This window comes from Tachypleus tridentatus, chromosome 13 (genome assembly GCF_004210375.1).
Source record: "Tachypleus tridentatus isolate NWPU-2018 chromosome 13, ASM421037v1, whole genome shotgun sequence".
NCBI lineage: Eukaryota > Metazoa > Arthropoda > Merostomata > Xiphosura > Limulidae > Tachypleus > Tachypleus tridentatus.
Genome location: NC_134837.1, coordinates 121,398,549 through 121,536,574, shown reverse-complemented (window position 1 = coordinate 121,536,574; position 138,026 = coordinate 121,398,549). Strand labels below are relative to the sequence as shown.

Below are 138,026 nucleotides of genomic sequence, written 5' to 3'. Positions count from 1 at the left end.
AAGTCATTAAACTGTTATTTGTAAACTTTACTCTTACCCGAAACTATCTGATAGATTATTTTAAAAGTAGTGTGGTAAAAGACCGGTAAGCAGTTATTTAAACATATACGTACCTGATAATAAATGTTTCTTTAGCGTACTTATGTAGAATGCGTCGGTGGTATGTTTACGAACTAACAACCCTAAAATTCGTTGGACCCTCACAGTGTGCAAAAGCCCAGCACGGCAAGGTGGTTAAGGCGCTTAATTCGTAATCCGAAGGTCACGGGTTCGAATCCCCGTCGCACCAAACATGGTCGCCCTTTCAGCCATAGGGGCATTATAATGTTACAGTCAATCCCATTATTCTTTCATAAAAGAGTAGTCCAAGAGCTGGCGGTGGGTAGTGATGACTAGCTGCCTTCCCTCTAGTCTTACACTGCTAGATTAGGGATGGCTAGCGCAGATAGTCCTTGTATAGCTTTGTGCGAAATTCAAAACAAAACAAACCACAGTGTGCACAGCAGTGTGGAGGAAGAGGTATTGTGTACGTGACCCTCCTGGGTATTGAAAAATTAAACATACCCAAATACCCACAAAAACGAAGCGAAGCACAGCAGATAGTCTAATGTGACTTTGTTGTAAAGCAACCTTGTGTAGAGCTCAGACATGCATATTTTGTTACGCTGATAAACAATAGAATTATATGTTTACTTATTTTTATTTTGCACTAGAGCATGTTGTGTGTTTGTAAACATTTGTTAACGAATTCTTCCCACAGGTTTGGGCCTAACGAGACCAGACAAAAGAGGCAAATGACAATATGTCCGGAAAATCTCCTGGGCATTAAGTAGGTGCGGAAGTAAATTTTTCATGGTCGCTGAACCTGAACTTTTTTTTTTGTGTGGCTTTCTTAGTGATTAAAGCGCCATACTTGAAACTGTTTATAATCCAAATCACGAGCTAGCGGAACTAAACATGATACACTTAGCCGGCTACCACAGCCGAGTTGCTTAACGGCCATAGGTTTCGGGTATGGATCTCTTTGGTATGGTTATAGGAAGAATCGAGGACAATAAAGGAGCTTAAATAAACATTTGGAGACGGCATGAATGAGCAATAAAAGAAACCTTTTTACAAATGTGCAACGTTTTGACAAGCTTATGACATCATCATGTACCACTCTTGAAGACATAAGCTTAACAAAACGTTGTGTATTTGTAATAGTTTCCTTCACTATCCATTAAAGCCGTCTCCAAATTTTATTTTCTGAAAAAATGAGTTCTTAATCAGCACATTAGGGCCTCGTGAATCTATAATGAGTGTTTGAACCTCGCAAAGGGTATTTTACCGGGTATTATTAAAGCTTTGGTTCATTTAAGAGCAAATTGTTTAAATCACAATAATCGTTAAGTGTTGTGCTTTTTGCATGGGCGATTATGTTATTTCATCTTCACAGGTTCCATGCACTGTTGATTACATGTCACCCTCTCTTTGTGTGGCCAAATTGTCCAAGATTCTGTCCACCTTTACTTCTTTTTCACAAATGTCCCAATTATCACCAACTATTCCATTCACTTTATCCTGATGACGTGACCAAAAAAATGCTGCTTGTCTTTTCTCATAATTTTGTTATCAATGTTCTTCTTGTTTCTGTTGGTTGTAGAACTGTTTGTTTTCCGGTTTATATACCCAACATATTATTCAGATTGTTACAAATGTGTGTTTTTTTTTGTGTGTGTTTTTCGTATAGCAAAGCCACAAAGGGCTATCTGCTCAGCCCACCGAGATGAATCGAACCCCTGATTTTAGCGTTGTAAATCCGGAGACATACCGCTGTACTAGCGGGGGGGCTGTTACAAATGAGTAAGACAAGCCAGAATGCTCCATTAAGTTTATCTCAACCGCACACAGGTGACATGGGAGAAAACTCTACTTAGTCTGCTGGACTTTTCCCGCCATTTAAGGAAATGTTTCTCAACGTATGGTACACTTACCACTGGTGGTACCCGGCAGGAGTAGAAAATAAACGGGAATACGCCCATTAAAATTTTTTGCCTCTAACATTGGGCCACATCTTCGTCCTAAGCTCACCAACATCGAGCCTAATATCCCTGTCTGGTCAACAAATAGCTACATCCCTTCAATTGAACAATCATCAACTTATTTCCAGTACATATGTAAATGTGAATGCAGTGGTAGTTATATTGTAATTACATTTGATGGACAATACTAACAAAGTTTATAAGCTTCTATGAATGTGTTCTGTTTATACATTATTATGTGATTATCCCCCCTGATAGCAGTAAGACATCCCCGAGTACCCTCCACCGACAAGTCTCAAAGTTTCATAGATGTTTAACAGTTTGGAAACACTGATCTAATTGTACGTTGTTTAAGAATTTAAAATTCTCTATATTGTTGCTTCTACCGATATGAGTGTTCATTTTTCTGCTGCTACTCCCCCCTGTTCTCGTCACTGCAACCACGTCATATTAAGGCTACCATTTAAGATTTATAATATTTTCGTTTGGTTATTAAGCACAAAGCTAGGTATTCCGCTATCTTTGCTCTGCTACCATGGGTATCGAAATCCGATTTTTAGTGTCATGAATCGTAAGAAGAATCACGATTAGTTTTCCATGAAGTTTACGTTTGTCTACCTACTGCACAAACTGTTTATTATACAACTTATATAGTAAAATGATTAGAATATATTACTGATCTTGTAAGAACTGAGTGTTCATTCACACAAAATTAATGCTCCAAATAAGCTAACATGGCTTAACAGTTCTAATTCAAACGTTTTATAAATCGATACTTCATTTGGCTTCTGTTTTCGCTAATTTCTGGACGCTTAGAACAAATACTTAAGATTTTCAACCTGCTTTTCATTGAGAAAATTTACCTTCTTTCAACTCCTTACTTTTGTTTTTCCAGAGATCATGGGTATTTGTAATTTTCAGTTCACCTATATAAATGTGTGTATATATATAAATATAAAGTCACCTGTTTGGATTTTTTTTTTTCTTCGCAAGTCACTAATTATTCTAAACCTGTTAACGGTACTCTTCCAGACAAGCTGTTTATGTTGTATTAACGTTAGGGTAAAATAAAACTTCAAACACCATTCCTAGCTTAACTAGTTTTAAAATACTGAATCAAGATTGGTAAATTAACTCAAGGGTGTGGAACAGTCATCGTTCTTGGCTTCCAGTGTTATTCTTGGTTTAAAAAAAGCCATAAATTATGTAACATAACAAATAGTTCTCTTATATTTCAGGGCAAAAACCAAACAGTTCAACTTAAAAGTACAAAGTCCTATTAGATATAGGGAAGAAATATCATTGCAAACTGAATTAATGTATTTTTGCATTTAGTTTCTTGTTAACAACACCCATAGTAGGAAGAATACGTGGAAAATTAATATATTTTTATTGAAAATACACAATAATTTATTGTAATGTTACATAAAACACAATGATTTAAATAAATAAATTTGAAATCAAAACAGTGAAAATAAACAAGTCATTCATTAGTTTTCATAGTAGCACCTATCACATATGACATCATGTTGTCTGAAATACTTTGCATAATGTAAATGATATATGTTAAACTTACACCAATAATACAGCAAATTCAACATTTACAACAGTTTAACAAAACAAAGACTGGATTTTTTTCCCCTACAGAACAATATATACATTTTCATCTTACTGTTTGTAAAGCATCAGAACTCAATGGTGTAGAATTTTTTCAATCTGACACAGTAAAAACACATCAAAGTTCAAAAAATTACTCTTACGGAAAGCAAGAGAATGCATAAAATTTAACCTAGAACTGAACTGCTTTCAGGGCTCACTGTAGAGGAACCTTGGACCCTGACCATGATGGGTTTTCCTTTCACTCACATTTCCTAATTTTACACATGCAAACATTTACTTTGCCTTCTACACCTCTGCAACTGTAGGGTTTACTAATGCTACTACATTATACATTACTTACTTTAAGAACAATCACAAACATGGATTTTTCATGTTCAAAACAGAAATACAGTGATCTCTGAACTATGTTGCAGTAAGTACACTCTTCACTAATAATTATTATTTCTTTTCTATTCATAAAAACAAAACTAAAGTTCTCGTGACAAAACTATGGTTTCATCCTGTGCTGGATGGCAACAGAAATATCTGTCATGAACAAAACCTAATGCTGATAGACACAAATGATTTTTTAGTCATGTTTACTTCTTACATTTCATACAGAAAATTTATATCTCTCATAAGCTGTATAAAGTACAAGTTGTTATTTGGATATATCCATCACAACCATTCAAAGGATAATCTACCAACGTAATATTACTGTTCTTATATTTTATTTATATAAAAAATAGAACTGGACTGATTAAGAATTATTTCCATTAGCTGTTCAGTTGCCAAACAACCAAAAAGTTAACTAACAACTTTTACATTAGTTGATTACAGTTACCTGCAATCTTATAGTGTTAGCTCAAGACCTTAAAAGTACTATCGCATGTTGATTATTTATACATTGTACCTGATTGTCATCCAACCAACCAGAAAGTGCCAAGTCACCATAAAATCTTCAAAAGCCCAAGCAAGTATACTATTCCCAGTAGTGTGGATCCAGTCATGACTCTTACAACTGAAATACTGCAGGAAAAAAAAGGTTTTACCTCACATCTGAGTAGTCCTGTGTTTAAACTCTACAGTGTACATGAAACATATAAAAACCAAGTTTACCACAGAAAACCTGGCATCCAGCTACCGATCATTCCACAAACCTAAGAATAAGGCTCAAGTTTAGGTTTTGTTTGTTAGAGGGGAAGAATATGGTAGCTTGATTTGTTAAACTTTAGCTTAGTTGGTATGTGAGTGGGTTTAAATCCGACTCAAGAAATAAATAAATTAAATATTACAACATAACAGATGAGATAATCAGAAACTTAATTTTGTCAATCAGAGTAAATAGGTTAAGTAAAAAAATTAGTTATTCTGAAGATTTGGAACAAATATGTGGAGTTTATGTAATAAAAAAGAAGCAAATTTTATGAACTGATTTCATTTTTTTGCTTAAATTCCAGAAATAAAAAAACTGAAATTGTTTCAATGTGACAGTTTATCATCATAAATCATTACTCCAAACTTCGATAACTAATAACAGGATTTTCCAAATTGTGGGACATGCTTTCCCAACAGAGGGCAGTATTTTGCAGGAGAGTCCAAAAATATTAACTAAAGAAACAGGAGAGTTGGAAACAATGATAGTCTATCAAATCATCACTTTGCTCTGAAAGCTTATTTCTGCTCTCACATTTACTCAATTCTCACAAGCATTTTTTCATTTAAAAAATTATTAAGAATAAATAAAAGATAACGTTGATTCAGTTGAAAAAAATTATTTTAATAACATGAAGGGGGGGGACACAACAGAAACCTTGCTAAGTTAGAGGGTGCCACTTCTTTGCAGTTTGTAAAACACTGGTTTAGAAGGAAGTTATTTTAAATTCTTAGTTCTGGTTTGTTTGTTTACAGAACTGGAGCTTGTTATATAAACGTGTAACTGCAAGCTTCTAGTACAACTGTTCAATATAACAGTCTTCACTATTCATATAATACTTTCCTTAATTTTGTTGTGTGCTTATTTTGTGTAAACAATTCTTACTGTGCAGAGAGGTGGATGGCCTAGCTATCCAGCTTCTGGGACAGACCTGGTATGTCTTTAATACATTTTTCAGTAAAATATTGTCTCTGTCCCCTATCATTAAAGATATTTTTAGGTGGTGAATTTTTGTTTTTACAGTAACAAGCTAGTATACAAGTTTTCAATTCTAAGCCTACTCTTTGTTGTTCATTCTTCACACAGTAATTACCTCTTTATTTAATTTATTCTACCATTTTTAAAGCACCTTGTGAACACATTAAAATTGAGTTTGATGATTTTCTATGTTATATAATACTCTGTCTTCTGTTATACTTGTGACAACATTACTGATTTTGAACTGTTGAACAGAGAGAAGGTAAATGGCTCACTACCATCTCTGTCACCAACAAAAAGTATGATTGACCTCTATGGCTGGAAGTGTAGTCTCTTCTGGTGTCAGATTTCAATCTCACGACCTGCTCTTTGTAAGCTTAACGTTTTAAACCACTAGGTTTTTAATCAGAAGAGCAACAGCTACTAGTGTTTATACATATAAAAGCTGCAATATGCAAAATATTGTTCTAAATGACATTGTTACTATACTTGATCTGTTCTTGTGGACACATTGTGAAAAACACCTGCATATATATATATATATGTATAAAATTGACAAGTACTTTATAATACTCACAAAAAAACAGAGGTTTTAGAAATTATGACAAAAAGTTATGATCATAATAATAAGTTATTTCACCATACATAAAGTTTTTGTTTCCTTCCACATAAAATTTCCACTTTTTAATGTGTGTATATATTATTATAAGCCACACAAAATACTTTTCTTGACTCTAGAATTTGACATACTCAGGGAGGGTATAGAATACATTTTAATGAATAAATATCAGTCATTACACACTTATCTCAAGATGGCTGTTATGGGTATTAAAACTTTCATTAAAATAAAGTAGAGAATAATATTTTGACTTTCTAAGGTCATTTTCTTTGTTAACCTGAAGATGACCTAAGAAGGTCAAAATATTGTTCTCTATTTTAATAAAAGTTTTAAAACCTATATCAGCCATCTTGAGATACATTTTTGTTTCAAGTGGGGTTCTTGTCATATCAAATAGTTATTACTTGTTTAACCTTCACAAATACACTTCAACCATTAACAGAAACTAATGATGTCTTACAGAGATTCAATCACATTTAAAAACAAAGTTAATTCACCCTAGCTACTTGTGTGTAAGATAAGGACAACTGTTGTAACAAGTATACATTTTCCACTTATGAAAACATACACCTAAGGTTTGTATTATTTTAATATCAATTATTTTTAACACAAGAGACCACTGTTATTATTGTTGGTATATACAAGATTTTTTAATTCTTGTCCATTGTAACAATGCAGGTATACTTGGAGCTATTGGAAAAAAAAAATTATATACAACGTTTTAAAAATTGACAAGTTAGTATATTGAGTTCAAAACAAAACTATTTCATCAATCATGGACTTCTTTCCATTGTTCATCCCTGAAGAGTTGTCTGGAGGTTAGTGGTTTGGTTCTCCAGCCTATCACAAGTGAGGAGAGACTAAATGTTACAACTACATATTTATTTCTGAGAGAATAAAATTTAAAAAAACACCAAGACTTTAAATCATGTGACAAAATAATTACTACTTGTTTTAATTTGTAAAGAAAAATTTAATTGATATTGTAGTCTAAAGTTTCCTGTTCAAACATATAGATATGTAAAATAAACACAAAGCAAAATAAAAAAGTTTACCGTATGGATGAGAGTTCATTTTAATAGATCATTTTTTTTTCAATACCACATTATTTAATGTAAATTTTATTTAAGAACAGTTAAACCAATACATACGTATGTATGTGTACATATACTAGATTATGACATATTCCTTTGAAATAACAACATTTTTTCAACATAATACATTTTTTTGGAGTTAAAACATTTTAAGATGAATGCAATTATAAATCCACAAGTGAACAGTTCATGATTAGACAAGATAAAGGTTTTCAGTAATAAGTAGCACATAAATTAAAAAGCTGAGATTTATTAGTAAATGAAACACAATTTTTTTAAAGATATAAAAGCTGAAAAATAATATGTGATGATTATTCCCCTCCCCCTCTTTACTACATTTCTGCCACAAAAGTTTACAGAATTTAGAGCTATGAATAATGGATTCTAAAAAAATTATGTTGACTGAAAGAAGCAAGTCACAAAACAAGAAACTTAATAACTTAAGACTTTCTGATGAAAGATCTTTCTTTCAAGAAGTGAACCTAACGTAACTCACTTTGACAGCTGCACTCTCCCTTCGAAGCTCTCTAATAACAGATGCTAAGGCTTCTGGGTTTACTCCACTTTCACAGAGACGAACACAGATTGCCAGAGTTTCAGTATCTAAACCAGTATTTAGCAGTCTTGATATCTCTTGTATAACTACAGAAAAAAACAAGAGTTCACAAAATATCTTACAAAATAATGAAACGGAAAGTATATATCATCATGCATTCTTCAATAAAGCACAAAATAACTGATCTCTGATTCCTCTTCTTGAATAACCTTATTCTAGTGAACTTTACGGGCTGCATAACAACAGGATGTGTGAACCAAGTGGGTCACTTTTGATAAGTAAAACCTGTTTTGAGGAATCCACATATATTACTGATGTAACAATAAAAGTGTATTAGTCCATCTTAATTTCTTGTTGCTGAATTTTCCACTGATATAAAAACAGTTAATGATTCAAAGTACAAAACAAATATCTTGAGAAAGCAACGATAAAAAACAACATTTTAGCCAATGGATAAACAAACGGTTCAGCTACATACTTCACTAGCTGTTTCAGTTCATTTAACAGAGAAAGAATACAGGTATCCATATTCAGAGTTCAGGCAGAAGTTATAAAAGTAAAATTTAATTCTGTAATTTTAACAGTGACAAATGGTTTTTCAGAACACAGAAATAAGAGATAACATGAATTACATGGTCAATATTACTAGGAATATGTACAATTTTGAAACTGTTCATCTGTTTTCAGTGGTAAAATAGAGAAATTAGAAATATGATATTTAATACTATAAAATGGTGCATATTAACAGGCATTTCCAAATCCAGCATTATACAAAAAAAAAGTTTGTTTCTGTTTTCGTGGAACAGCTTTCATAGTGTACTTAAATTACTTCACACTAACTGAACATTTTGTCTTCACGCCGACATTTATTTACTTTGAAAATTTTCTTTTAAGTACCATACGTTCCTTTTTTACTTATGATTGAGCTTTATGGTCTTTCTGGAAACTTCCTCACCAAGTATGTTACTTAAATATTTTATATATTTCTTTAATTTTAAAACTCCTAACTGTACATTATATCCTAATGTAACGAAACAAAAATTCGAAATGTAGTGTGTAAATTTAACTTCTAAGCCTATACACGTCTCCTGCTATTTAAATCTATACATTAAAAATGTATCTTAAGTACAACACTGCCATTAATAATATTAAATATTACCATTACTATAAAAATTAACTTGTGTAATTAATCAAAACACATTTGTAAGAGTTGTACGTCTTCACTTCTCAGTATGACTATAAGTATAATTTATGAACCAAATTGAACAGGTCTACATACAAAGCGCAATTTGCACAACACACTAAATGACTACAAATTATGCCATTAATGGCGCTTTCCTCAAACTTTAAAAGCTGTGATAAAACTTATTTTCGGCAAAGACGTATGAAAAGTTTAAAATTTCATTTAAAAAATATTTACTCTCAAACGTTTCTTTGGCTTGCAAAATAGTGCTTGCTGTTGATCCACTACCACCAGAATCCGCCATTTTAACGTTGATAACTCACTGCTGCCACCTATACTCGAAAAATTTTATAGCGATGATTGGCCCATTAAAACTAAGGCGCGATGTTCAAACATCTTTATTTTGTCTGGTTTTTATTTACGGGTACCTTTTCTTTTGATATGTTCGTATGAAATGGGTAATGTAACTGTTTTTAATATAACATCATATTGGTTTTTCAATGTTACGTGTTTCATTTATTTAGTTATTAAGTAAGATATACTTTAAATCATTGTTTTTGGTTGTAATGTTTCAGCCCTTTTTGATAAGTGTTAGGCATGCGTCAAATTAGAAACAGATCATATTAACTTTCGATATTAATGTTTTTAGTATCTTATCTGACCTTCAGGTTTTTATTGCGAGCCTACAATTAGTGACATTTCGTCCAGAAAATTCTATTATGCAGGAATGCTCAACAAAAATTAATTTTATTTACTTAGCCTTTAAATTTTAAGTCTGATTAAGAAGGGGTAGCTAAAACCTAGAATACTAACTAATTTAATCTAGTAATAGTGGTACTTAATTATTAAAAATATTTAGTATATTATGCTATTCTGTCACCATTACGTCATTTTAATTGGTATCACTTCAATATCAGTACCAGTAGTATGAATTAAATATTAGTGTAGTATAACTTTGTAAGCATTATTTTTTGTATTTATTGCACAGTTTGTATAACAAAAATATAAAATTTAGTTTATAACATCTCTAAATTTGCTAATATTGGATATATAATAAATGCAAACGTTTAATGCAGTTTAAACAAACTTATAACAAACACATACGAATCACTTGAAAATCTCAACTTGTTCAATTAAGATTGCATTATAATTTATAAGTTTGTGGTTTTTGTTTGTGAGACAACTTTAAAAAAATGTAAGTTATGGTTTATTTATGCAATTAGGAAAAAGTTACAGATTTTTCTTGTTATAAGAAAATGATTGTTGTCATTAATAGATCTTGCTACATTGACAGTGTGACAATGTGAAGGCTCATAAGTGTAACAGTGTTATGGGAAAACATGGAACCTATTGGCCTATCTGTTGGTAACTAAATTAAAAGTAATAATAACATAAAAAACCTTAAAACTAGCCCTTATCATTTATATACTTATAGAGCTTTTTCTTAAACTCATTTAAATTTACTGTCTTTACAATATCTGCCCCAAAACCAACCACTCTGTTAGAAAAGTGAAACTTCCTTAGCTGAAGATGACTCCTACCCTGCCACAATTTATATTTGTTCTATAGTTCTACTATTCTCACCATTTGATATGAAAAAAGATAATACATTAACAATATCAATATGCTTCACAATCTTAAACACTTCAGTCAGATCCCCTCCAACTCTTCTTTTTTCAAGAGACAACAGTTTCAGGGATTTCAGCCTGTTCTCATATGACAACACCTCCATCCCAGGCACCATTCTAGTTACAATTCTTTAAACTCTTTTCAACAATTAAATGTCTTTATTTAGGTAAGGAACCCAAAACCAATTGCAATACTCCAAATGTAGCCTAACAAGTACCATGTACAATAAAATTTTGTCTTTTTTGACTTGTATTCAAAATTTCTTTAGATACAACCTAACTACCTATTTGCCCTAGCACTAGCCACAACACACTGTTTGGATGGCTTTAAAGATTGATCAACCATTACACAAAGATCTTTTTCTTTTATTACACTGTTAAGATAATCTTGTATTTATTATAATTAAAACACATCTGCCATTTATTTGTCAAACTCACTAAATTATCTAAATCCTTTTGTAAATCAGCAATATCCAAGACCCTAATATGGTCTGTAAAATATAAGTAATTTATTGGCCATTGCTTCATCTGTGTCATTGATGTAAATTAAAAAGAACAAAGGTCCTAAGACTGAGCCCTGAGGTACCACCACTTGTGACATTAATGTAGTTTGATTGATCTCCATTCATAACAATCCTCTGCTATCTTCCACCCAGCCACTCTTCTATTCATTTTACAAACTCATCCTCCACACATACAGAGGTAATATTTTTACAAGCTGTTTATGTGACACTTTGTTAAATGCTAATACACCAAATCTACACTCTTATGTTCATCTACATAAGCAGTGACCTTTTCAAAGAATTTCAAAAGATTTGCAGGGCAAGATGTTGCTATCCAATTAAGTTCTAAACTTTGTTAAATGATTTTGCAAAGTATTGTTTAACAGATTTTCCTGAACTTTTCTCACAACTGATGTAGGGCTAATGGGTTTATAATTATTGGTGCAGTTTTTATTGCTCCTCTTGAAAAAAGGAGTGAGATTAGCTGACATCCAATCCTCTGACATCTGCCCACTATTAAAGGATTGACAAAATATAGCAGTAAGAAGTTCACATATTCACTCTTTAACCTCATTAAAAACCCTTGGGGAAATATTATTTGGTTCAGGAGTCTTATTGTTCTTTCAACTTTTTAATTTTTAACTAACCGGGTCAGAATTAATGAAGTTGCCCTGTCACATCTTGTTTCCATCTAACAACTGTACAAAATGTGAAATACTACTTAAACCTTTCTCAGTAAAAATGAAAAAAAATAGAAATATTTAATAATCTAGTCAAACCATAATCATCAAATAGTATCCTTTCTTTACTATCCCTCAAGGGTCCTACCCTAATTCTAACATTTTGTTTACCATTAATGTATTTAAAGAAATCCTTACTGTTAATTTTTACATTTTCAGCCAACCTTTTCTCAGATATCCTTTTAAATTTGTATAGACTAATTACTACCAATTTGTATAGACTCTTATAAAATCTTTGCTGGATAGTTGCTTGGATATAAAAAGTTAAATTTAATAAGGTTTATCTTTGTCATGTGATATTTAGGGATTTTACAGAACTGATACTGTAGTAAGAGCTTTATATTAGTTTTATATTTTTTTATACTTTTGAAGGTTTGTAAGAAAAAGTGGAAGAAAAAGATAAGAGATGGGTACGAGAGACACAGAATACGAGTATCAACCTAATAATGTGGACTTGAGAAATGACCCAGTTCCTGTTTTTCATGTGAAAGGTTCGACCCCTAAAAGCCGATACAAATTTACATCTTGTCTGTGTGGATTGGAAAAACATTTATCAGAAAACAATGCAAATAGTTTACCATGTAATTTTAGCTGCTTTAAAGCAGCATTAAATTCAAGAATATCATTGTCAGTGTCAGAAATGGATGAAAAACAGTCTCCTCTTGAGACAAATTCTCTGCCTGAGATATCGGGTGCCACTCCATACAATCCATTTTATACAGAACCAGACACACTTCATTTACCAGCATTTTCTCCATCTGTGTTTGCTTCAACAAAGGAAACTAAAAGTAATGAGGTGGGTTCCTACTGGAAAGACGTTGTACGTTTTCTGAAGTGTATTAAATCAAAAGTTCATTTGACTGTTTCAAGTTTTCTTTGTATATAACAAGCTAATTTAGCTTTCTCAACAATTGTTTCTCATGCAAAAATTAATATTTATTGATTTGATTATCCTGTTTGAAGCCTGTTACAACATCCGTAGCTCTCAGTTTAGGCACACCTAGTGTAAATTATCGAGTTATGAATACTGTTAGTGAATGTATTTTGTAGTTTATATTAATAAATTTGTGTATCTGTCCATGTGTGTCTGCAATAAAAATGTGCACATGGTAGCAGTGTGTAATTTCTTCTGAAAGGAGTTGCCTCTTGACAAATGTGTTCAGACATTGAAGAACAGTACAGATGAAGAATATTGTGAAATTAAGCACTGACGACTTGCTTTTTTATTTTATTTCATATTTTATTCTTAGTTTGTGAAGCTTAGAAAATGGAGGTTAATGCTGATAGATAGTGTGTTTCCATCACAATGTGGGTCATAGTTCTGCCATCCCGTCTGAAGACCGGGATGCATCGTATATCCCACTTAATAGCTTGTGCCCTGGTTACTCTTATTTATTTTGGTTATGCAATTATGTTGTCTTTGTTAGTTGAGTCTTGTTTTGAAGTATATATATGCATTAATTGAATTATCTGTAATCCTTCTTACTCTGTTTGGTATTACAACTATAACTCAATGATGTAATAATTATCCATGTTTGTTATAGACTAAACCTTTTCGATGGTCCATTGATCAACTTGCTGTGCTTAAACCAGCAGATATAGATGAAACCTCTCAGCAAGATACTTACTCAGAGTAAGTAACTCTCATTTCTTTTTGGTTTTAGTAGTACAGAAATTTACAATCTATATAAGAATTTTGGTGATTAGTAGGGAGAAACAGTGTCTGTTGAATAAGATTAGGGGCCATCTCTTAAATTATTTTCCCAAGTAAAGCCTTCAGTTTGGTAATATCTCAAAAAATATGAAAATTTTAAAACAGATTCAAAGGTAATTTTCTCTCTCCTTAAGCTAAATTAACTTTTAAAGTCACTTGTGTATATATACCTGCACACACAAACACACACTTTTTTCTGAACTGATTCTTTTTATGAATCAATTGGAGAGAGATAATTATTTTATGTTTTTATTTATTCAAATGTTGTGTTTTATTTAATTTTTATAGAACATTTGGAATTAATTATTAAAATGGTTATTATTCATAAGACATTTTATTAGACTCATTTTTTCATTCTGCTTTTATTTTTCATAGAAAATACAGGTCAAGGAATTACTAAAATTGCTTCTAATTTAAATAACTTATTTGTACTGAAAAAAAATAAAAACATTTGAGTATAGTAAAAATGAAATATTAAAACTTTTTTTTTCCCCCTCAAGAGTGGGTTGTCGGTAAAGATCATTGGGAAATTTCCTAACAGACTGGTCCTAAACACTAAAATTGTGCCATCTTATTACTTCAACAATCCAAATAATTAATATTACTATTATGATTTTTCAGTATTAATTTTGAATAATTAGCATCATGATTCACAAAAATAGTTGACTAATTAAGATTGATGTGGTTAATTATTCCAACTGTCCAACTCTCATGTAAAAAGTAGTTGATGAGATTGGTGATTAATTGATAAGCAAGCATAAGTTATTGGTTATCTCTGCTGTTATTTCAACTTAATAATTTGAGTTCTTAAGTTATAAAATAAACAGTTATCATTACATTGTTGATATGGATGCCTTCCATTCAATGGTACGTGACTTTGTTGCTAAGTAACTGTTTGGAGATTATAAAATTACTGGTGTGGTTGTGATTTGTTTCTTGTTCTTTGAATCATTTCTTTTATATTTATAGACAGTAATTATTTCTTTGTCTATAGGTTGGATGAATTGGTTGAAGAAAGAGCACAGAGAGCCATTGAGAAATTCTTCTCCCAGAAACATATTGTTCCATCTCCATGGGCAGTTTCTACGAAACATGTGATTTTCTCTCCCAACTTGGCTTCAACAGCATGTGAGATATTTTTTATGTGATTCATTATTTATATACAATAGTGGAAATAAACTAGATGATGAAATTATTATTATAACACAACGTTACTGCAGATAGTGCAACAAAAAAGCATTACACTTTGTTTTCATGCTGTTATACAGTTTATTGAAGTATGATTGTGGAATGTTGTTTCAAGTGTCCATAATTTATCCAAGGTGCTTGGTTCTCTTTTGACCTTCTTAGTTTTACATAAATCTATACACTTAACCTGAAAATGACCTAGGAAGGTCAAAATGTTGTTCTCTCCTCATCAATAAAAGTGTCAACACTCATACCAGCCGTTTTGAGATAGGTAACTCTATACAGTCTCAATAATATTCATATTGAGAGTTTGTGCAGGTCAAGTTACATTGGTTGGTGTTCCACTGACCATTGTACGTTAAAATATTTTACCAAAGCTGCTCTATGCTTAAGATAATTGTTTTGATGAAAGGTGAATCCCTGCTTTGAGTTGTATTCCTGAGAGAATGGTATGATAGATCAGAATCTGCCTGTAAGAGACAGCTACCAGGGTGCCATCAGTCTTTTATAAGTCTTTGACACCAGTGATTAAGATGCAACCATTATTCTTCGAGCATGCTGTATGTCAGCTACAATAACTTTCTTTTCTCAGCCATTACTGAGTGTTATTGAACAGTTCAAACTTGGATTCGTTTGTAAAGAACAAACATTTTCAGCTTTTAGTGGTCTGATGCACATTTCAACCTTCTAGTTTGTTTATCTCAACAGTTGGTCTACAAACATTATCACTTGGTGTTAATGTATATTATCTTTTAGGTTCTTTCAAAGTAGCATTAACATCTGTACTTGACCAGCTTTTAATTGGTGCTAAAATTGGGGGTTTGATTTCTCTCAATGAACACAACAGATAATTGGATATGGCTTTGCTATAAAAAAAACACAATTTTAGATCATAAATAACATAGTTTCAGGTAATAAGTAAAACGGATAAAACTGGATATAAAAGAATAGTTGAGACGTATTGATGTTAACTTGGCATCATCAAGATTGATTGTTCTGATTATTCCAGGTTAACACCAATAAAACATTAACATATTCAAACTGTTCTTTTATATACCAATTTTGTGTGTGTTGTACCTTATTTATTAACAAAATTTGGTGAACAACTCCACAATTTCAACCATACCCTCAGATATGTAACATTACTTTTGAAGAGCTTTTGTTTTTGTACTTTAACTGTTTCTGTTGTTAACAGTTTTCAGAGTCTTGCATACATCTCCAACTGAAACATGACATATCCTTGACCAGCCAAGACTGATTTCAGTCACACTACTACTGCTGGGAATAGTATGGTTGCTTTGGCTTTTAAAGTCTTTATGCTGGTGCGACACTCTCTGATTGATTGGCTGATAACCTATCACAGTGTAAAAATAATCAACATGTGATAGTACTGTATAACAGTTCCCTTTCATTCCTGTAGTATTTCTCTTTTACACTCCTAGTTCCTCACTGTCTATAATTAGTTCCAGTAGTGTATGTACTAAAATATCAAAGCATAACATTGTCTTGAAATGTGAATACATGTAATTAAGGTGATGTAACACAACTTGACATTGAAGTATAATAGTATTAAATATAATAATTACTAGAGATAACTATTCTTGGATGTATATTTCCATAAATGTTTCTTAAACTCTAGCAGATTGATTGAACTGATACTGTATCTTTGGTAATATAACTCTTATTTGTATCTTAAACAGTAGAAATTGGAGTAATTTGAAACTAATCATTCAGCTCTTGACAAGTGTAAGTGATGTGTTGGTTAGATCATAGGTAGGAATATGGGGAAGACAACGAGAGCTTTTGCTTCTTTTCACTATTTTTCTTTGGAATATAGTATACACACAACATTCGTAATAAAGTCAGACTTGTTTCTTTTGCTGCCCCACATTTTAGTTTTAAATTCTTCCCATGAATTGTTTGATTTATTAACTTTAGCTGTAAAGTTTATAAGTAAAACAACTCTTAGTGCTAGATTTTCTTTCAGATACACAACAAAATTAAAAAACAAACATTTTTTAAATATTTTATCACTTATCCAAAACTTGAAATTGGTAAACAGTGAGAGGTTTTCGAGGGAAATGCCCTTTTGTCATGACAATAATAACTTTTGTACTAATGTAGCAATACTGTGGATGGTGGGGTGGTGGCAATACATGTGTTCATAGCAGTGAATAAGTTAATGGTAACGTAAAAACATTTTTATGTAGATTTTTTATTTTTCAGATTACACAGAACTAGAAGAATCTCTGAATTCATCGCAACAGTGTTCTGAACCGTCAACGATACCTAAAAAGGCTGAAGGTAAGGTTAATAGTTTATTGTTTGGCTTCTTTTATATTCCTAGTGGGGCATCTGTGGTTTGTCATCTCAAGTTGAAAAAGTTTTTATCAAACAAATTTAAAAAAAAAATGCGAGTTATTAAAACTTTGCTATTTCCTACCTAGTCCTGTTTTTAAAAGCAAGTAAAATTGGTTAAATTATTTTAGGCTATACATTTATAATAAAACAATCTACAATCAAATGAAGTAAAAGTTTTGAAAGGATGTTGAATAATTGTCACTTAGTTAACAGATGTACATTTTTTATATATTGGATTTTCTTACTTCTGAATTTGAAAAAGGCAACATAATATACATTTTCAAAATGTAAACCTACAACACCAGGGATTATAAGTGTTCTTAGAATAATCATTGGTATTTATTCAGATTAGTAAAACTGTTACATCATCTTAAACACCCAAGAATTTCTGTAGGTATCAAAATGAAGTTGTGCATAGTTCAACAACTTGTAAAACTGTAAGTACAATACGTTGTTTCTAATAACAAATATTGATTTTTGTTGCTGTTCTTTTAAGTGTTAAATGTTAGTGTAAGAAGTTTAATTATCTAAATGTTCCAAGTGATTCAGTCATGAAACACAAAAAATGTTCCCAAAACAGATGTTTACTGATAATGAACTTGTAATTTCTAAGATATTTTCTCTGTAAAAATCTCATTCATAGTTTGGTTTATTTTGTTTTGAATTTTGCACAAGGCTACATAAGGGCTATTTACGTGAGCTGTCCCTAATTTGGCAGTGTAAGACTAGAGGGAAGGTAGCTAGTTATTACCACCTACTGCCAATTCTTGGGCTACTCTTTTATCAATGAATAGTGGGATTGACTGTAACAGTATACTGCCCCTATGGCTGAAAGGATGAGCATGTTTGGTGTGATGGGGATTCAAACCCACGACCCTCAGATTATGAGTCAAGTGCCTTAACCATTTGGCCATTCCTAGGCCTTGTTCATAGTTAGAATCAAATCTGGTTATAGCTAAGTTTTATTGATTTCTCTGTTTTCTTGCTCCTTAGGGATTCACCAATAACTTTGAAGATTTGCGCTAAAACTTAAATTTTCTTAGCTGCAGTGGGCTCAGAACAAGTAATGTCAACAAACAAATACTTTTTGTATCCTGAATAAGTTTATATTAAAATGTCCAAATGGTTCTTTGTTGTTCTCTATACTTTGACAAACCCATTTAAAGTAAATGTTAGTTTATTTTTAGGTAGACCTTTCACGACAATAAAGTGGCTGATTTTTAATTGCACATATGTTTTTTCTGTGCTACAATTTGTTTGTTTGGTGTGTGAGAAATAAATAACAGTTTTTATTACAAAATGATATTTAGTCATTTGCTTTCTGTGGAGAAAGGGTTATTTTGTAAGGCATGTTTCAGAGTCTGTGTATGTTGATTATATGATAAGTTCTAGTTTGTATCATTTGTTTCCAGTGTGGACCCAGACTGTTCTGACGATCCCCCCTGCTGTGGATCTTCTAGGTTTGTTAGGTATGGAAAGAATAAACGTTTGCCAAACTTTATTTTTTTTCTATTAAATTGTAAAAATATTACATATTTAAAAGGCACTGTTTTTCTTTTTGTTTAAACCTATATGATATGTAAAAACATATTTCATTCGACACCATTCAAGCAGTTAACATAACTAAGTGCAATGGAGGTCGGAGAAATCTAATGGTTTGAAAATAAAATATATTGCAGAGAGAATGTTTTCTGTAAGAATTTGTTGGGTCATATTTCTTGCATCCAGCCAAAAAATTGCAATTTATTCATTGAATGGTGTCAGTGTCCGATAACACTTGCATCTCTTTGGCTGAAAATTAATATAAACCATGTTATTATTCACCATTTATGAATAGACCAGAAACTTTATCAGATATAGTGAAAAATTAACACAACATCATGGTTTTTTTGTGTTTTTTTTGTTTGGGAATTTCGCACAAAGCTACTCGAGGGCTATCTGTGCTAGCCGTCCCTAATTTAGCAGTGTAAGACTAGAGGGAAGGCAGCTAGTCATCACCACCCACCGCCAACTCTTGGGCTACTCTTTACCAACGAATAGTGGGATTGACCGTCACATTATACACCCCCATGGCTGGGAGGGCGAGCATGTTTAGCACGACGCGGGCGCGAACTCGCGCCCCTCGGATTACGAGTCGCACGCCTTACTCGCTAGGCCATGCCGGGCCAACATCATGGTAATAATTCTGGCAGAATGTGTATAAATATATGGTTTAGAGAGTTAATTTTCTCAAATTTCTTATAGAAGTATAAACTGATTTTTTCTCTGCTTAGAATTAAACACTAAGGCAAAACAGTTTGTGAAATTACTGTTAAAACAACACCCTTAATACATCTGTAATACATAAATTTAAAGGTTGCAACGTATCAACAGTAGTTTTGTAATTTAAAAGGATTGTTTCTTTTGTGCTCAGGCCGATTTTTCACTTTCAAAGAAGAACAGTTTCAGCAACTCACAGACTGTTCAGCAGAACATGATTCATGTGATGCTGTGGATTCCTTGAGTACATCATCACTGAGACGCAAGTTGTTCTTCCAAGGGGATAATGAATACCCCCCTAGTCCTGTGAGGTGAGTTCTAAATCCAAGGAATTGGTTAGTAAACCACAATTCTAGTGCTATGAAGTACATTATTTATCAAGGAGGATAAACATCCTCAGTTCTAGTGTTATGATGCAAGTTTTATACCAAAGATGGTGATAAATATCTCCTACTAATCCTGTGAGATATTTTCTGTATAAAAGGGAAATGTTAAATACTCCCAATTATAGTCCTGTAAGTTACATATACAGATGGATAATAAATACATCCAGTCCTAGTCCTTTAAGTTATATGTGGGTAATGAATACATTCAATTATAGTCCTGTAAGTTGTATATACAGATGGATGCTGAATACATCCAATAATGGCCCTGTAATTTATACATCAGGATGATGTACATTTCATGTTGGTTCTGTGGGGTGTTTATACAGCATGATGTACATATAGGTTCTGTGGGGCGTATATACATGTGATGTACATATTGGTTCCGTATCCAAAGTTGTCATTTATTGTGTTTCTAGTCTTCTTGTGTGAGTTCTCTATTAATTAAATATCCAACATCCCACTTCATAAAACCTTTTAATAGTTTGTTTGTTTTATTAATTTCATGGAAAGCTACACGTGGGTTATCTGCTTTAGCCATTCCTAATTTATAAGGGAAAGAGAGGAGTGAAGGCAGCTAGTCATCACCCTCTGCCAACTCTGGGGCTACTCTTTTACCAATAAATAGTGGGATTAACCATAATATTATAATGCCCCTACAGCTAAAAGGATGAGCATGTTTGGTGTGATGGGGATTTGAACATGCAACCCTCAGATTGTGAGTTGAGTGCTCTAACCATTGAACATCATTTGAAAATGTACTGATAACCAAGAAGTTGACAATGCAAATAATAGTAGCAGTAGTACATCCGTAGAGTGCAAGTCATACACCAAGTAACTTCATTGAAATCGAATGTTTCTGTGTATTATTTTCTGGTAGTTTTCGATCTATACTTTCCAGAGCATTGATCAAGCTTGTTGCCTGAAATGTTGATTTGATTAAACAAATCCTTTGAAAAATAGCTTGACAGTAAGTTGCAAGAATCTGATGCAACATTAGTTTTTTTTCAGTCTCTGCAGTAATTATAGTAATAGTTATTACCACAATGAAATGTATTTGTTTGAACTCACTCACTTCAATCTTATTTACAAGTGTTTACAATGCTTTATCAGAGTAAAAACTGTACCTTTTTTCTGTATGTATTCTAGGGGCCTGTTACTTTGTATAAATCTTTTGAAGCAATGTAACATAAGAAAGTGATAAAGTGTGAACTTCTTCTGTGAGTTCAGTTTGGAAATCTTATGGATCTTTCTGTCTTGTTTTATTTCGAGACTTGTTTTACATTTCATCATGAGTTAAATAATAGGAATTAGCTGCTTAGCCTACTTTTATCTTTCACCAATAAGCAGGAAGAATGAGAAGACTGGGTTTCCAACTTCTCCAGGAAACTGCTGTACTCCAGAAAAACAAGATTTCAGTAATGCCCATACTCCAGGGGTAAGTATTTCATTAGAAATATGTCAATTAGTCTTGTACATGACAACCAGTGAAATGTAACATTACACATTAAACTAGTAAGAGAAAAGAAATGTAAAAAATTTAGAATACTTGGTCAATGAAGTTTGTATTAAAAAGATCATAAAAGTACTGTTTTATAACTTTTCTTACACGTGAAACACTTAATAGCATCTGTGCTGTGCCCACAGGTATTGAATATCCACCTTTTAGCACTATAAGCCTACAGGCTGATTCCTGAGCTGTTGGGGGTTATATTAAAAATAGGATTGATAGCCCACTATTAAAACAGTTTTAATGTTGTGTTGTCCTGTTTACATTGTAACGTAGCAGTACACATTTCAAAAATGACTTTCAGAAGTTCAGATTTACATATTTTATATGTAAGTGTGGAAATAACTGTATGTGCCATGATGTAAAGTGCTTGAGATTGAAAACTTTGTTTCTATTTCTGTAAATATCCACAAAATGTTACAGAAGAATCATTAACATGACCAGTAATAAATAAAAAACAAAACATCCAATTTGTACACTAAAAACTTGGTATATTAAGTAATATACTTAATTCTTTACTGTTTTTTATTATTTCATTTAACACTTGTCATTTAATCTTGTTCATAGCAACTGGTTTGTTGGTATTTCTATTAGTCACCTGTTTAGAAAGTTGAAAACGTTAAAAACTTGATAAATAATACTTAACATTAAAATTATTAATAAGGTCCATATTACCTTTACTTATTTTTGAATCACATTTTCCAAACTGTTTATGCATCAAATTACTTGTTGATTCCTGACCATCTTGGCTACAGGATATTTAAACCCAAGCAGATGCTGTTGGTGTCAGATAACATTTATGTTTCTTTAGCTGAAAACTAATCCAAAATATGTTATTATCCACTTTTATAAATAAGACCATAAATCATATAAGGTATGGTAATGATTATTAGGTTATCATGAAAATTCCATCAGAACACCCAAAAACTTATGGGTTGAAAGAGTTACTAACACAAAACAAATATAGCCATCAGTGTTGGAATTAACCCAACTAGATGTTACTATGATAATCTTAGTTTTGTACACAATAAATAGGTGATTTCATGCAATTGTTTTTGATCTGTTATTGATAGTGGGTTATACACGATCCAAAAGGCTTAAAATTACTCAATATTATACAGCAGTGATGCTTAAAATATGATCTACAAAAAATTAGTGGTTCATGGACTAGTCCACAATTGTTTTTTGTCATGGCAAGTAAAAGCAGGTGGTTTTGGACTGGTAGGTCTCTTGCCCTGTTGAAGTGGACCACATACAAAAATATTTGAGAACCACTGATAATATACTATTTAATAGTATTAAAACAAGGTTGTGATTTCAGACACTCCTTTTTGATGGTGTTGGTTGTAGTCTTTCTTTTGAATTACAGTTGTGTGGACCAAACGTTCTTTAAATATAATACAGTGTAATTCTACATTTTTACAGCATTTAGTAATCTGTTATTTTTTTTGGTGTACAACAGACCCAGTTTTCTTCAAGTCCCATCACACCCAAAAACTGCAGTATACCTTTCAATGTAGCTGGTTTCACTTTGTCTCCACCTTCAGTTTCTCCGATTGGAAAGTCTGTCTTTAAAACTCCTAGCACAGGTTGGATATATTCATTAAGTATTTTCCCATTAGTTTTATAACACAGGATAATGCTAAAGAAACTTCATGTTTAAAAGTGATTAATTTTTAAAACCTCTCTCTTAGCTGAACAAAGTTTAATCAACATTGAAAATCTTAAGTTTTATTCATGAAAGCTTAGATGAAGTCAGCAGAGGTGACTTGAGGACATTGTGACAGAGTTGAAATTGAAGCTGGCTGGTCACATCATCAGTCTTCCAGAAGGTCAACATGCTAAAACACCCCTGGGACTGGGCACCATTGTGTAGATAGTAACAGATATGAACATCCAAAAAAAGTATTTGTGTAACTCCATTAAAGAAGATTTACAACAATTGACCATGAAATAGAGGGAGGCCAATGACGTTGCATCTGACAGGGAAAAGTGATGTCTCTCATTGGTCTATGTTCCAGTGTGCAGAATATTATGACAAAAAACGAATATTTTTCTAAATGTTTCATTTAAGGATAGGCTTGATATGTTGATACAAAATGAGAGAATGCATATTAAACATTTATTGTGACAGTTTTGGAACATGCCATGGTCAAACTTTTCTGAATAAAATTTGTCATTCTTGTTATATCTCTCCTGAAATTAAGACAAGTAGTTCTTATGGTATAATCACTTTAAATATGGAGTTTTCTTTTTAGTCACGAAGTACGTGTAATTAAGTAGATATTAAATTTTATCATTGCAATAAATGTTCTTTCATAATTGAAGATATTGAAACTCTTGGAGAGTAAATAATCTGGTAAGTTTTGACAGGGTTTTCAAATATTTTTTGGATTCTGAGGACTTTTACAGAATACTACATGAAATATTTCAAAAAGTGATTTAAAAAAAGAAAAATATTTTGCAAATAAATGGTTTATATTTTTGCCAGGTGGCACTGTATAGCAACCATGACACATCAGACTTATGCTGCATGTTTTTTCTTGTGTAATTTCTCTTATTGTAAACTGTGGAGACAAATAATTTTTTCTCTTAATTTGAGCAGACTTGCTCTGCCAAAGTTTGTGAACCACTGATATCATGTATTCTCTTCACATTGAAGCACACATGGACCTTTTTTTAATCATGTAATTATGAATCAGGTCCACATTGACTCCATCAACTTTTTAATTACATTATTTTAAAACAATATGCATCAAACTACCTGTATATCTTTGTTTACTTAGTGTCTCTACAACATGATCATACAAAATTATGAATCAAACCACCATAATTTTCAACAGCATAAAACGATCTGTATTCTCTAGACAGTTTAAAATGCTCTTTTTTTTTTATTACAGCCTACATTTAGTCATCAGAGTTTGTAAAGAAATGCATAGAAATGCACTTAATCATTCTTATTACCACTAGGATCTTCCATGTATTTTACAAAGATTCTGATATTTTTCCCAAATTTCTCTTTGCTAGTTCTTTACATGTTGCCCCTTGGTGTGGATTCCTGTACTTGGTGAGGGGACCTCCCAGGGAAGGTTCTGTTCTGTCTAGTTACCTTCTCTGGGATCTAAACATCCACCCACGTGTTTGCCATGTGTGGCGACCCGTGAAGGGGAGGAGAGGATCCTGGTGATTGAGAGGTCCAACCCTAACACACCACTTTGGCCTTGAATTCCTGTAGATGGACGGCCTTTGGGTGGCCCCCCTTGGGTCAATCGGCTGGTCCACTTGGGCTAGAGTCAACCAAGTACCAGTGTTGGAAGTTCTCAACAGGTGTTGTGGACATTGTACCTGATGCTGGTGTTTGGGTATAGTGCTCACGAAACCCTGGCATTGCCGCATTGTCCTTGCATGACATTGTAGTTAGTCCCCCTCTTAGGGCTCCATGGTGGGTGGTGTCAGTGGGTACCGAAATTTTTCGTTTTTCCTATGAATCCTCCTTCAAAAAATTTAAATAAAATAGTGAAAAAACAGTCAATAGGTAAGCGACCACGTCTTGAAGACTCTGAGCAGCAATCTTCAACATCTGTAACACACGTACCCCATTTTCTTATATCACATTCTCTTTCAGAAAAATCTTTAGGGCAAATGTCCCCCTTTTTTATTCAGAAGGGACTAGAGGGTCTTGCTGGCTCTCCAAAGTCAGTAAAGAAGCTTCGATCTGGAGACGTATTAGTTGAAACATCCACAACCCAACACAGTGAACTCCTCTTGAATTCAACGGCAATTGGGGATATACCTATTGAGGTTACCCCTCATGCTACCTTGAATTCATCACGAGGAGTTATTGTTGAGAGGGATTTGAAGAACGTTCCCGAGTCCGAGATTCTCGCTGGTCTCTCCACTCAAGGAGTTTCTGCAGTGAGGCGCATCTCCACTCGCAAAGGTGGAGTTACACTGCCAACAAATACCCTCGTTTTTACATTTGCATCATCATGTGCACCTGTCACTATGAAAGCAGGTTATCTAATTTGCAGGGTACGGCCATACATTCCAAACCCTCTCCAATGTTTCCAATGTCAGAGGTTCGGCTCCTGACATGTGCTCGTTGTGGTGGCAAGGACCACGATGCCTATGCATGTGACATGGACCCACATTGCATCAACTGCAATGGTTCTCACCCTTCCTAATTTCGTTCTTCCCCAAAATGGTTGGAGGAAAAAGAGGTGCAGCGTTTGAAAACGACTCATAACGTTAGTTATCCTAAGGCTCAGAAATTGCTGCCCGCCACTACATCTTGGACATATGCTGCTGCACTTCGTTCCACAACTACAGTGGAAGTGCAGACAGATCTCTCTGTGCCTCCAAGAGAATCGTTTTCTAAACAAATGAAAAGCCTTTTGACCTCCATGGTTAAAAGGTTGATGAATCAACTTTCACACCCATCTCTGTTCCTCCCATACATTCCAACAAACCTCAAGATCCACATCCTTCAGTTTCAAATACAGGCATTTCTTCTGATACATCTTTTTCTCCCACCCCAAGAGGCAAAACAATCATTCGTTTGCATTCTCAGTCACTGGATTCCCCTTCCACTAACAAAGATCTGCCCAATTGATCCAGGGCAGGATTCATGGAGGTTGATAGACCTCCTCTGACTAAGGACAGTAAGGAAAAAAGACGTCGTAAACAGAAGGGTTCTCCAGCCACTTCGCCTACCCGTCATTAAAAATGGCCACCTTGATACAATGGAACTGTCGAGGTTTACGTTCCAATCTGGATGATATCAAAACACTGATTGCTTCCTACCATCCTGTATATCTTTCCTTACAAGAAACATTTCTAAAACCTGCTGATACAGTCACCATTCGGCAGTTTTCTCTGTACAGAAATGACAGGCTGTGTGATGGACGAGTACATGGAGGGGTGGCACTATTGGTTGATCAGCATGTGACCACCCTGTCTCCGACACTCAACACACCCTTGGAGGCCGTAGTCATCCATGTTTCCTTGGGTCATATCATCACTGTTTGTTCTCTCTGTCCCCCTTGAGAGACATATGATCAATCAGACCTTGATGCTCTCATTGAACAGTTGCCGTCTCCCTTTCTACTCCTGGGGGACTTTAATGGACATCATCCTCTCTGGGGAAGTGCTGTTATTGATGGGAGGGGTCGCTTTGTAGAGCATATGCTCTTTGATCACAACCTTTCTCTTTTCAATACTGGTTCTTCCACTTACTTTCATACACCTAGTCAGTCCTTTACCACTATTAATCTCTCGGTTTGCTCTCCTTCATTATTTTCCCATTTTTCATGGAGGGTTGACAATAATCCACTAGGCAGTGATCATTTTCCTGTACTTTTGAGAGAGACTGGCCTTGGTCGATGCCACCCGTGTGTCCCGGTGGAAGCTGGATCAGGCAGACTGGTCCACTTTCACTGCTCTCACAGAACTTGATCTTGCCATTGTGAATCAGCCATCAATAGACGACTGTGTGGCAGCAATAACTAGCTGTAGTATACAAGCAGCTGCTCAGTGTATTCCTAAAACCTCAACACATTTTCCACGATATCCTCTTCGTGGTGGAATCCTGCTTGCCACTTAGCACAAAAGGCTCAAAAATGGGCCGGGGATACTTTTCGTAGATATCCCACACATTCGAACTGGATCGCTTTCCAACAGGTCCATGCACATGCTAGGTGGATAAGACATCAAAGCCAGAAGGAATCTTGGATTAAGTTCACAACTAGCATATCTTCTACCACCAGTTCCAAGGTCATATGGGACAGGATTCGAAAGGTCAGTGGGCACTACAATTTGTCCCCCTCTCGATCTTACTTTCTGATGGTCAGGAGGCGGCTGATGTCCTGAGCATCGCTGATATTCTAGGTGAAAGCTTTTGCTGGGTATCTAGCACTTCTGCTTCTTCCTCCACCTTCTTGGCCATCAAGCCTCGGGCAGAGAGTTCACCTCTTTCCTTTCAAACTGCCTGTCTCTTTGACTATAATTGTCCCTTTACACTGGTGGAACTGAAAATGGCCCTTCATCGGTCTGGCAGTACATCTTTTGGAGCTGATGATGTACACTATGACATGCTGCACCATCTATCTCCTGCTTCTCTTGATGTCCTTCTAATTGTCTTTAACCAGATCTGGCAGGAGAATGTTTTTCCTGATGCCTGGCACCAGGCTATTATTTTACCTTTCTCTAAGTCAGGGAAAGATACCAAGATTTCTTCAAACTACCGTCCAATTACTTTGACGAGCTGTCTCTGTAAGACCTTAGAAAGGATGGTTAATGCTCATCTTCTTTGGTTCCTCGAATCAAACAACCTCCTCTTGCCCACCCAGTGTGAGTTCCGTCGACAGCACTCCACCACAGACCACCTAATTCGACTTGAAACATCAGTCAGAGAAGCCTTTCTCAAATGCCAACATCTTGTATCAATATTCTTTGACATTGAGAAGGCTTATGACACAACATGGAGTCATGGCGTTTTGCGAGACCTCCATACATATGGGTTACGTGGCCATTTACCCATGTTCTTTAAAAATTTTTTAACGAACAGGAGATTCCAAGTTCGTGTGGGTTCGACACTTTCCCGTTCTTTTGTTCAGGAACTTGGAGTCCCTCAGGTCTGTGTTTTGAGTGTCACACTTTTTAGTATAAAGATAAATGCCATCACTGAACAACTCCCTCTCACTGTTGTAAATGGGCTGTATGTCAACGACTTACACATCTCGTGTCAGTTGTCGAGCATGAGATATATTGAGTGGCAACTACAAACTGCCCTCAATTGTGTACTGAAGTGGACTATGCCGAACGGCTTTAATTTTTCTTTCTCTGAAACCGTTTGCATGCACTTTTGCCGCCAACGGGGTATTCACCCTGATCCTGAACTTCATATCGGTGAAGTTTCGCTGCCAGTGGTCCCTGAGACCAAGTTCTTGGGGCTTATCTTTGACCGTAAGCTGACCTTTATTCCACACTTAAAGCAGCTACAGGTCAAATGCACAAGAGCACTGAACATCCTCCGTGTCCTCTCTACTACCAGTTGGGGAGCAGATCGATGTTCTATGTTAAAGGTATATCGTGCTCTTATTCTATCAAAACTTGACTATGGATCAATGGTCTATGGCTCTGCCAGACCTTCGGCCTTAAAGATGCTAGACCCCATTCATCACCAAGGACTTCGACTCTGCACTGGGACTTTCCGTACCTCTCCAGTTCAAAGCTTATTCGTTGAATCTCATGAACCTTCTCTACACCTTCGCCATTTGCAACTATCTTTACAATATACTTCGAAACTTCGTTCCTTTTCAAAGCATCCCACCTGGGGATGTGTTTTCCTTCCTCAGTGGGCCATACTTTTTTCAGAACAGACGATCTGCCATTGCTCCTTTTGGCCTTTGCTTCCAGGCATAATTGGATGAATTGGGTCTGTCCTTGGATAACATTGCAGATTCCACAGCCCATCCCATCATGGTTTATTACAGTCCCCAAATGTGACCTTTCTTTTAGTCTCCTGAAAAAGGCAGATACTCCAGATTGGAAGTACCGTCTTTTATTTAATGAACATCTTTCAAACAATCATTCCGTTCCCATTTATACAGATGGTTCCAAATCAGGTAATTCAGTGGGCTCTGCTATGGTTTGCTGCGGTTCGGTGGTTGCGCTGATATTCAAAACCGACTGGGCCATTTCTCATTCACTGCTACTTCTATCCAGTTTTTCTGGATACCAGGCCATGTTGGTATTTGCGGGAACAAGCTTGCAGACACGTCAGCTAAATCTATCTGCTCTGGCACTATCACCACTGTGCCTATTCCGTACATGGACTATATTGGTCCTGTATTCAAGGCTTGGCTCCGTGCCAGCTGGCAGTCCACTTGGAGTGAGCAATATGACAACAAGCTTTTTCAAATAAAACCCTATATTGGGCTTTGGCCATTTAGCTTCCGTAAGGTTCAGAAGGAGGAAGTTGTTCTAACTAGACCACGCATTGGTCACAGTTTTTTAACTCATCGTTTTCTTTTATCTGGAACTGTTGCACCAGTGTGTAGTTTGTGTAACACAAAATCACTGTAAGCCACATTTTACTTTCTTGCCATCGTTATAACTCTCAACGATGGCACTATTTTAAACATGTTCTGTCCCAGGGTTTGTCTGTAACATTGGACAGTGTTATTGGTGATGGTGACACCAATGGCCATTAATCTTTTAAATCTCACATAAGTGTTGGATATTTATTTATTACACCTTTTTAATTGTGGTTCCCTTTTCAAAGTTTCAATCTCTCTTGTTCAATTTGACATTGGAAAATGGCCAGAACATTAAATAACTCGACATCAGGACTGGAAAGGCCAACTTCAGGTGACTAACGCTGCTGTTTGAACTACTCATTAGTCGTCCTGGCGAGTTGTTATTCCAATTTTGCTGCATGTCTTTTAAACTTTTATTACTTTACCCTTTGGTACTGGTCATAATGACACAAAATCTGGAACCAGGACTGGGAAGACCAACTTCAGGTGACTGATGGTGGTTCTGGTACTGGGCTGTTAGACTTCCTGGCAGATTATGATCATTATCATTCTGCTACAGGAAGTCCTTTACAACTTTGTAGACTGGACGTTTTTAATTGCTGTTTTGTCTTTACCTTAGTTTAATTTTACAAATTTTACTACATTTACTTTACTTTTACCTTTTTTACTAGACATTTGGCTACTCATTATTACGATTTTGCTATATGTCTTTTAAAACTTCTATTATTTTACATTTTGATAATGGCTGCTATGACACATAACCTGGAACCAGGACTGGAAAGGCCAACTTCAGGTGACTGATGGTGGTTCTTGAACTTACCTGTTGGTCTTCCTGGCGGGTTATGATCATTACCATTTTGCTGGAGTAAGTACTTTACAACTTCTCTTACTCTGCTTTCTCTCTTACCATTGTAAACTAGGTGTCAACATTGGTTTTATGCTTTTTCTGTTTTTCAATGATGTTTTGTTTTACCTTCATTTCCTTTTCTGTATTTTACTGCATTTAATTTGTTTTTACCTTTTTATTGGACATTTGGCGCAGATAGCCTAGCTACTTTGTGGCATAAAACACTAAATCAATCAATCAATCAATCTTTACATGTTGTAACATACAAAATCATAAAATTCAATATTATACAACATGTGGACCCCAAATGTGGCAAAAACAAGTCAATCATTTGAAGATTAGTAAATCTTGACTATGATACATTATTTGGTGTAAGGTAAACCTCCTGGTCATAGCACATGAAGTGCAAGTTTAGGGCATTATATGTAACATGATAAAATTGCACAGAGGTAATGGAAGCTCCAATTATGTATATGTTGAAAAAGGCTTGTGAAAACTTCATAAAATTAAAAATTGGTAACTGTTAAGTTTCAGTATAAGCTTAAGAACAAAAAACAACATTAAAATAGTGTTGTGTCCAAAGACTACTGTTGTATTGTTGTTATGTACCTCAACAACAAGAATCCTTCTCCACCCAGTCACAGTGAAACTGGTGGTGGCATTATCAGGTTAATGTTGAACCCAGAATACTGTTGTCCTTTGAGTAAGTTCATTAAGTTATTTACAATTTATTAAGTGTGTCTACTTGTTGAATTAAGGCTGCAGTTGAAGAAGGGTTAGTTGATTTAACACATTAGCTGGTGTTTTCAAAATATGTAGATGTGATTAAGACTGGGCTTTAAAATTAATATTCTTAAAAACATTTGTGAAATAATTAATATTTTTGTTTATTTCAACCAATTTGAATTTGTTGGGTTCAGTCTGTGAAATACATGTTTTCAGGTTCAGGAACAGAGGGTGTATCTGTCATTCCTAAATCCTCGTCTTCAAGTAAAGTTAGTAGTCTCGGATCAACGTGTGTTGGTACGTCCTCTCAAATATTCTAGGTCATTGATAAAGTTTTTGAATTGTTAAACACCTCGGTAATTAATAAGACTTCCAAAAGTTATTATGTTACTCAACTAAACCAATGTTATATTGATGTTTATCCTATTGGTATATGAAACATTTTGAGCTGATTTCTGAAAATTCTCAATTATCCACCAAAAAATGAAAGTAGTAATTTGATCTTTTCTGCTTGTTTTGTGAAGCTGTCTCATCAACTGATATAAATGCTAATGTGGGATTATCTGCTCAACAGGTTGTAAAGGTTAATATTTATGCAAGATATTTATATAATTTCTAACCTACTTCTTGTTAAAAACATAAAGTTTTCTGTGAAGGTTTGAACAATAGATGATGTAGATTTATACAATATTTAATATTCTATAATTCCTCTAATAGAAGAACAGAATAAAGAATCCAGAATTAATACCAAGAGTAAAGACACTGATGCCAGAAATGATTTCAGTAGTTCATCTGGTAGTTATGGGACACCTATGAGCATCACGAGTCAGATGATGAGCAGTGGTGTGGTGTTATCTTCTATGTTAATATCAGAAACCTCTGCTTTAAAACCTCTGTGCAGACTTCCTGGTGGAGAAAAAACACGTTCCATGGAGAGACTGACTGAAGAGAATGCTAATGCTAGCACAACTGGTCCCGATGAGGTCTTGGAATCCTGTCCTGCACACAGTATCCATATGGCTAGTCTGATGCAGAACACAAATTCTGAGCTCTTACAGGACACTGGCTATCAAACAGGCAGTCTTCAGCATACTGCGAGTTTAAGTGGTCAGGAGATTACCAAGAGCAAACTTAGGATCACTCCTGCTGCTGATCTGATGGACAGTTGTGTGATCTCCCACTCTCCCATGAAAAACAAGTGCATGGCTTCTGTTGGAATTGTTTGCAGTGATTCTGTTAGTAAAGCAGGCAACAGACCTCACTGTGATATGACATTCACTCGAGATAATATTCTTTCTGAAAATGTTCCCAGTCGAGAAGAGAAGAAGAAAAGTTGTGGAGCTAGTCTGATGTCTCCTTTACACCACCATCCTAGCCTTCAAGGCATTTCTAAACATTCCCTCTGGAAACCAAGCGTGTTTTCAACACCTACTAAACAGCACCTCATGGAAGAAGATGTTTGATGCTGGTGAAACTTAGCATTAAATATTTTATGTGTTTCACGAGTGTTGTAGTTTTGAACTGTGACCTAAGTTGAGTTTTTAGTCACCTTTCTGTTTTTTTTTTTTTTTTACAATAGTAGGCTTTTGTTTTAATTGTACATTGTAAGTTGAACAATGAAACTACAAAAAACATTCTCTATGTTTGCTCAACATCTTTTACTAGTACATACAATTCCACTTTTTTAATCTTTGATTTTAAGTCAACATTGAGTATCATCATTGTTTAGGAATATCTAGGTGTTGATATTTTTCTTTTAAAACGTATATTTCTGGAATACTTAATATTTTGTTTTATGAGAACAAGAAAATCAAAGTAATATTTTATAGTTTTTTTAGGTTTATTAATACAGAATGTTTTTATTTTTATCAGGAGTAATGTGTTTTATACAGGTGCTGACATATGAAGCAACAGTATTATTTTACAACAGTATTACTCAAACAGTTTAGAGAAAGGGGTATTCTTGAAAATAAGGTGTATATATATGATAAATCAGTGCTAATATAATCACAGCCAATGTACCATGTGATCAAATGAAAATATTTTTTATCAAATATGCACAACTTCCTTTCAATGTTTTTTTATCTTCTAAAAGACTATTTATCCATATCAAAGGAAGTTAGATTGCATTAAGTACGTTTGTTTAAATAAAGTGTAATTTTAACGAAATCCCAAATTAAAGAGTTATTTTCAGAATTTTCCATAAATGTTCATGCAATCAATCAAGCAGGTGGATACTAATTGTATTACATTTCAGAAGTGAAAAGAGCTGTTCCAGAAACTTCTTAAACTTTCATCAATATGAGTGTGTTTTGTTTTTTTAGAATTAATATGAAATAATTCATCTAGTTTCAGGTTTTATTTTCTATTAAATAGACAGTAAGTTTTAAAATTACATTTTATCTTCATATTTATAAAACAGCTAAAAATACTTGCTCAAGAAGAAAATTCCTTTTTTTTAAATTTGTTACAGTCAATAAAATGTTAAATTTTAATAAAGTGGAAACTGATCTAATACAGCATTTATATGAAATAATAGATCTTAAACTCATTTTAGCTGGATTTTTTGTGTTGTGCATTAATTCTACTATGTTTTAGCATGAGTAGCAGGCGTTTCTTTTTTTAATTGAATGTTTGTTTTGTCCTGTGTATTATTTTCTAGAATTACAGCAAAATTGTTCTCAATGTTCAATTTGATGAATTACTGGTAACAGATTTGACATGAATGATGAAAGCAAATAATGTATCTGAAACAGAGAGAAAGACCTAAAATAATTGTCATTGTTAGAAATGATAAAATAATGTATCTAAAACAAAGAGAAAGACCTAACGTAATTGTCATTGTTAGAAATGATAAAATAATGTATCTAAAACAAAGAGAAAGACCTAACGTAATTGTCATTGTTAGAAATGATAAAATAATGTATATAATACAGAGAGAAAGACCTAACATAATTGTCATTGCTAGAAATGATAAAATAATGTATCTAATACAGAGAGAAAGACATAAAATTGTCAGTTATTTGTCCAGTACATCGGAAGATAATATTCATCTTCATACAACTTGTGTAATTCATGATAACATGGACTGAAAGAATGTTTTTTAATAGGTTGGGAAAGTATAAAATCTGAAGAGACTGATAATGTTTGGGACTAAGGGAGGCTTACCTTTTTTTGAAGCAGTGAGATACACGTAAATATTAAATCATGAAACCAGGGAAGCTTGTTAGACTTGCAGCGAAGGAATAATAATTAATACATTTATATATACATAATTGTGGATGCTGCTGTTATCTATTTATAAATGCTTGGTATCACAGCATTGACAGTTAAAATCGACTTACTTGAAATTTTATCAGAATCAAGTTTCTCAAACTGTATTTAAACGAAAATTTGTTTATGCGTCATAAGATGTGTAATGATGAAACATGGAATTACCTGGTTAATCATACTCTTACCTGTCTGTGTTTTAAATATATAAGTATGGCACGAAACTATTTTGTTTGGATAAATACAATAATTTGTGTTAACACTGGAAATAGGTTTAAATTGATTTCATCAAAAAATAATAATTTCTGATATCCATTTTAATTGCAGTATTATTTCGTTCATATCATATGACAATGAGAGATTGTGACTTTTTGTCAATTGTGTTTGAATCATAGAAGTAAAGAGATTTTTAAAAGTGCAACATTGTTTCAGGGTATATAATTTCTTTTTCTTTCGTGTTATGTCATTACATTTCAGGTTAAATGTTTGAATAACGTCCCGTTAGTTGTTTATGAGAAACATACATTTTATTCACGTTGACAATATTAAATGTAACTTGTTACAGCGTGGATAAAATAAGCATATATTTCTTTAAATTCGTAATTTTCTTTAGATAACAGATGGCAGAACTTTGACGGTCGAAATGTTTAAGCTTACAACTAATTAAAGAATTTTTTCCTGAAGTTCTTTTTAACGTTTCTACAGTAAGCATAAATTTATTTCATGTTTAAGAAGTTGTTAATTGAAATAGCTAAATACATTAAATGGTAATGTAAAAAAAAAAAAAAAAAAAGACTGGGAAAAAATGACCTCAAGCACTTATTCGTGCGTTCATGTGACCTGGTGGTGTATATCAGTAATCAGGAAAATCTTAAAGATTTGAAACTTGGCTACCAGAACTAAAAGGATGCTTTTCATCATATACATTACAGAAAATAACTTTTGGTGTGATGTTTACAGGTGATAGTTTATCTTGTTAAAAAGATTGTTTGTTTTTAACCAACTTATTAACGTTATTCACTATAGATTAACTACTGTTGTATGTTTATTCAGTAGCTCAAAATTAAACATGGTAGAAAAAAGTCTTAATAGCTTTCTATAAATGTAACTACAACAAAAAAGACGTACAGTTAGCCATTTAAAATTTAATGTACTTATTAGTGCATAGTTAAAAATTCATTACAGGGAAAGTGATGCAAATTAAAAGATTTTTAATAAATGATTTTCAAAAAGAGTAATTTCAGCATCAGTTGCAAACTTTAATGTTGTCACCTCGTAGCTCAGCGGCAGGCCTTAAAACGGTAAAAACTGTGTTTCGACATCGGCGGTTAGAAAACTACGGATAACGCATTGTGTAACTTTGCATAACAATAAAGAAAGAAGTTTAGTACAACCCACAATATTTTATTGTTCTTTGTTCTCGTACTGTGGTGGTTAAGGTGTTTGGATAGTAATCTACTGGATACAAATTGTGACATCGAAACGACTCGCTGCTTCAATTGCGGTTTTGTTATGAAAAAAACAAATCTACGTTTCTTTGGTAAAGAATTAGTGATCGCTGGTGTTAACTAGTTGCATTATCTATGTCTATCGCTTTTAAATTGGAGACAAGTTTCGATACTTGTAGTTGGCAGAGCACAGATAGTCCATTGTGTAGCTTTGTACTTAACTCCAAACATTTAACAATGTTTTTGTGTTTTAAACTGGTATATTCTACTGTCAGAGTTTTCATAACCATCGGAGTTTCTTGGTGGTAGGGTTTGATTCCTCGTAGTCGACATAGCAGGTGCTTCAGTATGGCATTACTCTACAACCACTGGCGTGTTGCATATTTAATTGGTAATGCAGAAATACACGAAACACTTTTTGGTATTAAAAAAGTAAGATTTTTTTAAAACAAGTTTGTGTGTATGTTTTCTTGAATTGTCCACCGAGGGAAATAAAACCCCTGATTTTAAATCCGAAGATGTACAGCTGTTCCCACCAAGTGACTTTTAATGATAAGAAAGTGACCACAAACCATTGTCTATCAATGCGTTTTTGGTGGTTTTTTCAGTCTCTTAAATATGTTTATATTATTAAATTTAGTACATTTTCATAACTTTAAGATTTTATTGTTTTTCAGTATAACGTTTATCATTCCATTTTGTTGACTTTTATTTCTGTAAGTAATTTATTTTAATTCAAATACATTTTTTTACGTAAACTGAAAATTAATACGTTGTTTTGTATTGTCCGTAAAGAATGATCCAAAAAATGCACGAGAATATGCGGAAGTCACCCATTCATGGTTATGTTTAAAGCATTTAGTAATGTAAATAGTTATTAATAAGTTTATTATATGATTGTTAGTGAAAAATTCAACGATAGGGTGTGAAATGTGATCGACACATTTCAGTCATTAATTCAGTAAAATACATATCGAAAATCTCATTTAGATGTACGTCTTTGTATTCTTAATCCACTAACCAACTCAGAGATTATAAAGTCATGCATGCTACACCTCTTATTCAAACATAATAATATGATATATATATGTTCACATATATATACTTGATTGGAAGGTGTTAGTGTAATAATATCCCCCCCCCCTCTGTTACCACATACAAGTCATTGCACTGCGTGTTATGCTTGGTTTCAAAAACAAGTTATGTGCACCCCTGGGGCAGCCTCGTTGGTGCATGAGCTAAAACCTTAGTTGTATGATTATATTAATGTTCTTTAGACGCGGAGGAATGCGGTAGGTAAAGGCCACGAGGAGATTAGATGCAAACGAACACAGTTCAATATCGAATCATCCACTGGACAAAATTAAGCCTGCAACGTTTGGGTTTTTCCTTATTCATTTCCGTCACACCAAACATGCTCGCCCTTTTAGCCGTGGGGGCGTTATAAGTTACGATCAATCCCACTATTTGTTGGTAAAAGAACAGCCAAAGAGTTGGCGGTGGATGGTTATGACTAGCTGCCTTCCCTCTCGTCTTGCACTGCAAAATTAGGGACAGCTAGCTCTCGTGTGGCTATGCGCGAAATTCAAAACAAACAAATCAAACAAAAAATAAAAATTATTTTTGAAATTTTTAATGTATGTATATATCGAAGACTGTTTTCAGAAATCATAAATATGACTCTCTCCATTTGTAAAATTCAACGAAGAGTTCACAAATTAAATATTTCATGTTTTACAATATAAAGAAATTAAAAACTGACGTAATAATGTCATTTTAAGTTACTTTTTAATACGTGCCGGTTTCACCAATACATAAAATATATAATAAAAATTGTTTTTATCTTATGTTTTTGACGTTGTTTATTTGTTTTCCTATAGTTTTGGAACTAGCAGAAACAAACCTTATATTTGAGACTGAACCTGTGTTCCTGGTGCCCTTCGTGAACCCGAGGACGCCATACCCCCCACTCACGAAATAGATGGCGCAAACGTAGTATACATGGTTAGGTGCCATGGGTGAGTGTCATTAGGTAACAGGCTTTGTTTTAAGGTGCTAACCTTCTTGGGGAAGTTATTGAAGTGAATGGAGGATATTGATCGGTATAGTGGGGCTATTGTGAATCATGATGGGTATTTGGACTTCGAAGCGAAGTAGGTTGTTCTAAACTACTTTAAAAGTATAATTTTTAGCATTGTTAAACACAAAACTACACGTTGGGTTATCTATGCTCTGCCTAGCAGAAGTGTCGAAACCCAAATATTCACGGTATAAGCCTAAAGACTTGCCATTGCGTTGCTAGGTATCTGAAAAAAGTATAACAAATTAATGTTTGATTAATTTTGCGATTATTTATTATGATTTTAATGCTCTGTGTAGTTAAGCAAAAAGCTACGTCATAGGATATCCGTGCTGTGTCTACCACTTATCTCTGTGCCACTGGGAGCGCTGTTAATTGCATTTTTTTTTTATATCTTTGATTAATATGGTTTTAAAGATCATTTTGTTTAAAATATCAATCAGTAAAACTGATTATGTATTTATTTCCCTTTGTGTTATTAACATTCGTTTTGTATTTTTTCTGTTCACGACAGATTCTTTATTTTTTATTTAAAAAACAAAACCCGTTGTTTGTTTAATAATTTAGGTTGCGTGATGTAAGGGCTTGTTTATTCGTTTGTCTTGAATTAAGCACAGGTAGCCCATTGTATACTTTAAACATCTCTAATGTTAAATAGTGGGATGAGACTTTTATTCTTATAACACAATAATGAGGAATATGTTTGGCGACAATGGGACGCGAACTTTGAATCCTTGGATTCACAATTCAGCAGGTTAGCCTTTACGCCATACATTGCCCAAGTGAAAATCAGAATATATGCAGCTGTCACACAGGTTGTTTTACATTTAAAACCAATTAAACTTTACTCAGTAAATTTTGATCATCCCAAACTTCCATTATGTGTTTTTTACATTGTCTAGAGCCATGTAGCCAGCACGTAACTATTGGACCACTATGATTTAGATTAAACTAAATCATCAGTTCAATAAGACATTACTGCAGACCAAAACTGAAATGTCCTGATTTGTGCCAGTTTTAACATGTGTGATTATATATCATCTATAACAATGAAAACAAACAATTGTACCACGTCGGAACATAAAAAGTGACTATCCCATGCATTTTGGGCTAAGATGTATACAACAAGGTCCAAGGTTAGAGCGTCGACGTGGTACTGAACATTCACTCTCCATTTTCACCTATAGGAGCGTTATAACTGTGACAGTCAACCCTTAAATTATATTCATAGTAGCAGTGTAATCGTTTACCCTCCCTCTGCCTAGTAATTCTAAATTAGAGGTGTCTTTGCCTGCACCCTAGGGGTCTCTGACCTGACCGTTTACGTTACGTGCCGTATAAGGTGTTGTTTAAGTTAGAGTAACAAACATCTTCCTCACCTTAGAAGGTGAAAGCAAGGTGAATATTTTCACACTTTTAACATTAGCAAATTCCAACTACGTTCGTAAAAAATACAAGAAGAAACCCTCAATAATCACGGCACTTGTAATTATTTTGGGCAAGATTAGAATAAATTAATCTATGAGACTTTTTTTTTTCTTTTTTCCTTTTAATAGCTACATTTGTGTGTGCCAACAATACCGAGCATGAGGCGCGCGTGTACCAGATTCGGTTTTGTTACTCGTCAGGATTTCTACCAGCATACCCTCAAACTGAAAGTATTTTAGGCAGGATGAGAGTAGATTACTCTATAAGAGTTTAAAACTGTAATTAGATCTCATATTGGTCAAGGGATGATGGAGCTATGAGCTAAGTCTTGATGATGAGAAACCCACTTGAAATAAAAATGTATCTCAGAACTGCTGGTATAGGTATTAACATATTTACTTAATTTATTTTGGCAGCGTTAATACCAAAGATGTTAACCTGAAGGTGACCTAAAAAGGTCGAAACGTTGTTTTCTGCTTTATGAGTAAAAGTGTTAATACCCATACCACCTGTTCTGACGTGAAAGTCTGTATTTAAACACAAAAGTCAGAGCCATTATGCCGCGGGTAAAAAGTAGAAATGCAGAAGCATATGTACATTTTATCATAACGCCTTAAGTGGCTGCCTGATCTATCATTTTTAGGAAAGGTATGGTATGCCAAGCGTCTGTAGGTTATATGTCACGTAATCCTAAGATAGAACCAATAAAATATAACATAAAAACAGGCATTAAAACAAGAAACAAACTAGTTAACATATACTTTATCATAATCAGCTGAGTATATATATATATATACATTGTACTTTTAAGATTTATAATTTGTCATCAAACGACTTTGGGCTCTTAATTTTTGTTTCAGAGTAATGCTGTCAACACATGTTGAACAGCGTTACGCACAGAACTATGTATTTATTTTTTAGATGGCCACTAGGTCGTTCTGTTGTTATAATCCACCTAATAATAAACCCACTTTGAATTCAAAATTCCACATGGAATGTTTGGTAATCGTGAGCTTAAGTTACTGCACGAATGTCCGGTAACTGTAGGCTTAACTTAATGTACTGCTTAATAGAGTGTAAACAAGGTAGTCAGGGCGAAAATAAGCGTGAATAGGATATACATACCTCTTAATTTGTGGTAGAAAAAATGCCGGATCCCTGTTGATGGGTGGGGCTTGGGAGGGTGAGATTTTGAATTTTGGAAGAGAATATAACAGCCCAAACATTAATAAATCTTCTCTCAGATATGCACCCCTTCCAGTAGTACAGCGGTAAGTCTGAAGGCTTATAACGCTAGAAACCGGGTTTAGAAACCTGGAGAGGGCACAATACAGATAACCCATTATGTTGCTTTGTGATTAAGAACAAATAAACATATTTTGGACGTGACTGGGGGTTGGGGGAGAAATATGGAGTCATATTTGCTGGAAGGGGGCTTTATTTTGTTCGTGTAGTTTGGCGCAAAGGTATTCGTGGGCTATCTTCGCTAGCTACCCTTATTTAGATGTGAGAGACTCGCTCTCCTAATTTATATTTCTATATTTATTGTTACTCTTTCATTTATATGAGACTGGCGAATGAAGGTTGAGACTGATAGACGGTGTATCCCCACCGCAATGTAAGTCCTATTCCACAGTCACCTCCAAAACCTAGGGTACATTTTATAATTCCACATTATATTTTTACCCTGGGATATTTTTAATTAGTGGAGCGTTTTTGTTTAATTTGCTTTAGTTTCGGCTTCTGTTTTTAAGTTATAACAAACTAATACAATTAGCTATGATTTTGGATTTACTGTTTTTAACGCAGTCCTTCCTTGTGGTTTTGCTTGTTTAATTTCATCAAAATATATTCATTTTCACTAAAACATAGTTAACACCATTCACCATCTGGGCTACTTTTTATCAATGAATAGTGGGATTGAACATTACATAATATTGCTCTTGTTACTTCACTGCATCCTAGTGGGTTAGAAGTAAATGTATGGACTTTTGAAGCTAAAAATCCTGAATTTAATCTGTGTGGCAGTCAGATAGCTTATTGTGTGGCTTTAGTCTAAAACAAAACTTCATTAATTTTGCTGTCTAGAATTTTGCATTTTTTCTCTTTCTCTTTTAAAAAAAATGTAGAAGTAGTTTTTCGGCTGTAAACTGAATTATTAATATTTATTATTTGGTTTTATTTTCTAAGTGTAAGATTAGATATTTCAGAGTTCGAAAAATTATTAAATTGTTCTCCTTCTTAACAGCGAACTTCCACATCAATGTTGGTCAATTATTTATAAACCATACATCTATCAAAAAAGGGAAAAAAACCACTATCACAGTGATGGCGAACCTATGGCACGCGTGCCTAAGGTGGCGCGTGAAAAGATTTTGCTGGCATGCGGCCTATAGTGCCGCCTCTTGATTCTTTAAACACTAACACTAATCTATAATAAATAGATACATACATATATAATGATTGCCATTATTGTCAAATGCAGCAGCAAATAATTTTTTCCAACCCGGGAGCAGTGAGAAATGTTCACAGGAGACGTCTCACGCCCTCTTGGTGCCAGCTTTACTGTTGCGGGAACATGTGACATCGGATGACACGTTTTGAATTCCTCACATTCACAATGTACAAATCAATATTTTAGTGTGTGTTTTGAATTTCGCGCAAAGCTACACGAGGGCTATCTGTGCTAGTCGTCCCTAATTTAGCAGTGTAAGACTAGAGGAAAGGCAGCTAGTCATCACCACCCACCGCTAACTCCCGGGCTACTCTTTTACCAACGAATAGTGGGATTGACTGTCACACTATAACATACCAACGGCTGAAAGGGCGAGCATGTTTGGTGTGACGGAGATTCGAACCCTCGACATTCGGATTCAGAGTCGAGTGCCTTAACCACCTGGCCATGCCGATCCCAGTATTTTAGTAAAAATAAAAGTAAACTGTTTGTATTGGCTTCGCTCTGCTTATATGTTTCTTCTGTTGTTTGTGAGTGAATACTGGTAATAACGGTAAATATGCATTTATTTTTTCGCAGTAAATATATGAATTATATTGTTTAAATAAAATTATACTGTTTAAAAGACACACTATATATCTTATCAGTTAGTTAATTATAGATTTATTTTTATATCAATGACACAAATTTTCACCTACTGTTATTTTACAGTAAGTTACATTATCATATTAAAGTTAATTGGTGAGATTTTTTAAATTGTATTTACCCTTTCAAGTTGTCAGAATATCAGCTCAACCAGCAAAGAAACAAAACGTTCAAATGGAAGGAGCAGCAACAGAGATTCAAGAATCGTGGACTGAAAGATTTATCATGATTAAAACCAGTGATAACGTATTATGTGTCTTATGTTCTGAAACACTGATGTGCAGCACTTCATCTGTAAAGTAGAATTATGAAACTGTTCAAAAATGAAATTGTGATAAGTGTGTGTGTGTGTTTGTGTTATAGCAAAGCCATATCGGACTATCTGCTGAGCCCACCGAGGGGAATCGAACCCCTAATTTTAGCATTGTAAATCCGTACACTTACCGCTATACTAGCAGGTGGCGCTTGTGGTAAGAGTGAGCAAGAACAAAAACATTTCTCGTGCAAGTCAGCAACAACAACATGTAGTCAAATGATTTGATGAAATTTGTTTCAGGTAGTTCCAATTCAGTTGCTGCTAGTTTTGAGATTTCAAAGATTATTAGTCAACATGGAGAACCATTTAGTAATGGGGAGTATATTAAAGAATCATGGCTAGATTGTGTTCTTTTCCTTTTTGACGGTTTCTCAGAAAAAGAAAAAAATATTCAGCGCATTCAGAAATTGCCAATAAGTAGATACGCAGTAAAAGATGAGGCTATTAACTATAGAAACAAACATATCAGAACAGCTAACAAAATATATTGGTTGATGTAAATTCCTTTCCATTTGTCTTGATGAGAGCACTGATGTTACGTCATCAACTAGGCTAGCCATTATTGCATGATTTTGTAGGGATGATGAAATCTGCGAAGAACTGGTTAACTTTACCAGAACATACCACAGGGACTGAAATATGTAAGACATTAGTAAAAGGATTATCCAATCGATAGGTTGACCTTTCAAAGGTAGTTTCCATGACAATTGATGATGGACCCCGCATGACTGATAAAGAAGCAGGTTTTGTAAATATGTTGGATATCCACTGGCAGGCTTTCATTGTATTATACATGAGGAGATTTTGTGTACAAAAGCTGGACTTAAGAAGATTGAAAAGTGATGGAAACTGTCACCAAGGTAGTTCATTTTATTTCTGCGCATGCTTTGAAAGAAAAACAATTTTATAATTTACTGAAAGACGAATTCGGTGTACACGTGACTACTTATGTACAACAATGTTCATTGAATAAGTAGAGTTTATGTCCTTAAACGATCAGTTGAGTGTTTGGATGAAATTCGTCCGTTTTGGACAAATAAAAAATTTTCTTGTCAAGAATTATCTGATGTTGTGTGGATTTGTAGACTGGTGTTATTTACAGATTTCTCCTCACATTTAAAACACTTGAACACCAAACTGCAGGGAACTGACAAAGCACTTGATGTTATGTTTGATAACAATAAAGCTTTTGAAATCAAACTGAATTTTTTTAAACGTGATGTTTACAATGGCACTTTTAAATACTTCCCAAGCCTAAAAGAAAATATGGCAAATCTTGAAATTAATGATAAAATATACATTCGGAGCTTGTAAATACAATTTAAGAATCATTAACTCAACTTTTGAACAATTTTCTTTAAGATTTAATAAGTTCAGATTATTTGAAGAAACTATAAAATGCATAAAGTATACAGACAGTGTAACGTTAGACAAACTGAATCTGGAAATGTTGCAGTAGATTGACTTGGATAATTTTGAGAAGCAACCAATTGATTTACAAAGCAGCTAAATTTGGAGGCAAAAATTTGTCGACTACAGAGCTGAACTAGAAATATTGAAAGAGATTGATTAGTGACTGGAATAACACAGTAAATGAGTTTCTGGAACAATGGAATTATATTCCTGAAACTTTTGACTTTCTGTAACATGTTACAATAACAGTATTAACAGTATTTTCATCAACATATTTATGCGAGTCCATATTTTCAGTGATGAACTTTGTAAAGTGTAATTATAGGAATAGACTTGTTGATGAAACCAGTGCTGCATGTATAGCTCTCAAAACAACCAATCACAAGCCTGATATAAAACGTTTGTGCAGCAGCAAAAGTCTCACTAAGAGTAAAATATGCTTATTTTCATTTACTTGTTTTTTATGTTACATAATATAAACCAAAGCTTATCATTCCACGAAGTGTTTTCTGTTAATGGTAAAACAATGAATAAATGTGAATAAGCGAGAGGACCCCTTTTTCCTTGAAAAACAGTCCATTATTATTGCTATTAATTAATTAACTTTATTTCTTGTGAATTACTATGGTTATTAATAACGTGTTACTCCTAAAGCTGTTTCATTTAAAATAATTCAGAATATACTAATAAATGATAATATGCTGCTAAAAATTACCATAGGCACGCGAGAGAATTTTTTAGAAGATTATCCCCAGTTTGGGCACACACAAAAAGGTTCGCCATTCCTGCACTATCATATATTTTGAAAATTAAAGTTTTTCAGGTGAACAGTGTCAATTATTCGAGTTTCTCGTGAATGTTTCCTTAGTCATTTTGTTGAAAGCGAAAGTTAGAATAAAATTCCCGTCTTTACATGAAAAAAATAAATAAATCGAATAACAAGCTGAACAGATGAGCAGATCCATCGTCTCTCACGCAGATAGAATAAATTACAGTTTCCATCTCGGTAGGTGACGGATTGAAGAATTTGTTCCACCTTTACCGTATTCTATCCCCTGCACGTTTGCCACGTGACTTTCAAGCATGTAAGCGCGTACATAGGTACATTGGCTCAGCCAATGAGGTTTCACAACCTGTAGAAGGAATAAGAAATTGGTAAGAGGTGTTCGACTGCATTCTAGCGTCCCAGTTCTAAGAGGTTATGAGTGTTGTTGTTGTCGTCAAATAGGATGATAGGCCAAACCGTTGCCGTTAGGCCTTCTTTTGATATGTTTAGTTGAAATCCTGAATTTTTTTTAAATTATTAGTTACTCTCTAATATCGACAGAACACTATTGACACTTTAGAAGTTGAAGGGGGAATTACAGAATCCCCCCTGCGAAGTTTAGATTCTTGTTGCTAGCGGTAAAAATTCATTAAGTAGACGATGAAAAACTTAATGACAGTGTCAGTCATTTTGTGTGTAGTTGTGGGCACGGCGGTGGCACATGTTGCTCTAACATTCCCACCTGCTCGAAAATACAACTTAGACTTTTTGGATAACGGTAGGACTAAGGCTCCTTGTGGTATGCCTAAAGGTAAGACTATAATATATTTTTCAATACACTTTAGCTTTAAGCTTATATACACTATATTCAAGTCTCTACACTTTTCTGTTTTTTTTAGGAAGTGAAAGAAATTCGTTTAAAATTGTGAAAAACGTTAGTCTAACTATTTATAAAACTCCATGTTGTTTCCACAAGTTCGTAACTTCACGACGTCACTGACCCCTACGATGTTGTCTGTAGTTAAATGATGCTTCTCAATTCTGGTGTAGAACTGATATATAATAGTAAACAACTTGTGGGTTTGTGTAACCGCCATAGCACTAAGAGGAAAAAATCTAGACCTGAAACTTTTCACGCATACTTAGGGGATTCTGAGGGTGTGCAACTGGATGGGATTTTTTTTTTTTATTTGACTAAAAAAAATGTTGGTCAATTTTTAGTACTTTAGCCCCATAATTCTTCCTGGAGATCTATAGCAATGTAAATATATACATTTTCTAATTCACACTTGCTGAATGAACCATATGCCAAATTAATAATTATTTGCTATTAAAAAGAGAGTTGAATTAAAATTGGGAAACTGCAACAGAAAGCAGTTGATGAATCTGCGTATTGTGGCAGTTAAAGAAGTAATTAACGTTATGGAAACTGGAACATTGAGACCTCTGTGAAGCATGAGATATCCTTAGAATTACAGTGTAAAGTGGGTATGCTAATTATTAATAAACTCATGTTTTCTTCACACACACACACACACCACATTTTCCCCCCATATATATTCGTATATTTTTGTATTAATATTGTATGCTAGTTAACAAAAACAACCGTTGAGAAATTGTGCACAATGTTTCTTTATTACATATGCTTGGACCTGTTTTTTTAATTATTCTACTCTATGGTGGTTCGGCTTATAACACTAAAATTCACGGCTCGATCCGTGATGCCGAGAGATAATTAAAAAGTCGATTGTGTTGCTCTATGCTTTACATGAAAGTTTCATATTTTTATTTCCTCGATAATCGCTATTAAAGCACATGAGAAAAGAAACTCTGGATTTCAGTTTATTTAACAATTTATAGTATAGCTACAATTTGACATCTGCGAATCGTTCTCACCCGATGAACATTCGAGAACGTTTAGTAGGTAACAATTTGCAACTAAAACTCTCGCTCGTGGAATGGTTTACACGATTATTAATAAATTTAGTCGAAATTTGTCTGCGAAAATATTAACAGTGCCATCATGTTGGGGAACCGGTGCTTTCTAATTGTTAAAATCTAAAGGCCTAGTTTTATAACATTACATCTATCTTAAGTAAACATATAATGAGAAGAAGATATTAAAAACATTTCTTGAGTCCAAATACGGAACAAAGTATTTATTACTTAGTGTTTTATATAGCGATATCGCCGAGAAAGACATTAAAAGAAGATAACAAGAGATACCTAGTTTAAAACTATCTGATTATGCCTAATTTGTATTTAAAGATTGTGTGATGAAAGAAACGGTAACCTGTTAAAACTTGTAACGTTAGTCTAATACTTTACTACCTCGTACATGTACGACTGTTTTTTTTGTTTTTTTTTACAAGAATAATGGCACGTTACTAAACCAACTCGGGTAGACTAGACCGAGCTCAGAATAGGTGAACAAGTTCCACAATCCACCATGTTTATATTACACCGAGTTAGGTATTTTGATCAGTTTGTAGCATGTTTCAAGAAACTGGTACTCGGTGAACAGTCAGTACAACTGTTAGAAATTAACGTTTCTAGAAACTCGTAGACAATTTATACACTACAAACATTGGAAGTTACACTTAAACAAATATATACTGCAGCATGTTGACTGTTATTTGATACCCAAGTTAAGTATAGTGGTACCTCGGTTCTCGAACTTAATCCGTTCCAGAAGGCTGTTCGAAAACCGAATCAATTTTTCCCATAAGAAATATTGTAAATTAAATTAATCCGTTACAGACCTCCAACAATTACCCGTTATGAAGCATTTTAAGTAAAAATATTGCTTATTTATACCTGTATAATAATACTTGCATGCATAAAGTCAACCACAAAAACTTTCAACACAATAAAAAACAATAAATGAAAATGTAACTGCACTTTATATGTTCTGAGGAGAGCTGATGGCGTAAGTGAAAGGTGGTGAGGAACGTGGAGAGTAGGAGGGTTATTATTGTTTGGAAGGGGAGTCACCTTCCATAAAAACGTCAGGTAACTCTCCTTCTGGGGTTTTCTCTTTTCTGTCTCTTTGCACCGCTACAACCTGCTTGAGACTCACTGTACCTATTTCTCACTAAAAACTCGTCCATTAAGGTTTGTTTCTGCCTGCATTTTAAAATGTTTCTGAAGTAAGACATGGCATTGTCATTGAAAAGGTTTATGCTGCGGTTTGCTACAGCTTTGTCAGGGTGAAATGTTTCCACAAAACTTTGTAATTCTCCCCATTTTCCACACATTTCCTTGATCAGTGAACTAGGAACATCCCCCCCTTCCCTCCTCCTCATCTAAAGACACTTCCTCAGTTGCCTTCTGCTGCTGCTCCTTTCGAAGGTCTTGGAGTTATTCCGTAGTGAGCTCAGTGTTGTGGTCTTCCACCAACTCCTCCACATCATCATCACTCACATTCAAGCCCATACACTTACCTAGTGAGACAATATCCTGGACAATAGGCTCAGCCTCAAAGCCTTCAAAGTCTCTATCTGCTACTGAGTCTGGCCACAATTTCTTCCAGGCTGAGTTCATAGTCCTCAAAGACACTTCCCTCCAGGCTTTGTCTATGATTCTCAAGCAAAGGAGGATATTAAAGTGATCTTTCCAGAACTCTCTGAGGGTTAACTCTGTCAGAGGTCACTTCAAAGCACCTTTGAAACAGTGCTTTGGTGTAGAGTTTCTTAAAGTTCGATATGACCTGCTGGTCCATGGGCTGAATGAGAGGAGTCATGTAAGGGGACAAGAGCTTCACCGCAATGAAACTGTACTCCTCCACCAACCCGTCCTTCAAGCCTGGTGTGTGAGCAGGTGCATTGTCCATCACAAAAGGGGCCTTGAGTGGTAACTGTTTTTCCGTGAGGTAATTCTTTACACTTGGGGCAAACACTTTATGGATCCACTCCATAAAAAAAAATGCCTGGTTACCCATGCTTTACTATTAGCCCTCCACGTGACATTGTTTACTTTTCAGGACATTATTTTTCTTAAAAACCGTCGGGTTCTCGAAATAGTACACAAACAAAGGCTTAAGTTTTAAGTCCTCACTTGCATTACTACATAACAATAGTGTTAGCCTGTCCTTCATTGGCTTGTGTTCTAGCAGTGACTTTTCCTCTTTGGTGATCTAGGCTCTCTTTGGCATTTTCTTCCAAAAGAGGCCTGTCTCATCACAGTTGAACATACTTGTTGGGGAATAAAACCCTCAGCTTCTACATAATCCTTAAATTCCCTAACAAATTTATCGGCAGCGTCTTTGTTAAAACTGGCACCCTCCCCATGTCTCATCACACTATGTATGCTACTTCTCTTCCTAATTTTTTCAAACCACCCCCAACTAGACTTAAAGGCATCACTTGTATCAGCACTCGTTCCAGGGGTGTTTTTCAAGAGGTCAGCATGCAACTGCTTTGCTTTCTCACAAATGATGGTCTTAGAAATGCTATCACCAGCTAACTGTTTTTCGTTTACCCAAATCAACGATAGTTTTTCTACCTCTTCCATTGTTTGTGATCTTTGTTTCGTAAGCACTATCACTCCTTTTACAACATCAGCTACTTTGATGACCTCTTTATTTTTCAGTGTGGTGCAGACTGTAGACTTCGCCAAACTAAACTGTGTAGTAAGGTCAGACACGTGAACACCACTCTCATAGTTCGCTGTGAGATCTTTTTTCACCTCTATTGTGGCTCAAACAACTTTTCTTTTTGGTTTGCTACTTTCATTATCCTTCTTTGATCCCATGGTGGCTTATTTAATCAGAATATTTAGTAAAACAACAATAAAAACGAGAACATTCACAGCAGATTTTAACGGGGGTGTGAACTGAGCGACAGGTGCGGGTAAAATGTTTTGGGCAAGTTTGGCGTGGGCCGAAAATGGTCGAAGGGTTGTTCGGGTCATCAGTCGGGTTTTTCGAGGGTTCGGATCACGACAGCTTGGTTCGGGAACCGAGTTTATGTTCGACAACCGAGACATTTTTTTTCTCAAACAGTATGTTCGAAAACCGAATTGTTCGAGAAGGGAGTCGTTCGAGAACCGAGGTATCACTGTATTTATGGCAGGTTATAAAGGTTATTTACTGTCGTGTCTACTTTTAAATTGCAACGGTTAGCAACAACACACCCCATGTAAACTAATTTACTACACTCTTAAAACACTCCAACAACGTAAAACTGTTCGAGTTTGTGTGTTTTTTTTTTTTTGGGGGGGATTTGTAGGTTCGTATATTTGATTCGAACTCGATTTGATAGTCTGGAATTTAGAATTTTATCATCGAGCCTATCTACACACTGTCTAAGACACTAACAGTCTCTAGAGTGGATTAAAGATATTGTTTTTTTAAGACTGTGGACTTGCCAGTAATTAGTTACGTCTAAAGGTGTTTTACGTCCTTAGTAGTTCTTGGAAGTTTCCAGCTTCGGAACAAAATTCTTTCTGTACTGAAAGTTTGTAAGGAGTACGCGTTATTTTATTTATATTTATTTTTGATAGAAAATATTAATAGATAACGATGTGAAAGGTAAAACTAGTAAATTTATTGAATGATACTTTGGTAAGAAATTTATTTGTGCTGACCTTTGAGAAGCGAGTTTGGCCGCCCAACACATTGACCACTTCCAGCTGTGGATGCATTATAAAGGTGACAGTCAGTTCTATTATTAGGTTCCTAGGAGTTTCTGACGTCATCGGTCGAGTATCCTGTACGTTGCCCTAAGTCGTTAAATTTTAAATTCCTTGCTCCTGAAAAATTTGGACGAACTTGTGATTTGTCTTCTTTGCGAATTTTGAAAAGCAGTCAATGTATTTATTTAGGAATTTTGGAAAGTTGTCTCATGCGGTCTGTGTAACATATTGCGTTGAAATTTAAATAAAAACCAATAAAATGACTACAGTTGTTTTATTTTACTAATGTTGAATGTTTTATTATAAATGTTTTACGGAGAATAACACGAATAGAGTAGCTGAGAAAATTTTAACATAATTTTCAAATTTTGCATTCCGTGTGATTCTAAAACTCGTTACTAGGAGCTATTCAAATAAGTGAACTGAATAATGAGATTTCAATGGGTCTTGTGCTCATGCGTTTGAAATTAATTATTTCAAGGAATCACGATGATTGGTGTTTTACTTATACACCGACAGTTTTAAAGTTTTAAGCGATTGTAGAATTGCCTTTTCTTTTTCGATTAGATTTGATGCACATCGTACAGATTTGTCTAAACCTAAGATTCTGTGCACTGATCAGAACCTGTTAGGATATGGGTATCTCCTGGTGAAGCTATAATACTGACAGCAAAATGTCTACAGCCTTGTTTCCTTATTTATTTTTTACGATCCGTATTTGTAGGTTTTTAAATCCCCATTTTTATTTATCTTATTTACTGGTTTTTATTCTGCCCAATTATTGGCAAAGGATTACTTTATGAAAACTAACTTTATAATGATAGATGTCGCTAGCTGATACGGTTCATGATGTACTTACAGTAGCTATAGACTATTTGATCACATTAGTTCGAGATGTAAAATGTTAAGCAGCAGCTGGAGATTGTTGTGGAGATTCGTTTGAGAATGTAGTATTTCTTTTTTGTCTGTAATGCATGGCAATGGGCCGATATGCCTAGACTTTAGACACAACCCTACTAAGCACATATAAAATGTTACCAGTACAAAATCAAACTTTTCAAATAGCATTTACGTCTAAAATGTCGCTTTAAATAAACATTTTGTCTTTTGAAATAGTTATTCTACGATTATGTGTAATAAAATTTGATATTATACGTACTGATTTTCTTTACTCTGTTACTTTGTACATAATATAGTGGTTGGCACCCTAAAGACACGAATTGTGTAATAGACAAACCACCGAGTATTCCACATGTTAAAGTAATTAATATTCCTCTATTATTGGTTGATAATTCCTGGTTTACACTGTACTTAAGCTTTTGAAAGGAACGCCAAATATTTTTGTAAGAAAGCTAACTTCGAGAGGTAACAATAACATCGGTTGCACTATAATTATAATGTATTTTAGCTTATGCAAAATAAAAAAAGAAACAAATCAATTTTTCAATACCCTTACAATCTTTGAAGTACCTTTTTAGTATTTTATTTGGGTGCAGTATACCAAGCCGTTTTTGTTGTAGGCTAGCAAGAGAATAATTCTAAGAATAAGAATTACAAACAAGTCGATTTTAGCGGATTCTATTTTCCTTGTAAGCCCAATGTGTACATATTTGTGTGTAGAGCCATATCAATAAACATTGAAGGTTTTAAAGTGTTGTGTTTGACAATAACTTGCGATCCCTATTATGAATCACTACCATGTTCATGACACCTGCCTTGCACCTTAGTTGATGGTTTGTTGTTACTAATGTTATATTTTTTACTGACTTTCTTAACTGATGATATGTATCAAAAATTAGCACTGAAAATTTAGATATTTTAAGTTCAACTAGAGATTTCAGAGAAGTTAGTTTATATTTTTTTATGTCAATACCTCGGGTAGGGTATTTTCTTTTATTTGGTTACGTTAATCTGTGTAGGATATATAATATTTGGACCTGCTGATCAGTAATTTGTAATGGGCTCTGTATGACCGAGTGATGTGTGTCTGGCTGCTGTTATACAAAATTAACGGTGATAATGAAAACATTCCGCATTCTCTTCTCTACAGGGCCTGGCATGGCCAAGCGCGTAAGGCGTGCGACTCGTAATCCGAGGGTCGCGGGTTCGCGCCCGCGTCGCACTAAACATGCTCGCTCTCCCAGCCGTGGGGGTGTATAATGTGACGGTCAATCCCACTATTCGTTGGTAAAGAGTAGCCCAAGAGATGGCGGTGGGTGGTGATGACTAGCTGCCTTCCCTCTAGTCTTACACTGCTAAATTAGGGACGGCTAGCACAGATAGCCCTCGAGTAGCTTTGTGCGAAATTCCAAAAAACAAACAAACTCTTCTCTACACGTGTTTAAGTTTTATAACAATGGCAGTCAGTTCATTTGTTCCATTCAGATATCTGGACATAGTGCTGTTGGCTGGCTTCCCTGTAGTTAGTAACTCAGATCTAGGGATGTTTATACCTAAACCCTAGGGTTTTCTTACCTAGTCGTGCACACTAAGAGTTTAGAATAGTCTTTCTTGTGTTAATTGAAAACACACTAGAGTTTTATCCAGAGAAGTCAGATTTTGAGGAAGTGCCTTAATGCCGCGTACCATGGTAATTTAAGGCCCTGACCCACCTTTAACAATGGAAGTGACCAAGACACACATTCCACGTGTACTTCTGTTAGTGCACAGTAAAAGTGTCGTGAAGGTTAATCTAGGTCATTGTATTGTCCGAAATGACTGGTGAATAAGAGTTCGCTGAAATAAATAATTTTCTCTGTGAGAACGTGTGTGACATTAGGTCACTAAGTCATGTGATACAATTTATATGGTGTTTCCATAGACATCTATCTTCCTATCTAAAATACGAAAATAAAAAGAAATATATATTCATTTTTGATAGCTTGTTGAAAAGGTATATCGGAAAGTTCAAGGTTCGCGATATCGCTGAATTTGTTGTGTACGTTCAGTTGTGGAGGCGTTATAAGAATAACAGTCAGTAGTTTAATACATTTTGTCGGTAAAAAGTAATTAGTTTTCTGAAATGAGGTGTTTCATTACGTATTCGGTCAAATTAAAACCTAACGAGTCGTGTAAATAAGGTAATATGGTGATAAGTACAAATTAAAAAAAGTGTTAACACTGACAGTTTCTGTGATTGGTTCGTTCAAAGTTACTTGTTAGCAATGGTTTGAAATGCTTCCTTTTATTCGTTGCAGCTGTTTTATATTCAGTGCTATATATTTTAATTGTAGAAATTAAGTGTTGTTAGGCCTAACAGTAGTACTTAATGAATGTTAAATTCTCGAATGAATGAAAGCCATTTCAGGAGTATTTCGGTCAAAAATGCTCTCGAACCTGACTATTTAAAACTGATTTTGAATTTGTAATCTAGAGGGAAGATATGTTAACAGCACTTTCCGCCAACTCTAAGATTACCCATAGTGTAAATTGTGTTAAGATGAAGTTAAAATGAAATGTTTATTATTTGTACTATTATTCATAATTCTCGGGTGAAAAACAAAACGTTTATAGAAATTATCGTCCACTATAGGAAGATAATTCAGACAAGTAAACATATAAAAGGTGGAAATACTAGTTTTCAAACTGGAGGCATAGTTAAAAACAGTTTCCCGTGCTAAGCTGTTAGGTCTTTCTTAAAATTAGTAGGAACAGGATTGGTGTTTATTGTTTCGTTCATTGGAGTACCCAAAATCCGCGAATTCTCTTGATGTAGGCGTAGAAATTTAACACTAAATTATAGAAAACGTAAACAGAATCTGTAGTGTTACTTGTAACATCCGATGAAATTCCATAGAAGTGAAAGATTCCATCAGTCTACTTTTTTGTGCATTTGAAGGTCATGTTGGAGGTTTGGTAGAACGCACTTCTTATCTTGGGCTTTATTGGCGCACCTATCTTCGCGCATAAATTGCTCCGTGACTTTCAAGTCAAGGACAGTTTTAAAATTTGTTGTTCAGGCGTCGTTTCTGTGAACAGGTCTTGAGCAATACTTTCAAACGCCCACATTTATCGAGGAGTATCCACCCCCTTCTTTTCTTATTTTAACATAGTTAACTACTCACAGACTAGGATATTTAAATCACAGAATGTGTCGTGTAAATTGATCGTTTTCACCGTACCAAAACATTGTGTTGGTTAGCTGAACGTCACGTAATGGGCTGTCTGATCTTTGTCCACCACGGTGATTCGAGCCTCGTATTTATACATTGAAAGTATGTAAGCTTGCCGAGATATATTAAATATCTTGGTTATGAGGTATTCACGAAGCAGTGTACGTGTCAATGTCTGATGTTGCTCAAAATAAAACAAACATAGGTCGAAGTGCATGTGAAGTTTTTACAAAATGTTACAAGTGTTGTGAGTAAATGTTGTCCTAAGACAAAGTTATATTTAAATTATCGATTATCTGCGCCAGCCGTTCCAAGTTTGAAGTTATGAAACGTAGCTTTTCAACACAACTCACCGCCTGCATTGGGGCTACACTTTTCAGAATAAAAGCTGGGGGACCGTCGCTCCCAAAGTCTGAAGCAACCCCCTTCCGCGCGAACGGGACCCGAAAACCCCATAATCTTAACTCGCGGTCCGATTGGGCTACGCTTGACCCACCATCGACTACCAAAAATACCAGAGAAAAACTTGCCATCTGTATCAGTCCGTTCAAAAGGCTTACAGACAATATTTATAGTCAGCTAATTAACATATCGGGTTGTAGGTCAAGAGTCGAGCTAAGCTGAGGACGTACGGTATAAAAGTAACAGTGAATCCCGTTATTGGGTTCAAAGAACCGACAAAGTCGTTGTGGCTGACTGTTTAATAAAGTCTAGTAGTATATCGTTTGTGTGTATTTATTACTCTTCAAAAACATTTGACTCACTGTTTTATAGCTAACTGTAGAATTAATTATTTGTTTCACTGTCAATTGCGCCTCGAATTAAGAAACTTCTGTCAGAGCGATCCGCCTATTAAAATTCCGTAGCCTAACGTGTATTAAAAACAAATCCTGATAAATTTGTAAGATGACATATTAGTGAGCACGTTAATCCATTTTCTCCTTACGTCAGATTATGTACAGTATATTTTGTATTTATAATTTGTCCTCGCCTCCTCTCATTCTAAACCAATAGACAATACGACAGACTCGTCCTTTGGGATGCTCTGATCGAATAGCTGCTTTTGACCGTTACTTTGTTTAACGCACACGCAGCAGCTCCACAGTGCGGAATGCACTTTTGTGGCAAGGGACTCGAATTATAGACTCTTGAATTCACAGTCCAGTAACGTAACGCTAAGAAGTAAGAAAATGTAACCAAATTAAACATATTATTTAAATTTTTACAACCATTGTTAAATAGCCAAAATTGTAATTCAAGAACATTGTTTACAGACGGTTTATTTGTTCTTGAATTTCACGCATAGCTACATGAGGACTATCTGCGCTATCCGTCCCTAATTTAGCAGTGTAAAACCAGAGGAAAGGCAGTTAGTCATCACCACCCACCGCCAATTCTTGAGCTATTTTTTTACCAACGAATAGTGGGATTGACCGCAACCCTATAACGCCCCCACAGCTGAAAGGGTGAACATGCTTGTGACGGGGAATAGAACCCGCGACCCTGAGATTACTAGTCGAGCGCCCTAATTACCTGGTCATGCTGGGCCAGTCCAGAGACGGATGTGCACTATTGAGTACGGTATGACGAATTAGTAAGGTTGTTGGTATTAATATTACAGTAACGTAGGTAAATTATTAGCACGTGACTTCCTCAATAAGATTATCGCCGCTGTTTACTCCAGTGGATATATTGTGGTGATTTTAAAAATAAAACTACAACGTCACAGTGCTTACGTGATATCTGTCTTTTATATGATTATGGCCTGACTTATGAAATGTTTTGAAAAATAATTTCTATCACTTTTGTGAAAACTTCTGTAATTCAGAACGGGACGTTGAAATTTACGGTGGAACGTTGGGAAGTAAGAAGTTGCGAACAGAAATCAAATTCGGATTGAAAGACCTCAAACAAGGACTAGAAGTCTTCAAACAGAAGTTTTCTCAACAGTGATAGAAATTATGTTTAAAAAAATTCCAGTTTAATGTGAAATTCACTAGCGAAGTCTGTTTATAATTAATTATACTTATTATAATACATTAGTGTTAGGCCTGTTACATTTCTAACACTATTTTTTTTTAGTTTCATAAGTTTTTTTTTTTTTTTTTTTTTTTTAAGAATTAGAAGAACTCACCCTACGCTAAGATATAACTGTTGGTTTCTGCGGAAGGAGCCCGGCATGGCCAGGTGGGTTAAGGCGTTTGACTCGTAATCTGAGGGTCGCGAGTTAGAATCCTCTTCACATCAAACATGCTTGCCCTCAGCTGTGGGGTCGTTATACTGTGATGGTCAATGCTCGTGGGTAAAAGAATAGTTTAAGAGTTGGCGGTGGGTGGTGATGACTACCTACCTTCCCTCTAGTCTTACACTGCTAAATTAGGGACGGCTAGTGCAGACATCCTTCGTGTAACTTTGTACGAAATTCAAAAAACAAATAATCCTGCGGAATGCTATTGGATGTGGCTCAAAGACAGGCCTGCGATCTTTTCTAGAACTATCTGACTGTTTTGCAACAGTGTATTCATGCTTGATATTCAATCGTGTTCAATGAGCTACCATCACAGAGTATTAAAGTATTTCTTTGTAGACAGTTATCAAAGTACCTTACTTTTCTGTTGCAACAATCATGAGATTTTCACTGAAGAAAAACAAATAATTGTTGTTTAAAGTTTGTTTTTGATTCTATAAATTTAATATTTTTGTAATTTTTATTGGATAAATCTCAAACGTAATTTTTTTGCGAAATTTCAATTGTATTATTTATTGCTCAGCTATAAAGTTACTGGTTAGGTATAAAAATATTACCCAGGTATGATTAGTGATGATCGGTGCTGTAGTTTTCAAGATCCGAGTTTTAGATGTGTATACATCACAAGCTTCATTATAACAAAATGTATAATAGTATTTCAACCACACTACGTTCTCCATATCCATTGCCGACGACATGTTTTGCTCACTCCAGAGCTCATCAGGCTGGGTGGGTACAACAAAGACAGCAGTGGTCGGGACACTATTTATGTAAGCAATATGTTTTACAGAAACACGTTAAAAAGACAGTAAGTAAACACATTAATTTCTGATTGTACAGACCAGTGATGATTTTTAATACCTAACACTTCTATTGACCTATCTCGTGCTGTCTGCACAGGTACAACTTGGATACTATAAATATTACGAACACAGAACGAAAGCTGTCTCATTTGGAGAGGCACGTGCTTCTCGGAGGCAGGAGAACACGTTTTGGAGTGAAACAGTATTTGTTTTGCGTATACCCAATCTTATGAAGTGATTGCGTAACATTTTACAGTCAACATGCATCGTGATTAATGCCTGTGTTATAAAGTGTTAGACTTGTTTTATTCTTGAAAAAAAAATCGGATAGGAGCAAATTGTTTTCAACTTTATACAATATTTATGTGATGTACTTCACCCATACGAATACATTCGTGACGCTAAGAAACACGAGAATTGAAATACTAGACACAACAGTTATCACGTGTTTCCGGAAGAGAGGTTTTTCTTCAGTTGTATGAAACTAAAATCCAGTGTAGTTGTAGAGAGAATATTAGCTATAAGTTTGCATTTACTATATATGAAAAACAAACTAGAAGCTGATAAATTAAGCCTAACAGCTTAAGGTAAAGGTTATATTCTGTGTATGTAAGACTGATTTATGACTTGTTGTATGTATGCATGTTAATAATTTAATATAATACGTTATTTAACCACATAAACCAAAAGAAGTGAAGATAGTGTTATTTATACACACCCATTAAACATCGTTAATCATATACTGTATATCCGTAATTATTACAAGAGAACATTTTTTTCTCACTGATTTGGAATGGTCCCTTTTTTTATCTGTCCCCAAAAAACAACAAACAAACAAGGAAAAAAACGAATTTTCGAAAAAAGTTACGTTTCTGCCAAATACAGTAGTTGTTCAAATGTTTATATGGTGTTAGAAACTTGACCATATCGCATAGAAATACAATACTGTGTATAAAGATATTACAATTCTAGACTGTTCTTTTAAATGAACTTTAGGTTTTATATCCCACCGCTTGGCTTAATTTAAAAGTTTGTTTATAAAAAAAGAAAAAATATATACAATTATTTTATCTTAAACTTTCATTTCGGTGGATTAGGATTCGCAGGCCACAACAGAAGGACTATTGTTTGTTCATATGAATTATTATTGAACTTTTGTTATTAAAATTTCACTGAATATTATATTTCGTTTTTATTTCACCAGGGGATATTGCTACTTCACTACCAGCAGGAGCGAAAATCGTCATAACATGGCATCTAGCTTATCCACACAAGGTAAGTCTAGAGAATGTATTTGAATGGTTTTACTAGATCGTATAACACGGATCCGATCTTTTGTGTAGAAAAAGAAAACTCGAGGTGAAATTGCTCAACAACCTCTAATGGACTGTATAACAAACTAAAAAAAAAAAGTCTAACAAACATTGAGATTTTGGGAACCATAATGTTTCCAGATTAATAATTTGTGTTTTCTATGTTTGTTTTTTGAATTTTGTGCAAAGCTACACGAGGGCTATCTGCTCTAGCCGTCCCTTACTTTGCATTGTAAGACTAGGGTAGTCATCATCACCCACCACCAACTCTTGGGCTACCAACGAATAGTGGGATTGACCGTCACATTATAATGTCCCCACGGCTGAAAGAGCGGGCATGTTTGGTTTACGGGGATTCGAACCTGCGACCCTCGGATTACGAATCGAGTGCCTTAACTACCTACCTATGCCGGGTATTTGTGTAAACCTGATTTAGGTGAGGCAAAATATTTCTGCAATGTTTATAAGGTTTGTTGGGTTATAAACGAGAATGATGTTGAGGTACACATGTCTTAGGGACGAGAGAAGCTTTGTTGAAACCTTGTATTTGTACTGTTGTGTGTCTGTGTTTAAATATCGACCTGTATTATTTTCATTGTGATTTTATGGATAGGACATAACCGTTCATTTCGGTACGTGTTGTGCGTGTATTCCATTTTCGTTAAAGTTCAACTTCGGTAAGTTATATTTATGTCTAAGAAGAAGGTAGAGGATTCTAAATCGGACAGTGAGGTAGGAAACTGGCTTTCTTCTGTTGGAACAATTAGACGACTCGTCAGAAGAATGTGAGGTAGCGAATCTAGTAGTGACCTTCATCCACTGGTAGTTCAAGCTTGACGGACAACGAATTAAATGTATCACGTGAAACTAAAGGCACCTGTCTGGTCGACTTGAGGAACTTGTCCAAAAATTAATGGCCCTGTATAGTCAGGTGCTCGACTCATAATCTGAGGATCGCGGATTCGAATCTCCGTTGCTCCAAACGTACTCTCCCCTTTCAGCCGTGGGAGCGTTATGAAGTGACGGTCAGCCTAACTATTCGTTGGTAAATAAGTAGTCCAAGTGTTGGTGGTGGATAATAATGCTCAACTACTTTTCCTCTTTCTTACGTTGCTAATTTATTAGGGACGACTAGTGAATGTAGCCCTCGTGTAGCTTTGAGATCAAATTCAAAACAAACTAAGATATATGATGCAGAGATAACGTATTTCTTGTCTTATTTAACAAATGTACTCGATTATTGGACGTATTGATTGGATGTTAAAATAAATGGCTTATTTCAAATATCGGGTGTTACCTACCGTTCACTTCACAGAATAAAGTATCAATTATATCGTGGATCGTGGTAACAGAGTATATAATTTGTGAATGTCATACATACCTGACATTCCAACCGCTTTTAACTAACATTAGAAACTTTAACATGAAGGAGAAACGTAGCCCTAATTTTAAAGGTTTATTATTGTTATAGTTTTAGTTCCATTTGTAAATATCGAAGCACTGTCATTTTAAATTTTGGTTCCCTCAAAATTTGATGTAGTTTTGTGTTATTTCCAAAATGATTTTAATCTATTATAAAAAAACAACAACAAAAAAAAAACTCAGCTTTGGTCTGTATCTCAGAACGGCAGGTATGGGTATTAGCAATTTTTTTTATAAGGAGAGAACAACGTTTCTTCAGAAGATGACCGAGGAAGGTCGAAACGTTGTTCTCTCCTTATCGATAAGTGTTAATACCCATATCAACCGTTCCGAGATACATAGGCTGTACTTAATAAAAGTATGACTAATGTTAGGCCTAAGGCAACTGGACTTTTAAGAGATTTCAGTGTCTAATAATTCTTTTGTATTTTTCTAGAAATCCTGTATTAAAGTTTGTTTATAGTAAATATACAGATTTAATCGCAGGTAAATTGGGTAAATCACACTTTAGAAAGAAGAAAGAGCAATTTTGGGGTTAACAACAAGTAATGTTGAGTGATGAACATGGAGGATTATCAAACACAAAACTACACGAATATGAAATGCAAAAATGGCTCAGTTGTTGATAGTTTATTCGCCTTATTACAGAAGTCTGAGCAGATGATTGAATAACGATGAAAGTTGTATGATAGAATTTTATGACGTGTTTTGTTTTTGTACGTTGCAATTACGGTGACGTGTAAAATCATGAACCATTTTAGTGGTGCATAATATGGTTCGGATTTGTTTTTTGTTATTTAATAGCGTTCCGTCAGTCTACAACAAAAGTGGCTTTGAGTATTGTAATAAAGATTGAGCGCTATTACTGAACACAAGGCATTTGCATCTTCCATACATAGTAGTACAGGCACACATTTTAGTAGAATGTTAACAGATAAAAGTAGGATAAATTAAATTCTGTTGTGATCGAATAGTTATATATATTGTACGTTAATTCTTGCCTGTGTTATTATGTAGAGATCATACAAACGCCATCCCTATTATATTGTTTACATTGTTTTTCAAGGATTAATTAATTAATTAGCCACCCTTTTGTTTACACCAATTTTCTTAAATGTTTTATTTTTCTTTATTAATTTTTAATGAATCTTTTCAATGGATATAGGAAGGTTGTACCACTTATAACCAAGTTCTAAATATAACAAGGCTCCAACTTTAATACTTATTGTTTATCTATTATTGGCTAATAAGTTTATGTAAGAAAGCTAACTTCAAAGGGTAATGATAACATCGTTTACACTAGAATTAATTTTTAAAACTCCCGCTAGTAAATAATAATACTTATAAATGCGGATACTCTGTTTGAAACTGTTGCTTCATTAAAATTGGTTGGTGCCATTGTTTTAGTTCTTAACTTATCATGTAATAAAAATATAAACAATAGATTCAAACTTTGCGTTTTGTTATTTACAGACTTTCGTGGAACGTTTGACTTGGTCATTAGGGTAGATATTGATATAAAAGAAAACTCTGTGTAGTATTTCTAAAGTTCTGATGACCTGCTGAGGAGATATTTAAAATATCATTTCGATGAACAATCCGAGCCATACCTATATAGATAGTGCTACCACCTCTCTGGTATGGTAGGCATGACACATGTACTATAGCGATTGTTAACTTACTATTGCAACTGTGCTAATGGTGCTTGTCATTTATTGATATATAGAACACGTGGTTTCAAAATCTAGTCCATGCACCATTCCTCCAATCCAATGTTTACAAATTCCCCACATATCTACAAGGTATAAATATACCAGCCATATACCGTATTTTACGCCTTGTAAGACACTACATCGTGGAAGACACACCCTAATTTTGGAAAGAAAATTCTAAGAAAAAATTAGACTCAATAACCAATGCCTTGATGTAATCTTGACTATTTTTAATCAACTGAGTAAATACAGTTAAATATATTATATTCTTCACAGTGTATCGACAGTATTGGTTATATTGAATGTTTTATGCTATTGAAAATACTTGTAAAGTCTTATCACTTTTGCCTTGGAAGACGTATGGGGATTTTTCAAGGTATTTTTCAAGAAAAACACGTGCGTTTTACAAGGCGTGAAATACGGTATATATTTTACAAGCATACACGTAACATATAGTATTTTAATCACCATATATCAGTGATCATACATGAAGTATCACTATCTGTGACATCAGAAGAAACAGCCATCAAATCCAGAGGTTGCCATTGTTTCCCTATGGAGTATCATACATCAACTACATAGTTCATTATACTAAAGAATTTCAAATAAGTAACAAACAAACACTATCTCAAACAACTTTAAGGTTTGAGATAGTGTCGACATTATTTTCTTCACACCACAAATCATACGTTTGACTTTCCTAAATGTTAAAGCTTTTAGACATGGAGTCAGTATGGGAAATCATGTCTACACAATGTCTCAAACTTTAAATTTGTTTTGTTTCCTCTTTTGTGGTCGCATATTCACTTTAAGCCATCTTGTTTCTGTATTTTTTAAGTTTCCTTTTCCCACCTTTTTAAATTAACCATTTTTATTCATCTTTTTATTATTTAAGCAATTATACTCGTTAAAAACCACATAACTAGTTAACATGTTAACCTTACAATTACTGATAAAGGGGTACAACCCACTCCAATTTTAAATCGAAAATACCAAAACCGTTGCCAAAAGAGTTGAATTAAAATACAATCACTGTTGCTTTTAATTTCATTAATTATTGCTGAAGTGAGTGCTTTGAAAAGAAACAACATTGGACAGCATGAAGATGAGATTGTACTTTGAGGCTTAAACTATTTCTAACTTATTAACTACATTTGTTTCCCAGTAAAGGGGGTCATAGACAAATAAATATTTTCATTTAAGCCAAAAATATTTCGACGCGTTGCTTTGATAATAAGTGTAAAGGCTCTTCAGTAAGTGAACTATACTTGTTTGCCACTAAGCAGAGGACTATAAGCTAATAAATTTGAAGATGAAGTAAGCGACTTTTGTGTTCGTATAAATTTAGTTTTTTACATTATACAAATTGTCAGGTTTCATTGGTGTATCAGTGTTGGTTTGTATCAGTTATTGCTATATTTTTATGTATCTTTTCACATACTTTTTTCCGTAGTTCCCACTAGCTGATACTAAATCATGTGTTTTAGTTACAATCACGCTACTTTAACAAGTAAACATCAGCTTCATTGACTCACCAAACATATTCAATAAGCAGATTTCGCTTCTAATGGTGGTTCAGCGTTATCCACGAAGACCTTGTAACGAACACCTTCCGTGTTCGATCTTTGCGATGTGCGTCGTTCAAATAGCCCAGTGTTAAGCTTTGTACTGTAAACAAATATTAGAGCATGAAAAGAGAGACGCTTGTATCAATTCTAACTCGGAATTTCCATATATATTGATCTCGCGAGTAAATGTATTGGTACTTAGGCCAAATTTCGTGGTAAAATTAGCACGTGAATACACCGTTTTCCCTTGTCAGACATCATTCAATCTCACGCTTACCATCTATGCTTTAACCAGTATATTGGCAAGGTGAAGTAACTAATATTCGATTAACAGGTGTTTTATTAACTTTAAATCAGTCAGGCGGTATTGTGTTTTGTTCATCTTGTTTATTGCAAGAGAAGAATGCTTCTAACGAACGTTTACCACATGATAGCATTGAAATGTAAAAACGCGACACGAGACTCTACAATATATCCCTGACCTGTGGGTTCAAGGTTCGACTTGTGATGTGCCGACGAATATATTCCTCGTTGTGATAATAAAGCCTAGTATTCGTTTAAAAGTCATGGACAAATACTTCCCATGTTGAGACAGCACATGAGAACAGGTACTTAATTCCGGTTTCAAATGACACAAGCGGACGAGAATGTTAACATTTCCCTAGTCCATCGCAGGTTAACTAATCCTTAGCTAACAGCTGATATCCATCATACAGCTGAGCAAGCTGAAACGTTTGCGGTTAGGTGTGTGTGCTGAAGGACATTAACAGCACGATTCGAGCTAACCCCAATCTCGCAATCGTCCTTAAGTTATGTGTCTACCCGAAAAGGTTGAGGAGAGGAGGAAGATATAAAAGTAGCATCTGTACTGGCCACGATATCCATTCAAAAAATAATAATTAAAATTTGGTTTCTCTGGTTTTTAAAAAAGATGTAACGAAAAAATAAATATTTTCTAATACTCTATCCTTTTAACACATGAAAAAACAACAATCCACCAGTTGGGTTGGGTATCGTCATTTTACTGATACCTTTGTATTTCACTTCCCATACATTAATGTTTCCATGACATTTTAAGAACCCACGAGTGAAAAGAAAGTAGAATACGATTGATCATGTCAACCACAGTACATCTGCTTTATCCAGTGGCTTTGGGACCTTTTGACCAATACCAGGTTGTCTGGGATACAAAGTCGTTGTTCAGGCGAAATTAGATAAAATATAATATTTCTTTGATAGTTGTGACTTAATGTAGCATGATGACTACAAGGACTAGTAATGTACATTTAATTTTAAATGCCACTGTAAACAGTAATTAAAATATTGTTAAATAACAGTTTTGATGACTTGTTTACAATTAATGTAGCATATAATACTGGAACTACTGATATATAAAATCAGTTTTTTAAAAAAAAGATGTTAGGGTGTGAATCAAAGTAGATAAGTTGTAATTATCAACTTTCATTAAGCCTCTTACAAATCAGATTCTTAGGCGATACTTAATAATACGGCGTTATTTATTTTAGTATTGTTTATCTATCACCTTATTTGTAGTTAACTTTACTAGCAGTTACGACAACTGTTGAATCAATAAGGTAGCCTTATTGTGTTAGACAAAATTTAATTAGGGAAAGCACAATGTTTTATTGTATACAATGCGATACTGCAAGTCCTCACTTTAGCAATTCGTGCATTCAGTATTTCATAAAAAAAAAGTTAGTATAATAATTATACATAGGAATACATGTACAGTTCACTTACGATTTTGTGTTTAAGAATTTGCCCCAGATATTTTCACCAAGGCTGTTTCAGCTAGAATTAAATAATCAAGCTTTAAGGTAAGGTGGTGCTTGTTTAGCCCGAGGGACCGTTTTAGACTAAATTGCGACTGTTTTTAAGATTTCTCAAATATCCGGAAGTTACACAAGAAACTATGTAAACATGTACAATTTTTTTCTCTTAAGCTCACCTGATACACTGACGTTTGTCGTTCTGGTTTCTGTAATAAAGTGAATAATTCATTTCTATGTCAGGCACGAAGGACGAGTAGAATGTTTATCTGAAAAAGGGTCTTCAGCGCTAACGAGAAATGTAAATCGATATGATGAATTTCTGGTCGCCACGGAACTTGCAGGGGTTCTTTGATACGCCCCCCCCCATCACCAAAGAGAGATTCTAAAATCTCACATTAACTCATTTTTTCAGCTGTGCACGTCTCTGTACCTCTTATGCCCTACAACTTTTAATATTTACTATTGGATTTCTTTTTTTACCGGTCTATATAGATTGGGTATCCTTGGGTCAGAAGTATCGAACAATAGAATATTACCAGTTTTATTGTGTATTGTTAAACTGCAGTACAGTCCGATTCCCAGTATTCCTGGATTGTTTTAAAATAGGAAAAACCTAAGAACTTGAGGATTTTTATACTGTTAAAAAACAAACCATTTTTCCAAATTAAATATGAAATGGTGTTGCTGAACTGGTGTCATTTTTCCCCTGTTGGATTCTCTTTGTTTCGTACTTACTGAGTGGTATTTAGAATGTTAGTGCCATGTTCAAAGGTTCGTATGAAAGTCCGTATGCTTTTATATACATTTTTAGAATAAAATTTGTATTTCGTAAGAAATAGACAAATTTGAACTTTCTTTCTGAGGTGTTAACGTTTTAAAGTGTATATACAAAACCACTGTTGTGTCTGTCACAGACGTAAAAGTAAACTTTTAAATGAAACAGATCTATCTTAAAATTTCCAGTAAAATTATTTCGTGGTTTCTTGCTAAGTTTACGTACAGTGAATTCAAAATAAGTTTTGCTTCCAAGTTTAACTCGATACAATCGTTGAAACCTTAAAAAAACGAAACAACAACAAAAAAACAAACTTAGGCTTAACTCCAATCTAGCTAGAAATTAATTGAACTTTTTCTCGAATCAACAGCCACTTTTTTCCAACAGCTGGCCCGGCATGGCCAGGTGGTTAAGGCGCTCGACTCGTAATCTGAGGATCGCGGGTTCGAATCCCTGTCACAACAAACATTCTCGCCCATTCAGCTGTGGGAGCATTATAACGTCATAGTCAATCCCACTATTTGTTGGTAAAAGAGTAGCCCAAGAGTTGGCGGTGGGTGGTGATGACTAGCTGCCTTTCGGCTAGTTTTTACTGCTAAATTAAGGACGGCTAGCGCAGATAGCCCTCGAGTATTTTTGCGCGAACTTCAAAAACAATCTTCAACAGTTAATTTTTTTTTCTTGGCTGTTCCAGTAGTTACTGAAGTGTGTTTTGCCTTGTTTTTCTTTGTGAAATAATATTCATCCAGCACGTAGAAGTGCAAACATAATTCACATAAATTCTGTTCAGTTGTCTGTATAGTTTGATTGTTTTGGTGTGAATATTTGTTGTTGCTGTTTTTTGTTTGTTTCTTCAAAACATATTTAATCAATATTTCCATTTTCCTGTTGAGTTTAAGTCATCGTAGGTTTGGTGTGTCTTGTTCTTTATTTAATACTCCCGGTCTCTGACCCAGTTTTGTATCTGAACACTTAGTCACCCTTTATGGATCAACATCTTTCTGTGTACCTTGCAAAGGCGAACAACAAAAGATGTCAGAACTGGTTTATTACTGGTTCGTGTGATTCGAGGAACACGAACAGGGAAGATAAACATATTTGAGACAAAGTTATTTACTGTGTCAATTGTAGGGAACCGAACGTCGGACTTTAGTGTTGTTAGTTGGTAATTTACCACTGCCCCACCGGTGGACAATATTTTATATTACATATAAAATGTGTGTTTGTGCATCTAATCTTGTTTCCATGCTTGTTCGCTCATATGCTTGGTTCTTTGCGTCGAAATATGACCTCGAACTTCGTGATGAACAGGAAGTGACGTGCCCAAGTTAGTCCCGTGCTAACTGTGGTACTTAGTGTTTTCAACCAGTACGATATTTACGCGTCACGTCAGCAAAAAGCCTGGTTAGAAACTTGTGGTTCAATTACACCCATTTCTAAATTTGAACTAGTGACCAGATGAAAAGCAGTCAGTCAGTGGCACTCGCGGCAAAAAGCGCGTAATGACCTTTGAACCCAATAAAGAGACTTATTATCTCTTACAACGAGCCCACGGGTAAAAGCGCGTTGCACATTTAGCAGTTTGTCGTTAAGTTGAGATAAGATATTGACATTGAATGTTTTTTTTTTTTTTTTGGGAAGGGGAGTAAGTACCCCATTTATGGTCAGTGGCCTTAAGACACAATGTAAGTACAAATCATTTTTTGTGGGTGTGAAACGCTTAAAGGATACGTTTTCCTACGTATTTGTCAAAATTTTTGTAAATAGCAACAGATTCGTAAATTTTCATCATAATTACTTATGGGCATATTGTAATCTTATTCCCAGTTTTAATTAATTACATCTGGTAAGGTTGTTTAAAATTTACCAACTGTTTTTCCACGACGACTTGAAGGGCTCATTTATTCTTGTCTAGTTTATTTATTCTATTTTAGTTTAGCTATGAAACAAATGTTAACAGTTCGTTCTGATTTGGTTTATAATCATGCGAGTAAGGAATTCAATTGGTTTAACGTTGAGCCAGACTCGAGACATTCGCATAATAAAGTTTGACTTTTTCAATTTTCGACACCTAATTGATTTAAGGCCTAGCATAGCTTTGTGGTTAGGGTACTCAACTCTCAATCTACGAACCGCTGGTTCAAAACTCTGGTCACGAACACGCTGGCTGTTCCAGCCATAGGGGTGTTACAATGTTACTGTCCATTCCAGTATTCATTGGTAAAATAATAACCCAAGAGTTGACGGTGATGACTAGCTGTCTTCTGTCGAATATGTAACTACCAACTTAGGGATGGCTAGAGTAGATGTCGGTTGGTTCATTTTCGTGTGAACTACAACTGCTAAGTGATTTATAACAGATTTAGAGCCATGTACTTCCTGCAGGGTTCTCGAAAGTGTTCTAGTTCAAGAATAAATAAATAAAACCAAAATTAAGAGTCGCAAATCTTTATTTCTTGCTTTTCAAGTTTGTATGTCACGCTTTGTTGTACCATACAGAGTGCATAATTCTCGTGATTCATAGCATGCACACACGTTATTGACGTCACGATGTTAAGCGTCTCGTATGTAACGTCATTTTGGATCTACTGACTGATTGACAGACAAGACAATACTGTATCCTGATGCGAGTGGTTAAAATAGATGATTCCTCCAGGCAGCCTTCGGCTCCCTATGAGCAGACAAAGGGCAAGTAAGCCCTGGCTTTGACGAGTTTAGGCTTACTGTGGGGGCTGAATTGTATTTCAGCTATGCTGCTTTACAAAATCTGACAATACCAGATAAAATCGGTATTTTTACGTTTCGTCGCAGACGTCACTATCGGAAATTTCAACGTGTTTAATAACCTACCCGTGGGTTTGGATTCAACTATTTTCAACATGTATTTAACCCTCATACACACGGTGGGGGTCAAAAATGGGCCCACTTGTGTTTAAGTTGTTATAGAAATATCAAAGGTGTGACTTTCGGGCCTAAAAATGTACCTAATTTAATCTATACTAATAACATACTATACTAATACGTTTAACATGTATTTTATGCAAATGGGGTATTACACCCCTTGTCTAATGTCGAAATTCACGTTTTCCACATTGGGGGTCATTTTTGACCCCCGTTTAAAAAACTCAATTACATGTCTGGTAAACAATCAAATAATATATTGATATGAAATTTTGTGTTCTAGAACATTCTAGAACACTCTATAAATGTTCTCGAGCATTCTAGAATATTCTTATCTACGTTGCATAGAGAGCCCTCAATCGATGATGAATCAGGAAAACCTGAAATAATATCATACTATAACTCCACCAAAGGAGGAGTCGATACACTAGACTAAATAGTTAGATTCTTTTCCACAAAAAGAAAGACCAGAAGGTGGCCAATGGCACTATTTTATAACATTCTTGATGCTGCCGCATACAATGCTTACCTTCTCTATCGCCAGCGCCATCCAGAATTCGCATCAAAGTACCAAAAAAAGAGCAAGACGTGAATTTCTGAAGTTGCTTACTGATGAATTACTGCCTGAAGAAGATACAAATGAAGTGATCCCTCCCAAAAGACAAAAAGTTGCTGAAGAGAACGTTAGGAAATGGTGTCAAATATGCGCACGTGATTCAAGGAAAAAAACTTCTTCAAAGTGTATCAAATGTAGTAAAATGGTTTGCAATGTCCATAAAGTTACCCAGAGTGTATGCATAAATTGTATAGAATAAATATTGTGTCCAAATTTATACTTTGCTTATATGAAAATAAATTTTTTGTTAATATTTTTGGTGGGGGTCAAAAATGACCCCCAGTGTGGGCAACGTCATTTTTTTTGAGTGTGTGTACTAGGGTAATAACCTACCCGGGGAATTGGATTCAACTATTTTCTAAGTTTGCAAAATATATTACGTTCTGTTATCATTATCATGAATGTTATAAAAGTTTTAACCAGGATTATGTTTTCCGTTTCGTGACTTTCTATGACGAGATACAAGAAATTAAAAGATAAGAACACCCTCCCCCTCGGTGTGGATTCCTGTACGTGGTGAGGGGACCTCCCAGGGAAGGTTCTGTTCTTTCAATTTACTTCCTCTGGGATCTAAACATCCACCCACGTGTTTGCCGTGCGTGGCGACCCTTGAAGGGGAGGAGAGGATCCTGGTGATTGAGGGGTCCAACCCTTACACACCACTTTGGCCTTGAATTCCTGTAGACTGGCGGCCTTTAGGTGGCCCCCCTTGGGTCAGTCGGCTGGATTACTTGGGCTAGAGTCAACCAAGTACCAGTATTGGAAGTTCTCAACGGGTGTTGTGGACATTGTGCCTGATGCTGGTGTTTGGGTATAGTGCTCACGAAACCCTGGCGTTGCTGCATTGTCCTTGCATGACATTGTAGTGCGTCCCCTCGTAGGGCTTCATGGTGAGTGGGGTCAGTGGGTACCGATATTTTTCTTTTTTCCTATGGATCCTCCTTCAAAAAATTTAAATAAAATAGTGAAAAAACAGTCAATAGGTAAGCGACCACGTTTTGAATACTCTGAGAAGCAATTTTCAACATATGTAACACACGTACCCCATTTTCTTATATTACATTCTCTTTCAGAAAAATCTTTAGGGCAAATGTCACCCTTTTTTATTCAGAAGGGACTAGAGGGTCTTGCCGGCTCTCCAAAGTCGGTAAAGAAGCTTCGATCAGGAGACATATATTAGTTGAAACATCCACAACCCAACACAGTGAACTCCTCTTGAATTGAATGGGAGTTGGGGATATACCTATTGAGGTTACCCCTCATGCTACCTTGAATTCATCACGAGGAGTTATTGTTGAGAGGGATTTAAAGAACGTCCCCGAGTCCGAGATTCTCGCTGGTCTCTCCACTCAAGGAGTTTCTGCAGTGAGGCGCATCTCCACTCGCAAAGGTGGAGTTACACTGCCAACAAATACCCTCGTTTTTACATTTACATCATCATGTGCACCTATCACCATGAAGGCAGGTTATCTAATTTGCAGGATACGGCCATACATTCCAAACCCTCTCCGATGTTTCCAATGTCAGAGGTTCAGCCACTCAAAGACGTTCTGTCGTGGTTCCCTGACATGTGCTCGTTGTGGTGGCAAGGACCACGATGCCCATGAATGTGACATGGACCCACATTGCGTCAACTGCAATGGTTCTCACCCTTCCTACTTTCGTTCTTGCCCAAAATGGATGGAGGAAAAAGAGTTGCAGCGTTTGAAAACGACTTATAACATTAGTTATCCTAAGGCTCAGAAATTGCTCCCCGCCACTCCATCTCGGGCATATGCTGCTGCACTTCGTTCCACAACTATAGTGGGAGTGCAGACAGATCTCTCTGCCTCCAAGAGAATCGTTTTCAAAACAAATGAAAAGCCTTTTGACCTCCATGGTTAAAAAGGTTGATGAATCGACTTCCACACCCATCTCTGTTCCTCCCATACATTCCAACAAATCTCATGATCCACATCCTTCAGTTTCAAATACAGGCATTTCTTCTGATACATCTTTTTCTCCCACCCCAAGAGGCAAAACAATCATTCGTTTGCGTTCTCAGTCACTGGAGTCCCCTTCCACAAACAAAGATCTGCCCAATTGACCCAGGGCAGGATACATGGAGGTGGATAGACCTCTTCCGACTAAGGACAGTAAGGAAAAAAGACGTGGTCGTAAACAGAAGGGTTCTCCAGCCACTTCGCCTACCCGTCATTAAAAATGGCCACCTTGATACAATGGAACTGTCGAGATTTACGTTCTAATCTGGATGATATCAAAACACTGATTGCTTCCTACCATCCTGTATTCTTTCCTTACAAGTAACATTTCTAAAACCTGCTGATACAGTCACCATTCGGCAGTTTTCTCTGTACAGAATGACAGGCTGTGTGATGGACGAGTACATGGAGGGGTGACACTATTGGTTGATCAGCATGTACCCACCCCGTCTTTGTCACTCAACACACCCTTGGAGGCCGTAGCCATGAGTGTTTCCTTGGGTCATACAATCACTGTTTGTTCTCTTTACCTGTCCTCTGGAGAGACATATGATCAATCAGACTTTGATGCTCTCGTTGAACAGTTGCCGTCTCCCTTTCTACTCCTGGGGGACTTTAATGGACATCATCCCCTCTGGGGAAGTGCTGTTATTGATGGGAGGGGTCGCTTTGTAGAGTGTATGCTCTCTGATCACAACCTTTCTCTTTTCAACACTGGTTCTTCCACTTATTTTCATGCACCTAGTCAGTCCTTTACCGCTATTGATCTCTCAGTTTGCTCCCCTTCATTATTTTCCCATTTTGCATGGAGCATTGACAATAATCCACTAGGCAGTGATCATTTTCCTGTACTTTTGAGCGAGACTGGCAGTGGTCGATGCCACCCGTGTGCCCCGGTGGAAGCTGGATCAGGCAGACTGGTCCACTTTCACTGCTCTCACAGAACTTGATCCTGCCATTGTGAATCAGCCATCAATAGACGACTGTGTGACAGCGATAACTGGCTGTATTATACAAGCAGCTGCTCAGTGTATTCCTAAAACGTTGACACATTTTCCACGATATCCTCTTCCGTGGTGGAATCCTGCTTGCCACTTAGCACGGAAGGCTCAAAAACGGGCCTGGGATACTTTTCGTAGATATCTCACACTTTCGAACCGCGTCGCTTTACAACGGGCCCGTGCACATGCTAGGTGGGTAAGATGTCAAAGCCAGAAGGAATCTTGGATTAAGTTCACAACTAGCATATCTTGTACCACCAGTTCCAAGGTCATATGGGACAGGATTCGAAAGGTCAGTGGGCACTACAATTTGTCCCCCCTCTCGATCTTACTTTCTGATGGTCAGGAGGCAGCTGATGTCCTGAGCATCGCTGATACTCTAGGTGAAAGCTTTTGCTGGGTATCTAGCACTTCTGCTTCTTCCTCCACCTTCTTGGTCATCAAGACTCGGGCAGAGCGTTCACCTCTTTCCTTTCAAAGTGACTGTCTCTTTGACTATAATTGTCCCTTTACACTGGTGGAACTGAAAATGGCCCTTCATCAGTCTGGCAGTACATCTGTTGGAGCTGATGATGTACACTATGACATGCTGCACCACTTATCTCCTGATTCTCTTGATGTCCTTCTAATTGTCTTTAACCGGATCTGGCAGGAGAATGTTTGTTTTTCCTAATGCCTGGCACCAGGCTATTATTTTACCTTTCTCTAAGCCAGGGAAAGATCCCAAGATTCCTTCAAACTACCGTCCAATTACTTTGACGAGCTCTCTCTGTAAGACCTTAGAAAGGATGGTTAATGCTCGTCTTCTTTGGTTCCTCGAATCAAACAACCTCCTCTTGCTCACCCAGTGTGAGTTCCGACGACAGCACTCCACCACAGACCATCTAATTCGACTTGAAACATCAATCAGAGAAGCCTTTCTCAAACGCCAACATCTTGTATCAATATTCTTTGACATTGAGAAGGCTTATGACACAACATGGAGTCATGGCGTTTTGCATGAACCTTCTATGCACCTTTGCCGTTTGCAACTATCTTTACTATATTCTTCGAAACTTAGTTCCTTTCCAAATCATCCCCTCTTGGGGATGTGTTTTCCTTCCTTAGTGGGCTGTACTTGTTCAGAACAGACATCTGCCATTGCTTCTTTTGGCCTTCGCATCCAGGTGCAATTGGATGAATTGGGTCTGTTCTTGGATAACATTGCATAATCCACAGGTCAGCCCATCCCACCATGGTTTATTACAGCCCCCAAATGTGACCTTTCTTTCAGTCATCTGAAAAAGGCAGATAATCCAGATTGGAAGTATCGTCTTTTATTTAATGAACATCTTTCAAACAATCATTCCGTTCCTATATATATATATATATATACAGATGGTTCCAAATCAGGTAATTCAGTGGGCTCTGGTATGGTTTGCTGCGGTTCTGTGGTTGCACGCAGAATCCCCTCTACAGCTTCTGTGTTCACTGCTGAACTGTATGCCATATCTCATGCCCTGGATCATATTGAAGCTGAGCAGTACTCCAACTGCACTATTTATACTGACTCGCTTAGTTCTCTACTGACCCTGGAATCGCTACACGTTGGCTCACACCCTGTTTTCGCTGATATTCAAAACCGACTGGCCCATTTCTCATTCACTGCTACTTTTATTCAGTTTTTCTGGATACCAGGCCATGTTGGTATTCGCGGGAACGAGGTTGCAGACACGGCAGCTAAATCTATCTGCTCTGGCACTATCACCATTGCCTATTCCGTACATGGACTATATTGGTCCTGTATTCAAGACTCGGCTTCGTGCCAGCTGGCAGTCCACATGGAGTGAGCAACGCGACAACAAGCTTTTTCAAATAAAACCCTATATTCCGTAAGGTTCGGAAGGAAGAAGTTGTTCTAACTAGACTACGCATTGGTCACAGTTTTGTAACTCATCGTTTTCTTTTATCTGGAACTGTTGCACCAGTGTGTAGTTTGTGTAACACTGAAATCACTGTAAGCCACATTTTACTTTCTTGCCATCGTTACGACTCTCAACGACGGCACTATTTTAAACATGTTCTGTTTCAGGGTTTGTCTGTAATGTTATTCATGATGGTGACACTGTCCACCTTGATAAAGTTTTTAGTTTTTTAATGGCCATTAATCTTTTTGATCTCATTTAAGTGTTGGATATTTATTCATTACATCTTTTTAATTGTGATTCCCTTTTCAAAGTTTCAATCTCTCTAGTTCAATTTGACATTGTAAAATGGCCAGAACATTAAATAACTCAACACCAGGACTGCAAAGGCCAACTTCAGGTGACTAACGCTGCTGTTTGAACTACTCATTAGTCATCCTGGCGAGTTGTTATTCCAATTTTGCTGCATGTCTTTTAAACTTTTATTACTTCACCCTTTGGTACTGGTCATGAATGTACACATAGTCCTGGCGGGGAACCAGGACTTTACAACTTCTCTTAAGGCCAACTTCAGGTGACTGACATTGGTTTTTCAATGATGTTTTGTTTTACCTTCGTTTTCTTTTTTGTATTTTACTGCATTTAATTTGTTTTTACCTTTTTATCGGACATTTGGCGCAGATAGCCTAGCTGCTTTGTGCCATAAAACACTAAATCAATCAATCAATCAATCAAGAACACCACTTTGCACTGGTTTCAACAGCTCTTATTTTACGTTTTGCTTTTATGATAGCATTTCTTTTGTATTTAAGGCAATGCTATTAAGGTTATCTGCCGGGTTCATAATTTCTAACTGCTTGCCCAATAAGTCAGTGAACAGCACGTGACAACTTACGAACCACAAAAAAAGGGTTGACTGTCAGTCTTCTCTCTCTCTCACACACGCATGCACGCTCGCATACAGAGAGCGAGAGAGAGACCGGAATATGTGAACAGTAGTTTATGACATCATAGTGATTCGAATCCGGACCATCAGCTTCGTTACTTAGTACTATATTACATTACAAACCCGCGGTTCATCTTCGTAGCAAGCAAAAAGGTAAAACCCCAATTCTGTTTCAATTGTTCAATAAGTTCAATTAATAGGTGATATGCTAATTGTTTATAATACATTAGTATTAAGCCTATTTTAGATTTGAACCCTATAATTGTTATTCAGTGCCCTCGGGTTTTCCAACAAGGGTGCCATATCTGCCTTAACCGTTGACGGTGATTCGTTTTACCCAGGCCCGCCATAGCCAGGTGGTTAAGGCACTCGAAATGCACCTAGAATGGTACCCAGGTATTAGGTACGAAGGGAAGATTAAGCGCGAAATTTCAGGGTCACTGAACCCAAATATGACATCGGATTTTTTGTGTCCTGGAGCCTTGGGATCCTGGGCTCGTAATGGTTGAAACTATATACGTCCCATTTCGCAGAACCAAGCATGGAACACGTGCTCGAGTATCGCGGACGCGTTTCCAAGCGTCGTTTTTCCTTCGAGTACAGATCTTCCTTTCTGTGTCTTGAGAGGGTTTAAAACCCCACTGCGTAGCGCGAGTTTTTCATGCTATTAATATTATGATAATGTTTTATTTTACGTATTCACGTCATCAAACATCCTGTGACTTTGTGTATTCGAAAATAATTCAAAAACGCAAGTGCATACTTTGGTTAACCATAGGTGGCGGTATTATTAATGTGAACTGTCAGTACGTGTTACTTAATGCTCACCGAGTGTTCACAGCAGTGGTGAATGAAACAGTACCATTTATGTGCAGTATATACTTGAATGTAACTTTATTTTATTACCATAACTGAACTGACCAAACTACAAACATTACAGAATACATTAATTACAACAGCATACAGAGTACCTAAAACCACTTCATCAAAGTTCATGCATAATTACTCAAACTTACAAACAATGCTAGATAGACTTCTACAAAGTACAATAAAATATTTTTATAAAAATTGGCGAAAAAATGAATTGTTATGCCAACTAGACAGATATTGCATACATGATGAAGAGAGACCTAAACACCTCTCCCCGTTAAATGTGTACATCAGATTATTAAGATAAAATTATTTAAAATAATAGTAATAATAGAATAGAACTAAAATAAAACAGGCCACCTACGTTCTAGACACGCACTCTCTCGCTCTCTCTCTCTAACGGGAAAGTTTACATTTACAGAAGTGTTTGTTTTAGCTCACAACTCCTCAATGTACCATCTTACTCTATGTGTCGTGAGGAATCAAACCCTGCATATTAGCATCGCAAGTCTGTAAACGTATCGTTAACACATTAGGGTACTGGAAAGCAAACAAATTAAAAACAAGATCCGAGTAAATATTCTCTGAGGTATTGTGTGAAATATAAACATATTTTAACTTGTTGAAGTGTGACGTCACGCAAGCACAAGGCAACCGAGACTTGGTGATATATCTAATAATTTATGCACACATCTTTAATGGCGTCGATCTGCTTGGATAAATGTGTGCATGACTTAAGATGCTGAAAGAAAAACGCAGCAAAACTAGAACCAAATTATTATTCGATTAACCACCTGTTATACCAGTTTGGGGGAGTTTCACCCCTCATCATTAACTCTAGACAAGGGCAAATCTAAAAAAAAACAAGATTAGACTACATACAGAGATTGTACAGCGGGCGTTGTTTTTATTTTTAGTGTCTTAAACCGCGTATTTGCTGAATACTTCAGAATAATAAAATAGTAGCATCACTGTTACATATCCTTCAAATAATGTAAATATAGACTCGCCGTGTTGATTAAAATAACTAAAAATGCTATACATTTAACAGTTATAAAACAACAAACTAGCTAGTAGTCACATGAACTATGAGGTTTGTTGAACCCAACCTTTTGGTTTGGGGCAGGGTGGGGAGTAATCTTCTAGAAAAACTGTTCATTAAATTCATAATGACGAGAAACCTTCTTGAAGTCAAAATGTATTCTTCAGACGGCTGGTATGGGTATTAAAACTAATTACAATAAAGCGCAGAACAATGTTTTGACCTTATGAGGCCATCTTCAGGTTAACAAAGAGTTTGAAACTAAATGTTTAGTCCTCGCTACCTTGAATCACGTACTCGTGTGGTACTTCTAACATGAAATGTGTGTGCACTACCTCGAATCACGTACTAGTATGTACTAGTGTGGTGCTGCTGACATGAAATGTGTGTGCGCGCTGCCTTGAATCACGTACCAACACGTACGACTAAATTACAGACTTCTTTTCCAATTATTTAGTTATAAATATAAAACACTTTTGTAATTGTGTTTTAGTTGGAACTAACTTTGCGAAGGTTTACTGATACGAGCTGTGATATGATAAAATAATTTTATGGTTTTCTCCCACTTAATACAACTGACACAGAGACAGACACACAAGTTATTGCTATATTCATGTATATCATTTATTTCTATACAAATATATATTACTTGCAATGTGTAATTATTTAGTCAATACAATCGGAAAGAAGACTTGCAGTACTGTGCAAGAGTGTTAGAACAAAGTCAAAATTAGATTTCTGGCTACTTTCAATTACCAATGGAAGGTAAATCACAGATGAAACATCAAAATTGTTACTTATCTTCATATTTAGTACAACAGAAACTCAGTGGAAGTTCTAGAGTTTAGTAAACAGTTAATATGTTGCGTGTTCCTCTTCTGCTGTACAATATTTCAGATACTGTTGTAACAAATTTAATCAAAGTATCCTTTAGGATTTTACTCCAAATGTCTGTAATACATTCTCATAAGGTTTCTTTGGGAGTAACTTTTGGTTTGTCAAGTTTTTGATCTATCAAACCCCTGATCTGCTCAGTTGAATTGTTATTGGGATTCTGTGGGAACCATTGGACCAATTCAATGACTCCAGCAGCTTCTCTCTTAGCTAAGTAATTTCTGAATAGGTTAGATGAGTGTTTGGAGTCATTATCTTCCTGGTAGTAGAATCCTTTACTAATAATACACAAACTACTGGGTTTACCATGATGGATCAGTATATGATGGTACTTGCTCTGATCATTTATTCCATCTACCTTACAAATATCTCCTGTCACCTCAGCAGAAAAACTCCCCCAAACCATCACACTGCCTCCTTCAAACTTCATGGTAGATGCTGTACATTGAGGTATCTTTCATCTTTCTTCCACTAGATAGATAACCTATGCTTTGAACCAGATATTTCACACTTGGACTCATCCATTCATAACACCTTTCTCTAATTGTCAACAGTTCAGTTTTTGTACTTTTTAGCAAATTTCAGTCTCTTGACAATATTTGAAGATTGAAGTAAATGTTTCTTTAATTGTTATACAACCAAATATTATTATTGAATCTTCTTGATACTGTAGATTGAACACTTCTGTTATTTGGTTCATGGTTGTTTATCTTATACTTAAGATCAGTGACAGACTCCCTTCTGTCCTGAAGGCTACATAAACAAAGATACTTAACATCAGTATCATTTAGTTTAGGTATTCTGCCTCTTCCTTTCCTATTTTCAGATTAACCTGTCTCTATCTTACGACCTTCAATATACTTGACAGTGTTTGGGGACCATTTCAAGTTTGTAACAGTTTGTCAGAGAACTCAACCAACATCACGTACAGCTTTTATGTCAACTCTCTGCTCTACTAACAATTCTCGACACTTTTTATGCTGTGACATGACAACAAAACGTTATAGTGTTACCCACTGTTTTTATCAATGTTTATTTGTGTGGTGCTATTAAATTCATTTCTTCTAACATATGCCAGTACCATATGCAAGCTTTATGTATAATTAACACTAAATTTTATCAGTACATTCAATCAAACAGATATGGTAATTCTGGCTCATTCAATTGTCAACAGAGATCAGTGAAACATTACCTCAGTGCTGAAATTTACATTCTCTAATAGTATAGAAGAATTAAACCTTAAAATAGAAAGAATAACAAAATATTACCTTGTCCTAACATTCTCCCACAGCAATATGGTTTAGCTAGTTTAAGTTTTGTTTGGACTAGTGTATCTCTCTCGTACTGATCTTGGATTCTCAAACCCTGGAGTTCCGAACAAGAAAACATTTCTTAAGCCTGGGATGTTCGGAATATTTTCATACTTCATGTTGTTCCAATATAATAATACTTTTATTACAATAGTTTTTTTAAAAAAAATATAATATTACTTTATTGAGAGAGCATACATAAACACCTGATTTGTTTCCCATTATTTTTAATATAGTACCACAGTAAAGAAGTAATGGCAGTCATCAGTGGAGCTGTGTTGTTGTAGGGGGTGGTAAACCAATATCGTTATTGTCGGGTGAACCTCGTGTTCCTAAACATTGAATAAGGTTAAATATCAAGAGATTCCGTAAGATATGTTAAAAGTAATGCGGAATATTCTGGAGATTAACTGAGTTCGAGAAAGCAGGGCTTAATACAAATGTACAAAAGTCGCAGCGAAGTAATCTTTATTTAAGTCATAAACCAAAGAAATCGTAGTATCTGAAGTATGATGGTGTGTAATCTTGTCATTGTTTGTGATCTGTTCTATAATAAGTGAAACAGATGGTAAACATATTTTATACAGATTATTTACTTGTATAACATTGTTTTCTTGTATCTCATACGATCGAAAGTCGATATTCGCTGGTGCATGGCTTTTGTTTTTAAACTTGTGGTGAAAGACAGGATTTATTCCTAAGATAAATTGTGGAATAACACCAAATTAATGTTCCTCACTCTACAATTTTCTACTTCACCGAGCTTTAATGATTCTTTGTTCCCACGTGTTAAGTTAGTTTTACACTGCCTGAGCAGACTTCCACCTGCTTAGTGCTGTAAACCATGAAGGATGTGCAAATTGATGGAAGGTACACGTCAGAAATCTTTACAACCGCTCAAAATCTTCATAAATAATTCCAAGCATTAGTCATGGAACTTCAACAGTTTTTAACTTGCAAAAGTTCACTGACTTAATCTCCACACACACACATTATGTAATGTAATTTTTTTCCTTGAAAGTTAGGGTCTGCCGACTGTATAATTGATTTATATTTAATTCAGGTCATATGAACACACTTCTGTACAATGTTATGGATTGGGTGGTAGTCAGATTAATCCTATAAAGTTGACATATTACATCCACTGAGGTATTTTGTCTGTTCCAATAGTCGGTGTAGAGAAGTGACTAAATAAGGGAAGAAGGAGCTACATCACTGACTGTCTGTATTTAAATACACAAGAAGTAATAAATGAAACTAAGTACAATCCAGATGGCGTGTGTGTATCGTATGTGTTCATGAATTCTACTGATTAACCAATGGAATCATGCACTTACAAACAATTTAATGCATAAACAGAATCGAAAATTGTGTTAAAAGCTGTTGGGGTGGTAGTAGATTACACTAACATCATTTTGACACGTCAGGTTTACAGGTTTGTTTGATTTTTCCGGGAATGACTAATTTTATTTCACTGATTGGGCTTGATTGGTCCAGTGCCAAATGCACAACATATGTATAAACATGGTCAAGTTGTATTTTCCAAGATCGTATTAAAGGCGTGTATAAAATGAAATAGTTTTAAAGCGACTTAACTTTTTAACGCCAAAAGATATCTAGAAATAAACCCCTCAATTTTGAAAATTTAATATTAGTGAAGATGTAATATTAGTGCATACTTCTCAAATTTCGATTGCCATGAAAATTTCGGATATTTTTGTTGGTTGTAACCTAGATGCTAGAACAACTAAAGAAATACATGTTAGGTAACTGTTTCACTAACAGGAAGAATCCAGCCAGCAGAGAGCGATTTTTTAGAAATGTCTATCAGTAGACCTGTATGAAGGGTTGAAAGTCGTTCACTCTGCCCCGTAAAGCAGATAAAATAATTATCGAAAGAGTGTTAAATCTTAGGTAAATATATTGAAAATAAATCAGGCATAGAAATCAAAAGTATTGAGTACAAAGAGCACAGATTTTGTGTGTGTAGCATTTACATAAAGACAAGATTGTTTTTAGTGTTTCAGATGTTTCATTGGATTTAATATTTTCCAACCGTTTTATTAAAAAAACACACTTATTAATTAGGGAGGATTTAAACTGGAAGTTTTGGACAAGAACGAGCGACATCTACTGGATTTAACTCCCACAACACCAGAAAGTGATTTCGTTGGAGCAAACGATACCACGTGAGTTGAACAAATTTTTATCATATTAAAATGATTCAGTTGATTCTTATTAAAGTAGAATGTGCAATGCTGCTAATGAGATTTATATAAACATCAGTCTGTGGAAGAAGAAACTGCTAAACAAACCTGATACTAAATCTTTTTCTTCATTCTCGGAAATCATTCAGTCAGTGCTATATGCGAATATTAATTGTTTTTAAATTCACAGTTAAACAGATATTCGATCGATGAAATTATTATTTGTCTGTCTATCTTTCTTAAATTAATTCACCTTTGTTCTAAGAATCATTTTTAAACAACTGCAGGCATATTTCAAATCAAGTCTGTGCTCAAATACAGCGCCCCCAAGAGGAATCTTTAGAATAATAGAATGTCTATTTCGATCGTGGCCATCAGTTACTCTGTATACTTTTTTCTAACTTGATGTTACGATTTGGTTTGTGAGATTACTAGTGGATTAACGTTTTTATTCCCGCTTTAAGAAAAGATGCTTTTATTATTAATCACTTACATTATTAATACAAGCTATATATTTGTATGGAAGTGGAAACAACTGACTGCTGTCTTAGTTTACTGTAATACTGTTTCCGTCACAGAAGCTTCAATTCTCAATCTCATATTACTGATTTAAAAGTGTGTTAATCAAAAGGCAACTGATTGGCATCGAGCCAAAATGGGCTTGGCTTAGCCTAACTTCGGTGTTTGCATGTTTTTTATATAATACCTATAGTGCAACTTTTTTGGAATACAAACCATGCGACAAGATCTGAAGTAATCTGACCTTGTGAACGTGATTAAAACTCGTTTCTAACTGCTTTCAAACAACGTTGAACGTTTACCTGTTTGACTTTGGTGTTCATGTATTGTGCTTAAGAGACAAACATTACCGACATTAACTTAAGTAATAGTCAACTATGTCTCGCATTATCATTGGTGTTCGAGTTATCTGTCAACCAACTAATAAGCCTAAAATTATTCGCAAAGCGTAGATTCTGGAAGCGTTAGACATATGGTAAATCGAACACGGAAAACAAAGAAACGCACAAAACATCAGTTAGAAATGAGACTTTGTTTATGCACAGGCAGTATGTGTGTGTCTATATGCCAGACTAGCCAGTCTCCGTGTTCTTACATTGGCTTATACCGAGAACTGGTGTTAGAGGAGTCTCAGAAGTCTACAAGAACGAACTCTTCGCACAGAGTATCCTGATTTATCGTCAAAATGTTAAAAGTGCGGAACACCACAAACCAACTCTGTGTTACGTCACAGGCTTTTTCGAATGACATTTACAGGGCATTAACTGAAACACCTAACTTATCAAATTGTGTAAAGGTTGTTACTCCATCCTAAATTTTGTAGCGAAATGCTTTAGTTGTGGCTGGTAGGCAGGCAGGCATAAACTTTTAACTGTGTGGTGCATAACTCTCAAATTCCCGATTCGTTTTTAGACCGCTAGGGTGCAGAATATTGCATCATATTAACTATTATTACGTGGTTTTATTTTGTCACAACACCCGAGTGAAATAAATTGACCTAAATATTGGATGAAAATATTCATATATATAAATAATTAATGGGAATTAATTAATTCGAGTATTGGTTTATATTTGTATTTAGTACAACAATCAGTGTAAAGAACTAATTACAAAAAAAACAACAAATAATTGAATCATAGTATTTAATATAAATTATATCAAAGAAAACCCCCAGCCGTAATTAATGGGATTGATAGCAATGTTTATGGCATATTTAACTTTGGTATCCTTTATTATCATGGTCGCTCCATAACCAATAGCAAGAGGGCGTCTTTAATATCCACAATACTTCAAATTACTTTAGGCGGGATTAGAGTAAATTAGTGTACGAGAGCTTTTTTTTTTTTATTTGTTATATTTGTGCGTGTCAGCAATGCCAAACGTGGGGCACACCTATACACGATTCGATTTTATTACTCATCAGAATATATAGCAGCCTACCCTCAAATTTAAATCTTTTAGGCAGGATAAAAGTGTATTTAGACTTTAAATTGGCCCAAGAAAAACTTGAAAAACTCGGAACCGTTCTATGAACCGATATGCCGCGGCTAAAATGACGACTGAACAAGTTGATGCACATATAGTTTAGAAACATATGTAATTAAAAAGTTAATTAGGTGACCATAACATTGTGAATAATTCTAGAGCTAAATGCATGCAGTGTTGGATTTCTCGATCATGTGCGACATTGGGGGCCTACTCTAAGATTTTGTCTCTTAATCAGCTTAAGGTATGTAACTAAACCGGTATTTTGTAACAAAGAAAGAGGGTGCCACCTGTAGGTGACAAGTTCCTTCAAAACCTTGCTGTAGATGATTAATATTTCAGAATTTCGCCTGTAGTCGTCCTAATTTCGATTTAACAAAATAGGGGGAACGCACCTAGTGAGACAGAGGAATTATTGTCACTCTTAAAGCGCCTCACGTACCCCAAAGAGCAGAGGATATTTTATGGCAACGGGACAATACCTTGGAATTTCAGATTCACAGACCTGAACTCTAATCAGTAGATCGTGCTTTGCGTAAATTTGATGATAATATTACCTAATAAATGAAATGAGCGAATATAAACTTGTCCTTTGTTGCTATACGAGTAACTCTACTTTATGACCACGTGTTTATCGAACTTGTTAAGAAATGACACATTCTATGTGGTTTAATCTTAAACATTGCCACATTGAAAAATAAATTTACTACTAATTCTTCGTCTTCAAGTTTTTCCTTTAACAATCCCAAGTCTGTGTAATGTTTTACTTTCATGTGAGGTCACGCCGTTCATTTGTTTATCCATTAACATGGCGTTACTTTGTTAGCCATTACTTCAAAACGGTTGTTTAAGAAAAAACTGAAAAGAAAACGAAGCAGTTTGAGACACGATTGCTCGTGAGACCTGAAAATAACGTAACCACCTGACCTCGTTATTTATACTTGTTTATCCTGTCAGTAAACCACCTCGAATTTACTCCATTACGTCAAATCCGGCATAACTAAACTATTACTGATACAGAGACCCTTCCTGGCTTTGTTCAAGAACAAGTCACGAATGATAAAAATGTCAGGAGGCTGGAACTGCAGCTGGTAATGTTAGCTTAATTATGATTTGAAAATAATCATTCTGAGTATGCACGAGTTCCTTGAAAAAAACCAAAAAGGAGGGTAGGGAGTGCTCACCTTTTACTGTGTTGTTATATAAGACTAAAATATCAAATAAAAACATTCTCTGGACTCGTTGGTGTGAGAATTCATAAAAACTCGAGCGAAAATAGACATGCCATATCTGTTATATCCAGTGGCGACAAGGCCTTTCGACCATTATAAAGGCTCGTTGTATGTGTCATGAATGCTTGCAAACGGAAATTTGTATTTGTTTGGATAGAAGTTGGCGGCACATAGCCACGATTGATGAAAGATATCCGGATACGAGTCACTAATATTTTTTAACGGATGATTGCTATGATAGTATCACTAGAAAAATGGAGCAAGTTACACCTTTTTCATCTGTTGTCTTAAACAACGGCTTTAATATCCTGTACTCAGTTCACAGAATTGTACTCTAACTGATGATGAAGGAAAAGGGCCAAAATTGTTTTATTGAAATAAAACAAATCAACATTTAATTCTTTGTGTACTTACTTTTCTCATCATTCAGTGATTTTTTTTTATTTTTTTTTTACATATTCCAAACTTCACCGCTGGGATAGCGGTAAGTCAACGGATTTACAACGCGAAAATCGTGGATTTGATTCTCCTTGATGGACACGGCAGCTAGCCCGATGTCGCTGTGTTACAAGAAAACACGCACACAACAAATATCATTCGAATCTCCAGTTGTTCAGTGATTTTATTTCATCTCTTAGGATAATCGGTTTGTCTGGAATATACCATATGGAGTCGATCGTATATGGCCGCCGTTAAATTCGCAGTGTCGTATTAAAGGTCTTTAATAACTTGTTTGCTTTACATTGTTAGTTACCTTGAGGTCTTGTAAACATTTGCTACTTTTACAGGAAAGAAGATACATTATTATTTTCTGGTTATTGTATGTGCTTCATGTTGTAATTTTGTTGCTAAATCGCACGAGATAGTTTATATACGTACTAGACTGAATATACTTGATTTTTTTTTCTTTTAAAGTAACCCTACAAATAAACTCTCCTGCTTTTCTAACGTTATAAATAGTTAAGCTTCGACTTGGAAACATAAATGAGAGAATACCACAACTTTCGTAGTATGAAAGTAGCGTGAGTGTGACCATGTAATATGAAGTTATTCATGCAAGATAAAATAAAAATATGTAGCTATATTTACTTTGGCTTATGCAAAAGATTTTATTCGCTACGAGAATCATTTTACTCAGACGGTGCGTTGTTTTTAATTTACCTACTCATTAGAACAATCAAACAGGCGGAAACTTCGTTTGACACAGAGGTGTTTTGTGTAGGCTTAGTTGCGTAATCTTGTTGTCATGGTTTAAAACTGGAGGGGTATTAGTGGACATATACGAAACGGAAGTTCTAATTAGGCTTTAATATTCTTTTTGTATTTAGATGTACAATATGGCATCATTGCACTGGCAAGTTTATCCGGAAGTAGAAACCACAGTGCGTTTCACATTTAAAATTATTATTGTTAGAACACTACGAATCAACACATTCATCACAAATACATTTACTAAAATATTCGGTTTTCAAGTAAATATGAACGTTAGTACAAGTGAGCTCTCGAACCTCTAGTAATGTCTTTACCAACACATTAAAAGCTCATCAACGAATCAGAAAATACAATTTGGATTTTGTGGAAAAGGTAATTAACTCGCAAGTTGTTTGAACGACAGGGAGCGTGTCTACCACGTGTAATGATGAAAATAAGACGAAAGACATATTTTCAGAAAGGTTTGTCTTGAAATAGAATTACTCTATTTTCATCGGAAACTGAAAATAATGTTATGATTAAGTGCAATATAATTAAATAATAATAATATTATTATTAACCAAGGCCCTTGAAACAATCGAATAAAGAGTGTGCGTTTTTGTATAGCAAAACCACACTTAGCTATCTGCTGCGTGCCCACTGAGGGAAATCGAACCTCTGATTTTAGCATTATAAATTCGAAGCCATGCTGTTGTCCCATCGTGGAAGTGAATAAAGGTAAATGTGGAAATGTAACAGAAATGGACGGCATCAAGATAAAAGCACACGGTAATGTGTTGTGCGGCCAAAACAGTGTGTTATCAACATGAGTGATAGTTTATCTGTTTTCCACCTTCTGTAGCTCAAACTGTGTTGATCCAAATTATCACACATTTTCTGAGGATGTGATCTAATGAATCATTACTTAGCATACGAAATTTCAAGGCAATCCATGAAATAATAGACAAGGTATAAAAAAATCCTATTTTGATTGAAATTCTTTTTGTTTTTCGCACTGAAAGTACAGAAACTTTATTTGATAGAAAAAAACATACATAACTTTATTTTTGTTATAATAAATTTGGTACAATGATAGATCTTTTCATTCTACAGCTAAGATTCTCACTTAATGTATATGTAGACCATATGTGAAGTTATTATTTAACAAAAACCGCACAAATTAAGATAATTTTTGTGCACGCCTACTCAAAATTTCGCGTGATCTATCGGTACAACGTTTTTACTATAGCATTAACTAATAGTTAAAGTGGATTGTTTTCAGTTTTTTTGTCATTTAGATTAAAGGAGACTGACTTAGAGCAGCAAAACTATAAGGTGAGAGGACGTGGAAATACATAATTATTAGGCCAAATAAGCTAATTAGCAGTTTCTTGCTCAAATTTTCCAAATAATCATACAAATATTAATCAGTTATTGATGATTATTCATTGTCAACTTTTCAACATCAATTTACCAAATTTTGTGTAAATATCGTCATTAAAGAGCATTTAGCGTTTTATATTGCCTTAAACAATTAACATTAATCATGTTTGATACGACCGTTCCGAATATATGGGGGATGATGACAAGAAACTGTTAATCTAGATTTCATGGCGTTAGTATAAAGGAAGCGATTTACACTATTTTAGAGAGGAAAAAATTACCACCATATATTTTAAAGAATGTGGTTGGTTCTGTAAAGTATAGGTGTTCCAGATAATAGGGATTCAGTTCTAAAGCTAATGTGAGTTATTGTCAAGTGTGGTTTGTTGATGTGTGTTAATAAAAAGTAATCAAAAATACCTCTGGTATGAACAAAAATCAACGTGTAGCCAAAAGGGATTCAGCTTGCAAATTGAAGGAATGAAATCAGAATTTGTGGCCAAACTGGTAGGTACACTTATGGCATTGATGATAATTCTGTAGCAGATGTTTATTCAGTAGTTAGCTAGGCAGCGTATTTTATTTAGGTACCATTGTACCCCAAGTTGAACAAAAATTGTGGCGTAGCTAATTAACGAATGAATGAATATTTGCTTTAAAATAATGTGTGAGCGACATGTTATTATACGTTATTTACTGTCACTTGCAAGTTATTCAAATTACTATGGTAATATTGTTATATAAAATTGAGACTAGCAGCCAGATTGGTTACGATTTTTGAGACTTTTTACAGTGTTGTTGAGACACTAGGCTTTTAGTGAGCGCCTATCAGAAGCGGCAAATGAATTCAGGCCTAGCTAGAGCTGCCAAGATCGACAGGTTATAACAGAGACTCGCGACATTCCAGGTACGACAGTGTATTTAACTCGTCGCATAATTCCTTCTTTAAAATCTCTGAAGAAAAAATAATTATGTTGTCAGTTTTTTGGCAAACAGTCATCATGGATTCGAAGGAAATTACTTTGGCAGAAGCATTTGTCCCAAAATTTTTTTGCCGGGCAACCTTTTCAGCAATTTTAATAACTTTTTTTTGCAATTTAGGACCTAGCGAGTTTAGTCTAGAGTTTAGTACGAGGGCTGTTCAAAAAATACGCGGACTGACGTCATAAAACAAAATGTACTTTATTTAGAAGTTACAGGTCTGGAACCCCTTCAAGGTACTCTCCTCCCCAACGCACAAACTTATCCCAACGGTGTTTCCACTTGTTGAAACAGTCCTGGTACGCTTGTTTTGTAATGTCCTCCAGCTCCTTCGTCGATTTGCCTTAATCTCGGGAATCGTCTCAAATATTCTTCCTTTCAACGGTCTTTTGAGTTTGGGAAATAAGAAAAAATCGCAAGGAGCAAGGTCAGGTGAGTAAGTGGGGTGGGTAAGAACAGTGATCGAGGGTTTGGCCAAAAACTCACGAGTTCTGAGGCACAAATTTCGCAGCAACGCGGTGCATCTTCAATTTTTCGGTCAAAATCTCGTAACAAGATCCAACTGATATCCCAAACTCTTCAGCAAGCTCCCTAACAGTCAGACGTCGATTTGCCCGCACCAGGGTGTTGATTTTGTCAACGTGTGGGTCGTCAGTTGATGTGGAAGGACGTCCAGGACGCTCATCATCTTCAATGGACTGTCGATCATCCTTAAAACGTTCATGCCACTTGAAACATGCCGTGCGATTCATAGCAACATCACCGTAAGCCGTGTTAAGCAAAAGTTTCAGTCGCAGATTTTCCAAGTTTAACACAAAATTTCACAGCAAGTCGTTGCTCCTTCAGGTCATTCATTCTGAAATCCGCCAAACGAAAAAATCGCACTTCACTTAAAACCGCGTAGCTAATACACAAATGAAGATATCTGCAATCGGGAAATGGCGTCGTAATCAGCTGATCTGTGCGAACCTAGCGACACCAAGCGGATTCCACTGGAACCAACTGGAGCCGCGCAATTCAAACAGTCCGCGTATTTTTTGAACAGACCTCGTATAAGGAATTGCAGAGTCGATTAGATTTCGTGATTCACGGCCCATCACCGCAAAAAATATTTAAAATATTGATAGCAGTAAATATATTAAACCACACATTGCCATTTGGAACCGCCTTTACCCTAATTTATTGTTTGAAAATTAGGGATGGATAGCAGATACAGTCTGAAGTGTGTGTATATATATATATATATATGTATGTATGTGGAAAGTTCAATAAACAAAATCTTTGAATTTTGAGATTTTAAACACGTATCATTTGCTTGTAATCTAACAACTTTTTAGGCTTAAAAATTGTACGATGACTGAATATTTGTGTTAAGCTCTCAGAAGTAAATTGTATAAACACTTTAAAACATGCATAATTTATTTCTGATTACTTTTATCGTTGTTTATTGACCATTTCACAAAGGCAACCATTACTATGAACGCTGGAAAATAATCTCGAAAAGGCCAAAAATAAAATTTAGAATATAATGCTTTCATAGAAACTCGTACGCGAACAATTTCAATAGACGAACGGTGAGAAATAATTACACTGTACTATTCTATCTTTAAAAAACTCTTACAATTAGCAAGACTAGTTGTGACAATTCTGACCAGAAATAGGTTCTTTGACTGTGTACTCTATACCTATTGTGCCAGACTTAAACACTAAGCAACACAATTTTCAACCACTTAGAGGCATTTGTTTTGGGAGAGGGGAATTGTTATTGATTTATCAATAAAAATTGAGTCATAATTTAAACGTGTATGACAAGTTCAAATAAAGTATTAAATATTTGGAATATTTATTGTTTACCCTTAATCAAGTGATGTTGTTTTCCTTTCGCAACTTTGTCACACGAGATTATAGAAGCCAATGTAATATTTCGTGTTATTATGGAACATTTTTGTAAAGAAGAGATTGTTTTTCGAAGAGTAAGATGCAAAAATTACAGCTTTGTGACAGTGTATCGTATCTATAACATCAACATTATTCAAATTAAATAGGGAGTTTTGATAATATGAGTAAGAAAACAGTATTTTAAATTAAATATATCCACTTAGGTTACAAGTTCATAATTTTTGAGTTATTAAAATTTTATTTCTGTGTGAGCTTTTAGTCAGTATTTGAACTTATTGCCTATCAATAACACAGTAAAATTTAGTAATCTGTTGTAAGAACAGTAATTATGAGGCCCGGCATGTCCAGATGGTTAAGGTACTTGACTCGTAATCTGAGGGTCGCGGGTTCGAATCACCGTCACACCAAGCATGCTCGCCCTTTCAGCCGTGGGACTGTTATAATGTAATGGTCAATCTCGCTATTCGTTGGTAGCCCAAGAGTTGGCGGTGGGTAGAAGAAGACAAGCTGCTTTCCCTCTAGTCTTACCCTGCTAAATTAGGGCTACGGCCCTCGAGTAGCTTTCACATAATTCAAAACAAACCAAACAATAATTGATTTATGTTCACTTTTGTTCTTTGATACTTTTTGAAACATTAAATATTTTGTGTTAAACTTACTCTTTTGTATAGAAAAAATTGACCTAATTACCTTTCACCTTTGACCCTTGTCCTCTTTTGAGTTACCATTTTTAAAAGTTGTGTGACTGTCCCTATGAGCACACAAACTAATGTAATTAAGTGCCAGCAGTAATTCTGTATTGTACATAATTTAGGTATGATAACACTTGTAAAAACATGGATTGAAAAACCTTGATAGATTACACTCAGTTACCAAAGGAGTATTTTAGTGGCTTAATCCTTAGCTTTGATTATGTTAAAGGTTAATGTTTATTAGTGTGTAAATATCTTGAACTGATTTTGTTTTGAACAGAGCCCAGAGCTATACAGTCCATTTTCCACAGTCCCTGAGTTGTTCTGGGTGTTCTATAAGATTGCTTCGACAAGCCAAAGAATGGGCGAGCAACTATTTATTTTGGAGCTGTGCTGATGTAGATATAGTGCCAGGTAATTTTACTCGGTCAAAACTCTCTTTGTTACCCTGAAGATGACCTAAGGTCAAAACATTGTTCTATACTTTATTTGAATTAAAGTTTTAATATCCATATCAGCTGTATTGAGAATACAAAAACACCAATAATAATAATAATAATAATCACAACATTAGGGTGACTTCTTTTTGATGTGAATTTATAGTTTTGTATATAAACAGAAGATAATTGAAGATTTGATGTCTTAAAGTTGTCATGTATTTAATGATTCTCTACTAGGATATTGCTACCACTCTCATTCTATTTAATTATAATTATTAGTGACTTTGTTTTTCTATTTTCTTGCACACGTTTCACTGACAGTATATGACCCAAAAATACCTTGAAAGGGTGATTCTTTTTATTATTATTATTGACAAACATATATGTAAAAGTGAATTTGGTGATTATTATGAGGCAAGTCAAATAATAATTTTTATGTAGATCCATTTCCTCTTGTGTTAAAGGCTATGTGCTTTCCAAACATTGTTACTTGTTTAATGAATGTTTATTTTGAAACTGTTGAAAGAAGAATATTAACTTACTTAGTTTTTTTGTATTTCTTGTATAATTAATAATAGTTTTGGAAGAATAAATAGCAAAGAACTATTTTAGTTTTGAAATTCAGTTAGGTTCACGTGTTAATAATGAGTTAAGAATGATTTAGGTATGTTTCTGTTGACTTTTAATTTGTTTTATATCCACATATTAAAGGATGCTCTACACGTGATGCAGAATTAGTAGGAATATTTCCAGCATGTGTGTTATTTAAAAGTAATTGACATCTAATGATGTGTTCTTTTTTAGTGACAGAGTTTGATACAGTATGTTCTGGGAGTGGGAAACTGGTGAATGGCCTCTGTGCTTGCAACAGACTAAATTTGGGCAACTTGTGTCAATACAAAGGTGAGAAACTTTGCTACATTTTAATGAAAGTTGGTTCAATATGTTTTTGTAATTTTTTTCACATCACTGGCTCGTCAACCTTCTCAACACGAGTGCTACTTGAGATAGTAAATAAATTGAATGAAATATCATACCATGCTCTGTAACATGAAGTACCAGTGGCCATTGCACTATTAAATATCAGTCTTATTAGATATTGTGTTTGTTGATAGATTTCTATTAAAAAATCTAAGAATTCAGTATCTGGATTTGATAGATGAGTGCTGGTCCGATGAAGACTGTGGCTCTCATGGTAAATGTATTGATGTCAAAGCCACTACATATCCCAAGATGCAATGCTTCTGTCAGCCTGGTTGGTTTGGTGAAAAGTGTACTAAAAGTAAGCATATTTCTATCTTTTGAAGGTACAACAAATGTGTTTTTAGTAAGGCTGAATGTCTTAATGTCATTGTAAGACTAACTGATCAGTGTGGAGTTCAAAAGAATTGAACATAACTCTTAGAATTAGACTTATCCCTTTGTTTGAACATTTTATAATTTATTTTTGTGATCCAATCATTTTAAATTATTAAAATTTATTTTGAAGGACTTGCTGAAAAAAATTGATACATTTTTTTGTGAAAAATAAGTCAACTTGTGTTCTGTTTTTTAAGTTGATTACCTGTTCCTTCCCCTCTTTTTAATAATAATAAAAAAAATATTTTGTGTACCACTGTGGTTGATATTATTAAAGTGTTAGCTTTTACTGAATTTATGTCATTAACTTTAAATAAAGCACTTAGTAAAATACATGATATACATTTGAGAATCTATATTCTCTTTTACTGTCAGAGTCTTCTGTGACAGCACCTTTAGATCTTAGCTACTATAACAGTAAGGACTTGTCTGATAAATACATGCTATACTGGAGGATTCTTGAGGTAAATATGTGTGTTTAGATTTTTTTCAAGTGCTAAATATTTTTATTTGCAGTTACGTATTTGCTGTAGGTTTTGGTGATTTTGATATTGATAAATGTCCTGTTTTATATGTCAGCACAGTAATTAATAACTTTCATTTTTATTTACTATTAGTAATAATAAATGCTAATTAACATACAGTTTATACCCCATATGTTTTGTTTTTTGTTTTAAGAAGAGCACACTTTTTTCTTTCTAACAAATGCTTAGGTTTGAATCTTATCTATTGCCACCACATACAGTCCTTGTTGGAGGCCTTGCTGAAGGTGGCAGCAAATTATTGTTTGTAACATGGGATATAAAATTTAATAATTAAACTTAATTGATTGTATAGGCTATTAACCATGACAGTGGTACTTGCAGTATTGTATGATATAATTTTTGATTTATTTTGTAAACTATTTACATCTTTAGGAAACAGAAGAAATAGAAGCTGTTTTACAAGCAGAAAGCACAAGTTATGTGGCTGTTGGTTGGAGACCACAAGGAATAACATCCAACTGCAAAGCATTTCCAGTCATTGAGAGTAGAAGGAGCAATCTACGATTCCTTGAAACTGATGTAATTAAGATACAGAAGGTTGGAGAGAACAAGCTTAAAGAAGACAGCGATAAAGGTAAATTAAAGCCAACTGCCAAAGGGAAGCCAGAACCCAGTTCTGAAAGTACATTAGTTTCAGAAATACTTCACCCATTCACTGAAGAAACATCTGAATCTGACTTTGAAAATATGAGAAGTAACCACGAGGAAAACATTATTTATCTCACATCGAGCTCTGCACCTGCAACAGAAGACAGTAAGACTGCTGTTGTTGGGGTTCCATTGGGTGTTGGGCCAAGTGATGGTTTAGAGAGAAAACTCTTTGTCAACAATAATCGCTTTCCACGACAAGCTGTATTGCCCTTGCAACCAGCTTCAGGAAATAACTCAGAGCCTCGTGCTGAACCCAAAAGCAAACCAGGTACACAACAAGACAATCATGGGCATTCGGAGTCCGAACCAGGTACCCTCGTAGGACCTGAACCAACCAATTTTCAAGACCTAGGTCAAACATCTACAACCAATGCTGGTTCCAAAAGAAAACCTTTACATTTATATCCGTCACCCACAAGCTATACACCTAAATTTGAACTTCATTCAATGGACTGCTCGGACATAGTAATTGGTACAGTAAGAGGAAATCTGAGCCGTGTGTTTGATTACTATACTCGTGATCGATCTACTCCACGGGTAGATAGTTACTATGGAGGATCTGACACACTCACAGCAGCAGTGGGATTTGAAAAAGATGGGAAAACGACGGTACTGTTTAGGAAAAAAATTAAAGGTGAGGTACAAGTTAAATACTATATTGAGGTATTTCACAGATATTACTGTCTAGTGAATGTTGAAAAATATCAAAGGAGTGTTTTCTATAATATTAACAGAAATGTTTATTAATTAAGAAAGAATAAATTTTTACATGAATGTATTTTGTGGAGTGTTTTATTATGAATGAAATTAGATATCGTATTATTAGGTTCTTGAATGTGTGTTTTATTTTGTACCAGTTCCAGTATGTAATAATTTAAAAATGAAAATTTCAAAGTTTTAGATAGTTCTTTTGTTAGACTATTTACTCACTTCATGTTAAACTTATCCTAGTCAGCGTTGTTCTTTCATTTGAACTTTATCATCTTTTATTGCTTTTCAATAGTCATATCATGAGATGTTCAGAGTTTTTAGATATGCTGGATAACTCTTTGTGGGGAAAAAAAAAAAAAAAACAAGAGTACTATCACTATCAGAACTATACAAAATCACCTGCTACCATTTTTAGAATTCAAAATACCAGAAATTTGATAATATTAAGCTTCAAATAATTTCTTTTACATTCCGGTAAACAAAACTGCACTGTTTTTATAAATATCTTTCTTTAACATATGCTTACGTTTGGACATCCATAAAAATCATAAATACAAGTTATGGAAGTATAAAGATTGTAGAAATTAAAATTGGGACCTTTTGGAAAATTAACTGGTGATGTATAAGTGTTATATCTCATCCCTGTTGTAGTAGTCGTCAAAGTATGTTAAAAGGAGACTAAGCCCTAATGTATTATCCTTAAACACAAAACATATTTTCTGTTGACAAATTTTTGTGGTGGTACCTTATCATTTCCAGTCCTCCTGTGGTTTTGAACATGTCTATATAATTGTCCCTTCTCCATACTCATGTTAACTTCTTTTTAAGAATTCTTTATTGTATCAGTAAGAATTGGAAAAGTAACTGTCACAGTTGAATATAGCTCATAAGTATATTTTAACATATGTAGCTGAAGAGCTCACTGACCACACCATTGAAAATGCTGAAATGAACATCATCTGGGCACTTGGCCAAGAGCCTGGAAATTACATTCATCGGCCAGCCACCGGTCTGGAAACTGGTAATGCCAAGGTCAAGGATTTCTATAGATATGATGAAATCAAGTATCATGGCCATGGCCAACAGCGAGGGATAGCTACATTAAATTTCTATGGTATTTATGGAAGTACATAACATGATGTACTGTACAGGTTTAACTTAACTATTTATGCAGGAGTGTTTTAATGTGATGATTTCTTAATAGGAGCTTTTTTAACTTGAACATTTTTCATTTGAGACTTTGCAAGGCTCAGTTTTTTCCTCTTAATAAAGAATTTTCTCAAAGTGACTTTGTTTGATTTTGGTAATTTAAAATAAGAAAGGCATGAGTTGATGAAACTTATTTCCAAGAACTATTTGTGAATCTTATAAAAAATACATTTTATTAACAAGTAAAGTTTGATGTTAGGGTTAACTCTGACCTTTTCTTTAAAAATGCTTAGTTACATAGAGAACCTTTTTATTGCTAAATAATAAAAAGCTACAAAGACTGTCATTGATAAGAGATGATGGACACTTAGGTTTAAGTCATATACCAGGTGTTCTCCAGGGAGAAATAAAAATCATATACTGTAAAAGGGTTTATGTGGATATGTGTAACAATATGTGAAGAGAACTTTGTCAAACTTTTAAATGGAAATAAATCTAATTTTTGTGATTTTAAATTAAAATATTGAGTCATTGAATGAAAATGACTTTTTACCCATGTTTCTGGCTAATTTTGTCTGTCATTTGCAGTTTTCCTGTTTTCTAGTTTTACAGTTAACATTTTGAATAGCATGATAACAGCATGTTCTACTACTCTATTCAAATTAGTTTGAGTAAAGATTGAGTTTTTGTGATGTGCAGGTTTAGTGTATGCTAAAACTTAACTGAAATAAGAAATCAAACAATGTGATATGTATTTAAATATTTTGCTAAATTCTTACAAAGTAAGAATGGGAGAATAGTTTAATTTGGTTGGGTACCCATCATATTCCTTATACGACTCCTTGTGCAGTTGTGAAACTGGCTGGGTGTCGTGCTGGAAATAATCTCTTATTGACATTGAAGCAGAAAATGAAACCTTATTGAAGGTGGTGTCATGTAAAACATTTGTCAGCAACATGATGGGAAAGAAATTATGACTTAAAAACGTTTTCACATGTTATAAGATGTAAAATTATTATAATGGTTTTTTGTGTTAGAAAAAAAACCATCTAAATTTAAGTAAATCCTGCACAATAATTTACTGGAAGTGTGTAGCAGAATAATATGTCACATATATTTAGCTACTTATGTAGACAAATATATTTTGTTATTTGTGTCAGAAGAGAGAAAGGTAAAAAATGAGGTTCAAGAGCCAGCTGAGAAGAGAATCGAAGGTTGTGCGGGTGAATGGAAACATCCAAGTGACTGTGAAGATGACAGCTGTGAGTACATTGCTAGATGGTACTTTCACGAGACAAAAGATGAAATATATTTCTGGATCAGCAGTTCTCATCTTGACAAGTGGACAGGTATTGGATTCTCTAAAGATGAGGATATGGTGAGTGAATTTTAAAATATCTTCCCCCCCCTTTTGTTTGTTTATATTTTCTGTTATGCAGTGTTTCTCAAAACGTCTGTTCTTTTAAGAAGGGGCTAAGGAAAACATATCATAAGAAATCATGCATGTTTATAGAATGGATTCTTGATGTATCAAAGCGCTATTGTAATTCGTTGATCCACCATTTCTTAAAGGCAGCACATGGGCTGTCAATGGTACTGTGACAAACTTCAGAGGTACATTCTTTCAGTTTCTTCACACATTGTACTTTCACCTTGGACAAATTCTGACATTTAACCTTCTATTCCTAGCTTGTGGAACCTGTTCTTTTAATGTTATGTGTATTATAAAGAGATAATGGATTTTGTATGTAGCAAAACAACATTTTAAACCTAATGAATCACATTAAAGTGAATATTAAGTGGAGAAAGTTAATTAATGTTTTGAAATAAAGATTTTTTTATCACCTGTTATTCTCTTTAAGAAAATCGAGTATAAAGTGAAAAACTACATGCAGAGTTAGGCACTAAAATTAGTCATTGAAATTATACTTTCTAAGGAAAGAAACTGACTACTGGGTGTGTGGTTTTAATTTGTAAAGTCACAGCCACAAATATAACTTGAAATGTTGTAATTTAGATAATATTTTAATATTAAATATTTCATATTATTATTGTTTCATTGTTATAAACATTTGTTAACTGAAAATGCTGTATGTTTTATAATAGTGTATTACTTGGTACTAAATCAGTTATTTGGGGTTACAGGCCAACTCGGATGCTGTTATTGGCTGGATAAGTAGTGATGGCAAGGTCTCCATATTTGACTCGTATGTACTTTTCTTTTAACAAGAGTGAAATAATTGTTTTCTAAGTAACTTTTTAGCCAATAAAATGAAAAAGAAAATGATGATCAGACACCTTCAAGAATATGTACAATACCAAATGTGTGTCACTATAATGTAACATTATCATGGAAGTTGTACAGTACAGTGAATATATATATATATATAAATAAATAAAGTATAACTAATTATATTGTAAAGTTGTTATCACACAAGTTCTACTGCAAGAATAGATAACAGAAGAACATTTTCTGTAGACTTTTTACTTAGATGAGCAAGTAATTCATAAAAATGATTAAGTGCTTTATTGACAGATGAATATCACATAGATATATGTTGGTGAATTGTATATTGCAGCTGAAGAAATGTTTGTGTGTGTGATGTGTGGAGTTGGGGACACATTGGATATGTAAATTTAGACTTGAGGAATTCTTTAGATGAAAATGTAACAAAGATTATTTTTTTAGAGATCTTATGCACTATGCTACTAAATATTTATTGTGTAGTTTCTTCAGGTTCTCCAATGTGTAATAGTTAAAATGATTACTGGGAAGCTTAAGATGTGCTGTGAGGATGCTAACTGATTTTTGTTACTGACTGTATAGTGTAAGAAAGTTTAGTAAATATTATTATCCAAAGACACTGGTAGGAAGTAACCTTATGTACAAAGAGTCTTGAGGTATTTCCAGTGAAAATGTGGAGGCTTGAACCCCCATAAATAGGAGTGACAAGAGAACCAAGGTTTCTTTTTTGCTTTATGATTATAAAATGTTACCCAAACAGAGTAAACCTTAGAGTTTAGCATAAAGGAATCACCCTTGTAGAAAACTGTTTTAATGGGTCGAAGATGTTATATTTTTCTTATGTCTATGACTTAAACATTCTAAACACGAGTTTAACTTCCCAATATGTGCTGTGAAAATAACAACCACTTGTTTATTGTAATTAATGAAAAAAAAACAGATTGTCAGAAATATGTCCCAGCAAAATGTTATTTTTGTAAGAAATATGTAAAGCAAAGAATAAATATTTTTAGTTTCTACTTTGTTTACCATCTTGCGTATATTCTTATTAACTGTTATATTATGTTTTCATTTAGATGGCTAACAGGTTATAGTCATCCTGAATATGACATAAAACAGAACACCTACAATGCTACTGGTAAACTAGAGAATGGATTGATGACTTTACAGTTTATAAGAAAACGGAACACTGGAGATACTGACCAGGATATCTCATTCTCTGATAATGAGTGTCTTTATTTTATGTTTCCTGTTAAAGGAGGCCAGTATAACAATGCTTTTAAACAAATCTCTGCCCATGATGTCACGCCCTTTGTTTCACTTGTGTGTATTCAGAGTTGTCCAGTACCAGGTAAGGATTAAAAAAAAAAAAAAAAAAAAACTCTTCTCAAATGAAAAAAAGATTGATTTTTTTTTTATGTTTGCCATTACATGAAATTCCTTTTTAATATTTTTTTTCTATAAATGGGAATTATTATCTATCCACTACTGGGTCAGAAAATTAGTTCACACTTACAGTGCTTAAATGTGGGGTGTTATTCCTTGTGATGGACATAGAGAGGGTATGCTGTCATGTGGCATTCTACTAAAACAAACATTATTATCTAGATAATTTAGGTATTTTTAGTCAATTTACAACTAAATATTTTTATCATTAAGTACTGTTAATGTGCTTTTTTTATCTAGTTAGAGTGTTAGAAATCAGAACATTACTAATTTGAGTTGTTTGTTAATGACTTTAGTAACAAAGGTGAATATTAAAGGTAACAACCTACTTTAAGAGCCATAACTACATTATAACTTGATTTTTAAGTGTAATTATGGACACCTTAACGTGTATGGGAGGCCAAAAGAAAAACGTTTTAATTGATTTTAACTAATTCTTGTTAAGTGGAAAATTACTAGTTTGAATATATATATTTTGGTATTTGTAAGTGGAGAGAGGTGTAAAAGTCTGCTATTAAATTGTTTCAGTTCTAAATCGAAACAAGAAGCCAAAAATAGAACCTGAACCAAATAGTGAACCTGAACCCAGCGGTGAACATGAACCTAATACTAAGCCACAGGAAGAAAGTGTGGTTCAGTGTATGGGTGAGTGGAAGTCTCCAACAGACTGCAGGGGGTATGGATGTGACTACAGGGCAGTGTGGGAATACATCGACAAATCTGATGAAATATCCTTTACCATTAGTACAAAGAATCATAACAAATGGACTGGAATTGCCTTCTCAAAAGATAGAAAAATGGTGTCTTTTTATTTTCTTTAATAATTGATAATTTAATCATGTAACCATTGTAGTTCACTCGCCTTTGAAATAACAGTATTTCACTTTGTTACATATTATGACTTATCTGACAAGTCTCCTATTTATTATGTTACGTATTACAGTTTGAAATGACTTAAAACTAAGTTCCCGCTGTAATTTGAAATAGAAGTTAATTACACGTAGAGATGTATGAAATTCATGATGTTTGCCAACTGGATTGATATACACAGTTTTCTTTCTTAATACAAATACATTTTAATATACAAACAATGATGCAATTTATAATAATGATTTGTACATAAGTTTTACAAACTTGCTAACAATATTGAGTCTTATCTGATCCAAAACTTTCTTTATGCCTTGTAAAGGGTTCATGACGAGCAAATTAATTCTCGGTTGATATGGGTACAGTTTCCTTAATGGAATCTAGTTAGCTCTTTGCTGATCACATATGAGTTTTTCACCACTGAAGTTATATGATATCTTTTGTAAAAACTCTAATGTCTGATGTTGAGCCACTGAAGTTAAACAATTTGTGATTTTCAAAATCTAAAAAAGTTCCTGGTCAAATATTTGTAGTTTCCTGATTAATAAGCAATAATAACAGTTTTATCTTTCAAGGTTTATAGCATACCAACTCTAGCAAACCAATAACATAGAATAGTTCTATTTGCTTTGTGTTGATTAATTTTATAAACTTGAGAGGGGAGTTTGCAGAAATTTCAGTCAAGGCAGCAAAACTGACATTTACTCATATATACATTGTTGATTCTTACACTCAAAGATCTTCTGTACATTTAGTGAATAAGTGGGAATTATGTAAAAAGCATTTTAACATTACAAGCTACATGCATTTTGAAATATGTTTAACTGAAACATAAATCAGTATTAAAATAAATAAACAATAGTAAACCTGTCAGTCTTAATTCTGGTAAAACAGCAACATATTAAGAGCCCAGAAATTTATTCACATAGCACACTAACTTGTAAGCAGTATATGATCCTTTTAAAGATAATAAAATGGAAAATTGTGTTTTTGTTTATATTTGTTGGTTACAACTTTTTGTTAACTTGTTTAGAATGTTGTAAACAGCTGTTGTCTAGTTTTATGTTTAACTCAAAACAAGTTTTGTAAACAGAGTTGCAAGGTTTGTTTTTGTATATCCAGTAGTTTGTTTGAATGTTGCTAAAACGTTTGTGATAGTTTTGAATGTAAGGACTTGCAGAAGGAAAAATAATTTATTTGTTTATTTCTTTCATACGGTTAGGAAGCAACTGATGCTATTTTGGGCTGGGTGGAGGAGAATGGAAGATTTTTTATAATGGACACGTGAGTGTTTCTGTGCATTATTATTTAGGTGACTGAACTGATTACCAGTTACTCACATTAATGTATAGTGACCAGTATTGTTACTAACTTTAATAAAGTGCACTTTTACGTTCTATTAAAAAAAAATTCATATTTATAAAAAAAACGTTTTATCATTTGAGTATGAGAGAGGCTTTATTTTTACATTAAAAAACGTAACTAGAAAATATTGCTATCAGTTTTGTCAGTAGTATTTACTTTGTAGTATATCTTAAAACATAATTTCTTTACATATTAGCATGATTAGGTAGACCTGGAGACTTCTGAAACAAAATCTTGACCTACTTAGTTTGCTCAATTTTTCCATTTAAAAAGAGGGTACTGTTATAGTTGCTAAGGGAATTATTGTTATTTGTTGTAAGGCCTGTTCTTCCAGTGTAAGATTATTAACTATTGTCAATATTGAACAATGTGAGACTGAACATAGTTTATTTCTCCACAACTACAAATAGATACTAAGATTTATTGTATTCTTTCCTCACATTGTCAGTCTTTATGAGAATAGTTTTTAAAAATTATGTTGCAATGAAAAACAACATAATAGCCCAAAAAGAGAACTAGTGTTTGTGAGTTTCTTGAGTAAAGTACATTGTTTTTGTTTACTTGTTCCTTTTAGTAATAGTATCAGTTAATTACACTAGTTACTATATCAAATGTAATTACTTTTAGTTTGTTTTAAATTTTATTCATTATTATACAAAACTAATTGAACCTCACGAGATATTGTTGGGTTTATGGCTCATAATCTCTTCCAGTGAAGGTGATAAGCTGATGAAAAAATGCACTCTATTCTTTGTAGGTAGATATCTAGGAAAAATATAATTATGGCAAGGTTGATCATATGTTTTGCTTCAAGTAAAAAAAAAAAAAAACCAAAAAAAAAACTTTATTTTCAGAAAATGAAATTGGTTCAGTTAAAAAGAAAAATTTTGAATAGTTTTATAAGGTTGTTTATAATGTAATATTTTGAAAGAGACTGTTAGCTAACTTCTGTAGCTCCTGTTGATGCATAGAAGACATTGTAGTTCTATAAATAAATGGTTATAGTTTGCATTTCAGTGGAACGCTCTGGAGAGAAGCTCTAATTTGAAATGTCAAGTATCAAATTTACCCTTATTGTAGGTAGCAGCATCAATTGATGATGGCTGCCATTTGAAAGTTAAAGAAAGTAACAAATTTGATGTTGTAAAATCATTTGTTTCTGGTGTTGTTTGTTAGTGCATAACATATAACTAAAAAAAATAACATTAACACAGGAAATTTAAAAAGCACAAATATTCTTCCTTTTTTTCCACCAGCTGGTTAGCAGATTACAAACAGCCATCACTGGATTCCAGCCAGAGCATCAGCAATATGAGTGGTTGGCGAGAAGATGGAATAACTACGCTAAAGTTTGTTAGAAAACGACACACAGGAGACTTGGAGCGAGATCTTCATTTCACAGACACCGAGTGTCTGTACATGTTCTTCCCTGTTCATGGTGGTGTTTTCAATGCTGTAAACAAGAAGATTCGACAACATGAGTCGACTCCAAAGATCTCTGAAAATAAGATCTGTATCAAGAGCTGTACACAAAAACGTAATTATATTTGTTTAGTTAATTTCTTTTAAAAAAAGATTTATTTGAGTTTTTGGTCAAAATATAAGTGGTAAAAATTAATGTATTTCGATATCAGTTTATAAACATCTTAACCTGTGGTATAGTTACTACACCTGGGCATCACCCATGTATTATGTATCAAGAAACTTGGTGTACTCTGTACATGAGGATGGCCAAGATAGTTAGTTAATAGGCATATTGCAAATATGCTCATTAAACAAACCAACAATGACAAAGTTTTGATTTAAAAGATGATTGCCAGTCACTTTCATTCATTTATTTACCCAAGAAGCCCCAAAACAAAGCAAGAAACCATTGCCATGATATCAAATCAAAAAGTGATCAACCAACCAGATAGTTAATCTTTCTTTGTGATGTTTCAGTTTAGATAACTCTGCAACTACTGTATCAATAACATCAGTTTAAACCAAGACCACTTTGTGTTTGTGTGCAGTGCACAGTGTCACTGGTTAGTTGTTATAACTAACAACTATAATATTTTAGTAATAATTTAGAAAAATAATCATAATTCTTGTATAAATGATGTTATCATTACCTTTTGAAGTTAGTTTGTTTACAGAAAGCTGTTTTTTTTTTTAAAAAGCTGAAGTACAGGATGAAACTGGGATTAAGAGTCAATAACACTGCACAACAATTTTTTTGAAAAGTTTTGCTTCCTGAAAAGTGTTTGCTGATTGTGACAGGTACCTGGTGGGTATGCACAAATATAGTTTTGGTTTTGCTTTATCATGTAGGAACTCTGAAAAATAGACAGTTAACTGTTTACCGGTAATAACGTATTTAATTGCGTTTATGTTTCTAATACTCTATTAAGTTCAACATAATTAAAAGTGTTTTGCTCCTAATTTTCGTTTGTATTCAATGTCCAGTGCATCATGTTGCAGTGTCCAACAGTAGTCAGCAAGCATTGACGGATTCCAGTTGCCCTGATATAGTTTTTTCATTGTAGCAATGTCCTGGTGAAACTGAAGATTTCGATGAAATGGTACATGATGAGCAAATTTGGATGTGATTTTCATGATCAGCAGCCAAAAATCTATAAGGAACACCTAACAGTGTTCAAGAAGCAAAAAATTTGTTCTGCAGTGTAATAGGTTAACATGGGATGTCTGTCATATTTAAAATACTCAATGCTTTGTACACTATACAATCATAGTTTTTAGGGAGCCAACCCCTATATTATGTATGAAGAGAAGGAATAAAAGAAAGAATAAAATTAATACACATAATGTTAACTTGTACTGCACACATTCGAAGATCATCCTTTCAGTCAGGAGAATAAACATAACAAACAAGTAATAAACATTTTGTAAATGTAAGTAATGTAGGACTGGCAGTGCCAAAAAGAATACGCACCCACGCACATACAGTTATACATAGATCATTTCTACATGACTCAGTGTTAAAATGTAACATTAGACTGCAAAATGTATTCTTGACTTTATTATTACTGCAGTTGGAAGTTATATATTATTGACTGTTTATATGCAGTTTGTTTATCAACATATATTTTTCTCAGGGTAAGCATCAATGTAGTGTAACTAAGAGTCTTGGACTTGTATACAAGGAAAGCCGACGAGACTCAAACTGCGTCTTGATTACTACAGACTCTTGCTGTGAGGTTGGCCAAGTTGATGGACTTTGTAATCATTTGGTGCTCTTGCATTTTACAATCTCATGTTAATATTGAAAGTTATGTAGGGATGGTCTGTGAATAGCTGTATAATCCCTATAATGGTGTCCTACTTGGTAAAATAAATGAAATAAGCAAACATTATGTAGAATTCAGATTTAAAAAAACAAAAATGATTTATTTGCAAAAGGATTTGATGTTAACTGTAGCTGATACATTTCATGGTTATTTGTTGCTGTTTGTGACAGAAGAAGTAATTCTTGCTGCTACAGCATCCACATCTACTCCAGTTCCAAAGCTGACATCTAAGGTGCCCAAGATCAGAAGGCCTGTACTTCATTTTCCAACTTTTAGAACTCCCAGCACTCCATTTCAGCAAGCTACCACTTTATCCACCAGTACTACCCCATCACCACCACCACCACCAACAACAACAACCTTAATGACAAGTCAGTCGCATACTAGTCCACCAGTAATGTTGGTGACGACATTACCTACTCCACAGAAAATGGAATACATCATAGAAGTTAAACTTCCTCAACACGGGAATTTAAACCTAAAGGAAAAAGATTCGGAAGAATACCGTAACCTACAGAAGCAGATATTGAAAGATGTAAGTAGTATTCGTATAGTGGTGGAAATTGGTTATAAAATTGTGTTACTGAGTGTCTTCTGTGGCTTTCATCACTTCAAGATTGAGCATCCAGAAGGGTACCACTTCCTTTTGCTGAAAGCTATCTTGACTTTTGATTTGCCCTCTAAACATTGCTAAAATGTTTTTCACAAATAGTGCACCAGTCAATTAATACCTTTTTATTTCATGTACTATCCTTCATCAGTCATACTGCACCACTAATACAATATCTCAGTTGGCATTTCAGTGTATAGAACTGTTTACTTTACTTCAGTATTGAGGATAGTAGCATTACTAGTTCTCTTCAGAGTAAGTTAACAATATCTATCAAGGGCGTTTAAGCCTTAATTTGCAGGGATTTGGATACTTCTGCTTGGTAGTCAACTCATTCATCCTTTTCCCCTCATCGAGCTTCTGAGGAAGAGTTTATTCAGGGTGAAGATAATATGGAACCTTATTTTTCCTGCCCTGGCCTATTCTGATGAGTCAGATAATGCTGACAGTCAGAAGATTTCATGGACCTCACTATTCCTATTAATTAGGAATGTCAGGTCTTGAGTGTTTCACCATTAGCCCTTGATTCCTCTCTTAATGTGTTGGGCGAAGAACCTCATTATGTTTTCATTCAACATACAAGTTCATTCTAGACATTTGCTGATCATTGTTGTTAAGTGTGGGTATGGCCAACTTAGTTTATGGAGTAATTTTTCAGGTAACCACCAGTTCTCAAGTCTCTTTTTGGATTACTAATGTAACAATCCTCTCCTCCCCCTATGGTGTACTCTGTTCTATGCATTTCCATCCTCACCCTCATTTTTTCCATTGTTAATGGACTTGTACAATCATGATAAGCTGATGTTTTAGTTTGAAACTGAATTTTTAAAAGTGAGGATGCATTAGGTAATGGATTATGATTGGTAGAGGGAAGTTGCATGATAAGCACACATGTTGTGAAATGGTGCAAAATTAAAGGGGTATAATAGATTGATGATCTATTAGCAAAAAATGTTTTAGCAATGCTTAGAGGACAAACCAAGGTTAAGATAGCTTTGGGTGAGATGAGGTAGGTACAAATAGAAAATGTTAACGTTGCTACCTTGATAGTCTGACCTGTATTCTTCTAACTTCTGTTCTACATGTAGTGTAGTTTTGTATATATTGCTGGAAGGATGTTACATTAGGCTTAGTTTTCAGACAGTTACCAGCTTTTGGTATATAATCAATGGAGACACATTCTACTACTATATACAGTTGATATGTAGTTTGCTGTTATTTAACTCCCATCATTATCATTGTAATATTCACCAGGCAGAGAAAGTCTTTTTTGGTTCCTCTGTTTATAATGTACTTTTCATCCAGCATCTTGTGAGAACTTGACCAATGATTTATTTAATCAGTGTATAATGTCTGTATTGCATATATATCTTCATATTTGTTATTTCTTACAGATGAGTGTTGTTTTAACTTCACTTGATGGATTTGAAGGTGTAGAAGTTACAGAACTTTCCAGGTATGGATATTTTGTAAAAGATGGATATTTGTTTCAGAAAAGCAAATTTTCATCACTAAATGATTCATTAGTTAAAAAGTGTTTGATGATGTTTGAAAAACAAATCAATTATTCATTGTGTTAGAAATTTCACATTAACAATTAAAATTTGTACATTTCCAAAATAAGGTTTATTGTGTACAGTTACAATCAACAGTAGTTTAATTGTTCCAGAATGAAATATATATATATACTGGTTTTTGGTTCATAGACTAAAATATGAAATTTATTAAAAATGAATATATTTCAAATATTCAACACTATCAAAGCAAAATTCTCACAAATATTCCAAGATAGTATGTTTTTAAATTGTTGACAAAAGTTCTTAATTATAGAAGTTAAAACTTTTATTGTTCTTGGGCATCTGATATTTATATATTTTATCCACTTATTTAAAAATAAAATAGACACACCAGATGTTTCTCAGTTTTCTAACATTATTAATATTGTCTCAAACATCACCTTGCTGTCAACTGTTCTTTGACTTCTGAAATGTCCTCTTGGTAGCAAAGATAACTTTTATTTATTTTGCTACAGCCATCAGTTTCATATATATATGTGTGTGTGTGTGTGTGTGTGTGTGTGTATATAAAACAATGAAATTTAGATACAGGGCTGCCTCAAGGTGGGTTCAAAGAACCTACTGAAAAATTTTATGGGCACAAATATTGCAAAAATATAGAAAGAATACTAAGAAACAAAGTGAAAGGGGATATTTGTGGTGGTAGTTGTGCAGAATGGAACTTAACACCTCGATGAATACTGGAAAATTCAATTCAATTAAAGAAAGGTTTTACCATGTAAAACACTTGGTTAGACTTTCTAGTCTAATATTTTTAAAATATTTTTTCTTACTATGTACCATATTTGTACTTATTCTGAATTTTTAAAAATGATTTAATTTTGTAAAGTAAAAAAATAACTAAGAATACAAAAATTTGAAAGAGGGCAGTTTTTTTTTCCTTTTCCACCCTTCAATTTTTAACTTACTGCTTACTATTACAAATTGTTATAAACAGGTGAGAGGGATTTTTGTTAGTAATGTATGGGGCATGGTTTTGAGGATTGCTCTTCTGAGCTGACGATTGGAAGCTCCTAGCTTCAAACATATGAGATGCTGCTAAGTGTGCTACATAGTTTTAGCTGTTAGCATGTTATTACATTGTTCAATCAAAAGAAAAAAGAAGAATGCTTCTGGTTGGTTGCTCTTCCTTTAGCCACCAGTTTAAAAAGATATAGCTGTGTCTGAAACTTGGGTACTCTTAGCAGACTGTTTAGTCCAGGTATCGTGTAATATGCCATTTGGTTCGAAAACGTCAAATACCAAAGGTTTTCTTACTTGAAAAACTCAGTAAAAAGCATCATTCATATCTCCTTTTTTTTTTTTTTTCTCCCTCACAGTATAAAAGGTGATGAAAGTATCATTGCCCAAATGAATGTCATCATTGTGGATAAACATTTACAAAAAAAGGATCGGGAAGGTGACCGCAGCATTTACCACATGGAAGAATTATCAAAAACACTTAATGAAACAATAAAGGAAGGATATATTGGTACACTTCTGGTTGATCCAGCTTACCTCATCATCCAGCCTGCTGGAAGGGGTAAACTTGGCTATTCTTTTATGTCTAAAAGTACATTAAAATATTATGAAATTTAGTAACGTCCTTAAGGATTTCTTCTTACAATTCCTTTCATAATTCCTCAGGAAAATAGTCTTTCCAGATTTTTCAATATATATTTTATTATTACTTATTACAAATAGTTTACAAATAACAAAAAATCTAGAACAAGTAATGGATTTCTCCGAGTTGGTTGTCTACTATTAAATACATATAAAAAAAATTATATATTTAAAATAGAACAGAATAGTGGTTTTGACTGGACATGTGAAAACCAAAGCAAACTTCAGTCAGAAAGGCTCTTTTAAATGAGTTTTTTTATAGCTTGTCCTTCAGTTTTTCTTTTCAGTGATGAGATGTGAATGACTTTCCTTCATAACAATTGTATTTTTGTTTATTAAATTTATTTTGCAGTGAGTAAATAACACTTTTAATAGTAAAGATAAAAACTTTGACTGCTTTTCTTTTTTTAGTTCAGCAAACCAGTCCAAACGAAATTGACACTAAGCAAGGTTCGTATTCATTTTTTTCTGTATAATGAATATCAGTGATATTCCTTCTACTTTTTGTTGCTGTCATAGAATACAACTGGTTTGAAACATCCTTTATAACTAAATGTTTTTGTATTCTCCTTAAGATCCTTTAAATTCCTGTAATGTTTTGCTAAAATTGTGGTAACCACATTGTTTTCAGATCAAATGGTACAATACGTTAGTCTTAATAACTGACTTTATTAAGAGATTGTACTTTGCTACCATACCTTCCCTGAAGACCAACCAGTACAACCTATATTAAATAGAATTTATCCTGAACCTGTTTATTTTAAAATGCTACACCAAAGTAAAACTTGTTTTCCTCTCCTCCTAGGATCTAAAGATCCAGATTTTCCAGAACATGACACTGAGGTTTACATTATCATAGGAGGAATTGGAGCTCTTGTTTTACTAATTGTTATCCAAGCCAGCTGTATGATCTACAGGAATAGAAGAAACCAGCAGCAATCTCACACTAAGGTTAATATTCTACCCACTGTGCTGAATTCTTTAGTATTGGGAAATTTGTGTGATTTTTTTTGTATTCTTAACCTATGAAGGTTGTGTTGTAACTTGACTCTTCGGGAATTAAAATCATAGTAAAGCACACTGGCATATTAGGAAATTTAATGTTTATATGAAAAGAGTGCCTCCTTTATTCAATACAATCTTGTGAGACTGAAATCTGGTACACCCTCCCCAGTTTTGTTTTGTTTTGTTTTTCCAATCTTTTGGGTTTGTCAAGTGTTGGAAGATATAAATAAATAACTGTTAGCTATTTACATGCATTAATTCTGGGTAATTAAATAAGCAACCATTAGTCTCAGGGTAATCAAATGGTGGTAGATAATTGAACAACAGGACTTTTATATTAGTTTGTTTAAAAGTACCTTTCTCTGCCTTGGATTTGAAGTGGGCAGATACTCTGTCTCTTACTACTTGCTCATACAGCACTTTTCAAGAAGTCAAACTACTCTGTTCTTTCTCTCTTGGAAATGGCTAGGAGATAACTAACAATTAGATACCAATGTCATGTTTTATGATATATTTCTTATCATTAATAAATGAGAATAATGTTGTAAAGCAGGGAAGTTGAAAACTATACAATTATGATATGTCCACACAAACAGACTGAATATGATATTATAACTCATTCTTTTTTTAAAATTTAATTCAGGAACAATTGATTAATTCTCAGTGGAAGGACTATGCGACAGCCAGCAGTACGTATAGCTATGAGAACTTTGCAATGCGAGAAGAGGACAGGCACGTAAGTAAACACCCGGTGGGATCTGTTTCCAATGGTAGTGCTGTTTCCAGAAAGAGTGCACCATCTCATCCTAGTGCCAATGGAAAAAGTAATGGTCGTTCCAGACATTCTCGACCTCTCCCACCAGCTGGACACAGTCACACTTTGGAACGTATTTCTTCTCGCCACAGTGATGGTTTTTCTAACATGTCTGGATATTCCAGTGCATATGCCACTCACGACAGGTCTCTCAGATCTGCTTCTAGTACCTTGAGGGCTCAACAAGAGCTTCAACCAGACTTTTACTTCATGCCACATCAACGGCGGTACTCGGGAGAAGTTGTACGAGTGTATGTGGACTATAATAATCCTGAGTACAGTGGGAAATGAAAAATGTGCACATTGCAAACTTAAAGTAAATGTTATCTCATTTATCCTATAATCAATGGACAGTGTTATACGAACAAAGAAAAGCAAGGTTGTAATTCAGCAAACAATGTTTTATGGATTTAATCACAAGTGTGTAATGACCACTTGTCTTTCTTGCAGTTGATTACCTAGTGGTATTGTTCCACTAACACAGCTGTACATAATCAAGGTTTCATTTCTTTTTTTTTTTATAAAATAATAAACTACAAGGTTGTGCCAGTCCATGGAAAAGACTTTTTTTGTAAATTTCTCTAAGCAAGTGAGAATGTTTTAGCCCATGTTTTTTTATTTTCTATCAATAACATTTAAAATACTGACCACTCAGGGTGTGATCTTGAATTATATCATTTTATATAGAGTTCAGTGTTTTAAGGTAGAAATAACCAATCTTGAAGATCAATGCGACACAAACGAACTATTCTTCAGGATCTTCGATGACAGCAGAATTATTTGTTTTAAAAATGTGGTAAAAAGGAAATATTACAGTTGTTCTGATATGTCACTTTGTTTTTAATCCAACTCTACATCTTCTGAACTTTAGCATGTTAAGCCTATTTCCATCAAACCATCCTTTACAAAAAGGTATATAAGTACTATTTACAAGTCTATTTCATAAAGTTTTATGACATGTTTGTATAAGTTTGTAGAAAGTAATTATATACGTTTAAGGAAAAACATGTTTAAAATTAAGTGGTAGGTAATGTCTGAACATATACATTCTGAATTACTGTACTAACCTGTCACTTTTAAATGGAGGTGTATATATATGTGGCATCTTAGATTAACAGGTTCCAGTGCTTTTATTTATTCTCATCTCACTACATTGTTGCAAATAGGATGGAGGGTCACAAGTACTGACTTATCTAAATGTACTAAAGCACATTTAAGATTTGTTTGTTGTGACAAAACAAAAATCAAGTAGTCACCACCCACAGTAACATTTGGTGCATTCGAAACAGACAAACAATCGGCCTTGCCCCTCGTGCGGGTAGTGTAAGCTTAACCTACGTAGAGATAACGTGTTAAATAAAATTCATTAAAAACAAGGGTATGCTTATATATTACATATATCTTAAACTAATAATAAATAAAGGTGTGTGAAGACCTGACTTCATTGCTCAATGATATGTTGAAAAGCTATCAATTGAAATGTTTAAGTGAAATAAAAGTTTTATTAATGTGTACCTGTTTGAGCTTGTGTTTAAGTGCTAAATTGAATTTGCTAAAAACAGAGGGGGTAAGTGTGTTAGAATAGAGTAGGGGTGTGTTATACAAGGGTAGTTTCCAAACAAATATAATGTTCGATTTCCTACATCCAGCATGTACGAATTAACTTTTTCCTTTAGACATTTAAAAGAAAATGTATAATTTTACTGTACACTGCATGCAGCATATTATTGTGAATTACAAACTACCCAGTTGCAGGGATTAATACTAACTTATACTTTATTATTTTACAAGTTACATGCAATAGATTTGTAGCAAAGGTAGATGAAGGAAACCACATTTTATTAACAAATTTTGAGAAAAATGCATTGCTACAATCACAAATATTATGAAGGGATGACAGTTGGTCCATGATAATTCTGATCTTACCGAATGCTTGTAAATAAATTCAGGGCTGACTTTGCTTCCTGTAAGACACAAAGTAATTATAGAGCTCAAAGCACATGTTAAAGTTTTAACATCATTAACACCCATTTAATAAGACAGCTTATCTCATATATTACATTTTTTTAAACTTAAGATGTACCTACTAACATACCTTCTGAGACCTTGCCTTACTGAAGACATTCCAAAACCTTAAGGTTTCATCCCCAGCACCTGTCACTATAGATTCACCATCTGGTGACACAGCCTAATTAAAACAAGATGTACCAATATTCAGTTTTTCCCATCATAAATGTAGCTCTTTATAGGGGAATTAATACACTGCTATGGCAACTTAAGGGCTCAAGCAGTGTTGGTGAAATACATCATTTATATTGAGAAAAGGCTTTTCAGTTAGATACACAAAGAAAAATCCACTGCAGGGTTATAACTAACATTCAAAGCTTGAAAGAAATACATAATACCATAACTATTTCTGTATTAAAAGCAACTGCCAATGGGTAATGTTTTCCAAATAATAAAACTAGAGTTTCAATAACTGTACTTTTTAGACAGAGGTAAATTAATGTGTATAATGCTACAACCTACACTCATTCTTATTTACCAGTCTCTTCTTCAATCTGGTTTAGGTGGAATAGTGATATCAAACAAGACTGTCTAATATATGAGATAACAGGATATGATACAGTTTAATCCTGATGAAATACCAGTGCTGTCTCACCAGCCAAGAGCACAGATCCTTGCTTCATCCTCAAGCTGCCTGGGAAGTCTTTATCTTGTTTCCAACAAGAGACCTTTCTTGATAATGTTGCACACCTAGAGACAGCTCTTGCCACCAATCTGTGGTTCTGGACTCTTGCTCCACACATGATACCACCCTTTATTTACAGGCTGAGATACAAGTTATGGAAGGTTGTGTTTTGGATAGCTCTGTTACCCCAACCTGATTCATATTCCTTTATTTTACAATACTGTTAAGTATAAGACTTACCATCATTTTGAATATTATAAATCCCCAATCTGAATATATCTTTAAGATCTTAGTGTACAAGTATTTTGCATGATAAATGGCTATTAAATACCCTCCTAAGAGCAATGAACTTCCTACAATATGCATAACCTGTGAAAAATGGAGTTCTAATATACACCCTTCCACCTCAACTTTGTATCAACAATGGTATCATGTGACTTTCTTATTCAAAATCATTTTAATATACTCAACCACTTATAACGTTTGTACAGGTGAACGGTGAGCCTACAACTGGTATTTAAGTAGGACCCAATAATTTAACCATATCTTTTTTAGTGGTGAAGTAGGAGGTTGCCAGTAGTACTTGACTACATTTCACTATGTTGTAACATACCCAATGTGAGGAGCTCAGGTGTACTAAATTCTGTTATTCACTATTCTTACTTGGCCAGTAAAGATACACAGAAGCTAGCCAACAGTACTTGCAATCAACTTTTGGATCACTCGAATTGACCATCACTCTTACAACACAGGGTGAAAGACCAGCACGTGAACAACTAGGCTCTGCTTGGCCAAATACGTGATTAATATAATTTATAAGGCCTAGCAAAGAAACAAGCTCCATAGGCAGTAAAACAGTACTCACCAGATACAATACCCTATAAGAGTGCCCTGTTAACTTGGCTACTTGAGTTAATGTAGGGTACTTCCACACAAGGATCTGGTTCTGGGAATATCCATGAGTGCTCACCTAATCAGAAATTAGAATCACTTTTATTTGTATGAAAATAATTTTCAGAATAATCAACAAAACATTTCTAGCAAAAATGTATCTCAGGACGGCTGGTATGGGCATTAACACTTTTACTCAAAGCAGAGAACAATGTTTTGACTTGAAGATGACCTAGGAAGGTTGAAATGTTCTCTGTTTTATCAGTAAAAGTAGATTTCTTGTCATCAAGAATTACTAGCAAGAATTGTGTATGTTTATAATTATTAATAAGAAATTTCAAATTACAAAATAAAATCAACCAATCATGTAAGTACCCAGTCCTGTCCAGTGGCATATTTAGGTAGGGGCTTAGCCACAGGGCCCATGGTCTTAATGGGAGCTCATTAATAATTTTTATTTTATGTAAAATTACATAGGATGTAGGGCCCACAAAACCTTAAATCCATCACTAGGTCTGTTTACAATTTACATCGTCACCAATAACTCAAAATTTACAAGGTGATTTTCAAAATTAGTTTTCAACCTTTTCCTTATCAAGAGCCCCTTCTGCTAAAATATATAAAAATATTAAAACAATAAACTTATTTAAATGTTCCTGTGGTATTGATGGATTTTTGTTTATTGTAATAAATGGAAAATTATTAACACTTAATATTGTCACAGACTTCATCCCTGGAGACCCTTGGCAACCTCAAGAGGTCTGCCATCAATTACAAAATATTTTTCTAAATAATTAGTTGTCTTAGAGTTGAACAATTTTCAGTTGCAAACTACTGCATTTAAACAACGACATAAAAAAAGTTAAGCTCACCAGCTCTGATGCATGTCTGGACCATGCTAAGTTGCACACTTGTGACCCTGTGTCCACACACTGCATGGGCTGACCAGTCAAGGTGTTCCAGAATCTTATACACCGGTCAGCCGTACCCCCACCACTGGCTAAGAGGCCATGATGATGTGGTGACCAAGCAATAGCCTTAACAGCAGCAAGATGTTCAGTGTAAGTCTGTACAGGTACCACACTATTCAGGTTCCACACAAATAATTTGTTGTCGTTCCCGCCCGAAGCTAGGTACTGGTTATCTGGTGACCATTTTAATCCACAAACCTGTGAAAATGTTTATCATAAAATGATTTCTGGCCTTTTAATGATATTAAAGTTTGTTTTCACATCAAATTATTGATTTTAAATGTGAAAGTAATGTTATATTAACTTTAGAATGCTGAATTCATTTTTTATATATTTTATAGGAAAAACCAAAGTTGAAAAATTTTAATTTCAGCATGTGTATATAAACTGAGATATAACATTTTTAGTCTTGAGTAGCAAGTAACATGTATGTGTTCTTTCCACGTAATTTTAAAGCTTAACCCTTAAGTAAACAATCAGTCTGCCATACAAAAGAAACTACACATCTACTGAAGACAAAACTTGGTTTAAAAAAAAAAAATGTTCTAGTCACACAGGCTTGGGTCATCTAAAAATAATTTCACAAGTTATCTGGTCTCTTGTTGAGTATGTGTTGTCATATGCTAATCAGTACATTACTCTCATATTACATTATATTATAGTCACATATATTATATTTAAACCCAGATGTGTTTGGTTTGGATTCTACACAAAACTACATGAGGCTATCTTTACTAGTCATTGCCACCTCCTCTTGGGCTACTCTTTTACCAATGAATAGTGGGATTGATTGTCAGTTTTAACTCCCACGGTTGAAAGGGTGATTATGTTTGGTGAGATGAGGAGTTGAAACCTCAACCCTCAGATTGCAAATCAAGAGCCCTAACCTATACTGGACCTAAACCCATATATGGTAATCTTGCTCTGTTTGTGAAGAACACTCACTTGAAATTCACACATTGATTAATGACAGCTTTCCACAGTAACACTAAACCGAACCTAAACACAACCTCATCCTGTGATGATGTACTATTAGTGAAAAGAAATCAGCTATAATAACAAGTTTATTGTTTAGATGAAAATGTATTCACTTGCCAGTTAATATGTTCTACCATCTTCACACAACTAAAATACCTACCTCTTGTCTATGTCCAGCAAGCTTCTTGTCTGGTACCGTGCATGGCGTTCGCACATCTCTCTGAAGAATCAGCCGATCTCGACTCCCTGATGATACAATGTCACTATTCCAAGCTAATGCTCCTACTCGGGCAGAGTGACCTTCAACTACTGATACTCTCTTGTTAGCTGCTACATCCCACACTTGAACATAGCCTTTGTGTGTTCCTACTGCCACTAGGTGGCCCTATCATAAAATACTATTGTAGTCAATTAGACACACATTTTAAAAAATAAATGTACTGCTTCCTCACTTCATAAGTGTATCATTCTTTGTTTTTGCTGGTACTATTACACCTTATAATCTATTAAGTATATTATATTCAACAACTGTTACAATTATGCTATAACATGAAAATTGTCTGTTCACAACACTAATACATCTCTACTTTATATCAGAATTCATTCCATATATGCTGTTTAAGAACGACACATCTGTTATGTGCACACACCGAAACTAAAGGTGTTTATGACACTATAAGGCACTCCATCTTGTAATGATAACAGAAATTCAAATTCACTCTATGCCGTTTTATTATTATAAACTTGTTTTGCATGTTACGAAAGACAAAAGTACATCCATATGAAATTCTTTTCATCAGTATATTAAACAGGGTAGATTATAACATGTAGTTGCTGTAGCAAATCCAAAGCACACATAATATTCAATCACAATTTAAGACCAAAAATATGAAGAAAATTTAAAAATGAAGTTGAACAACAATCTTAAAGAAAAGTAAAAACACATGCAGCAAGAAAAAGAAAGATTCTACATTCAATGTTCCACTTTCATCTAATTACTTCTATTTAGAAATGTGTTTTGGGTTGTTTATGAGCCACTTATTTAGGATCTTTAAACACCAAAAATAGTGAAATTATAACAAAAGAGCAACAATCTCCACAAACGTACATGTCACTTCTTCTAAAGATACTCACTCTCTCAGCCCAGGATACAGATGTCACAGAGTCCCCATCAGGAGACAGGTCACACAGCCGTGTCACCTGGGATGTGCATGCACTCCACAAATAAACGCACGTCCCCAAGCCTACACTGAGAATGTTTGTTGAGGACCAATCAACTAGGTTTAGGTAGAAGTCATCCTGAAGCTCAGGGGCATCAAGGACTTTAAAGGGAATTTTTGAGATCTTTCTTGCTGCCTAGAATAAACAAGGAAAAGAAATAGTATTAATACACATTATGTTTTTAAAGTTGCCTGTTTCTTAAGCAAAAGCCACAACCCATTAGAGAGTGCCACTTTACAATAATAACAATGTGAAAACATCGATCAAAGCAAAACAAATTCATGCTATTTTAAGACTGGGTCATTAAGTTAAACCAGATGTTAGTCGGTTAAAGATTTTAAATCTATAAGACTAATTATATATGCACATAAAGCAAGAAATTTATGTACAACAGAAAGTTTTCAAATAAGACAGCTTCTACAGAATGTTAACTGATGAGAGAATAACAAAGCTTTTAAGTTATGTATTATTTCATACATCTCTCAGATCATCTTATGTATAACAAAAGTTATACTAATTTTGCCACAGTGCCCATTAAAGAATTGAGTAAACAAAAATTAAGCATTTGTGTTGTCAAAACATAAGAGGTAAGAAAACTCATAACCTTTCTTGGCGACCTTAACAACTTCTGACTTTTGCTACTGACTGGAGATATGGAGTACGGTGAAGAGGATCCATTCAGTGAATTGCTTCGTCTCACCCGGTACTGTGAATAACAAGATAAATATAAAACATTTGAATAAAGTCATCTGACCCATCACACCATGCCCTGAGACACAAGAAGTTTTTTTTTTTTTTTTCCCCACTTCCATCAGTAACTTCATTTGTGATTTCAGAAAATGTTTGCTGGGTTCCACAAAAAACTATAACATGCTGCAGGGGATAACATACAAGTTTATAGGATACCTCAAGGTAAAACAGTGCCCTGGGTCATAGCATAAGGAGTGTTTTACACCTTTAATGATGCTGATAATTTACAACATTATTTCAACTATAAACTACATGACCTGGTGCACTGTTATACCTCAGGGTATCCAATAAAGCCATATACTGTATGTCCTGTGATGTTATAGTTTTTACACAGAACTGGAAAGCAAATAAACTTCTAAAGTTTAGCTTATAAATACACTGTTTTTAAAAGTAAATTTCTGTCTTGTGTAAATGGAAGTTACAGTAGAATTAAAGTAAATATCCTAACTGGAATTCAGAAGCACAAAAAATATTAATTCTCCAAAAGAAATCTTTAACTAGATTCCCAGTTGTAAAAGGTCATTAAATATTGTGGTCTTAATTTAACCAATATAGGAAAAACACAGATTTATCTTAACTTAGTTACAATTCCAGTGTAAGCTAATCACAGCAATTCATATTTCTCTTGGACATTTCATAATTAAACACCAGTAACAGCTCCTTGTCAAATACACTAAATCTTCAAAATGTTTGTCATCAGAGTACAGAGCTAATTTCTTATGTTTTTGGTTTCCAAGTGTTCAACATTGCATCATATCAAAGTAACCCTAAACATAACAAATGTACTTAAAATTCTGAATGTAATGGGAAAGTTACAAATGCTGTGCAAAAGATGCTTCTCAGATAAACCAAAAATAACATTTAAACGTTGCACACTTTCTTTGTGCTTCACAAATCCAAGAGATTATTTAAAAAAATAAAATAAAACATATTATATATTTTTTTCTAAGATATGCTATACATAACATTTTACTCAATTCAACAAACCTGAAAAAGATTTTTCCTGTCAACTGGTGAGAATGCTTTTCTTTCTTCTGGTTGTTCCTATGATAAATGCCAAAGGTCAATTTAGTAAGTTTGTTATTTCCTCAATTCAAATTATACAGTTAAAACATAAAAAATTAACTCTGCAATGTACTTTGTTCTTTAATCTCATGCCATAGCCAGGAAGTTAAAACATTTTTTAATGTCATGTTATTAACAGAAATTTTTTAAAACTTTCATCTGATATCAGTTTTTACTAAAATATTATTTCCTCAGGTATCTGTACCTCGGAACCAGTTGGTATGTATTCTTCTCAAATTTGTAAATAATTTAATCTAACATTTGACTAAGTAAACAAACTCAATAATGAACGAATGTTGCTCTGTACGATAAAAGAAAAAAAAAACTTGGATAAACAATAATAAAGAATAAATTGGCAGGTCTAAGTAAAAATGTTTTCTAGTTTATTTTCTGCAATGCTTTGAGCAAATGCTCTTTGTCAGTGAACGAAGGGATTCTGTTTGAAATGTTGCAGAAAATAAAATAGTTCACTTTTACATGTATCCATTTATTTGTTATTATCTAAATTCATTATTATTTGATAAAAGTTCATTAATAGAAAATTTAACACAGAGGCTTGGATCATCTTTAAAAAAATACAAGTAGTCACAGATCATTTTCAGAGAAGTAGAGTTAAGTTGGTAAAATTTGGTAACTGATTAATAGTTGTGATAATTAAACAATTAAATGAACTAATCAATTATTCTTGCACGGGACTAATCTTCCTTTCAGGTTTTACACACCTATGCAGAAATAAAATTACCACTTTATGAAAGTAACACAATAACTTGCACCTGAATGTACATGCTTTTGACTGTAAATATTATCTATTTGTAAACAGTTTTCTAGTGGTGAAAAGACTAATACTTTTATTACTAATCTAGCAGTGTTGTAACATAACCAATTATTTAAGAATACAAAAATCAAAAACAGTGTTTCAGCAGATTTTCTTTGACAGTTTCATTTCAATTTTCACTCTAGGAATCTTCCTTTTCTCTATGTTTTCCTCAGGTAATTGACCACTAAAATTTCTTTCCTTTTCAAAAATTTCACAACCTGAAAAAAAGGAGGTGGTTAATGTCTGACTGTCCACAACATTCAATATCTTCAAGTATCAAATCAGTTTTTCTTGTCACCTTCTGCTTTATGAACTTCTAAGTACATCCTATACCTTTGTCTTGTTCTTACAACAAATCTATAGGATGTACTATTATGTTTTCATTCAGAATAACTCCAGGATGTCTAAAGTAGTCAATTTTGACTCTCCTAGCATTACGAGATGTATTCTGTTGGTTTTCTGTATTTATTTACAGAAAAGCCTCTTGCAACACTGGCCTGTCCCTAAGACAGGGAAAGTAGTTTTGCAAACTCTCCAAAGCATTTGGAATTAGTTTTTTGTCTAATAGAAGATGCAAATATGGTGTTTCCAGTCTGTCCAGACCTCTCTCTGGAACATACAGACTCTTGAATTAGGTGACTGCAGGGATACCGTGAGAAACTCTTTAGAATAGTATCACAGTTCCTTCCTTCCACTATGCCTACAGTTATTGACTTTTTAGATATAACAGCACTTCTGTTTTCTAGCAACTCATGTTTCAAACCAGGAAATACGTTAAGACTTCTGAATCACTTTTACAACAGTAGGCTTTATTAGTAATTTATAAAGTCCTATTTAAATCATTAAGGACTTTCTTTGTAACGAAACCAGTATCAATTTCAGAAGGTTCTCTTAAAATCATTTTGTCTGCAACATCTTGTGATCCAGTTATATTTCCGGTCATTCTAAAATGACAAACTTTTCCAACAATCCCCCGACAAGGTCAAACATACCCTGCAAGGAAGATCAGTTCATTATCCTAACATTCGTTGAAAAGAGGTTTGATTTCTCTAGCAACTGAGAGAAAAAACTGTGTTTTGGAGATGAAGAGGCTGGAAGTGTTTCACAAGTATTACCACATGATTTTAATTTTGGTAGTTTTTTGCTTGTTTGTTTTGCACAAGGATGAGGTAGCAGAGACAAACATGTTTCTGCACTGATGATATCCTCCACACATCTGTACTTACAAAACTTTGGTCCAAACATCCAGTCTCACTTGGGAAGTCTTCAACTCTTACTGGAGAATCATTATGATAGAAACTTGTCAGAATTTCTTCAAACTTCTGGTCAGTAGCTTTATAACCATCTTTAAAAGCATTGTGAACTGTATATAAACCAACTCTAAATTGAGCTTACTAGATTCAGTTGATAACATTCTATGTAATTAACATTGGACTGTCCATGGATATTTACAATAAATACTCAGAACCAATGTCTGTAACATTAATCTACACACAGGTGGGACTCCTATTAGTTATGAATAGAACTATCCAGACAGAAAGTACCAAAAAATGAAATTCTGACTGTTACCACATGCCTTAAATACTGCCTTGTACAGTAAACCTTAAGTTGCTTGATTTACTGATTTCTCAGCCTGTACACATTTTTAGTTTCTCACAGCCTAATTTTATGTTGTTTTTTTAATAGACAGTTTTTTCACTTCAAAAGAGATGACAAACATCACATAGTTTCATGCTGAGGGGTTAAACTACCATAAAACAGAAGAATAAACCCATCAGACTTCTGAGTTTCTGTTCTAGTTTGGAACTAATCTACGTTGAGGTAATTGAGATGCTTTTCCTCCCCCATATAAAACATCTTGTAAATTTTACTGTCTATGAACATACTCTTGAAAGTATCTGTAATCCTTTTATAAGAATGAAATAGACCATTACAGTAAGTGGTTCTTAAAGTCCATAAAACTTCAAATCTTAAAACATCAGTTAAAAAAAAAAAGAGAGAAAAAGACTTGATGCTGGAAGTTGAACTAGTGACAGTTACAGTGGTAGTTCTGTTTGTTGACATGGTATGGACAGCAGTATTGTTTCTTGATACTGCTTTCAATGTCTTAACATTTTTTGCTCGTCAGATGAATGTGTGAAACTGCTTCTTCCACATTGCTGATGTCAAACAAACTTTAGAAAAATTTACATTTTACAGTTGTAGAGTCATGGTTATCAAATTTATGTGAAAATATATCTACTGGCAGGCAAAAAAAAACAAACTTATAATGACACCAGATGACCTCTTTATAAGGTGGAAATCAAAATATTTTAAAAAGTGTTAAAAGCAGCATGATATGAAAAACCTTTAACTACATAATTATTATAAATTTACACAAATTCTATCATCAGTTATAAAAAATAATTGACAACTTTACAAGTATAAAATGACAAGCTCCTAAGAAAGAACTGTTTATATGAACAGAACTTTAAAAAGACTGGCTGGTTGGTTGATTTAGTGTTTTATGGCACAAAACAGCTACGCTACCTGCACCAAACTTCTGGTAAAAAGTTAAAAATAAATTTAGTATAATTCATAAAAGGAAATTTAGGTAAAACAAAACAAAGTTTAAAAAAACCAAAACACAAATAGCATGAAACCAATGTTTACATCTAGTCTACAATGTTGAGAGAAAAAATACAGTAATACAAGTTGTAAAGGACTTTCTGTAGTGTAACTGTAATCATCATAACTCACCAGGAAAACTAACAGGTAAGTATAAAAACCACCATCAGCCACCTGAAGTTAGCCTTTCCAGTCCTGGTTTCGAGTTATTTAATGTTGCGGCCAGTTTCTAATTTCAAATTGAACTAGATGAACTGTGATTTTTAAAAGAAAGCCACATTAAAAAGGTGTAATGTATAAATTTAAAAACTTAAATGGCATTAAAAAGATTAATGGTCTTTAAAAAGCTAAAAACATCTCTAAGATGGACAGTGTCACCATCACCAATAACACTGTAACGTTATGGACAAACCATGGGAGAGAACATGTTTAAAATGGTGCCATCGAGTCATAATGACGACAAGAAAGTAAAATAAGGCATTGTGTGATCTGAGTGTTACACAAACTACACACTGGTGCATCAGATACAGAAAACAGAAAATGTTAAGTTAAAAAACTGTGACCAATGCATAGTCTAGTTAGAACAACTTCCTCTTTCCGATCCTTACAGAAGCAAGACGGCTAAAGTCCAACATAGGGTTTTATTTGGAAAAGCTTGTTTTCACGTTGCTCACTCCAAGTTGATTGCCAGCTGGCATGGAGCTGAGCCTTGAATACAGGACCATAGTCCATGTATGGAACAGGCACAGTGGTGATAGTGCCAGAGCAGATAGACTTAGCTGCAGTGTCGGTGAGCTCGTTCCCACGAATACCAACGTGGCCTGGATCCAGAAAAACTGGATTGACGTAGATGTTAAAGAGAAATGGGTCAGTTGGTTTTGAATATCAGCAAGAACAGGGTGTGAACCAACGTAAAGTGATTCCAGGGCCAGTAGAGAACTAAGCAAGTCAGTATAAATAGTGCAGTTTGAGTACTGCTTAGCTTCTGTATGATCCAGGGCAAGAGAAATGGCATACAGTTCAGCAGTGAACACAGAAGCTGTAGCGGGGATTCTGCATGCAACTACCAAACCACAACAAACCATGGCAGAGCCCAAAGACTCAACAGATTTCGAACCATCTGTATAAACAGAAATGGAAGGTTGGTTCGAAAGATGTTCAGCAAATAACAGACAGTATTTCCAATCGGGAGTGTCTGCTATTCTTAGATGACTTAAAGATAGGTCACATTTGGGGACTGTAATAAGCCATGGTAGGATGGGCTGACCAGTGGATACAGCAATGTGATCCAAGGACAGACCCAATTCATCCAACAGTGCCTGGTTACGAAGGCCAAAAGGAGCAATGGCAGATCATCTGTTCTGAAAAAGTATGGCCTTCCAAAGAAGAAAACACAACCTCAGGTGGGATGCTTTGGTAAGGAATGAAGTTTTGAATCATAAAGTAATGACAGTTGCAAATGGTGGAGGTGCAAAGAAGGTTCATGAGACTATGTACAAGCTCTGAACTGGGGAAGTGTAGAAAGTCCCAGTGCAGAGCCCAAGTCCTTGATGATGAATAGGGTCTAGCATCTTTAAGGCCAATGGTCTGGCAGAGCCATAGACCACTGATCCATAGTCAAGAGCACAATATATCTTTAACACAGAACGTTGGTCCGCACCCCAAGTGGTGGAAGAGAGGACATGGAGGATGTTCAGTGCTCGTGTACATTTGACCTGTAGCTGCTTGATATGTGGTATAAAGTCAGCATACTGTCAAAGATAAGCCCCAAGAACTTGGTCTCAGGGACCACTGGCAGCGAAACTTTACCGATATGAAGTTCAGGATCAGGGTGAATACCCCGTTGGCAGCAAAAGTGCATGCAAACGGTTTTAGAGAGAGAAAAATTAAAGCCGTTCGCCATAGTCCACTTCAGTACACGATTGAGGGCAGTTTGTAGTTACTGCTCAATATACCTCACATTCGACGACCGACGTAAGATGTGAAAGTCGTCGGCAGAGAACCCGTATGTTTAATAAAAATAGGCAAATACCCACGTAACCCATATATATGGAGGTCTTGCAAAATGCCATACTTCCATGTTGTATCATAAGCCTTCTCAATGTCAAAAAAATATTGATACAAGATGTTGTTTGAGAAAGGCTTCACTGATTGACGTTTCAAGTCAAATAAGGTGGTCCATGGTGGAGTGCTGTTATCAGAACCCACACTGGGTGGGCAAGAGGAGGTTGTTTGATTCAAGGAACCAAACAAAACAAGCATTAACCATTCTCTCTAAGGTCTTACAGGGACAGCTCGTCAAAGGAATTGGATGGCAGTTTGAAGGAATCTGGGGATCCTTCCCAGGCTTAGAGAAAGGTAGGACAATAGCCTGATGCCAGGCATCAGGAAAAACATTCTCCTGCCAGATCCAGTTAAAAACACTCAGAAGAATAGCAAGAGAAGCAGAAGATAGATGGCGCAGCATGTCATAGTGTATATTATCAGGTCCAACTGATTTACTGCCAGACCGACGAAAGGCCAGTTTAAGTTCCACCAGTGTAAACGGATGATTATAGTCATATAGACAATCAGCTCCAAAGGAAAGAGGTGATTGTTCTGCCCGAGTCTTGATGGCTAAGAAGGTGTAAAAAGAAGCAGAAGTGCTAGATACTCAGCAAAAGCTTTCACCAAGAGTAACAGTGATGCTCATGGTATCAGCTACTTCCTGGGCAACAGAAAGTAAGATTGAGAGAGGGGTGGAATTATATAGCCCACTGACCTTTTGAATCTTGTCCCATATGACTTTGGAACTGGTGGTAGAAGATATACCTGTTGTGAACTTAATCCAAGATTCCTTCTGGCTTTGACATCTTACCCACCTAGCATGTGCATGGAAAGCGATGCAATTCAAGAGAGTGGGATATCTACAGAAAGTATCCCAGGCCCTTCCTGAGTCTTCCATGCCATGTGGCAAGTAGGATTCTACCAAGGACGAGAATATAGTGGAAAACGTGTTGAGGTTTTAGAAATACCCTGAGCAGCTGCTTGTATAATACGGTCAGTAACTGATGCTACACAGTTGTCTATTGATGGCTCACAGATGATGGCAGGATCAAGTTCTGCAAGACCAGTAAAAGAGGGTCAGTTTGCGTGATCCAGCTTCCACCAGTGCACGCAGATCAGGTGGCAATGACCACGGCCAGTTTCTCTCAAAATTATAGTAAAATGATCAATGCCCCATGGATTATTGTCAACCCTCCATGAAAACTGGGAGAATAGTGGAGATCAATAGCAGTAAAGGACTGACTAGGTGCATGAAAATAAGTAGAAGAACCAGTATTGAAAAGAGAAAGTTTGTGATCAGAGAGCATATGCTCTACAGAGTGCCCCCCTCTTATCAATATCAGCACTTTCCCAAAGGGGATGATGTCCATTAAAGTTCCCCAGGATGAAAAAGGGAGATGGCAACTATTCAATGAGAGCATCAAGGTCTGATTGTTCATATGTCTCTTCAGGCAAACAGTGATAGTACGACCCAAGAAAACACAGATGGCTACGGCCTCCAAGGGTGTGTCGAGTGGCAAAGACAGGGTGGGTACATACTGATCAACCAACAGTGCCACCTCTCCATGCACTCATCCATCATACAGCCTGTCATTTCTGTACAAAGAAAACCACCAAAAGGTGACTGTATCAGCAGGTTTCAGAAATGTTTCCTGTAAGGAAAGACATACAGAATGGTAGGATGCAATCAGTGTTTTGATGTCATCCAGATTAGAAGGTAAACCTTGATAGTTCCATTGTATCAGGGTGGCCATTTTTATTTGTAGGCAAATTGGGTGGAGAACCCTTCTGTTTATGACCATGTTTTTTTTTCCTTACTGTCCTTATTCAAGGAAAGTCTATAGACCTCCATGGATCCTGCTCTGTGTCAATTAAGCAGGTCTTTGCTGTTGGAAGGGGATTCCAGTGACTTAGGACGTGAATGAATGATTGTTTTGCATCTTGGGGTGGGAGAAAAAGATGTATCCAAGGAAATGCCTGTACTTGGAACCAAAGGATGTGGATCTTGAAGTTTGTTGGAATGTGTGCAAGGGACAGAGATAGGTGTTGAAGTTGAATCATCAACTTTTTTAACCATGGAGGTCAAAAAAACTTTTCATTTGTTTGGAGAATGATTCTTTTGGAGGCACAGAGAAATCTGTCTGCATTCTCACTGTAGTTGTGGAAAAAATGTAGCAGCATATGTTTGAGATGAGGTGGTGGACAGCAATTTTCAAGCCTCAGGATAAATAATGTTATGAATCATTTTCAAATGCTGCACCTCTTTTTTTTTCCAGCCATTTAGGACAAGAATGAAAGTAGGACAGGTGAGAACCATTGGAATTCACACTCTTAGACATTGTGGTCCTTGTCACTGCAACAAGCACATGTCAAGGAATCACGACATGACGACTTCAAGTGACCGAACCGCTAACACTGGAAACATTGGAGAGGGTTTGGAATGTATGGCCCTACTCTGCAATTAAGATAACCTGCCTTAATGGTGGCAGACAGACATAGTGGCATAAATGTGAGAATGAGAACATTGGTCAGCATCATAATTCCATGTTTGCAAGTGGATATACGCCTCACTGCAGAAACTCCTTTGGTGGAGAAACCAGCAAGAATCTCTGATTCTGGGATGTTCTTCAAATCCTTCTCAACAATAACTCATTGTGATGAATTCAAAGTAGCATGAGGTCTAATTTCAATAGCTATATATCCCCAATTGCCCTTAAATGCAAGTGTTGAGATGTGGATGTTTCCACCAATATGTCACCATATCAAAGCTTCTTTACTGACTTTGGAGAGCCAGCAAGTACGTCTTGTCGCTTCTGAACAAAAAAGGGAGACATCTGCCCTAAAGGGTTGTCTGAAAGTGAATGCAATATAAGAAAATGAGGTACAACAGGTGATACAGATGGTGAGGATTGCTGCTCAGAATCTTCAAGACATGGTCGTTTACCTATAGACTGTTTTTTTATTATTTTATTAAGATTTTTAATTGGAATATTTATAATAAAGAAAGGGAAATTTCAGTGCCCACTGACCCCACCCACTATGGAGCCCTACAAGGGGACATACTACAATGCCAAACAAGGACATTGCAGCAATGCCAGGGTTTCATGAGTACTATACCCAAACACCAGCATCAGATACAATGTCCACAACACCTGTTGAGAACATCCAACACTGATACTTGGTTGACTTTAGCCCGAGTTAACCAGCCAATTGACCCAAGGGGGGCCACTCCAAGACCGCCCGTCTACAGGAATTCAAGGCCAAAGTAGTGTGTCAGAGTTAGACCTCTAAACCACTAGGATCCTCTCCTCACTTTTATGGGTTTGCCATCATGGCAAACACATGGATGTATGTTTAAATCCAAGAGGAGGTAAACTGAAACAACAGAACCTTCCCTGGGAGGTCCCCTCACCACTTACAGGAATCCACACAGAGGGGACTTTAAAAAGAAGACATTATACAAAATCAGTATATTTTACGGTATAGGTTGTAAGAAACTGTTGAAACACGTGTGAGTGTGTTGTACAAAACAGCGTTTAACAGGCAGGTGGTGAACTGTTGAAATACGTGTTGTACGAGACAGTGTTTAACAGGCAGGTGGTGAACTGTTGAAACACGTGTCTGTGTTGTACGAGACAGGTTATGAACTGTTTAAACATGTGTATGTGTTGTACGAGACAACGTTTAAGAGGCAGGTTGTGAACTGTTGAAACACATGTATGTGCTGTATGAGTCTGTTTAAGAGGCAGGTGGTGAACTGTTGAAACCCGTGTGTGTTGTACGAGACAGTGTTTATCAGGCAGGTGGTGAACTGTTGAAACACGTGTATGTGTTGTACAAGACAGTGTTTAACAGGCAGGTGGTGAGAGCCTGATATTTGTTTTATTTTATCAGTGCTTCTTATCTCTCAAAAATTAGTGAAGATTAAAGATGTGTCCTAACTGTAAATATATTAACAATATGTAATACTATTATGGTTAATATATTTACAGTTAGGACACATCTTTAATCTTGACTAATTTTTGCTAGATAAGAAGCACTGATATTCATTATTTTTTATTTGCTCAAAACTTATTGGTGAGCAAATAAAAATAATGAATATCAGTTGCCTTAACACTTTTATTCAAACAATTTTACTCTAAGTAACATCAGTTACTTTTGTAATTACTTCTGTAATATTAAATTAAAGCTACACTTAGTTATTATTAGTGTAACCAACAGTCACTAGGCCACACCCTCACATTCGTATGTCGTGTACCAACCAGAACACACACATACTTTCACACGTAGTTGCACCAGTGGAACTAGTAACAGTTAACACTGATTAATTTTACAGGTGAAATTATCAAAAATCGTAATAGTCAGAAACTAATTCTGATTCGATAATTAGTTTTACCAACAATAACTGATTAAGCTAAATGATCTTGAATTAATCAAAATTAATAACAAGCTGTAATGGAAACAGTTTGATATATATGTCAATATCACTACAAGTTTTCAACTAACCTTGATGTCTTCTATGTCAGCTCCTAATAATTCATTCTTCAATAAACAGTTATATGTGATACCATCCTTTCCTGACTCTGTGGTAGTGTCTTTAGGTTTTTTCGTCTGTCCGGGAGACTTACTGTTATCCTAGGATACATCATTGAAAATATCATTATATCATTAATATTTATCTGTAAAACATTTTGTTTAATTGATTTACAAGCCTAAGTACTTAACATTATATACATGTGAGGACAAAAGAGACAGGGAGAGTGAGATACAGATACAATGTTACAGTATTTTGTATTCTGCTAAAAAGTAACACAATAAAACATTCAGCACAAGAGAACTTTTATAAATTTATGAAACAATACTAATATTATTATGAAATAACTATATTCTTATGTTATATACTAACATCCTACAAGATATCCCAGCATTCTTGTGAACCTTTCAGTGCAAGTGAATCAATAAACTCAAAGGTTTATGTTCTTAAGTATTTAGTTTGAGTTAAATATTACTAGGGTTCAAGTAAACCAGTTAGATTGGTTCTTAACTTTCCATAAAACTAGTGAAAAAAAAAAAAAGATGTTTGAGGTACACCAACTAGTTTCTGATGCTTTGACTTTCATACTCAAATTACCATGTCTTTAAAACCATTCCCTAACAAAGAGCTACATATATAAAGCAACTTTATGTTTCAGCCTGTTATAATCAGGCCAGCAAAATTTCTAAATCAAAGACACAGATCTCAAACTTTCCAAAACTCTAGATGATGGAGGGGTCATTCCATGTCAAATCATCCAGATTTTGAAAAATTTTCCAGGTGATCCCCTCAGAATGCCTTGAAAAAATTTGCATGTGCTCATCTACCCATATAATGAAACATTGCCAAAGATTGGATCAATATCTCTAATAGTTTCTGATTTACAACCCTGTAAAATGTAGTTAATTTATGTTTACTTTTGGCAAATTCATTTTCAGGCAACTTTGGCTGCTTAAAGCTGCAAGAGTAATGGTGATAGAAGGCTGAAATTTGCTACTCTGACTGAATTAATCTCACAGAATTCAAAAATGGTCTCAAACCAAGTTTATTTCTCTTAGGATTTACATAGTGAGGCTGTAAAATCACCTGAAAACCCAAAATCATAAAAAAACATTGGTTTATGTAATAAGCCATAGCTCTGAGACTTAATAAGACACAAAGCCGAATTGTTTTTTCTAATTTCCTAGAACATATCAGTTGATAAATCAGCAATTGTTGTAATTAAAAGTCTGTTAGATCAACTGTAAAAAAATTTAGTTGCATGCAACTATTTATAACAGAGCTAAAAATAGCCCTACTTCGGGCAACAGTTTGACTATGTCACCAGTTATTCAGCCTTTTCAGATTTTTACCATATATTCTTAGATCTCTGAATATGATCTACCAAAAAAATCAGGATGGTGTTCAACCTACTTTTTCAGTTATAATTTTTTAAAGTGTCCTCTGACCATATGTTGTTTACCTGAAAAAAAACAAACTTCAATTCAGGTGTGTTACTGTGTGCAAATATATCCATACAGTTTTGAAATAATTTATGAATCCCATTGAAATATTCTAATCAACCTTTATCATATATTTTTACATCTCTGAACATGATCTTCAAAAAAAATCAAGGTTGTGAAAAATAATAAATTATCAAATTTTAAGTGTCTCTGATATGTACCATTGGGCAAAGGACCACATTCAGGGCATTCAGTTCTTTCTTGTCAATCAGGAATCAGTCCTGCAGAATTGTGTAAAGTTTGATCTACTTGAGCACTATGAAAAATGCAAAACTGTGTCAGGTATTAGGTCACATCATAGCTTTATTCTACCAACAAATTGTATATGAGAAGGCTATCAGATGATGATGTGTACACAGTTGTAACTGTTGGTGAAAGTGATGCTGCAGCAGCTCAAATAGTGTCTAATGATAGCAGTGACAATTATCAGCCAGGGAAATATGTGACATGCATATATGATCATGAATGGTATGTGGGAAACATAAAAGATAGATCAGATGAACATTCCAATGTGTTGGTGTCATTGATGAAGAAATCAAGAAACACTGTTCTCATGGCCTGCAAGGTCACGTAAAAGTGAAAGCTGGATTCCTTTCCAACATATTCGTTGTCTGATAAGTGCACCTACCGTGCAAGGTTGTAGTGCTCACCACTATGTTCTAAGTCAAAGTGATCTCAACATAATCAAACTTGAATTTTAGAAATTTATTCAAGCTGTCTGAACAAAGCAATGTTTATTTGATGTTGTTGAGGCTAATTTATCACCAAAGCAGTTTTTGACACATTTCATTGTCATGATTATTGCAGTTTGGTGTGATTATAATCTTTCTCAGTTATCCCCTGTTGTAGCACTGTGCTTTTTGTGCCTGATTTACCTTTGTATTTATTATATTATGAATCTTAAACTCAGCCATATCTGCATAACTGTAATGCATACACAATATATTTGCATTGCCATGTGATCTAACTAGTTATGCCAATAAACTTGTTCAGAAATGAATTAATTCTTTCTTGTTTCTTACAACTTCATTATTTCACACTGTGAAAGGCTGGTTAGAATATTTCAGTGGGGTTCATAAAATTCTGACAGGTATTTTTCAAAATTGTATGGATATATTTGCACATAGTAACACACATGAGCTGAATTATTTTTTAAATAAAAAACATGTGGTCAGAGGATACTTTAAAAATTATAACTGAAAAAGTAGGTTGAACACCATCCTGATTTTTTTTGTAGATCATATTCAGAGATGTAAAAATATATGGTAAAAATCTGAAAAGGCTGAATAACTGGTGACATGGTCAAACTGTGGCCTAAAGTAGGGCTATTTTTAGCTATGTCATAAAAAGTTGCATGCAACTAAATTTTTTTACAGGAGATCTAACAGACTTTTAATTACAACAATTGCTGATTTATCAACTGATATGTTCTAGGAAATTAGAAAAACAATTCGGCTTTGTATCTTATTAAGTCTCAGAGCTATGGCTTATTACATAAACCAATGTTTTTTACGATTTTGGGTTTTCAGGTGATTTTACAGCCTCATTATGTAAATCCTAAGAGAGATAAACTTGGTTTGAGACCATTTTTGAATTCTGTGAGATTAATTCAGTCAGTGTAGCAAATTTCAGCCTTCTATCACCATTACTCTTGCAGCTTTAAGCAGCCAAAGTTGCCTGAAAATGAATTTGCCAAAAATAAACATAAATTAACTACATTTTACAGGGTTGTAAATCAGAAACTATAAGAGATATTTATCCAATCTTTGGCAATTTTTCATTACATGGGTAGATGAGCACGTGAATTTTTTCACGGCATACTGTAGGGGTCACCTGCAGCCCCTGGATGATTTGACATGGAATGACCCTGGGGGAAGTTTTCAAACCAAAGCTTCTGTTACCAAAGTGGAGACACAGTCACACTTGTATTTCACAGACTCTCTTATGTAAATAAATGTAATAGTGTCAGATAAAATGTGTACAAGTTACTTCAATGTACAATATTCACAGAGAGTAGGCTTTAAAACTGAACATTATTTAATGTGTAAATTATACATCTCACAATCAATATACTGACATTTTACTGAAGGCTAGTTCCAACAAAATCTTTTGATGCACAATATATATACAATCATTCTGCATCCCTTATCACAAAACTCAAAACACCAGGTAAAAGACACTTATGTAAAATAGATTGGAGATCGCAGCAGTAGTAAGTTAGATTAACTAAAATACTGATAGTTCTACTGTTTGAGTAGATTGTGTCATCAAAAACCTTACAACCAACATACTCATGAAACTACCAGCACTATGGTACATAAGTAGTGTAAAAACAAACAAGGAGAATTTGGTTAACACCATGGGTAAATTTTACTTAGAAACTAGCACACAAAGATAATGGTGAATTTTCGTTTTCCTTTACCAGCAAAAACGACAAATCGAGTTCTAAGCTGAGTAATTTGTATAGTTACATAAAAACTTATTTCCTTCACTGCTTCTTATAATCCCATAGAAAAATACCTGTATCATTGATAAGCTGGTGTCCCAGTTTGCCCCAGCTCGAGTTGGGATGAATCGATCCCCATAACTGTTTTTCGAAGGAGAGTTGACTGGTGTAAGGAAGTTCTGATGTGTGCTAGGCTAAAACAAAGAAAATCTTCATGCATTGACTCACTCAATTCCAATATCATATGTACTAAAGATCTCGGTGATTAGTGATTTTTGCTAACTGATTAACTTCCAGACTCATTAACTGGTCATTTAACTAACAACTTGTAAATCCAGTTGGGAGTCAGTAATTATGATTAGTTTAACATAGCATTACCAGCTTTAATCAAAGTTTGATTAATTAATTATTTTATACAACTCCAATGAATGTAATCAATTAACTTGTTTAATTACCCAGTTCTGATCACATACATAGTTTACCTCAAAGGACATCTCGCATTATACTCTTAAACCCCGTGACACATTTTCACTGAAAAATTAATTTATCAAGCAAAGTTGGAAAGGAATCACTTCTTAGTTACACTAAAAAAAATTAATCATTGTGACTGCAAGATAGCAAATTCTACAATTATTTTGTTATGGTTTTGTTTACTGTTCATTTATTATTCCTTCTGTCATTTGGTTCATATATGAAGTTTTAGTTAAAATGCCAACCCACCTTCTATATAGAACACACTGATTTTATAAGTATATATTATAAAACTGACACAAGCTTCCCCTAGCAGTCACATACAGATAACCACTGCTGTGAAAGATTACATATACTTGTGGTAATAATTAGTCATATGTGATGTAATCTCATGATCTAACCAAAAAATCAAACATCTTCCTTGATCTTGGAAACAAACAAGTTGACAAGATGTAGTTAGAATTATTGCTAGTTATTGATAAATGGTTTAAAGTTGGAATACTTCATTATCCTTTGGTAAATTAGGTTTCTCTCCTTTTTCCTAATTCTCATGAAATTAATCACTCTGACATACATATTGTATTCTTTACTAATGTTTGTACCCCGCTCTGGTCAGACACAGGTTAACTAATTGCTTTTTAGAAGTGATTAAAATTTGTATTATAATTATTTGAAAGTTTTATTTGAGATTTCTATTGTTATATTTTAATAAATGATCTTTGTCTGATCCTGGCTGTAGTAGCATTTTGTTTAGTCACTTAAATGATAAAAGTGATAATTCAACAATTATGAACAAATATTAAAACATTGTGAACATGCAACATACTGTATATTTGAACTTACAAGAAAAACAGTAAGGAATTAGTGGGCACTTTATGATAAAAATGAAATACTTTCTGGGTACAGTTAATATCTGTAAGCAAACAAATAGGTAATAAGTTTTGGTAACTTGTGAATAACTCTTCAGTGTAATAAAGAATTTACTTACTGAACTCTCAGGAGAAATAATACTACTCTGTCCATTCTTTTGCCTCAGTAGTCGTCTCTCATATGACTGGTCTAGCATCTTTCCTTCATTTGTTGAATGAAATAAGAAAATTTAAGCATTTTTACCAATGATAGTCACAAACCAAACATCAAGTAAACTAAAAAGACAAGTCTGTTTCTCAGATACACTAAAACGTAAAATACCAATGTTAATTTACTGAACACTTGAACTGATTTTTCAATAGATGAAATACTAAAAGCATTTTCTCTGATTAAGTGCAACTTTAAATTGTATGTGAATGTGAAATATTGTTCTATGAATGAACTTTTAAATATTCTGACAGTTTCATAAACATTTTCAAAATTCTTACAGAGTAAACAACTGTTTCAGCAACATTATTTAATCACTCACACAATGAATTATAAAAGTTACACTTGTGTCACTTGGTGATATAAACCGATCCTATGATAAAGGCTATGTCATTTGTTAAAACAGATTAAAAGTACTCTATAAAAATTTGCTTAGTTTGAAAATGATTGTTCCAACAGTGCTAAGTAAACCTACTGAAACAAAGTGTTTTTAAAAATATATTATTTGTTTTATCCATAAATAAAACTAATTTTCATGTTACAACTTGTTTTAATTTAATTCACATAACATATTTCAAGAAACTAAAACAGAACAATCATACCTAGAGTTGTTTATCTCATCTTATAACCATGTTTTAATAAACTGTTTACATATGCAATATATTTAAACTGCATACTGAAATGCAAGGAATAAACACAGCAGGAACCATCAATGATCCAAGAGGTAAACTGGGAAGAAAATGTTTTAATCATAGTTGTGTTAATTAACTTGAGGAAAATTCTGTTAAATAATGTGGTAATTGTTGATGGTTGAAAATCTATTACAGTTTTGTTGAATGAGTTTAGGATGTTTGGGGTAATATTTAGGAGTTTTTTGTTTGTTGTTTTTTTACTGAGGGACCTCAACCTTTTTTCATGCTCTTAGCTTTCACTGATCAGGTTAATATTCACTTAACTCTTTCAATACTACTCATACCTAATATATATGTCCACCTTTGATGCACTTCTATGGGAATTTGGACATTTGTTTCCCAGGAATATCCTTCAAATTTCCCTAAATTTACTGTTTTCAGATAAGTATTGTTAAAAATGTGTCTTTCTGTTTCTGTTGTTGGTATCTATAAATAAACCTGGCATTAAATATGTTTTTTGTTTATTAATGTACCAGTTAGCAAAATGGATGTGTCTGAATGTATGCACTAAGTGTTCATTGTCTACTAATAATTGGCACTTAGAAACAGCCTGTTAGGAAGTTTCCCAGTGATCTTTGATGTTACTATACAATCTATAGCTCTACACAAGAAATAACATTTCTTGTAACTAATGTACATTTCTTTCTACATTAGGAGAGTTGAAACGTGCATAGAATTTCTCTATCACTCATAAAAAACCAATGAAAACATAATAGTTTCAAACAAGAAATATTTTTGAAACCATTCAGTAATCTTACATTATTAATAGTTATGTAGTTAAATATGGGCCGTTATTATCAATATCATATGCTAATTAGTGATGTTATTTACCTTAGTATAGTCAAGAGGTATACACAAGTTCTCTGTAAAAACTATAAGAGGACATAGACATCAAGAAATAACTGAAGTAAAATAAATAACACTCACCACAACTTGGGTTTCATAAATATCTAGTTGGTTTTCACAAACAACAGCATTGTTTAGTCAAGAAACATGTCATAAATGTCCATCTAAAGAAAAAAAGTTTTGGTTGATCAAAAATTTACATTAAGTGAAATTGGGGTGGCCACATTTGCACAAGGCAGATTAAACAATTAACTTAGTTTAAATACACATACAAAACTGAGCCTGGGAAATTTTGTGTATTCAATATATCAGAAGGAAGTTCAGTAGGAAATGGCCCTAATAAAACAGCACAACATCAAAATAAAGAAAATAAAGTAACAGTGGTATGATAAACAAAATATTAAATTTCTCTTATAACAGTAATGCTACTACTAGTCACTCATCTACAAACTCCACAAATTCACAAGTATGAAAAATTCTGATTTTCCAGGCATATGATTTTTGGAAGTTATACTAAAGTTTTATGTATTCGTTACACAAAGTTCAATTTCAAATATTTGTATTTGATAATATTAGCCTAAGTTTACTTATGATTAAATTTCAATTAAGAGTAATACAAATTACAGTTCCGTCTTGTAAGTTATATGTTTACAACCTACAGGTAACCGTAACTTTAGCTGTTCCAACTTTTTATACACACAGTACTTACATTACATTTACTAGCGATAAAATGTTATTACTTGACAATTCAAAAAACACACCCGACAAACTTCACAATATGCCAATTTTGCATATAATCACGAGTAAAACGATAAGTCACGAGATTCGGTTTCGAGTGTCACTAAACGGTTTTTTCTTATACTACAGCAAAGTAAAATGATACATAATATCTACGAACGTTTTCATATCTAACATAAGTATATTTTTTTATAAGTGACATATTGATTCCACTATCTTATGCTGTGCTGATTATAACAAGCACCATTTTAAATATCACAATTCCCTGTTTACGAAAGTGAAATATTTCAGTAACTTCATTACTTTCCCACTTTCCGCCATGTAAACTGTTGTTTAACAATTTTTTCTCCCATTGAGAGAACAGTAAATATCCAGTCTTACAACGTTAAAATACATGGCTTAATTCCCCTTGTGAATACAGAAGATAGAACAATGTGGCTTTACTCTGGAAACAAAGTTAATCCATTTTTCTTATGAATACAACATTTTTCGTGCAGTAGAGCTAGTTGACGGAAACGTTTAACTAAAGATAATAAATATCTTTTATTTTGATATTTTAACAGTTTTATGAGTTTAAAAGTTATTTGTATTTAGAATTAAGTTTAGATCAACTGTTATGAAATACCAAATTTCAACAATTTGG

At 34.6% G+C, this 138,026-nt stretch overlaps 4 protein-coding genes across 12 annotated transcripts; 2 read left to right on the top strand and 2 right to left on the bottom strand.

Annotated features, from left to right (window-relative positions):
• Window positions 1-3,396: 3,396 nt before the first annotated feature.
• Mzt1 (Mitotic spindle organizing protein 1) lies at window positions 3,397-9,585 on the bottom strand. The gene is made up of 3 exons (XM_076482945.1): window positions 9,447-9,585; window positions 7,967-8,112; window positions 3,397-7,216 (listed from the first exon to the last, which is right to left on the bottom strand). The coding sequence occupies exons 1-3, from the start codon at window positions 9,511-9,513 to the stop codon at window positions 7,196-7,198; spliced, it is 234 nt and encodes a 77-aa protein (XP_076339060.1). The 5' UTR covers window positions 9,514-9,585; the 3' UTR covers window positions 3,397-7,195.
• Window positions 9,571-34,796, top strand: LOC143240476 (uncharacterized). Of its 2 annotated transcripts, none has more exons than XM_076482944.1 (11): window positions 9,571-9,667; window positions 12,453-12,876; window positions 13,625-13,713; window positions 14,789-14,922; window positions 17,209-17,286; window positions 18,756-18,812; window positions 19,757-19,913; window positions 21,336-21,423; window positions 22,958-23,084; window positions 31,324-31,404; window positions 31,825-34,796. In XM_076482944.1, exons 2-11 carry the CDS (start codon window positions 12,487-12,489, stop codon window positions 32,568-32,570), a joined length of 1,947 nt encoding a protein of 648 aa, XP_076339059.1. In that variant the 5' UTR covers window positions 9,571-9,667; window positions 12,453-12,486; the 3' UTR covers window positions 32,571-34,796. The 2 variants fall into 2 exon arrangements, with proteins under 2 accessions (XP_076339059.1, XP_076339058.1); XM_076482943.1 differs by having other exon boundaries at window positions 21,333-21,423.
• Window positions 34,797-45,304: 10,508 nt separating this feature from the next.
• Window positions 45,305-112,553, top strand: LOC143240269 (uncharacterized). 4 transcript variants are annotated; one of them, XM_076482441.1, is made up of 21 exons: window positions 45,305-45,739; window positions 58,930-59,000; window positions 81,863-81,963; window positions 91,644-91,777; window positions 92,608-92,706; window positions 92,963-93,085; window positions 93,538-93,626; window positions 94,080-94,992; window positions 95,980-96,183; window positions 97,379-97,596; window positions 98,364-98,425; window positions 99,540-99,814; window positions 100,438-100,709; window positions 101,999-102,060; window positions 103,398-103,678; window positions 105,626-105,966; window positions 107,436-107,497; window positions 108,938-109,140; window positions 109,632-109,670; window positions 110,026-110,171; window positions 110,869-112,553. In XM_076482441.1, the coding sequence occupies exons 1-21, from the start codon at window positions 45,589-45,591 to the stop codon at window positions 111,328-111,330; spliced, it is 4,308 nt and encodes a 1,435-aa protein (XP_076338556.1). In that variant the 5' UTR covers window positions 45,305-45,588; the 3' UTR covers window positions 111,331-112,553. The 4 variants fall into 4 exon arrangements, with proteins under 4 accessions (XP_076338556.1, XP_076338555.1, XP_076338554.1 ...); XM_076482440.1 differs by having other exon boundaries at window positions 105,605-105,966; XM_076482439.1 differs by having other exon boundaries at window positions 45,306-45,739; window positions 105,602-105,966.
• A 244-nt stretch (window positions 112,554-112,797) lies between these two features.
• Window positions 112,798-137,483, bottom strand: LOC143240270 (fizzy-related protein homolog). 5 transcript variants are annotated; one of them, XM_076482444.1, is made up of 13 exons: window positions 137,407-137,483; window positions 136,727-136,809; window positions 135,019-135,101; window positions 133,634-133,753; window positions 129,584-129,712; window positions 119,530-119,586; window positions 118,397-118,498; window positions 117,706-117,927; window positions 116,732-116,956; window positions 115,495-115,791; window positions 114,597-114,701; window positions 113,135-113,227; window positions 112,798-113,003 (listed from the first exon to the last, which is right to left on the bottom strand). In XM_076482444.1, the coding sequence occupies exons 3-13, from the start codon at window positions 135,094-135,096 to the stop codon at window positions 112,962-112,964; spliced, it is 1,470 nt and encodes a 489-aa protein (XP_076338559.1). In that variant the 5' UTR covers window positions 135,097-135,101; window positions 136,727-136,809; window positions 137,407-137,483; the 3' UTR covers window positions 112,798-112,961. The 5 variants fall into 5 exon arrangements, with proteins under 5 accessions (XP_076338559.1, XP_076338558.1, XP_076338561.1 ...); XM_076482443.1 differs by having other exon boundaries at window positions 137,355-137,480; XM_076482446.1 differs by lacking the exon at window positions 137,407-137,483 and adding an exon at window positions 137,386-137,405.
• Between the last annotated feature and the right edge of the window lie 543 nt (window positions 137,484-138,026).

What these genes read in the sequence shown, in the direction of transcription:
- Mzt1 (XM_076482945.1), bottom strand. Translation starts at nt 9,513, where the DNA reads ATGGCGGATTCTGGTGGTAGTGGATCAACAGCAAGCACTATTTTGCAA. An exon ending in AGCCAAAGAAACGTTTGAGA is followed by an intron (nt 8,113 to 9,446) that starts GTAAATATTTTT and finishes TTTTTTCTGTAG; the next exon opens with TTATACAAGAGATATCAAGA. An exon ending in GGGAGAGTGCAGCTGTCAAA is followed by an intron (nt 7,217 to 7,966) that starts GTGAGTTACGTT and finishes CACTTGTGATAG; the next exon opens with GCTGGAGAACCAAACCACTA.
- LOC143240476 (XM_076482943.1), top strand. Translation starts at nt 12,487, where the DNA reads ATGGGTACGAGAGACACAGAATACGAGTATCAACCTAATAATGTGGAC. An exon ending in GATACCTAAAAAGGCTGAAG is followed by an intron (nt 17,287 to 18,755) that starts GTAAGGTTAATA and finishes ATTTGTTTCCAG; the next exon opens with TGTGGACCCAGACTGTTCTG. An exon ending in TACCCCCCTAGTCCTGTGAG is followed by an intron (nt 19,914 to 21,332) that starts GTGAGTTCTAAA and finishes TTCACCAATAAG; the next exon opens with CAGGAAGAATGAGAAGACTG.
- LOC143240269 (XM_076482439.1), top strand. Translation starts at nt 45,589, where the DNA reads ATGAAAAACTTAATGACAGTGTCAGTCATTTTGTGTGTAGTTGTGGGC. An exon ending in GTTTAGGAAAAAAATTAAAG is followed by an intron (nt 94,993 to 95,979) that starts GTGAGGTACAAG and finishes TAACATATGTAG; the next exon opens with CTGAAGAGCTCACTGACCAC. An exon ending in TCTCAAAAGATAGAAAAATG is followed by an intron (nt 100,710 to 101,998) that starts GTGTCTTTTTAT and finishes TCATACGGTTAG; the next exon opens with GAAGCAACTGATGCTATTTT.
- LOC143240270 (XM_076482444.1), bottom strand. Translation starts at nt 135,096, where the DNA reads ATGCTAGACCAGTCATATGAGAGACGACTACTGAGGCAAAAGAATGGA. An exon ending in TGTTAAGGTCGCCAAGAAAG is followed by an intron (nt 117,928 to 118,396) that starts GTTATGAGTTTT and finishes TGTTTATTCTAG; the next exon opens with GCAGCAAGAAAGATCTCAAA. An exon ending in CTGTATCCTGGGCTGAGAGA is followed by an intron (nt 116,957 to 117,705) that starts GTGAGTATCTTT and finishes ATTTTATGATAG; the next exon opens with GGCCACCTAGTGGCAGTAGG.